Source organism: Procambarus clarkii, chromosome 57 (assembly GCF_040958095.1).
Source record: "Procambarus clarkii isolate CNS0578487 chromosome 57, FALCON_Pclarkii_2.0, whole genome shotgun sequence".
NCBI lineage: Eukaryota > Metazoa > Arthropoda > Malacostraca > Decapoda > Cambaridae > Procambarus > Procambarus clarkii.
Window position 1 is genome coordinate 14348759 of NC_091206.1, and position 144179 is coordinate 14492937.

Consider the following 144179-nt stretch of genomic DNA (forward strand, 5'->3'; position numbering starts at 1 on the left):
GTACACGAAGCGGAGAGGAGCAGTCTATATGGAGCGTGCCACGTGTGGGCAGGAGAGTGTGGTGAAGGCTGGGGGAGGTGGGCAGCCCGAGGTGGGCAGCCTGAGGTGGGCAGCCTGGGGGTGGGCAGCCCGAGGTGGGCAGCCTGAGGTGGGCAGCCAGGAGGTGGGCAGCACGAGGTGGGCAGCCAGGGGGTGGGCAGCCTGAGGTGGGCAGCCCGAGGAGGGCAGCCAGGGGGTGGGCAGCCTGAGGTGGGCAGCCTGAGGTGGGCAGCCTGAGGTGGGCAGCCCGAGGTGGGCAGCCTGAGGTGGGCAGCCTGGGGGTGGGCAGCCCACCTGCACAGCAAGCTGCCACAATTATTCATGCCGGTGATACCATCTGTGAGTCCCCCGCCCGTGGCGCTGTGGCCCTCCCCAGATATATTATATAATGCTGGTTATTGTAAGCTTGGCGGTGCTCTGTAATGTTGGTTATTATATTGGCATATTGCAACCTGGACTCCTGTAGTTGCTTGGGCTACTGTAAATGTCCGGACTGACTCCTGTAGTAGCTTGGACTACTGTAAATGTCCGGGCTGACTCCTGTAGTAGCTTGGACTACTGTAAATGTCCGGACTGACTCGTGTAGTAGCTTGGACTACTGTAATCTCAGCCACCACGGCAGCCTGGAGTGCTATAGATTATAGCCTACGGACTATACCTCGTCCATAGCAGCGTTGGTCCGTCTAGACGGGTAGAGGCAGATAAGGCAAGGATTATGTTCTATCCATCCACCCAGGGATCAGGAGTTGCCTGGTTCGCCTCATACCTGGCGTCTATCCCAGGTCCTGCATGGTGAGGTGACCCTCACCACAGGTGTGTGTCAGGTGTTGTCATGGTCCATTTCACACCTGGCATCTGCCTCGGGCGCTCACGGGGTTGGGATACAAATGAATAGTGTTGAGAGTACGAGTGAGGGAGCAGTGGTGAGGCGTGTTAGGTGAGAGTCGCTTCTCTCATCTCGCCCTCTCCATCACTCCTCCTCAGCCACGCCCTCTCCAACACTCTCCCTCAGCCACGCCCTCTCCAACACTCTCCCTCAGCCACGCCCTCTTCAACACTCTCCCTCAGCCACGCCCTCTCCATCACTCTCCCTCAGCCACGACCTCTCCAACATTCTCCCTCAGGCACGCCCTCTCCAACACTCTCCCTTAGTCACGCCCTCTCCAACACGCTCCCCTCAGCCACGCCCTCTCCAACACTCTCCCTCAGCCACGCCCTCTCCATCACTCTCCCTCAGCCACGCCCTCTCTAACACTCCCCCTCAGCCACGCCCTCTCCATCACTCTCCCTCTGCCACGCCCTCTCCAACACTCCCCCCTCAGTCACGCCCTCTCCATCACTCTCACTCTGCCACGCCCTCTCCAACACTTCTCCCTCAGCCACGCCCTCTCCAACACTTCCTTAACTCTATCTCCCCGGCGCTCAAACTCCGCACCGTATCCACCTAAACTTTACCTCCGCCCACCACCTCTTACCACCCACCTACAGCCCCACCTGGGCCCCACCTGGGCCACACCTGGGCCCCACCTGGGCCCCACCTCAGACCCACTTCCCACTCCTCGCCAACGCCTCCCATAATGCCTCCACTTCCATTTTCTCCACATTCATCCCGCTCCTTCAGGGAGCACCAGTCCATAAGCTTCCTCGCCGACCGCGAGTTACGACTGACGGTGTAAACATTTCTTTCGCCCCTCCTGTGATTTTCGCGGGAAAAGTGTAATCTGGTAATTGTTTTCGAGGCAGCGGAGGTGAAATACGGCATGTGGAGACTGACATTACTGAGACCGGATAAGCTGTCATCTAGGTACCTCTAGGGGAAGGTTCTGTCTGTCTTGACATCTCAGAATATCCTGGAGATTTGTGGAATAACTTGGGAAATATTAAGGAGCTCCCAGATGGGTCCTGAGTGGAAAAAGACATGCTGGTCACCTTGCCTGTGTCGGGAGAGGACGTGGATAGTGTCCATGAATCATGGAATAATGTTGTCAGTCGCGCTGAATGAATCATGAGACACACACGTCAAACTGACGCCAGCCTTTGGTAAGCGTGTGTCCTCTGTTGTTGTCGCTTCTCTCACTCTGTTGTCGCGTCTCTCACTCTGTTGCCGCTTTTCTCACTCTGTTGCCGCTTTTCTCACTCTGTTGCCGCTTTTCTCACTCTGTTGCCGCTTTTCTCACTCTGTTGCCGCTTTTCTCACTCTGTTGCCGCTTTTCTCATTCTGTTGCTGCTTTTCTCACTCTGTTGCCGCTTTTCTCACTCTGTTGCCGCTTTTCTCACTCTGTTGCCGCTTTTCTCACTCTGTTGCCGCTTTTCTCACTCTGTTGCCGCTTTTCTCACTCTGTTGCCGCTTTTCTCACTCTGTTGCCGCTTTTCTCACTCTGTTGTCGCGTCTCTCACTCTGTTGCCGCTTTTCTCACTCTGTTGCCGCTTTTCTCACTCTGTTGCCGCTTCTCTCACTCCGTTGCCGCTTTTCTCACTCTGTTGCCGCTTTTCTCACTCTGTTGCCGCTTTTCTCACTCTGTTGTCGCGTCTCTCACTCTGTTGCCGCTTCTCTCACTCCGTTGCCGCTTTTCTCACTCTGTTGCCGCTTTTCTCACTCTGTTGTTGCTTCTCTCACTCTGTTGTTGCTTCTCTCACTCACCCCTCTACAGTAGCACCTCTAGTAACTAAATAACTGTTACAAACACTGCCTCACAGTTATTTAACTGTGAGGCAGTTAACTAACTGTAACTGGGAGGAAGAGTTTGATCTGAACACGTCTCCCACATTATATATATTTACAAATCTATGATCACTTCCAATAGACTATATAAATCTCTCCCTCTATCACAGATCTCTTGCATTAAAATGGATTGATCTTTCGAGACAAATTATCGATATTTATTGCCGAACACCTCCTATCTCTCAGGAGATAACGCTGGTGATAACATCATGAGCCACACAAGGAGGCGGAAAACCAGGCGAGGAAAATGTGGCACCTCATGGCACCTCGTGGCAACACTGGCACCTTGGGCCGGAGGACGTGGCAACACTGGCTCCTTAGACCGGAAGACGTGGCAACACTGGCACCTTGGGCCGGAGGACGTGGCAACACTGGCTCCTTAGACCGGAAGACGTGGCACCACTGGCACCTTGAGCCGGAGGACGTGGCACCACTGGTTCCTTAGGCCGGAGGACGTGGCAACACTGGCTCTTTAGGCCGGAGGACGTGGCAACACTGGCACCTTGGGCCCGAGGACGTGGCAACACTGGCACCTTGAGCCGGAGGACGTGGCACCACTGGTTCCTTAGGCCGGAGGACGTGGCAACACTGGCTCTTTAGGCCGGAGGACGTGGCAACACTGGCACCTTGGGCCGGAGGACGTGGCAACACTGGCACCTTGGGCCGGAGGACGTGGCAACACTGGCACCTTGGGCCGGAGGACGTGGCAACACTGGTTGCATCAGAGACCACTCGCAATATTGTTACAAACATAAACACCTTTGGATTAAGTCATTCTGCAGTAGCAGAAGAGGATGGAATTCCATATTACGACGACTCAATAGCTCGGTCAATAGAGCTTGGGCCTTACACGTGTGGAGTCCGCGGTTCGAGTCTCGTAGTGCCCAGGAGAGTAGAAGAGGAAGCTGCGAGTGTTAGCCATAAGCACTTGGGCCAGGCAATAAGTGAAGGTAATAACCATGAGAGCGGCCGTAACACTCGGCCATCATGGCTACTTTAACTGCTCAACGGTCCATCCCATCCCCCCGGTAACACATTTTTTATCATCCTTAATTGGCATTATTATTACTGAACCAAGTTGTAATTTGTCTTAACGTATTAGGCCACACTCACACTCACACACACACACACACACACACACACACACACACACACACACACACACACACACACACACACACACACACACACACACTCATCCATAATTGGACGCCGGCGCCTCTACCTCTGAGAGTCCTTCTCCAACATACACGAGTCAATGACAAATATATAAATATATTACGTAACTTTAAAGTCTTCGAATGGAAGGTTCCTTCAGTCTGCTTCCCTGGTTCCCCCTCTAGTGGACGGTTACACTAATGGAATGTTTCCACTATCCCATACTTCAATCTCCATGACGAGGCTGGGGAGAGGGGATAGTTAAGTGTGGAGGATAAGGCTGGATAGGGTAAATTGTCGACGTGGAGGATAGAGAAGGATAGTCGAACGCACCGGACCGAGTCATCACGGGTCGAGGGGACGTATTCAAGGGGACACGAAAGACTAATCCCCGCGGCCCGGTCCTCGACCAGGACTCCACCCCCAGGAAGCAGTCCGTGACAGCTGACTAACACCCAGGTACCTATTATACTGCTAGGTAACAGGGGCATAGGGTGAAACAAACTCTGCCCGTTGTTTCTCGCCGGCGCCTGGGATCGAACCCAGGACCACAGGATCACAAGTCCAGCGTGCTGTCCGCTCGGCCGACCGGCTATGTATTATTGATGCTACACAGACAGCTGAGGTCATGGTTATACGCGCTGACCTGTGACATTCCCGTGAGTATACATACACGGTGACTCTGACCTCCACATGTATACACAAGATAAACCTATGTCCTTATACGAGTACATAGTGTCCTGTAGCCCCTCACATTAGTATACACGATACATCTGTGTCGCTCACATGAGTTTACAGTGACCTCTATATGTGTATTCACCTCGTTGTGCTTGCAGGGGTTGAGCTCTGGCTCTTTGGTCCCGCCTCTCAACTGTCAGTCAACTGGTGTACAGGTTCCTGAGCCTACTGGGCTCTATCATATCTACATTTAAAACTGTGTATGGAGTCAGCCTCCACCACATCCTAATGCCTAATGCATTCCATCCGTTAACTACTCTGACACTGAACAAATCTTTCTAAGCAACAAAAATATAGTGCACTCAGTACTGTAAATGGAGGGACTCGCGGCAGCCTGGGTTCGAATCCTGAATTTAAGTGATCCTTGGGGACCAATCAAGCTTTGTTTATATTATATATATATATATATATATATATATATATATATATATATATATATATATATACATATATATATATATATATATATATATATATATATATATATAAACTATTTTAACACTATCAGCATCGACAACAGAAAAACATAGACTTGGAATTGGCCCATGATGGTGACGCCCTGGAGTAAGTCTCGTGTAGTAACGGATGGCCGGGTCCGCCTGGCTGCTCCCTAGGGCACTGATGGCCACTTCTCCCCACACTAACTTGGGAGGAAACTGTGTGCTTACAGCTCCTGGTGCGGCCTCCACCGGCCTGCCTGCTTGCCTGCTCCTTGCACAGGCACAAGCACCAAGTGCTGGTGCTTGTAGGCTCAGACCTCTTGACCTCCCACAGTTCGACTTGATGAAAGTTTTCACACCTTTTGGAGAATGTAAAGTATTGTAAAGTTTAGTTAATATGCTTCATTACTATTACTGACAATATGTTGCTAGGGGGCATCTTTAGCTCCGAATGTCTCTCCTGTAATCCTCCATGATAAACGTTTTGAAGACGATGGACAAAAAGAATATATATTTTGCATGCCAACCATGTGCCTCCTGACAGGATACTTGGACCGTCTTAAGATTACCTGTGTCCTTAGATCTGCACCCTCTTTCAGCAGCCCAAAGTTAATTAAGTTAGTATGACAATCTCCTAAAATCCTCATCTATGAAAGTGTTAAATCTCTCTGAGGAAGACTAGCAGTCTTCCTAGTAGTCATCTACTACAAAGCAATGTTTATATTTAGGTTCGGTGGGACAGACCTCCACAACCACTATACAGATTGCATTCCCTGCACTGCATAATTATCTTCGTGCAGTGTCACTACGGAATTACAGGGAGAGAGCCTTGCAAAGCACTTAATACATTGCACTGGAATTCATGATACCAAGTTCACTGAAGGAATCCGGTGATGGGATATTCTTGCAGGCTCTCTGCGACGGCGCTGGAACCAATCGTATTGGCGGCTGCCTTTCCATTGGAGACTTTCAGCGCCGTGGAGAGGGGGGACCTGCTGCCTGGGTAACAGCTTCTCCCCCGAATCAACCTACCCTGGCTTTGTGCCCTGGTGAGGCCACTCCAGACCGACAACCAGAGCACAACTCCATAGTCTCCTGAGACTGATGGATGCCTACTACTACTGATGTAACACCGTAAAGGTGTTTGGTTTAGTTTTATTTAAAAATACATAGAGATACATGAGTCAGAAACAAGGATCTGAGAGGCGCCAGTTTGTTGACCTGAAACTCACACCTCTAAGCGTTAATGACCTCAAGTGACCTGAGGTCAGATCATGTGAATTCCACCTTGCTTCTGCTAATCTGATAATTGGCCGTCAAACATGCCGACGTTTAAGGAGTGGCTTGGTAGAGTGCCTGAGGCTATCTACTTGTGGGCGGAGTTAGCTACTAGGTTTCCCAATATATACTCGGAGAGCTATCGACTCGAGAGGATTAAGCAATAGGAGCCAGCCAGCAGAGCAGAGGAGAAGACGGCCTAGCCAGGGAGGCTGTCGGCCGGCAGGGCGGGACAGTCTCTGTCAACTACAGACCCCCCCCCCCTCCCCCTCTATCCAGCTATAGGCAGACACTTGGTGAGTTGAGCATTAAGGTGACTTGGTCGTGTTTACAAGGGTTGTGTGAGGATCAGGAGCAGTAAAATTGCGCCTCTCAGATCCTTGTTTCTGACTCATGTATCTCTATGTATTTTTAAATAAAACTAAACCAAACACCTTTACGGTGTTACACTACTACTACTTTACCCCAACCAACTTCCCTAAACGACAGCAAACAGACCAACTGGGAAACCCCCAGAAAGGATAACATTACTTAAGCTATGCAGGAGAGAACTTCTAGGAACGATAGGGCACACATCCGGCCATGCAAGCCCCTCATGCTCCGAATTTCCTATTAACACTCCGTAATGCCTTCCTGGGCAACCTCAGACCGTCGGGTCTTTAAGAACATAAGAATAAAAGAATGAGGGCAACTGCAGAAGGCCTATTGGCCCATACGAGGCAACTCCTAATTATATCCATCTAAACTCATTCACATATATGTCTAACCTACACTTGAAACAATCAAGGAATCCTACATCTATTATGTTACGCGGTAATTGGTTCCACAAATAAACAACCTTATAACCGAACCAGTATTTACCCAGGTCTTTCCTAAATCTAAACTTATCCAACATATACCCATTGTTTCGTGTTGTGTCTTGTTTTCTGTCTTTAGTATTGGTGTTAGCCTTAGTCTTCCTGTCCCCACAACCTCCACCAAGCACAGGTATAGTTGTGGCAGCACATCAGCGGATCAATGGGGCCTCCATGATCTCATGGGTCGTACTTCAGAGGAAGAGACTGCTAGACTAAAACAGCCAATGACACTAGGAGAAATCTACCCACTATCAAGTTTCCAGCGCAACAGACACCCCCAGATATGTCTATCAACGGTATAGGTTAAGTAATAATTGTAATTAAGAAGCAATAAGATGCTTATCTTAACATACTAAGAAGGTTAGGTGAAGTCGGTGTTTTCTATGAAGCTTTTCAAGGTAAACTAAAATATTCACAATCAATTAGTATGTCACATATGCACGTATTTAATAAGTCAATATTGACTGTAAGCAAGTGCGAGAACAGGTTGGATATGCAGATCTGAAATCAGTCACAAACGTCTAAATGGAGGATCAGCCAGCAACCTCGGAGGACGGTAAACAGGTTGTCTGAGATGACATATGTCTGTCTACAATGACAGATACCTGTCTACAGTACAGTGTATCTGAAGGTGCTGGGGTAGCCATTTATCACAGAGAAGCAGACAGTCAGTAAACAGAAGGGATCGGGAGTGGAAGCCATGACTCAGGTAAACAAACAGAGATCTGACAGAGAAGACTGATGTCTGCGTCTGGGTAAACAAGGTGACGGGAGCAGACGAGCCATTACAACTGTGATCACTTGTTCCCGGTCAATGTTATGGTAACTGACGTTGACCGTTAACCAGCATTCATAAATTAATTTGTCTCTTGGATGATCGAGAGCGTGAATGGTGGCAGGGGGTTGTGGCAGGGGCTGGGGGTTGTGGCAGGGGCTGGGGGTTGTGGCAGGGGCTGGGGGTTGTGGCAGGGGCTGGGGGTTGTGGCAGGGGCTGGGGGTTGTGGCAGGGGCTGGGGGTTGTGGCAGTGGCTGGGGTTGTAGCAGGGGGCTGGGGGTTGTGGCAGGGGCTGGGGGTAATGAGTGCAGGAGGTGGGTGAGGGGAACCTCCACACTCATTACTCAGGCTGGACCCCTCTCCGCTCAGCACAGTTTTATGGATCAATGGAGGAAACTTTCTAAGGCGTCGTGAGGTGGAATTTCTCCCCGGGACCTTATCCTTATAGATCTGAGAGACGGCAGCTCCAGTTACCTCTGGCAGCCCTCTCTGGTCTGACCAGGGGTCCATGCCAGGAGTCCCTGCCAGGGGTCCCTGCCAGGGGTCCCTGGAAGTTGAGGTTGTAGGGGTCCACAGGTGAGGACGTGGTTGTAGGGGGTCCACAGGTGGGAACGTGGTTGTAGGGGGTCCACAGGTGAGAACGTGGCTGTACGGGGTCCACAGGTGAGAACGTGGCTGTACGGGGTCCACAGGTGGGAACGTGGTTGTAGGGGTCCACAGGTGAGAACGTGGTTGTAGGGGGTCCACAGGTGGGAACGTGGTTGTAGGGGTCCACAGGTGAGCACGTGGTTGTAGGGGTCCACAGGTGAGAACGTGGTTGTAGGGGTTCACAGGTGGGAACGTGGTTGTAGTGGGGTCCACAGGTGTGAACGTGTTTGTAGGGGTCCACAGGTGGAAACGTGGTTGTAGTGGGGTCCACAGGTGAGAACGTAGTTGTAGGGGGTCCACAGGTGGGAACGTGGTTGTAGGGGTCCACAGGTGAGAACGTGGTTGTAGGGGGTCCACAGGTGGGAACGTGGTTGTAGGGGTCCACAGGTGAGCACGTGGTTGTAGGGGTCCACAGGTGAGAACGTGGTTGTAGGGGTTCACAGGTGGGAACGTGGTTGTAGTGGGGTCCACAGGTGTGAACGTGTTTGTAGGGGTCCACAGGTGGAAACGTGGTTGTAGTGGGGTCCACAGGTGAGAACGTAGTTGTAGGGGTCCACAGGTGAGAAGGTGGTTGTTGGGGTCCACAGGTGAGAACATGGTTGTTGGGGTCCACAGGTGAGAACGTGGGTGTAGGGGTCCACAGGTGAGAACGTGGTTGTAGGGGGGTCCACAGGTGGGAACGTGGTTGTTGGGGTCCACAGGCGTGAACGTGGTTGTAGGGGTCCACAGGTGAGAACGTGGCTGTAGGGGTCCACAGGTGAGAACGTGGTTGTAGGGGTCCACAGGTGAGAACGTGGCTGTAGGGGTCCACAGGTGAGAACGTGGTTGTAGGGGTCCACAGGTGAGAACGTGGCTGTAGGGGTCCACAGGTGAGAACGTGGTTGTAGGGGTCCACAGGTGAGAACGTGGTTGTAGGGGTCCACAGGTGAGAACGTGGTTGTAGGGGTCCACAGGTGAGAACGTGGTTGTTGGGGTCCACAGGTGAGAACGTAGTGAGAAAAGTGGGGACATGAGACATAAAAGTATGAGAACGACTGTTCTACCGTTCTCCCAGCGGTGTCAACATTCGTCCGCTTGACGTACCGTCCACTCTGGACCTTTATAGTCCAACCCGGATGAATAACGCATTACACGAAGCTGCTTGTACGAGTTTACTGTTATGGCTGGGGATGGGAGGCCACTGTTGGTCTCGAGGTAAGGATCGGGCCACTGATGATATATGTAGTACATTAAGCCTAAAACATCCTGTATTAGGCCTAGGATTGCTAAGAGAATACATAAGTCTTATATTTATATCGCCAAAACCAATAAAAGTTTCCAATTTCTCCCACTGCAATAGTACAAAAGTCAACTTGAAAATGGTCCAGGACGGACCGAAACGTCGTCGTCCCTTCACCTTCTAGTGTGTGGTCTGGTCAACATTCTACGAAAGTCAACTTTGTGTTGGTGCATCGCGACACGTACTGCTACCCTTGACCACAGACTTGCTCTCAGTACGTTCATTATACGACGATGGAGTGAACCTGAATGTAAAGAAGCCAGGTTACAGGCAGCACTCACACTCGCGGTGTCTGGAGGCTTCAGGGAGGCTTCAGGGAAGCTTCAGGGAGGCTTCAGGGAAGCTTCAGGGAGGCTTCAGGGAAGCTTCAGGGAGGCTTCAGGGAAGCTTCAGGGAGGCTTCAGGGAGGCTTCAGGGAGGCTTCAGGGAAGCTTCTGGGAAGCTTCAGGGAGGCTTCAGGGAAGCTTCAGGGAGGCTTCAGGGAGGCTTCAGGGAGGCTTCAGGGAGGCTTCAGGGCCCCGGGCAGGGATGGATGAGGTATCCTGCCCCGTAGAGGCGATGGATTTATGAGTGATATTTATCATCCGGCGGAGGAAGGGTCCGGGGGCTTGGGGGGGATGGTTGGTCTTGGCCAAGTATCCTCCTAAGGGAGGATAACCCGGCGGCCCTTAAGGATAGATGGCTTGTGGAGCGCTTGATATACGGACGCGTGCAGGTTAAACAATGCAGGAGGATAGATGTTTAAGGGAGAGCAATGGTGGGAGGTATCTGTCTGTCTGTCTGTCGATCTGTTCTCTCTCTCTCTCTCTCTCTCTCTCTCTCTCTCTCTCTCTCTCTCTCTCTCTCTCTCTCTCTCTAATCATACAAGTGAGAAGATTAATGATATGAGTACAGATAAGGTTAGATACTCACACACACAGAGAGAGAGAGAGAGAGAGAGAGAGAGAGAGAGAGAGAGAGAGAGAGAGAGAGAGAGAGAGAGAGAGAGAGAGAGAGAGAGAGAGAGAGAGAGAAAGAGAAAGAGAGAGAGGGGTAGGAGAGAAAGAGAAAGACAGAGAGGTGTAGAAGAGAAAGAGAAAGAGAGAGAGGGGTAGGAGAGAAAGAGAGGGAGTAGGAAGGACAATAGCGTGATGCATCAAATGAACAAATCCAAAAAGGCCGTGACGAGGATTCGAACCTGCTTCCGAGAGCATCCGAGACGCTGCCTTAATCGACTGAGCTACGATATGGTCTCCATCGTCTGGGCGATTAAAGCAGCGTCTGGGATGCTTTCGGACGCAGGTTCGAATCCTCGTCACGGCCCTTGTGAATTTATTCAGGTTAGATACTGTCTGTCAAAGGGTTGGGGCTACAGGGGCTAGCTTTAATGAACTTGGCAGGATTAAATGTGAATTGATGTAGTGTCATAGGAGGGGTCGGCCTCTGTGTGTACCTCCTTCATGAAGCCCGTGTATGTGAAATGTCATGCCTCGAATCCGTAGAGTTTTGCGTTCTCGGCGCAGCCCCTTGTTAGAGATGGAGATAGTGTGAAGTTATATGGTTATAGTGATGAGGGGAGATGGTGTGTGTGTGTGTGTGTGTGTGTGTGTGTGTGTGTGTGTGTGTGTGTGTGTGTGTGTGTGTGTGTGTGTGTGTGTGTGTGTGTGTGAGGGAACAGACCTGGGTCGACCCGGGCACAGCCGGGATCCCAACTAAACTGTCAATAACAACACTAATTATATACTTTACATAATTGCAGCTAATGAAATATATTATTACTAACGAAGACAAATTATCACTCAAATATTTGTGATATTATTCAATACATTTATTTTGCGATAGTTAGATGCCACCTCGCACCAGCGAGCTAAATACCGGTGACACACACACACTCACACACACACACACACACACACAATGTTGATTGCCGGTTGAGAGGCGGGACCAAAGAGCCAGAGCTCAACCCCCCCAAGCACAAGTAGGTGAATACAACTAGGTGAATACACTGAGGAGTCCTGAGACGCAGGTGCAATCCCATCGTACGGCTTCAATTTGTATTCATGATTCATCACACTGTTGTGATTGTATTGTGCACCTACGTCTCCTGAACCACGGATATTACGCCACAGTGGGTGGTGTTGAGTTGCCATATTACCCAGGATCAAAACAGGACACACACACACACACACACACACACACACACACACACACAAGCAGGCTACACTAACACAACAATTCCTGTGTTGTGAGACTCTGGGTTATAATGACCTCAGTCGGGCGGGCACACCTCTCATGTTGTCAACACGACTTCCATTATCAGAAGCAACACACACAGGAAATGTTGGTAAATTTACGAGGGGAAACGGGAGAGATAAGAGATAAAAAAGAGAGATTGGAGAGAAAGAGGAGTAGGAGAGAGAGAGAGAGAGAAGTAGGAGAGAGAGAGAGAGAGAGAGAGAGAGAGAGAGAGAGAGAGAGAGAGAGAGAGAGAGAGAGAGAGAGAGAGAGAGAGAGAGAGGTAGGAGAGAAAGAGAAAGAGAGAGAGGGGTAGAAGAGAAAGAGAAAGAGAGAGAGGGGTAGGAGAGAAAGAGAGGGAGTAGGAAGGACAAGAAAGGGAGGGAGGTGGGAGAGGAACAAAGCAGGACTAGGAAGCACACACACAAGACTCAGCAACACAGAGAGAGCCACCACCAGTTCCCTCGACATATTGGCAACAATGTTTGAAGTATTGTTAAAATTGTCTTGGTAATGTGTAGATTTTGTTAAGCCTCATACACACACACACGGTATATAAACACGATATACACACACAGTATACACACACAGTATATACACACACGAAAACTGCCCACATACAGCAAAGGAGCTGAAGCTCAACCTTGCAGGAACGCAATGATGAGTACACAGAAGCCACGATAAAAGAGGCACGAGGAACCCCCGCACACACACAGCTAAACCCACAACTTACACAAAAGACAATGGCGTTGTGAATGTTTATTTGCAAATACCTTTTAGCAGCGCATAAACTACCACGCCAACCACAGACTGAACCACCACAAAAGCCAGGCCGTCCGCAGGAAGAAGCAACACAGCAGCCAAGTCAGACACAGACAAGAGCAACATCAGGCAAGTCAGACACAGACAGGAGCAACAACAGCCAAGTCAGACACAGACAGGAGCAACAACAGCCAAGTCAGACACAGACAGGAGCAACAACAGCCAAGTCAGACACAAACAGGAGCAGCAAAATTCAACACAAAAAAACACGAACCGATAAAAGTATAACATGAAAGATAACTGAAAATTATCACTGTATATTTCACTCGCGCTTTGTCGTTCTCTCTCTCTCTCTCTCTCTCTCTCTCTCTCTCTCCTTCTTTCAATTACGAGTAAATCATCGCTGACGCCCCAAAAGTGCGCGTCTAGAAAGGAACAACACACAGGAACGAGACATAGTGATTTGCGACCTTATGCGAGGGCACTGTAGATGCGATCCTCTACCTCGTTCCCTCGATGCCACTGTGGCACTCGTTAGGGCCGGGGACGCCGGCAGTGCCCAGGTGTGATAGTGTTTACGTCATTCGCTAATTATCCAGGCCTTTTATGTGAGCAATAATCACCTTGTTGGTCCTGTACAGTATTACCGGAAATTTAGCGTATATCCACTCGCCTCTGTCAGGTCCCTGTAGGAGCATCAAACAATTTCCTGCTTCGTAGGACCCATTATTGACCGGCGTTCATATACCACATTAAGGACTAATCTTCATATATAAACACTAATACCCTCCATTTTCTTTAATATAGCACAAGGGCTGAGGCAAATCTCCTTTTAAATTCCCAAATCTCTATAAATTGCCTTCAAGCCTGAGCCGGGACACACACATGCTTGTCTCCCACCACTATCATCTTCCTACAGCCTTATGGCTGTTCAACCTGTCCTCTTAAAAAGAACGTCGCTTTTGGCAAACGGGCAAACGGCCAAAAGCGACGTTATTTTTAAGAGGACAGATTGGAGGTACCTACATACAGCTAGGTGAACAGGATCATCAGATACTCTGCCCATTTGTTTCCGCCTCCACAGGGAAAGTCCTCCATCAATCAGAAGGGCCAAAAAATTATTATTCTAACACAGGGTTTTCCCACAGCCCAAAACAATGGTGGCGCCACCAATAGATGTGTGGCCGTGGCTGGCGTGACTCTTATTACTCCGTAGCATAGACATGTTGTGTGACTTTTATTCCTTCCAAATTAACGCCCTTCCCCGAGGCTCGCCCGCGCTTTTGGAAATGCGTCATGAAAAGACGAAAAAGCTTTTAAAATGCCATTACCTCGGAGACTTTACTTCCTCCTCTCGTCTCCCACCATTGAGATTATGTCATTATTCCTCTAGAGAAGGAAAAAAAATTAAATAATAAAAGCCCGGCTGACATTACCGTCCTAAACAAGTTCAATGAGGTGTGAGCTGACAGCTTCCATTAACCTTCATATTGGGAGAAGCAAAATGAAAGAAGCACGAGAGTTCCAGAATCTGGCAGCCGCCGGCGTCTCTGTTTTTATATATATATTTTTTTTTTTCAGGGCGCTGTAATAGGCTGCTTTTGTTATAGGTCGCTTCTTCGGCGGATAAGTGAGTTTTATTGTGTCCTGGTGCGAGTTTCTCCCAGTTCTTTACGTCCGTTCATAGACACGTCGAGAGGAGTTCAGGCAACCAGTTCTCGCACTTTCGTATAGTCAATATTGACTTATTTAATACGTGCATATGTGACATACTAAACATACTAGTTTACCGTGAAAAGCTTCATAGAAAACACCGACCTTACCTCACCTTCTTAGTATGTTAAGATAAGCATCTTATTGCTTCGTAATTACCATTATTACTTAACCTATAATAGTTCAGGACACCTCTGTCTGTCCCACGTAATGTTGGAATAACTTTTGATAATGAATTTATGACCTTAGTCGCAGACACGAATTAGTTCACTTTTTGTCTGGTCACCGCTCAACCTCAGACTTGAGAGGTGACCAGGCAATTGTTAATTAATTGTCTTGGATTATTGGATTACTGGATTATTAATTACTGGATGAAGAATTTTAAGAATTAACTAAAGGGGGGGGGGTTATCCTGCTGCGCCCGGGTCTCTCTCACCCTTCTCCACACACCCCCCACCCCTCTCTCTCTCCCAATCTCCCCCTGTCTTATCTCTGTTTCTTTATCTCATCCCTCCCCCCTTCACATCTCCCTCTCTCTAACCTTCTGTCCCAAATCCATCTCCCCTCTCCACACTCTCTCCTAATATGCTCCCTCTCGACCTCTCACACCCCCCCCCCCTCCCTCCCTCTATTTTCCGCTGCTCCTACTCCCTCCGCTGTGTCTCTCATCCTCTCAGAGACTGTGACACAGAATGTAAACAAAGTTGTCATAGTTCTTGAGAGACGCAAAGGTTTGGTTAATGTTTGAAACCTCCTGACCCCAGGGGTCACCTCCTGGCCCCCAGGGGTCACCTCCTGGCCCCCAGGGGTCACCTCCTGCCCCCAGGGGTCACCTCTTGGCCCCCAGGGGTCACCTCCTGGCCCACAGGGGTCACCTCCTGGCCCACAGGGGTCACCTCCTGGCCCCCAGGGGTCACCTTCTGGCCCCCAGGGGTCACCTCCTGGCCCCAGGGGTCACCTGGCCCCCAGGGGTCACCTCCTGGCCCCCAGGGGTCACCTTCTGGCCCCCAGGGGTCACCTCCTGGCCCCAGGGGTCACTTCCTGGCCCCCAGGGGTCACCTCCTGGCCCCCAGGGGTCACCTCCTGGCCCCCAGGGGTCACCTGGGAACTACAGCAGTGCTGCAGGTGGGTCCCTCACGACCCGCGCTTCCAGGAGCGGCTGGTCCGGCTCACCGCAGTGACGCAAACGCTGCTGCTGCTTCCCGGCAACAGTTCTCTGGTCTAATTTGGGTAATGGGTGGTGGTGCAGGCGGAGAGAGAGAGAGAGAGAGAGAGAGAGAGAGAGAGAGAGAGAGAGAGAGAGAGAGAGAGAGAGAGAGAGAGAGAGAGAGAGAGAGAGAGAGAGAGAGAGAGAATATGAGTATCTGACGAAGTATTTTATCCTGCAGAAATTGGTGCGCGGGCTCATCGTGGTGGGATGTGTTGTGTCAACATGACGGTGGACTCTTGGGGCGATGGTCCTGGTGCTGACGGCGAGTTTTGGCGCCTTTCCAATCGCGCTTTAAGGCCGTCTCTCCTGGTGGAATATACCGCCCCCCTCCCCCCCCCCACCCCCCCGTGCATAACATTTGTCAACTGATGAGTGAACATTATTGGGTAATAGATATGTCAGCGGGGTATTGCTTGCATCGACCGCTCCATGGAACTTCCCAGCTTCCCCCCGAAAAAAAATTTCTTAGCTCACTCGTTCACACACTGTCTGTGTGTCTGTCTCTACGTGTCTGTGTGTCTGTCTCTACGTGTCTGTGTGTCTGTCTCTACGTGTCTGTGTGTCTGTCTCTCTGTGTGGTGTGGATATTTAGGGCTGCAACTCACATTCCAGTCATTGACGATCACATGTAAAATCTATAATTTTATTCTAGTGGCTGCGTGGGTCTCTCACGGTGAGTGTCTGACATTTGCTTCCGTCCCTCGCTGGGCCTCTCTCTCCCTTCTGAGCCCACCACATACAAGTGGTATCGGCTACCGATATCTGGGGTCTCGATTAACTGTCGCAGTGAGCCAAGGGCTGTCATGGGAGCCACGCCCTCCCTGGCCTTCTCTTCTCCCTCTCTCTCTCTCTCTCACACACACACACACAGAGTACAGTTTTGACGCAAGTTGGACACCGTGGTACAGTTGATAGATCGACCGCCTCGTGTTCCTGGATCTGAAGATCGAGTCTCACCCCGAGGAATCTCTGTCACTGTCTCTGGCATAGACAGTGTTCTGGCCACAGTGGCCATCATGTTCACCAGCGCCAGCTCGTGAGGCTGGCTCTTGGGAAAACCAAGAGCCAGCGCCGACACAGCAAGGAGCGAACCCAGGCATACATGGTGGCCAAGGTCTGCGGCAAGGAGGTCCAGGGGCCAGATTCACGAAGCAGTTACACAAGTACTTACGAACTTGTACATCTTTCCGCAATCTTTGACGGCTTTGGTTATATTTATTAAACAGTTTACAAGCATGAAAACTTCCTAATCAATTGTTGTTATTGTTATACACAGCCTCCTGGTGCTTCGGAGCTCATTAACTGTTTAATAATTGTAAACAAAGCCGCCAAAGATTGAGAAAAGATGTACAGGTTCGTAAATGCAAACGTAACTGCTTCATGAATCTGGCCCCAGGCCCTTCCCTCCCTCGCCACCCACGCCCAGTAACTCTCTTCTCATCTACACACTTGTAACAAAAATCAAACCTAATAGAAAAATAAAAAATAATCAAATACCCCAAAATTTACTATAAGGTGTGGCAGGATAGATGTAATTGTTAATGTAATAATCTCCGTTGAAGACTGATCAAGACATGGACAAGAGCTACGAGGAGAAGTTAGAGGCATTAAATATGCCAAAACCTAGAAGATAGAAGAAAAAAAGGCGATATGATCACTACCTACAAAATAGTAACAAGAATCGATAAAACTGATAGGGAAGAATTTCCGAGACCTGGAACTTCAAGAACAAGAGGGCGTAGATTTAAACTAAACAAAGCTGCCGGAGTAATATAAGAAAATTCACTTTCGCAAACAGAGTGGTAGACGATTGGAACAAGTTAGGTGAGAAGGTGGTGGAGGCCAAGACCGTCAGTAGTTTCAAAGCGTTATATGACAAAGAGTGCTGGGAAGACGGGATACCACGAGTTTCCAGCACTCGTGGGAACTCGTTCCCACGAGTGCTGGGAACTCGTGGGAACTACAGTAAAGGAAAGTGTTCCTTTACTATAGTTCTCATCCTGTAACTACACTTAGGTAATTACACACACACACCCAAGGTATGGGGCTTGACGGCTGAGTATACAGTGCTCGGGATTCATAATCCTAGGGTCTGGGGATCGATCCCCGGCGATGGCGGGAAAAAATGGGCAGAGTTTCTTTCACCCTGATACACCTGTTCACCTAGCAGTAAATAGGTACCTGGGAGTTAGACAGCTGCTACGGGCTACTTCCTGGAGGTATGTGTGTGTGTGTGTGGAGTGGGGGGGGGAGGAAATGAGTTGATTGATTTACAGTTGAGAGGCGGGTCTAAAGAGCCAGAGCTCAACCCCCGCAAGCACAACTAGGTGAGTACACTCCGGAGGCTGTGAAAAAAATAAAGTGAAATCTATATACTTGTACCTGATCAACCAGGCTGTGACTCATACGTCAGGCTGCGAGCAGCCGCGTCCAACAGCCTGGTTGATCAGTCCAGCAACCAGGAGGCCTGGTCGACGACCGGGCCGCGGGGACGCGAAGCCCCGGAAGCACCTCAAGGTAACCTCAAGGTTGTATAAAAGAGTAAAGAGTAATCAGGAAGCCAGAACACACGAAGCATAAACATTGAAAAGCAATACAGTGAAAGGCAAGGCTAAGTGGATTTGAAAATACTGAAGGTCCAAGTGGTTTGAAATTACGTCTGAATTTGGCTGTTTGCCCGTATGTCCGAAAATGGACGTAATTTGAAAATGAAAAATAATTAAAAATAAATTTGAGATTTTTTTTTTTTTACAAAACAGTAAGTTAAGGGTCCTCTGGTAGGTTTGGAGGGAAGGAAGTTCTCCTAAGGTTTCAAAACGTCGAGAAAACAGTTAATTGAAAGTTTCCTCTCCTAACCTAACCGAGTAAGCCAGAGGATTCAAACAGAAAACGGGGCAATACATCCTTTTCGTGAGCCGATTTCATTTCAAATTACGTCCATTTTTGGCCATAGCGCGCATGCGAGCGAAAAGTCACGTTACTTTAAGAGGACGGGTTGTCACAGGGACCACGAGGTACTTCGAGGACGACGTCTACTGGACAGTCACTCATCTGCTGAGTGACTGTTGGTGGAGGCCTGGTCGAGGACTGGGCCGCGGGGACACTAAAAAGCCCCGATATCATCTCAAGATAACCTCAAGATGGGTCATCTAATCCTGTCAGTGCCAGGGCTGGTGCAGCATGCACTGTAATTAGGAATAATGCCTTTCAGCGCGGAAATGCAGAAAAAGCACGTACTGAGAACTATGCCTCTTCAACGCAAGCAGAGCTAACAGCCATTGTTATGGCGTTAAGATTCCTTGAACGAAACATTAACGGTGCAGTGATCTGAACTGATTCAAAAGCAGTGCTACAAAGCCTTAGTAAAAATCGGGCAGAAAATCTTGCGATAGTCGCTGACATCAAGAGAGCCGTGAGAGTACTAACCAATCAAGGAAGAGTCGTCCAATTTTTATGGATCCCCTCCCATGTTGGGATCTGTGGAAATGAATGAGCAGATGTGCTGGCTGCTGAAGGCGCTGAAGGACACCATATTGAATACTTCATACCCAAGACTCCTCTACAAAGCAACATCACTGTGACAAGGTTGCTGAGGAAAGGAGGATAGAAGCACAAATCAGTGAATCTGTACGATGGTACAACATGGTTGCAGCTGGCAATCCCAATCATTATGGCCGAAGAGGAGGTGGCCGCGGGAGAGAATCAGTAATAGCAAGAATCCGTCTTAGATACAAATATCCATGGAGATTCCGAATGGAAACAACAGTTGAGCAGCGAAGTTGCAGAGTCTGTTATGAGAGTGTCGGACACCGCCTTGACCACTACCTGAGAGTTTGTGGACATCTAAGGGTCATTAGAAATATGTGTAGAATAATAAACCCCACATTGTTTGAGTTAGGAAAATACTATTTGTCAAATATAGATATTGTTCTTACAAGATTCCCCCATTTTGCACCCGCAAGATAACGTAAGATTTTAAGGGTTGACAAATGTTAATCTTCTTGTTTGAGAAGCTGTTCACTTGAGACAGTTAAGCAAGTCCCAGCTGTGTCTGGGTACAAGTGACAGGATGAACAATCCAGCGGATTTTCTTCCTGTTGGGGAGTGTCGTACATGTTGCTATGGCGGTATGTTCACTCACAGGATGTGTGGCGCTGCCCAATACTGTCACTATGACGGTGTGTCCACTCACAGGATGAGTGCCCCTGCCCAATACTGTCACTATGGCGGTGTGTCCACTCACAGGATGAGTGGCGCTGCCCAATACTGTCACTATGGCGGTGTGTCCACTCACAGGATGAGTGCCCCTGCCCAATACTGTCACTATAGCGGTGTGTCCACTCACAGGACGAGTGGCCCTGCCCAATACTGTCACCATGGCGGTGTGTCCACTCACAGGATGAGTGGCGCTGCCCAATACTGTCACTATGGCGGTGTGTCCACTCACAGGATGAGTGCCCCTGCCCAATACTGTCACTATAGCGGTGTGTCCACTCACAGGACGAGTGGCCCTGCCCAATACTGTCACTATGGCGGTGTGTCCACTCACAGGACGAGTGGCCCTGCCCAATACTGTCACTATGGCGGTGTGTCCACTCACAGGACGAGTGGCCCTGCCCAATACTGTCACTATGGCGGTGTGTCCACTCACAGGACGAGTGGCCCTGCCCAATACTGTCACTATGGCGGTGTGTCCACTCACAGGACGAGTGGCCCTGCCCAATACTGTCACTATGGCGGTGTGTCCACTCACAGGACGAGTGCCCCTGCCCAATACTGTCACTATGGCGGTGTGTCCACTCACAGGATGAGTGACGCTGCCCAATACTGTCACTATACCGGTGTGTCCACTCACAGGACGAGTGCCCCTGCCCAATACTGTCACTATGGCGGTGTATCCACTCACAGGATGAGTGACGCCGCCCAATACTGTCACTATACCGGTGTGTCCACTCACAGGACGAGTGCCCCTGCCCAATACTGTCACTATGGCGGTATGTCCACTCACAGGACGAGTGCCCCTGCCCAATACTGTCACTATGGCGGTGTGTCCACTCACAGGATGAGTGACGCCGCCCAATACTGTCACTATACCGGTGTGTCCACTCACAGGACGAGTGCCCCTGCCCAATAAACTCATCCCTCGAGGCAAAATTAAAAATTCAATTAATTAGCAAGTGATAACCTGCGACCAGTCTCTTCCTTCTCAAAAGGGATGAGAGGAGGCAACTGGAATGAGGGAGAGAGGTGGGAAGGAAGGTGTATAGATGGAAGGGAAAGAGGAAGGGGGGGGGAAGGATGTAGGAGAAGGGAGACTTAGTTACCACACAACTCTTGGCTGAGGACAATGATGGCATCACACATGGGATACGTACACGACTCTAATACTTGCTAAAGGTCCGGGAGGAAACCATTCCCCTCCGGCAAACGACCCCACATAGAGTCCGTGTAATCGTTTACCCATTTGCAACATTTACTGCCGAACGTTCCAGTCGTGTCGGAAGGGGAACGACGTTGTCTCCCGGAGAGTGAACGATACAAAATGAAGAGTTTAGGATTATCCCCCCAGACAATCTGGCAACGAGCGCAGAGGAACATGTGAGGGGGGGCGGGGGTCCGGGGGAAGGGGGGGGCGACGAGGGATCTGGGAGGGGGCGGGAAAGGGGGGAGGGGGTAAGGAAGGAAAAGAGAGAGAGAGAGAGGTTATTTCTCTTCCAAACTCTTTTGGTATTGATACCGGCTATGTATTGACAGTGTAAGAAAGGCATCTTCCGCCTGAAACATTTGTATTATAGTCTTTCCTGCTCTCTCTCTCTCTCTCTCTCTCTCTCTCTCTCTCTGTCTCTGTCTCTCTCTCTGTCTCTCTCTCTCTCTCTCTCTCTCTCTCTGTCTCTCTCTCTCTCTCTCTCTCTGTCTCTCTCTCTGTCTCTCTCTCTCTCTCTCTCTCTCTCTCTCTGTCTCTCTCTCTCTCTCTCTCTCTCTCTCTCTCTCTCTCTCTCTCTCTCTCTCTCCTCTCCGCCTCGTCCGCATTACTTTCCCTAAAAAAAATGGACGTTCGAAAAATATCAGCAGCTCCCACGCACCTCTTACAGGGATGGTGGCAGAGATAGTGAAGGGATGGTGGCAGGGATAGTGAAGGGATGGTGGCAGGGATAGTGAAGGGATGGTGGCAGGGATAGTGAAGGGATAGTGGCAGCCACTCGTCACCTTTAGGGAATCAACCAATTCGTTAAAATACGACATTAAGAAAAAATTAAGTCCCGAAATGATCGTTTTCTATGCCTCGGCCTTGAAAGAATAAGTTGCTTCTGTTCGTATACTGTTGTGGTTAGGGAAATCAGTTGCATTTTTTGACGGAGCGGCAAATCGAGCGCCCGTGCTGTTTGTTCACACATTCTCCATGTCAGGTAACATGGTTGGCCGTACACGGTGAACTGCCAGAGACACACTCAGGTGAGGTCCGTTGAACTCTAGGTGTCAAAGCATCAGAGAAATAGAGAAAAACGAAGATTTCAGGGGACACTTAAAAGAAAACCCCCATGTTGCCACATACTTAGTGTGTGTGTGTGTGTGTGTGTGTGTGTGTGTGTGTGTGTGTGTGTGTGTGTGTACTCACCTAGTTGTGTTTGCGGGGGTTGAGCTCTGGCTCTTTGGTCCCGCCTCTCAACCGTCAATCAACAGGTGTACAGATTCCTGAGCCTATTGGGCTCTATCATATCTACACTTGAAACTGTGTATGGAGTCAGCCTCCACCACATCACTTCCTAATGCATTCCATTTGTCAACCACTCTGACACTAAAAAAAGTTCTTTCTAATATCTCTGTGGCTCATTTGGGCACTCAGTTTCCACCTGTGTCCCCTAGTGCGTGTTCCCCTTGTGTTAAATAGAGTCTTTATCTACCTTTATATGTGTGTGTGTGTGTGTGTCTGTGTAGTGTGAGTGTATGCGTGCTTGCACGAGTATTTAATGTTCACATATCACGGTGTGTTGATAAGCATCTCCAGCATCCATCTCCAATATTGGAATTCCTCCCAGATGCCAATATTTCATCCCAGTAATCTACATCCCCATAAAGGCCAACAACAAATATTATAACCCAACACTCTACTGGCCAACTTACTCGTCGCCGGTCTTATCTGAACTCTTCCCGGCCGTAAATTCTGCAAATAATTCAACAATTTTCGATTCACTTGATATATAAATCAATGCCAGAGGAAATCAGCTGATATTTCAAGTTTCAACTGCGTAATTAGAAACAGATGAGATACTTCAAGTTGGCGTTGGAGGCGTACCTTGTATGACGGACGGGTAGTGCCAGGCCAAGCAACAGCCTGGTGGACCAAACTCTCACAAGTCAAGCCTGGCCTCGGGCCGAGACCAAACTCTCACAAGTCAAGCCTGGCCTCGGGCCGAGACCAAACTCTCACAAGTCAAGCCTGGCCTCGGGCCGAGACCAAACTCTCACAAGTCAAGCCTGGCCTCGGGCCGGGCTTGGGGAGTAGAAGAACTCCCAGAACCCCATCAACCAGGTATCAACCAGGTATCACTGTATAACGACCTTGCACAATGGATGCGTAATAGCACAACCAGTCGTCGGTCCAGGCTCGTTAAAGCTGCGGCTGTCCCGTCCCTAAACCCCCCCCCCCCAATCATCACCTAGAAGCATTTATCAATTTTACCATAAAATTAAAAATAAGTTTATTCTCATATATAAATTAATATTATTATATATTAAAGTTCAATATATGGTTAGGTTAGGCATTTTGGTTCTATCGGCGATAACTTTTATATATACTTCGTGGGTGAAGCCTTCTGTTGGGATTCGAACAGAGGACGTCGGCGAAGCACTGTCGAGAAATGTTTGAACGCCATCACTTGTGACTCGTGTGTAAATCGTTTGTCATTTAATAAACAGGGGGGGGGTGGTTTGGCGGCTGGATTAACGAGCTTATGGACTTTGTTGATGATGACAGACTGTAATAGCATTACGGGATGAATGAAGCATTTACAGAGGTTCGATTAGAGCACAGGACGTCAGCGAAGCACTGATCAAGAAATGTTCGAACGTCGTCAGTTGTGAGTCGTGCATAAAGTATTTATCAGCCATAAACGTGGGGTTTAGTGCCTGGATTGTCACCTGTTTGGCCTCTGGTTATATGGCTAGGCTGTGTTTATGAGAATGGAATGTGTTTATGAGGACAGGCTGAAAGAAAATAATGTTCGGGGTTCCGAGACGTGTTCGAGTGAGGTCGGAGCGGTATTCGAGAGAGCAGATAGAGTAGTGAGGGGTGACGGGGGTGGGGGGCGTGGGGAGGGGGATTAAGGCAATGGTAGAGGGTGGGGGAGGTGTAGAGACAGGTGTGGAGCTAGCAACAGGCACAGTTACCTCCTGCATCTTCTCCAGTCTTACGGTAATCGTTAGCGTCTTGGTGGTACTTGTGTTAGTTAATTTGGTTTTGAATAACTGTTTGTCGAGTACTTTATCATAGTGATAATAAAAAGGGATTTTGCTGCTGTTCTGATGCTACTTAACTTTAACTTGAATTAGATGTAAAGGGAGGTAATAGTTACGGTATGTCTTTACCCAGTGGTTATCATAATGGTATAAACCTTAAGTTGATGTGAATTAATGTCTAGGCTGAAACTTTATTTCTAAACAATTTAAAAAAAAAAAAAAAAAAAAAAAAACCCCGGGGTATAAATTTATAAGATCCGGGTATAGACGGGTTTTCTTTTTCTAATGTGTAGTTTGCAGTATGGGAAAAAATTCTGAGATGTTATTAGGACCACCTTCAACTAACCTAGGACTGATCACGCATAGTCCTTTGCTGGACGAGGCTGACTACTAGTAAACTTCACCCGCATTCGAACACAAAATTTCGTGTACACCTGGAAAAACTTTAGTGTATTAATACTTCTACTTAAAAATTTGAATTGATGGGTTTTTACTTGCATACAACGGGCTTGCTACCAGACCCTCCAGTTACAACGGCGGGAACTGAATATCTCTTGCTAGTTTTACTAGGCTTCGCACCTTAAGACCTTCTTGAGGCTTGCTAGGGATTCACCCCTCCCCTGCCCACTAGAACTGCCCCCTCTAATTTAACTTTGTCTATACCTGCAGGTATAAAGATGAAAGGTATACAAATTGCCCTCTTCTATGTAGCCTTGGCCTTTCCTCCTGGCCGGGTTAACGCTACGACATATCGACTCGATGACCTTCAAAAGCTACATTTGGCTGAAGGCAATGTTCCAAAGTCGGTGAACTTTACTATTAAAAAAACGGCTCCGTCTGGAATGGTTAAAACTGAAGTGTATGGGACGGCTACTGGTCTCTTCCTTAAAGACCTTCTCTTTGAGCACATTGAAACTACACTGCAAATGTCTCTTAACGTCTCGGTAATGCCTAATCCTCCTGAAATTCCAGAATGGTTAGAGAAAGAATACTTAATGGTAGAGAAAGTGTTTCAAAAGTTTTTAACCGCCGGTAAAGAATATTACTCTCTATTAAATCCAAACTGGGTGGCCGATACCGAGGCGAGATGGCCACAATTAAAACGGGTGGTAAAAGAGGTTGGAACTCTGATAGAACAGCCAACATTTCAGAACTTTAGGGCGACACTGCTCGCCGCCAGAGCCCTCGTGAAAGCCATAAACCGGAAGGGTAAGAGGTTGTATCTAGATATGGATGTAGACTATAATCCAATATACAAGTTTCAGATCTTTGGAAGTCTAGAACACTTTAAGTTGGCTCTAGATGAACTTGACTCTGCTATGGATGATTTCTTCTCTCCTAATTACCTGGCACGTATGAAACTAGACAAGATCTCAGATCTTACGACAAAACTGATGAATGCTTTAATGAAAAGATACTCTTCAATAAAACCCACAGGTGCTTGTAGTACAATCACGCAAGAAATAGATAAAATGCACACAATTATCTTAAATCTTGACTACAATGACTTGCGTTCCCGAAGAGACCACTTAATCTCGCTAAGTGCAAGACTAAATAGGGGACTACAATTGGTTGTTGAAGCTCTAAGTCACGATTCTGAGGCTGTGATCGCTTACCTCGACTACGCTACGGCGTCCTTGTTGATGGCTACTTGCGACCACTTGAAGACCTTAACTAGAACTCTATTACAACCATTACAAGACCTGAAGGAAATAATGCTGGTGCTTAAACATGCAGAAATGGAGAGCGGGAATCCCGTTAACGTAGAAAGGTTTGATCCAATCTTCCTTGAAGAAAGTATTGACATGTTAAAGTCGAATAAACCCATTGACCTTCGAATTGCTGTTAAGGTAATGGGCACAGCATTTACAGAAGCTGCCTACAGACTTTTCGAGGCGTTTACACTCCACCTACGCAGACTTCAAGAAAGACTAACAAAAAATTCTACAAATTTAAAAGATTCAAATGTTGAAATCGCGGATACTATACCAAGTTCTTTTACTGAACTAAAAGATGGAGATTCAAAGATCGAGGAAACTGTACCAGAAATTCAGACGGTTCCCTGTAACTGTGGCGTCTCGCAGCCGTTGTTGCGTCCTAATATGGTGCTACCGATCTTTGTCCTTCTGGAGAAAGAAGACGGAGAGAACATGCCTACAGATGGCCCAGATCCTCTCCGTAGTCAAAATATTAAAGAAGCTATACCGAAAATATGGGAAATGGTAAAGGGCTTTCAACCTGACAGTATACTTGAAGAATTTGAAACTCTAGGCGCACAAGTAATGGAAGTGTCTGCAGTGTACTTAAAAGAAGTATACGACACGGGTCTCGTAAGAGTCATCGTCGTACTAGGAAAGACTAACTGGAGAGAGACCGGTGGCGACCAGCACGAGGTACCTCGCGTCAAATCAGGCGAGTCCACTCTACACACTATGGGGGAGGGAACAACGTAGACTGAAATATAACCTAATGTTGCTTACTTCCAAAACTTTGCTTTTATCTTTATTTTTAAATGTCTAACTTCATTACAGAATCTGCACCTGCTGGACTACCAGAGACACCCCTAAGTATTTCCCGCATGGTTGGTTTTCCTTTACAGTACTTTCATTGTACCATAAATATTTTATAAAAATGACATCTAAAATGTGCGGTAGATCAGTAATGGTGTTGGTCCATTACACCCCACAACTAGTGTAGCTTTCTTTGCACATTGTGTGTGTATATATGTATCCTTTATACGTAACTTCTCTATTCGGGGTGTAGTTACGGCTTGAAACTTTGCTATCCCTATTTTTTTCTTTTGTATACTTTCTAAAAGTTTAGTTGCTGCTAAACTACTCTACTTTCAGTCTGTTAAAGACAAGGCAACTGGAAAGAACACTTTGGGTGCGGCGAAGAACGCCCTTCCAATGCAGAGGAAACCTTCCAGATCAAAGATGGTGGGAAAGTCTTGTACAAAAGAGACCTGTGAACCTGATGCCAGGTATGTTTGTGTAAAGGCTTCACTACAATAAAAAGGAACAAGTTTTTAATTAAGTGGGTAGAATTTAAATTGGGCGTTTATTGATGCATAGCTTGTGATCATCAAAGTTCTAAAATGACTGCTATATTTCCTGGCTTAATACGGGACGACCTTAAAGGAACTTGAGAGGTTGGAATAGTGCCCTTTATCTTGGTCGGTCTAGATATTAGAGGGGGGGGGGTCGAATCCTATAGTGTAAAAGATAGAAACTGTATCAACAAAGGGTTTAAGACTGAGGTTCGCAGGCTGCTCCTGCAACAAAGGAGCGGCTATGGACGTTCTCCGGCTCAAAAAAAAAATACAAAACTCTAAAGATCTTTAATTTTTGCGTCAACCACAAGACTCCTAATATTTCTAATCTAGTAAATTTAAAAATACCAAAACGTTAAGTTAGGCTAAAATTAACAAATTTATGAAGTTCTAAATTAAACTGGTTTTTATTTTTAATTGGCAAAAGTTGCTTTGAATTTGACTTTGTGTGTTCCCCAGCTTGCAGGAACTGGTGGTGGAGCGTGAAGAGCTTGCTGTCCTGGGGCAGGTGTAGCCTCTGCCAGCACCGCCACGGACCCTCCTCGCCGCCTCTGCACTAGGCTTCAATCTACGCATTAACGGCTCCAATACCTAGAATATTCCTATGAAAATTTTCAAATTTTATTGTTCACCATTTTAGTTTATTAATAAATTAACTTTTTAAGATTTGTCTTTTTACCCCACGGCGTACTTGTGTTGGGCTCTGATCAAATACATACATTGTAGTATTAAATTTACAGCCATAAATTCTCGCAATTTGTTCTTAAACATTTGAGATCAATTCTGGCCAGCTAATGTCTCCCTTAGCACAGGTACGCCCCCAGACCCTTAACACCTGCCATGGGCTTGAACCCTCGATGCTACTTTATTGTCAATCTCTCAACTTCACTACTTCTGAAACTTTCTAAAGTCACTCGTGTTGCTGACCAATTTGACCGCTGGACAGTGGTTGCTCCCGCCAGCTTCTTCTCCTATCATCGAAACTGGCGCCATGAGGTTTTCTAGTGCAGACTGCATTCGCCCGCGATAGTCTCTAGTTGAGCGCAAATGCCTCTGTTGCAGATTGATTCATATTACCAGACTTTTCAATAACGGTAGTGACTGTTTGGATACAGATTCCTTAACATCTAAAAGCTGTACGCACAATTGGGGGGGGGGGGGGGATTAATCTATGGATAAATAGAGGCCTTACTGTGGGAGCGAACCCGTAAGGCCTAGGGAACCCGCGTCCCTCTAACACCACTCGGCCGCCAGCACCCCAGCTCTCTGGTTACTCTGGCGCTGAATGTTTACAAGCCTGCACTCTTGTATCTACTTACAAATACATTAATCCTGTTTTCTGAAGCCGCCAAAAGCTCCCATTGCCCCGAATTCTGATGGCCATTAAAAATCCCTCTGTCTTCCGAATCCAAACAGCAGTTGGCTAACACGTGGTATCCAAGAGTTCAGTCCTAATGAGTGTATGGTACTGCAGATCGGCAAGGGAAGATGATCAGGTGTCTAGACCATAGATGGAAACAAACTACAGGAATCTGAAATTTGGGACTGGTCATAATTCCAACATTAACATTAGAGGCGCACACAGGCAGCGTGACATCAGCGGCATGTGGGACGCTGGTGAACATTAGAAAGTCTTTTAGAAACCCAAATCTGGTCGCTTTCAATGCAATTTACACACCATTTGTTAGACCAATACCGGAATACGCAGCATCAACCTGGAATCCATACCTTGTGGAGTATAAAATGGAAAAGTACAGAGGTTTGTAACTAGAATAGTGCCAGAGCTAAGGGGGGATAAGGTATGAGGATAGACTGAAGGAGCTATCTCAAAAGGAGAGGAAGAAATAGGATACATCAAGATAAAAGATGCCGAGGTGAATAGACTGTGGACAAAAACGGCCTCTTAGTTGAGACAGTAGGACAAGAAAAGTGGAAGCTGGAAAGACATGAGTAAGAAATGTCAGGAAGCACTCGTACCCAATACGGGTGGTAAAGTGAAATTCCATCTAAAGTTTGTGGAAGTCCCCTCCATCCATAACTTAAGGACAGGTGCCACAGATTTTGAGCGTTAGATTAGTGGAGCAATAACGCAGGTACAAGGCTCGTAGGTAGGGCATAGAGCTAAACCTCACTTCCCCATAGTCAGTGATAATTAAGTGCCCTCAATCTTGACACTGCAGTTATCGACTCTTAACGACTGCTATTCGGTCGCCTTCTCTTCTGAGTATTATTGTCATTACACACAAGGGGCCTGGTAGCCTGGTGGATAGCGTGCAGGACTCGTAATTCTGTGGCGCGGGTTCGATTCCCGCACCAGGCAGAAATAAATGGGCAAAGTTCCTTTCACCTTGAATGTCCCTGTTACCTAGCAGTAAATAGGTACCTGGGAGTTAGTCAGCTGTCACGGCCTGCTTCCTGGTGTGTGTGTGTGTGGGGGGGGGAAATAGCTAGTAAACAGTTGATTGACAGTTGAGAGGCGGGCTGAAAGAGCAAAGCTCAACCCCCGCAAACACAACTAGGTGAATACACAACTGTGGACGCTGCCTCATTTATAAATACCCAGATTATTTTCTGCCTGCCATTGCAAGAAGGAGAGAAGTATCAGTGCAAATTGCCAAGCTATTAGGACTATTGCACTTGGAAGGAGTCAAGATAAGGATTTGGGATGGGACGGGGAGGGGGGGGGAGGGAAGGGACTTATCAGGGGAAGTGCCAAGCCATTACGACACTAGCACTGGGAAGGGGTCAGGATAAGGATTTGGGATTGGAAGGGGGGAAGGAATGGTGCCCAACCACTTGGATGGTCGGGGATTGAACGCCGACCTGCATGAAGCGGGGGAACAATAACAAAACCTGGTTTCAACCCTTCACTAAGAGAAGCCAAGCAACAGCACCAGACCTCTTCCATGCCTTCCCGGGCCCATCTGAGGACATTCCTGTAGATTACCAACCGCAACACTGCTTTCCTCTACCATTATCAGGACAACGGGTTAAACCAGTATGACTACAGAACACCGGGAAGGAAAATAACATGGAGTGAAGGAATGGAACCCAACAACTTGGGACGCCGGGTCTGCAAGAAGTGAGGCTATCTGAAAAGTTTTACCCGTCGTCAACGTCGCCAGGTCGAGTTGTTGATCTCTTGCATCTTGCACGGTTTTTTTTTTTTTTTGGCATACATTAATCTAAAGTTTGGAATTTAAACAGTCAGGTTGTCGAAATTTAATCCGTGGAAAATTGCGTAAAGAAATTCTGGAATGACGACAACCAACATCACTCGCTCTGCTGTTGCCACCACCACTGCTACCACCACCACCACCACTGCTACCACCACCACCAACCACCACTGCCACCACCACCAACCACCACTGCCACCACCACTGCTGCCGCTGCTGATCTATCATCACAAGTCCAACGAACATTGACAAGTGTTAAAATATCACAAACCCGACGTGATTGAAACTAAAATCACGTCGAAACTAAACTAACTTGGTTGAAACTAAAGTCCGTTACTAACAGGTGAGGCGCAGGAAGAGAGGGGGGGGGGGAAGGAATTATCAGGGGAAAGCGCCAAGCCATGACGACTATATATAGCACTTGGTAGGGGTCAGGATAAGGATTTGGGATGGGACGGGGGAAAGGAATGGTGCCCAACCACTTGGACGGTCCGGGATTGAACGCCGACCTTTATGAAGCGATACCGTCACTCTACCGTCCAGCCCAAGTAGTTGGGCAGGAAGAGAGAGTGAGAGAGAAACCATTTTAACAGTGGTAACTCTTCTACCATGTGCTGATGTACAGTACCACTTGCTGTTAAGGTATAACTCAGGTAAATTTGATCTCCACCACTTTAAAAGAATAGTGAATATATGAGTAACGTGTTGAGTGGAAGATGGGACGTTGCTCACTTCATTAACTTCCCTTATAAAGACCTCAGTGGTGGCGCTGGAAGTTGTCGTAGGCACTAGTAAGTCAACCACGAGTAAAATTAATACATAATTACCACGCGTTGGAATTGCAACATCTTGACAATAATCCCAAGAATACATTGAAAACACGAAGGCTTATATACAACCTTTGACAGATGTGCCTGATGTTATTTAAACACAAAAATATTTATATATATATATATGATGGGCAGGCATTATATATTTCAGATCGCATGAGCCCCAATTTGTATGTGACATATTAATAACGCTGTTTTTTGTCATTCAGTTAGAAATAAAATTAGTTTATTAGAGACAAATTGGTATGCAATAGTTTGGGAAGAAGTGTGGAGGGAGGGAGGAGTAGAGAGGGGGGAGGAGTAGAGAGGGGGGAGGAGTAGAGAGGGGGAGGAGCAGAAAGGGGGGGAGGAGTAGAGAGGGGGGCGAGGTGAAGAGAGGGAGTGGGGCAGGAGGTGGAGTCAGTCGTGCCCAGCACCAGGGTGAGAGTGGTGGGGTTCATACCATTGACGGGTCGACTGGTGAGTGCTCTAGCTGTGTCCTATTGTTTGTACACGAGGCTGTATCAGACATTGGTGTTCCCTCCCTTGTTTATCACGTGTTTTGGGTCGGGATGTTCATGAAGGTACAGTTTACGTACATAGTTTGGGATCAAAATTTATTTATGGGAGATTAATGATATTCGTTGTTTAATGTTTTATATATATAAACTTCTAGCTGTACCCGGCCACGCATTGCTGTGACCAGACAAATGAGCGTCCCAGTCACGGCAACGCTCTCCAGTTTCCCCCCCCCCTCCCCACTATTTAGTCTGATAACAAAAAAAAAAATAACTTGAAATGAACAGTATGGGCAAGTCTAAATTCCAATGAAATATTAAAAATTAAATGAAAGTAAATACATCTATATGGGAAAAAATGTCGAAGCATTCGGAAACACTTTAAATGGAATCTTAACACATTTAGTACTGCGTGTGTTGGTATTACATGCAACAGACGGCACTGCTTTTTCAATTTTTTTTTTCCCTCGCATGTGGCTTCTGTGTGGTACGTATAAACACGTGCCTACTCAAATGCAACGCTGTCAAAATTCCAAAACATCAGGTGAAGAACTTGCAGAAACTAGCTATTTTGAACAAATTAACACAAACTTTTATAAAATGCTTAGAGAAATTTACTTTTACTTCATCCAACTTGCATTTTGGGCGAAAACGTAAATTTAGTAGCTACTAAACTTTAAACCAATCCCAGTAACCTTTAAATTTATCTACTTTGCTAGATTTTCTCCAAAGCCTTAATTGCTCCTGCCCGATTAATCCTTTGCTTAAATCTTTCAAATGGGGCTTTACTACAGCTAATTTCTCTGGTACGTTATACTTCCGCCTACTTGTCCCGTCGGCAACCCGTCCTCGGCTATGCTATTACATACATCACTCGACCCCAGACATTCATAAAATTAGCGCACTATTAGAAAAATTTTCTCATAAATACACTAGTATATTTGGTACATGGGCATACACTAGTTTAGGTTCTATTGGCGGTTACTTTTAGTACGCGAGTAAAACGTTTACAGCGGTGTAGTTCGAACAAGTCGTCATTAAAGCACTTATTCCGGAACTGCTCGAACATAATAGTTAGTGTAAACCAGTTACATTCATAAACAGGAGAGGGGGGGGGGTGTGGCGGGTGTATGAAATCACTTTGGGTCTTTGGAGGACGGGCTGGCCGTCGGTCTCTGCTTAGAGCTCCACGCAGAGACTCGCTGCAATTCCCTTGTGGACAGCCTCCAGTGAAAATGAGCCTTTGCTAATCTCCTTGGTCTAGCATCTCTTTTGTAGGAGGGGGGGGAACTCAAAGTGCACTATTTTACACAACGGCAAAAAGTTTCTTGGGCACTGTAGAGGTTGCCTGCACACTTTAACTCCCTCCCTTTTCCAACTTTCCTTTTAAACGTTAATGATCTTAAAACATATCTGCGTAGCACCTGTCTGAATGACCTTGTGGTATCCAACATTAGGATTTAACCCTATAAAAATACTAGCCTACACTTTTTTTCTCTACTTTCCTTCCCTCTATAGGTAACAAAGTTGGCAAAGCTTTCATGAACTTGAAGCATGAAAAAGCTAGTGCTGCATATTAACCTTCATGTTAATAGGATTTTACTCTAGGTAACTTAACTTTAGTAAAGATTTGTCAAAGGGATAAATTTAACGTGCCATAAGAGGATAACATTTTTTTTTTCAGTTTCGTGTTCTTGGCTGCGTGTGATGGCGGGGTTACGGCTGTGGTTGGTATCAACCCTAGTGTGTGGGTGGCTGACGCTGACCCTCCAAGGACACACTGGAGCCCTCCATGAAGAGTCTCGCCAGGAAGTCGACGATCCTGCGAAACTACCGTACTTGACCCAAGAAGACAATGGTATTATGGTAACTGTGTTAATGACTGGCTTTGTACTAAGGCAATGGTTGTACTGGGTAATTTCCATAGTTCCCTCTTATACTAAAGAGTTGGATAGTGGAGAGGCCCCTGCGTGGATTAGGAGGGAATATCGTATATTTAAAGATGTGCAACAAGATGTTGATAAAGGGGTCGAATCGATTGCTCCAAAATCGCCCTTCATACCAAAGTCCCTGAAAGAGTTCCAGTTTGCTGACACTACTAAAGAAAAGTTCGACAGTCCTAACATTACGTTTACCATCGACAAAAGTGTCCACCTATTGGACAAAATATTCTCTTCTCCTCCTGCTCCTGAACACTTCGGCTTCATTATGGATCACTACGCTGAGAATCTCGACCAACTTCTAGGCACAACGCGCTTACGCGAGCTGTTTGGGATCGTAAAAATTACAGATGAGAATCTTGTAGGGTATATTGACTGGGTTAAGGAAGAAGTGATCTCTGCATTTGGAGAGTTGAAAAGACAACTTATCAAAAGATATTCTAGTGGGAAACTCGTGGGTTCGAAAACGGATATTGTTAACGCGATGGATAAAATATTCATAATTTTCTGGCGCGTTCACAGTAATCCTGGTTTACTAGGAGACACGCTTAAAACTGGGGTTAAAATGCACAGCCTGAAAGACTTGGCCATTACTACTCTGGGTGCTGTTAAAGGCGCACTAGATTACTACCAAATAGAACTCAAAATGACTGCCAGTGTTGATAGCGTACCACTAGCCCTAATTGTACCAGAGCTACATCGTAATCCCACTGCTCATCTGCCAGCAGACTTTATAAAGAAGCTCCTTAGACAGAGGAGGGAACCCAGAGGTACTAACTTGGCAAAGTACTCTACTAACGATTTGTTTAAGATACTTGGAAAATACGAAGTGGAAAAAACATTCGTAATATTCACTGTTGTGGTAAATTCCCTAACTCACCATGCATGGCTTGACATTGAAAAACATATGGGACTGTTAATAGAGGCGTATCAGAAGATCGGTGGCGCTCAGGCCTCTAACTTCACTTTGGACATACCTACGCTGAAACGCTTACTTCAGTCGAAAGGACAGGGACACTTTGGACTCCCTGAAGACTTTCTTCGTATAATTAAAAATCTGGGGTGGAAGAAATCTCGAGGTATTAGGACTCTTGGCTCTCTCCCAAGTATCTTTCCTGATTATCAGGCTAGAGGAGGCTTCTGGAGCGTACTGAGAGCTTTCTTCGGCTACAAGGTTGCTGTTGATGAAGCTGATAATGCTGTTGTAGTAACGCCTGAAGAGAATCTAGATGAAATTAATAAATTCGATTATTTGAGCCTAGGCTGCCCTCTTGAAGGTAAGAAGTCTGTTAAGTTTAGTTGGCAAGATTTTGCAAAATATTTAAAAAATAATCGTGGCTCCATTTAGGATTTTGGTATTAAAGCCTACACATTTATCCACAGCTGACCCAGATTGTCCCTTACATGATGAAAGGAATCGACCAATAGTTCCTGTGTACCAGGTAAGATCAACTAATACGCTTAGGGGGGGGGGGGGGGGAGATGATGCCTAAATAGGGCAAGCCTTTGAATTCTAACTTCGCAAGATCTTGTTTTAAATTCCTGTTGCCACTTGTTTAACTCTTGAACCAAAATTCCACCCATTTTGTACAGGGATCACCACCGCCTACAGTACAGCCCACTGGTAAGTATGCAACACGAATGACCATGGATACAACTTTACTAGAGATCGAAGACGTAAAATTCTGGGAGGACTACATTGGTAAGATGCCTCATTGATGGGTTTCTCAGGGTTAAATAGGCAATTGTATTGTTTGCCCATATAGTGGTCATATTACTTTGCTAAACTTGCTTGCATGTACCCATAATTCCAGCCTCTAATCATAGGCAGGGAAGAATAAAATGATTCCCAATGGAACTTTAGTAAAGTCAGTCTCTAAGTGACTAGTGTGGTTCTTCCAGGAGACCTAAGGAAGCTAGGCTCCTCCGTTGTGGCAGCCTCCTCATGGGAAGAGGCTCGCACCGGCCTCGGACTATCAGTGACCCATCACCAGCCCACAGACAATGGAACGCTCGTCAATGCAACGATTATAGAGGCGAGTATTAACTAAATGGCTTCACTTGATTTAAGATATTAATCGGTAATACTTTCACTTTAACATTAAGTATTATCAAAGTGACGTAGAGGAAAGTCTATATTGTCTTGCCAGTTGTTAACCTCTCAGACTGTTAAGCTGCAATAGTCAAAGGACTATTAACTTGTCCTTCAGCAGGCCCCTCAATGGGAGAACTTCCCTTCCCTTCCCCTCCCCAGAGCATACCCTTTAAATAGTTCAGAATCTAGCATTGGATAAATACTTGCGGATATCTTTGATAACTGAAGCAAGACGCCTGTGCTTTCTTGATGGTACTTGGCCAATACAAATTACGAAAAGTCTTTACATGCGAAATGGCCTATTTATCCCTCTTGCAGAACCCCTACTTAGCTAGGTTCCGGGTAGCAGAGGTTGACTCTCTCCTTAATAGTTAAAAATCCCATTCACAACCCTTTTCCCAGGAATGATCGGCTGGGCTGATCTTGTCCAACCCGTCCTTTCAAAATTTTGTAGTGCGCACACGAGCGATAAGCAATGACCATAAATGGTCGTCATTTGAAGTGAAATCGCCTCGGGAAAGTTTGGCTTACTCTAGTTTTCTGTTTTGAGCCCCTGGATTACTCGGTTAAGTTTTAATTTGCGGTTTCCATGACTTTATGAAAACTTTGGTCTTCCTCCCCTCCTAACCTAGCAAAGAACCATTAACTAGTTTTTTCCCAAAACGACATTTCATAGATTTTTCAAATTACGTCTATTGTCCATGCTGGCAAACTACCAAATTTAGACATAATTTGTAACAAAGGTTCTTATTGTTGGTGGGTTTGGTTTGAGCTGTAGATTGCCCGGAGGAAGACCTTCCAAAGTTGCTGACCAACTCCTGGTGGGGGGGGGGGGATATACGCTTAAGGTATATATATATGGAGAAAGTGTCAAAGACGGCCCTGTTGATATGAAGTAGGTTAATTAAAAAAATAAAGCTTGTATAAATTTTGCTCTAGCACTTAAACGAACCATGTTTATTTTAACACTTGATAATTTTCTTTTCCAGATGATGAAGTGCTTAACGGGACCAATGTGCGCGGACTGTAAAACATATGTAAAATACCAATCTGGAGAACCGCTCTGCTGCTATGCCTGCTTGACTAGGCGAAACTACTTGGAAATCGAAGAAGATAGATGTGTTTGCTACTACGGCCCGTATGCTCCCTCGAAGTCGGTCGTTTAAATTTTAGTACAAATGTAAGAATTTATAATTAAAGTTACACTAGTTAACTGGCAGTGTTTCTGTATCTACCTAAAACGGACTTTAACGAGAGGCAGCTGTACTCATGATCCCGTAATACTGCCTCCAATGTACATGATTTAATGTTCTTTCCTATTTATCTTCATCCTTTTTGTTGGCCCTTTGGCATCCCGTACTTGGGCTAGGCTCGCTTTACAAAAAAGTCGGAGCACATCCGGATAAAGTGCATCTTTGACTATTAACCGAACCACAAAGCTGCAAATGCTTCATACAAATAATCGCCAACAGAACCTAAACGCCTAACAAATGCCTAGATATGCACAAGATGAAAAGATGATGATTTATAGTTAAAAAACTTAACGTTCTGAATGAACAGAATGTTAAAACTTATGAATACGTCTTTGGGGACGACCTCTGGATGGAAAGGACTTTATTAGAGAAATGACTGAACTGGGTGAAGTAGGTTTTATTCATAAATTAGCTTCCTAATTGTTATGGCAGTTACCTTTTTCTCCATTTCCCCCATCCCGTGTCGCTGGATAATCAAAAGGCGCTAAACACTACCGATGCCAGTATGAAAAGTTACAGCCCCGCTCCTGTGCCAGGTAATTCCACTACGGGCTCACCATAGCCCGTGCTACTTGGAACTTTTGTTCCCAGTAGCTGAATCTTGTACGAGCCAGTAAGAGGAGGACGCAAGGCGAGGTCTTTCATGGTATCGGACTTGCCAAAGATTCTATAGTATACAGGAACAATTGACCTGGAAACATTTAGAAAGTCAAACTATCGTCTCTACACAGGCTGCTTGTCAACAAAAGGGTTACATGATTATTTTCAATTCAATTGAGCCATGTTTTGCCGTAATTTGTGGCGAAAATGGTAGATAAGCTTGTGGTAACGTAAATTCTTGCAAAATACATACCCAATAAACTAGCCCTCTAGAGATAAATTCAAATGAAAATACATCTTGGTGCCTCGGACCTACGAAAATCTTAATCTGATCTTTGACACGTTACTAAATGCTTCCCAGTCTTGGCGCCTCTTGAGAACTGCTAAACAGCCTTCCCCACCCGCAATTCGTCAGAGGTTTGTGCCTCGATGAGGACAGGAAGCTGACGGCTTGTTAAAGCAGTCGGCTTTCAAAGCCTGATTTTTCAAAATTTTGCCAAAATCGAAGCCTGTTTTTTTTCACATTCTCGGTGATTTTATCTACTGACGTTATGTTGTATTTACTATATTTTTGTTTAAATGGTACTTGCCTATTGGTGTAGCTTCATACTGCCGTCCGCAGACTTGCGTGGCTGGATATGTTGACACTGACGAAGGCGCTGCAGATATGGAGATTTGTTGTAGCGTTACTAAGTCTGCCAACAAGTATTCCGTCCACTATATATAACGGCGTATATAAAAGATTCTATAAAACGCTATAATCACGACGAGTGAAGCACGAGCGGTGACACGGGTGAGAATTACGTATAAAGCTGTATGGATGTGAGGCACCAGCTGGGGGGGGGGGGGAAGACTGCTGTAGACTCCGCCCACCTGCAGTGCGCGCGGAATTTGAATAGTTTGATTGTTGGGAATAGAAAGCATCTTAAGCATATCAATCCTATGCTTGAGCTAATAACTGACTTGACCCAGGATGCAACCCACAATAGTTGCCCTGTTCCCTGATGCCTATTTACTATTAGGTGAGAAGAGGCAGTTTTGGTAAAATAAAACTTGCCCGAACGTCCTTCATGGGAGTAAAACCCGGCCTTTCGGGTGTGAACGGACTGATCTGATACTGTGATTGTTCAAGCAATTTTAGACACTTCATAGGATCGTGCATCATAGGAATGAGTGTTAAACGAACAGCATATAATAGGGGTATTGCAAAATGCTTGTGATACTGCTACATGACGCAGTCAGTGTGAACCCAAAACAGAAGAGAAGTGTTCGCTGAATGTAACCCGGTGGAGGGATTTTGTAAATTCTTACTAAAGTGACCTTAATCGTGGCTGTCACTGAGGGAATCGGTCCTCGCCGGCTTAATGACGAACGCGCCACTACCGCTAATGCAATTAATGTGGACTGCTACAGGCTCTAATGTTTACATCCCCTGTTTTTTCGGCTTTTGTTGTCTTCGTACTTAAAGAAACAATAATAGAATTATCAGGAATATTAAGTTTACTTAAGTTTCCATTACTAAAAAGTTAGAAGTGCCCTCTGTACCAGGATTCATCAAGCACTTACACGACCACTTACGAAGCCTGTATATCTTTCTTCATTCGTAACGGCTTTGATTACATTTATTAAATGGCATCGGCTGCAAACCACTACGAGGTTGTTTATAGCAATAATAACCTTGGGTCGTGAACCCTCGAATATTTAAACTGTTTAATAAATGTAAAACAAAACCAATGATTAAAGAAAGATGTAGAGGTTTCGTAGATTGCATAAATGCTTGATGAAGTGTGGTCTTATCTCGCGAAAGGGCATTCCAAACTTACACACTTCGATACTCTGTGATCCCAGCATACTTAAAGGTTAATTAAATGGCTGCTTGTATCCCCACAAGCCAAGCAGTGTATTAGACTTTACCTGAAATTACACGAGGGCCACTAACACACTACTGGCCTCGATGAGGACAGGAAGCTGGCGGCTTATCAAAGGTCCCTCATTCGTCCTGATTTTTTTTCAAGCAGGATTTTACGGTTCAACAGAGATGTATTCAGGTATCACGATCCTCTAATAGTGTTAATGATGGCAATGGATGTAATGCAGAGTTTCAACTTTTTTTTTTTATTTTTGCACCAAGGTTCGAACCCTTGAGGGCCACCTCTCATTACTGAGAGGTGGTTGTGTAATGTCTTCAACCCGTCATCATCAACAAAGGCCAAATACTAGTTAATCCAGCCGTCAAAGCCCCTGTTTATGAACGAAAAAGGTTTACACATGACACACAACTGATGGTCGAATATTTCTCGAAGAATGCTTCGCCGATGACCTTTCTGAGTCTCGACGGTAAATGTTTCATCCACGTGCTTCAAACGCAAATAATCTCCAATAGAACCTAAATATCTAACCTGACTATACACCTAAATACATCGAAATATAATGTATAATATTACCTTATATATGAGAACAAACCAATTTTTAATACACAGTATGTTAAATTGATGAATGTGTCGGGGGAGGACGGTCGCCGCTTTAACGAGCTTTGCCTGAGAATGGGTTGAAATACAAATAGTCGCCAACAGAACCTAAATACCTAACCTAACCTACGCCTAGCTATATCTAGAACTTTAATATATAATAATATTAACTTACATACGAGTAGAAACCTATTTTTTAATACAGTTTGCTGAAATTGATGAATGTGTCTTGCGCGGGGGGAGCCGCCGCTTTAACAAGCATAGCCTAGTGACCGGTTGCACGTCTTCAATCGTTATGTGATTGATTTAGTCTGGAAAGTTATATATTATACTTCTTATATCCATTTAGGTTTGCGTCACAAGGTGAGGCTTAAGATACATAATGCAAGCATGAAATCATCTCAAGATGACATATGAGAGAGAAATGTTTGGGTGTTACGAAACGCTTTAAGTCATATATAGACACGGTCGCATAGTATGACTCACGAAAACTATTAGAACCAACTGAGATCATATAAAAACCAGGTTAAAATCATTGTTCATCATTCATCACATGAGTGTCATTATTTTGAGGAGCACTGGACAAAGATTAGAGTTGTGGCCACTTCCTGCACGCGAGAGGAAGCCTCTATCAGGCCTGGAACGTACCTCGATAACAGTAGGCTAGTTACTAGCGCGGTACCTTGTGCAGAAGAACAGTCTCCTGACGCGGTTCCTGGGATGCCGTGGATTCTTACGTCGCATCTAGTGCAGTGAAACAGTCCCCCTTGAAGTGGTATCTTGGCACTCGCGTATTGGCACCCAGTTCTTCTTACCACTGACACTTTTTGTCTCCTTTGGCGAGCCATTAGTGTGTTTGCCTTTAATGGCTCCCGCTCGTACAGTGGAAGATAATACAGACCTCTTATGTGGTATAACCTTTACATAGCACCGGATATCGAAGTTCCGGTCTCACGATTTTTATAGTTTCGTAAATTCTGTATCATATTTAGAGAATGTAAAATTATCTTCATATTTCAATGCCATGAGAGTTACTTACTCGGGAGATTCTTCAACCCATGCGGAGTGAGCTTCTTGCTATTACACATAATTTCAACAACTGAACTATATACTATTTTTGAGGATTGCGATATAGCTTTAACCTGTAACCTAGCCAGTCTCGTGTGTAAAACTCGCGGCAGGAAGGATGTCGTAATAAACTCTTTTTGTATTGATAACGGAAGGGGTGTCAGGTGTCTAGTTTCAAGGTCCATGATAAACTGGCAGCAGCAGATACCACCAGCAAGAACACAGGCCAGAAAAGATACCACCCGCAAGAACACAGGCTAGAAAAGATACCACCTGCAAGAACACGGCCCAGAATAGATACCACCAGCCAAGAATATAGTCCAGCAACAGATTCTTTCACCTAAAACCACAGGCTAGTATCTGTAACTACCAGCTTCGTCACTGTCTGTGTAGTGTATGTGGTGACGCGTTATATATATATATATATATATATATATATATATATATATATATATATATATATATATATATATATATATATATATATATATATATATATATATATAAAATAACATGATGTGCACCATATAAATATATTTTCTCTGATGAAATGTATTTATAATCAATGATACGTATAAGCAATGATATATAATATAAACTGCAAAAATTTATGTTAAGTTTAGATAGCATACATTTTTGGGTGTGTTTTGGGAGTGCTCCAGACATTGGATTCCCCGGTCACTAACCCTCTTTTGTCCTCTTACTCTAGCCTGGTGCTTCTATAGTCTTTAGACAAGTTCTGAACCAATGGACGATATAGGAATTTGAGACTATAGTTCTCTCGTTTCGCTGATGTAACCGGTGAATCGGGGATGGGACCAGATCTAGCCTATCCACCTTGAGTCTTACTGCCTAACATAAGACCAAAATAGGACGTGGGCTAATATCTGACGCGAGAAAACTTAATTTGCAGTTCAATATTAATAAACAAGGTACAAAAGTTCATTTATTCAGTTGCTAAACCTAAATATAAAACGATATTTGTGAATATATACTCTTTTTTTTTTTACCTTTAACCAATTAATGCATTCAATTTCTTTACTTATTTATTAAGCAATTATTATTATTTATTAAATATTTATTTACTTATTAAATATCTAACAATATTTCAGCACAGCTCAAAGCAGGAAGAACTGAGGTGCTTCAGGACCAGCAACTCGGTATGCAAGAGCCGACAGGACTGATCTCATTTCTACCTGTCAAATACTGAGCAAGCTAAATTGTGTGAACATGCATTTTATATTTTTATAATGACAAATCTCGCGTTAGCAAAGTTATGCACTACTGAGTTTCGCTAGTAACTAGCTCAGTAACCGCGACGAGCTTTAACCTTGGTAAAGGAAGATGTAGGTAAGACTAAGAGGCTTCCTGTCGATAATGTAAACTAGAATAGCCTCAAAAAATTATATCATGATCTAACATAGTTTACCTTTCCTCAATCAAACACTCTATAGAAAATTGTAATCTAAATTTTCTGTCATTTAATTTAAGGGCTAACTCTCTTCAACTGTTCTACTGACTTTTTGTAACTATTGTTCATCTCATAACTACATTATTATAGACTAAATTTTCCTCGAGGAAACCTAACAAAAAATTCTAATCAAACGAAACCGGATACAGAGAAGAAAGGATATTTAATAAAGGTGTTTTATTGTTAATTTAGATCTGTTTAGATCAATTTATTTTCTTATCATCAATGTTGTGATAAGGTTAGAGATATTAATATTGGTATTCCACGCTCTTCTAACAAAAACGAGCCATATTAGCAAACAGGCCGGTCCATGGAGCTTGTGAATACTAAAACTCCGTTTGACCAGACCACACACTAGAAAGTGAAGGGACGACGACGTTTCGGTCCGTCCTGGACCATTCTCAAGTCGATTGTCAGTTTTAAGATTATTATTAAAAATTATTAGTTTTAAGATTTGCCCGGTTACGTCGCCTGAAAAATATGTACTTTCACAACCAATTGTATCTTTCTTGTATAAATAAATAATAAATAAATTAGTAGTCTTACAAACAAAACATTAATGCTACACAATTTATGAATACAATGTAATACAACCAGTGTGTATTTTTCTTCATAAATAAATTTAATTTTTTATTTGAATTTATTAGTAGTATTATTATTAGTTTATCTCTAATTCTTGGATTTGTTCATGTTCAACTAGAGTGCTGCTGGAGGCGGGAACAGGGCAAGATCGGAGTCTTACTGCCATGTACCTCATGCAAGCTAAGCTTTATATTATTACAAGTAACTATAATTATTGTAATTTTCATTACCTGTTATTCACAGGATTATCTCTGCACCCACGGGTGGTGAGTAGGACCATCTCTCGGCTCTCCAGCATCTATACATCCAGTAATGATTTTCATTCCATGGCGCGAGCAGCTCGCTCTATTTTCCAAGGAGGAGCTCCTCTGGAGGACCACATGACTCCATCCTCCGGAGCGTGATGGCGAGGGCGCAGGTGGAGGACGAGTTGCTGAGGTCCTTCATGATGAAGCGACCGCAAAAATTGGGTTTCTTAGTGTCGACTGCTTGGAAGAGACGATGGTTCATCCTCAACCGCAGAAATCTTATTTATTACAGTGGAGACTTAGTGGTGAGCTCACTTTTGTGTGTGTAGGTCTGACATTCAACAAGTGATACATGTAGAATCTTTGTTCACATTTAACAATATTGATGTGATTATCACCATAATAAGTACTCTTGTTGGGGAATGTACCCTGCGGCTTCAGAGACGACGACCGCTATCTTTTGCTGGGAATATCTGAAATATTTTAATGTTCAACGTAGGATTTGCTTCGAGGGTTTCAGAATGCAGACTGTTTCATATGTTAATGGGGGTAACATGCTTTCTACCGGACAATAATTAACCTGTAGAACAGGATACTTGCCGAGGCCGCTGAAGACACATCAGTGGTCTGTAGTCCTGCTCACGTGTCAGAAACTGTAATACATCTTTCGTATCTCTCCAGAGAGGTACCACAAATATGGTGCAAGAAGTGAGTCGAAGACGAGACGAAGTATTTTTGAGATCATACGGGTCACTCATGCTTACGCATGTCAAAAATTGTACAGTACATAAAGGACATTTTAAACGTAAATTGTATGGAATAATCTGCCAATAGTTGTTGCATAGTTTTCAGGTAACCTAATACCTGCAACCGAAGGCTTGTGTATCTTAGAATTACTTCTTTCCCCCCAATGCGAAGAGCGGGCCGAAAAAAGAGCGCCGACGGCTGGAGCTGTACCAGGTGGTGTGGGTGGAGGTGGTGGACACCACCGAGTTCGGGCGCAAGTGTGTCTTCCAGGTGTGCCACCAGGTCTCCCCGTACGAGCGTTGTGTCCTCTACATCGCCGCTGGCACGGAGCGGGAGCGCTCCCAGTGGCTTCAGAAAATACGCTCATGTGAGTTTTGGTTTTGTTAGCGGTTGAGTGTATATCATGAACCGGTTGGTATTATATCTTGCGCTCATCTCACACCAGTACTTAACTGCTGTCAGCTAACTGTTTTTTATAGAGACTAACGTGTGTGTGTGTCTGTGTGTGTCCAGCAGTGGTGGCTGGAAACCAGGTGCTGAGTCAGACCTTCCACCCCCAGACCTTCGACAGGAGAAGGTGGAGATGCTGCTCGGCCGGCAAGACGGTCACCCCGTGCTCGGACATCACCTGGACCCCGGAGTCACAGCGACTCTTGATAGGTAAGCTGCCGCTGCTTCTCCCCCCCTCCCCCCCTTTCCCCCTCCCCCCCTCCCCCTCCCCCCCCGGGTCTTCTTCCCCACCTCCCTCCTACACTCTCTTTTCGTCCCTTCCTCACTCTTGCCTTCCCATCCTCCCTACCACAATTCCACTATTGTGCCTCTCAAACAAAATCTCACCGTTTCTCTCATGGTTCGATCTTCATTCCTACCACACCTCCCGTTATCTCCTCATTTTATGTTCCCTTCGTACCTATCTCACTCCCATTCCATCGTTCCTCCCTCTCTCACTCCCTTCCTCCTTCTCACTAGTGGTGCTCGGGAGTATTTGGTCGTATATGATTTGTTTCACCAGCAAAAGCAATGACGCAGATGTGTATGGAGATGTGATCATTGAAATATTGAAATACCTACTTAATGCCCACCTGTATCAGTTGCCTGCAGGAATCTTCTGTGTTCAGTAATTCCCATCAGAACTATTTCAACGAGTTTTTGTACATTTGTCATGACTGTGCGTGTTTGTATACGTGTGCCTGTCTACGTGTCCCTGTCCCCCCCCAATAATTGAGAGTCCGTCTCTTCTGACAGGCAGCCCCACGCTCTCCAGCTCCTCACCGACCCCTCAGGTGGACGAAGCACCCGTAGAGGTGAGAGTCGCCTTCACTCACATATCTGACAAAAACCGCGTCACATTGCTAGGCTTTTGGCACCAAGATGTTTCCGTGGTCAGGTCTGGCCTGTCGGGGGCTCCCATCACTGACATGTGCCTTCGACAACGATTCCTCAACCTCCTTGCTATCTCTAAAACCATTGCATGCAACTACTGTATTACCTAAACAACACCCAAGGCCCCTGCGGAGGGGGGAAAATGAGTTATAGATCCCCGTGCATATTACAGCCCCTGTTACCTAGCAGTAAAATAGGTACCTGGGTGTTAGTCAGCTGTCACGGGCTGCTTCCTGGGGGTGGAGGCCTGGTCGAGGACCGGGCCGCGGGGACACTAAAGCCCCGAAATCATCTCAAAATAACCTCAAGATAGTTCCATATTCATAGATATAGATAACCTGAAGATTGTTCCATATTCATAGATAATTCAGACATAATTTTTAGATATTAAATTATACGTTAGTATATTACAGTCATATTGATATGTTACTCAAATGGTTATTGAAGTAAGCCTTTGTCAGGTCTCAAGCGGGCCTTTGACCTCAAGATATTGACCTCCTGTAATCTTGTGTTACAGGATGCTGAGAGTACTGACGGGGCTGCGCAACCTGATAATAAGGTAAGAAATATTGGAATGATGTGTGTGTGTTGTAGTTGTGTTACAGATATTTCTTGTAGCTGAGTTACATTGCCATGTTTCTTCCACTACTGTTCTCTTCTACAAGTCACTTGAATCTCAGACTTTCCCTCACGCATATCAAGGAATGTGTCGTCAAGTCACACTAGTACACACACTCATTACAGAGTGTATGTTCACACAATTGACTCAGGCACAATTGACTCAGTTTTGTCTTGTTGCTGGTGTAGAGTTCCTGAGAAACAGTAATAATTTAACCTAAGATCTAACCAAAGTATACTAAATATATATATACTTCATTAGGCATAAGATTGTGTATATTTAGCTAATCTATATCTTCAAAATAGCATCTGTCCAAAGGTGGTCAAACGCTTAGGGTTAGCCTCACTCAACTTTCCAACATGAAGCATGGGAGGTATGGGAGTGTCATAGGCCAGTCGGGGTCGGCGCCAGTGCCACACTATAAGAGATATGGGCATCTCTATCGATCCCTCTTTGATTTTCATGGTCTTTAATAAAATCACGGATGTATTTTCCGTAAGGTTTTTAACCATTTCTTTCCGTGCTTTGTAATATTATTATTTTTTGTGAGAGGGTGAGAGGTGGGCACTACAAGGTGGGCACTACAAGGTGGGCACTACAAGGGTGTCATTACAAAAGTGTGAAAAATAACTTTCAATTGTAGTAATTATGACATGTAAAAATGTTGTTGTCGTCGTCACAGGAAGCTCCATTGATCGTAGAAGCCTTGTACCACTACGAGGCCAACAGGCCGGGGGACCTGACGCTAAACAAGGTGGGTAGGTGTGTGTGTGTGTGTGTGTGTGTGTGTGTGTGTGTGTGTGTGTGTGTTAGTCTGGTCAGCAGGTGTAAGAGAACAGTGGAGTACTGTAGCACGAGAGTGTGAAGGTACTGTGAAGTACCGTAACACAAGAGTATGAGGTACCATAGAATACCATAGCACGTGTGTGAGGGTACCATAGAATACCATAGCACGTGTGTGAGGGTACCATAGAATACCATAGCACGAGTGTGAGGGTACCATTGAGTACCGTAGCACGTGTGTGAGGGTACCATAGAGTACCGTAGCACGTGTGTGAGGTACCATAGAGTACCGTAGCACGTGTGTGAGGTACCATAGAGTACCGTAGCACGTGTGTGAGGGTACCATAGAGTACCGTAGCACGTGTGTGAGGGTACCATAGAGTACCGTAGCACGTGTGTGAGGTACCATAGAGTACCGTAGCACGTGTGTGAGGTACCATAGAGTACCGTAGCACGTGTGTGAGGGTACCATAGAGTACCGTAGCACGTGTGTGAGGGTACCATAGAGTACCGTAGCACGTGTGTGAGGTACCATAGAGTACCGTAGCACGTGTGTGAGGTACCATAGAGTACCGTAGCACGTGTGTGAGGTACCATAGAGTACCTTAGCACAAGAGAGTGACTGTCTCTGTCTCTCCCCAGCACGACGAACTGTTGGTCTTGGACAAAACTTTGGACGAGAACTGGTGGCACTTCAAAAACATCAACACTGGGTGAGTATGAGGCACCTTCCTTGATCCCTGGCACCCCTGGCAACCCTGGCACTCTCCATCACCCCTGGCACTCTCCATCACCCCTGGCACCCCTCCCTCACCCCTGGCACCCCTCCCTCACCCCTGGCACCCCCTCCTTCACCCCTGGCACCCCCTCCCTCACCCCTGGCACCCCCATCACCCCTGGCACCCCCCATCACCCCTGGCACCCCCCATCACCCCTGGCACCCCTTCCTCACCCCTGGCACCCCTCCCTCACCCCTGGCACCCCCTCCTTCACCCCTGGCACCCCCTCCCTCACCCCTGGCACCCCCCATCACCCCTGGCACCCCCCATCACCCCTGGCACCCCTTCCTCACCCCTGGCACCCCTCCCTCACTCCTGGCACCCCTCCCTCACCCCTGGCACCCCCTCCTTCACCCCTGGCACCCCCTCCCTCACCCCTGGCACCCCCCATCACCCCTGGCACCCCTTCCTCACCCCTGGCACCCCTCCCTCACTCCTGGCACCCCTCCCTCACCCCTGGCACCCCTCTCTCACCCCTGGCACCCCTCCCTTACCCCTGGCACCCCCCTCCTTCACCCCTGGCACTCCTCCCTCACCCCTGGCACCCCTCCCTCACCCCTGGCACCCCTCCCTCACCCCTGGCACCCCTCCCTCACCCCTGGCACCCCTCCCTCACCCCTGGCACCCCTCCCTCACCCCGTGACACCTGTCCCTCACCTCTGACACCCCACCCAACAATTCACCACAACTAAGCCACTCCCCCATCATGCTAATCCCCGCGGCTCATCAATTATACCATTGTGAACGACAAGTTTTGAGCTGAACCTTTGTAACTTTGTTTTTGTACTGACACGAGGAGTGACAACGACGGTGCTTTCTGTTGGCAGAGCTCACGGCGTGGCCCCGAGTAACTTCGTCAAGGTGCGAGACCACAGCTTCCTCAAGGAGTACGAGTAAGTTCGGCACATGGGCTGGACGGTAGAGCGACGGTCTCGCTTCATGCAGGGCGGCGTTCAATCCCCTGGCCGTCCAAGTAGTTGGGCACCATTCCTTTCCACCCCGTCCCATTTCAAATCCTTATCCTGACCCCTTCCAAGTGTTATATAGTCGTAATGGCTTGGCGCTTTCCCCCCCTGATAACTCCCTCTCCCTCCCTTGTATTTTTTGTATACTAAACATTCTTCAGTGTGGCACACTTGTCTAGTGTGACACGCTTATCGAGCGTGACAAATATCCTCGAGTGTGAGTAACTCGTTCAATGTGTTCGGGGTTACATGAACTTCCAGGTGATTCTGTTTCGGAGAGTCATCTCCTTTTTAATTCATATTGGTAAATGTCTTCTTCTTCTTTCCCATCCCAGTTCTCATTACTTTGCATTTATCTGGGTTGCAGTCTAGCAGCCATTTCTTCCACCATTACTGAAGCTTAGCTATATCCTTGTGTCTTTTTTTTTTACAGTACCTGTGTGTTAAAATTCTTCATTAATTTTATATCATCTGTGTTTCATAACTTGTTTGGAACCGTATCAAATGCTTTCTGGCAGTCTAGGAAGGTACAATCTGCCTCTACTTATCTTCCCTGTTTTATCGTTGTCATAAAAACTCCAGCGGGGTTCATTACGCGTCGCTTATCTTTCGTGAAGCCACGTTTGTTGATAAAGTTTCCACCCTTTAGATGAATCACTAATTTCCTTACCTTTCCTTCCCATTGTTTCCCTTCCTAATATTTGGCAAATAATTCATAAAAACTAACATCTGTTATTTAAGGTCTTTTGTCCAGACATTTCTTAGAATATAGGTTCCAGTGCCCGTTGGTGTTCGGCATTCCTTCGGTATTTCTTGTTAGTCATTTATATTGTTGGACCTGATGCTTTTGTTGGACCTGATGCTTTTGTTGGACCTGATGCTTTTGTTGGACCTGATGCTTTTGTTGGACCTGATGCTTTTGTTGGACCTGATGCTTTTGTTGGACCTGATGCTTTTGTTGGACCTGATGCTTTTGTTGGACCTGATGCTTTTGTTGGACCTGATGCTTTTGTTGGACCTGATGCTTTTGTTGGACCTGATGCTTTTGTTGGACCTGATGCTTTTGTTGGACCTGATGCTTTTTGTTGGACCTGATGCTTTTGAAGAACCTGATATACCAGCAACCAGTATAATAAGAATTCAGACTTACATTAGAGGGAAAGGTAATTATCAGGGGAGAAAAGAGTATGATTATATAGTACTTGGAAGGAAAATATGGACAGGCTAAAAACCTAGGATGTGAGGACAGAGTGAGGGAAATTTGCCCACCCATATGCACCGCTGGGAAATGGAACGCCGACCCAGCAAGATCGACGTTCCATTATTCCCAGACCATTATTATTGTTCCATTATTCCCGTTCCGACCCAGCAAGAAGTGAGCCTTGCACCTTACCAACACAAATAGTTCAGTGCCTGTACTTCACACGCCGCGAAGCTTTCTGAATGTTTTGAAGTGACGCGAATGTGTGTTCGTGGGTCGACAGGTGGTACCTGGGGCCCGTAGGGAGAGAGGAGGTGGAGCAGCTCCTGACGAAGGCGGCATGCGAGGGAGGCTTCGTGGTGCGGGACTCGGCCACCAGACCCGGCTTCTACACTCTCTCCGTCTTCACCACAACGTGAGTCGTACTCATGCACCATCACAATCTGCGTACGCTCTCGCTAACATATCAACCCGTCCTCTTAAAAATAACGTCACTTTTGGCTCGTATGCGCGCTATGGCCAAATTTGGACGTAATTTGAAATGAAATCTACTCACAAAAGTGACGTACTGTTCCGTTTTCTGTTTGAGTCGTCCGGTTTACTCGGCAAGCTTAGAAAAGGATTCTTTCCATTAACGTTTTTCATACCGTTTTGAAACTTTATGAGAATTTCCTGCCCACCTAACCTATCAGAGGACCCTTAACTTACTGTTGTTGAAAAAAAAATCCCAAATTTATATTCATTTTTTTTTTCATTTTCAAATTACGTCCATATTCGGCCATACGGACAAACGGTCAAAAGCGACGTTCTTTTTAAGACGACAGGCTTATGTTAACCCATTGAGACATTGCCCTTACTAATGAAAAGTGGTGTGAGTTTCCTTGGCCAATATAACATTAGTATTATCGTACTAGGACACTGATATTTAGTTTAGTTTAACGACATGTCTGTCATGTAGTGAAGCATGTGAAGCGGCACATTGACACGTTTACCTGTGGCTAGTTTCTAGAGTTCTTCAACTTTAACAGCCTCGCCAGGAGCCTGGTACCCGTCCTGCAGTAAACTGTCTAGTTTCATCTTAAAACAGTCTCCGTGGTGTAGTGGTAAGACACTCGCCTGGCGTTCCGCGAGCGCTATGTCATGGGTTCGTATCCTGGCCGGGGAGGATTTACTGGGCGCAAATCCTTAAGTGTAGCCTCTGTTTAACGCAACAGTAAAATGTGTACTTGGATGAAAAAACGATTCTTCGCGGCAGGGGATCGTATTCCAGGGACCATAGGATTAAGGACTTGCCCGAAACGCTACGCGTACTAGTGGCTGTACAAGAATGTAACAACTCTTGTATATATCTCAAAAAAAAAAAAAAAAAAAAAAAAAAAACGTCCCTGTCTCACCAGAGTGGACCCTCCAGTGAGGCACTACCACATCCGCCGTGACGAGGACGGGTTCTACTACGTGTCCCAGTCGGTGAGAGGACGCAGCGTGCCCGAAATGGTAGACCAACACCGGCACAACCCCGGTGGCCTCTCCACCAGGCTCAAGCCCATCACCAGGGACCTCGAGCCCAAGACCACAGTCATTGGTGAGTATCTGACCCCATCACCAGGGACCTCGAGCCCAAGACCACAGTCATTGGTGAGTATCTGACCCCATCACTAGGGACCTCGAGCCCAAGACCACAGTCATTGGTGAGTATCTGACCCCATCATCAGGGACCTCTCGCCCAAGACCGGTGAATATGAGGTCTTGGATGAGGAAATATTTGACCCAACACGTCTTAAAATTACATAATTGTTGCATTATAACTATAAAATTTCTAAGCCTCACATTTAGGACTAAAATACTTTCTACTCTCTCTGGTTTTGTCAAAAGAGCAACATATTATCACAACAAAATCTTGAAATATAACATAATGTAGTATCAGATGTTATTAAGACCAAGAGATACGAGCAACTTACGGAAAGAAATATCTGCGGGATTGCAGAGCATCTGAAGATTGACCCAAATGAGTTGCGGCTGCTCGATTTTCTGTCTTCGGGGGAGAGCAGGGTCGTGCGAAGAGGTCGCCTGAGGGACATCGAAGTCGTCGTCAAGGTGATGAAACCAGACGTCACTCTGGAGAGTTTCATGGAGGAAGCCCAGATTATGGCGTGAGTAATGCTGAACTGTAAGAGTATCATGCTTGCCATTACACGCCCATACCCACTTGAAACACGTCCACGCCCACTTAAAATTCCTCTCACCAACCTTGGACAAGTCCACGCCAACCTTGGACACGTCCATGCCAGCCTTGGACAGGTCCACGCCAACCTTGGACAGGTCCATGCCAGCCCTGGACAGGTCCACGCCAACCTTGGACACGTCCATGCCAGCCTTGGACAGGTCCACGCCAGCCTTGGACACGTCCATGCCAGCCTTGGACAGGTCCACGCCAACCTTGGACAGGTCCACGCCAACCTTGGACAGGTCCACGCCAACCTTGGACAGGTCCTTGCCCACAATAAACATGTCCTTCTCTAGTTTAAGCACGTCCCTCCTCTTAAGGCTCACATCCATCGCATCTTGAGCGAACACTATTGCTAATCAAAAGCCCCCAAAACAGTGACCACTGGTGGTAAAAATAAACCCCTTGAGTAGTTCCTAAACCTGATGCCTCGTGTGTTCCCCCAGGGAGCTCCAGCACCCTAACCTGGTGCAACTGTTGGGCGTGTGCTGCCAAGACAACTCCTCCTACATCGTCACCGAGCACCTGCCCATGGGCTCCCTACTCTTCTTCCTTCGCAACAACGAGAGCGTTTTCCTTAACAAAACCAGCGTTCTCTTGAGCATGAGTGAACAGGTGACTATCAATCCTATCCTTCACTTGAGACTCTACGACCAGGTAGCTACTAGTACTGTTCTTCGTTAACGGATGTCAGAACAGATAACTGTATACCAGGATAAAGGACGTCATGTTAATGCTATAATGTTGCTTGTTACAATTGTGTTCGTAATATAAACAATTGCCCCTCGTTACAGCTGTGTGCTTGAGATATAATGAGAGCCCTCATTAGAGGTGTATTATGGTATAATGAGTGCCCCTTCATTACAGGTGTGTTCTGCATTAGCGTATATGAATTCTCGTCATCTCATTCATCGCAATGTCTCTGCCAGAAACTGCTTCGTAGGACCCGATTACCTGGTGAAGTTGGGTAACTTCCGGCTTTGTAGGTGAGGACCCAACCCCATTACTGCCTCTGTAGGAGAGATCCGGCCTTAATACTGCCTCTGTAGGTGAGATCCGGCCTTAATACTGCCTCTATAGGTGAGATCCGGCTTTAATACTGCCTCTGTAGGTGAGATCCGGCTCTAATACTGCCTCTGTAGGTGATGACCCAACCCCAATATTGCCTCTGTAGGTGAGACCCAACCCCAGTACTGCCTCTGTAAGTGAAGACCCAACCCTAATACTGCCTCTGTAGGTGAGACCCAATTATAAGTATCGTATTTACTGTAAGCAAGATCCGGTCTGCACCAGCCCGTCCTCCTAAAGCTCCACAACGTCAAGAAACTGTTGTATTCAGTACCCTAATCCTAACCTATCAGAGAACCCCAAACAGAAAATGGTACAATATGTCAATTTCGCGAGCCGCTACCATCTTCTAGTACACAAATGTTTGGCCTTACTTAATAGCCGTTTGATCGCTGTATTGTTTCAAGCGATGGTTAGACTTATGTATTAGTGAATTTGCTTTGGTATATTTATAAGTTGTCTTACATGGGTCAATTGGAACAGGCTCGCAAGGGCCAATAAGAACTGCTTCGCAACAGCCAATAGACTTACGGGCTATTCATGCCCGTGCCATCTTTTGGGTGGCTTAATCTTTATCAATCAATCAATCAGTCAATAGACCTTCTGCAGTTTCCTCTTATCATATGTCGTTACTGCGTCACACCTCGAAGCCTCTCCCTCCTTCAGACAAGTGGAGAGCGACCTCTACGTTGGCTTCGGTGGGTCCTGCTTCGCCATCAAGTGGACGGCGCCAGAGGTCCTGTGGTTCTCAAAGTTCTCTTCTAAGTCAGACGTCTGGGCCTTCGGCGTGCTCCTGTGGGAGGTATTCTCCTGCGGCAAGATCCCCTACGGCAGGAGGAACAACCAACAGATTGTTGATTATGTCTCCCAGGGTAACCGCTTGGACCAGCCAAGGTTCTGCCCGGACGCTGTCTATCAAGTAAGTCTTAAACTCTTGCAGATCTGTTTCCTTCAGCGGTCTGTATGTATACATGAGTGCATGTATAGTACAATACATACAAGTGAAGAATATAATATTCCACATTACATTTATCTCGAAATCCAATATTTTCTATGTATTAAACTGTAAGGAAATAATTATTGTGTTGGCAGATTATGATTAAGTGTTGGGAGGGAGAGGCCGAACAGCGACCATCCTGTGGACAGGTCCTCGACTGTCTGCACACCCTTCAAGACCAGGACACTTCCTTAAACTAGTGCCAATATCCTTCACTCCATTGATATCCCTCACTGATGGAGAGTTTGGCACTGAGATATGGAGTGACACAGAGATAAGGAAGTACAACCCCTGAGACTGACTATCTCCATACAACCATCACAGTGTTATACTCCAGACGGAAGGCGGGACTAGGAAGGTTATCAGGGAAAGTGCTGACCTAATGCCATTGATTTTCACCCGCCAGCCGCCGGTTGTGTACCTCAGGCAGGAGAGACTTGAAACCCGTTCTCCCGGACAAACTCGATCGGCGACAAAAAGTTTGCAAAACTGAGGCCGCGCCACAAGGTCCTCTAACGTAACTTGCGGATGAACTTGCTGTTTATCATTGATGTAAACACTTTATTATGTGGCGGAGAGTCACATAGGTAACAATAAATAATTATAATAATAATTAATTTTTTTCGGGAACAACGAGACTTTGTGTATGTATGTATGTATGTATGTATGTATGTATGTATGTATGTATGTATGTATGTATGTATGTATGTATGTATGTATATATATATATATATATATATATATATATATATATATATATATATATATATATATATATATATATATATATATATATTTGGCTTGTATCGTCCAGCCTAAGTGGTCTGCCCAATCACTTGGGCTGGACAGTATTGCTTTATGTAGGTCGGCTTTCAATCCCCGACCGTCCAAGTGGTTGGGCACCATTCCTTCCTCCCCTCCCATCCCAATCCTTATCCTGACCCCTTCTAATATAGTGGTAATGACGACGTTTTCTCCTGAGAGTTTCCTTCCCTTGTATCCTCGTCTCCCTACAGCCCGTCCTCCTAAAGTTTCCCAACGTCAGTTGTTGTTTCAGATTTAGCTACTCAGAACGAAATGTCCATGTAGCACGGGCTATGGTGAGCCCGTAAGAGAGCCCAACGGCAGAAACTGTCCTACTAAAGTGCCCTTATTAAGGTGAGGTGAGACATTCTTCTACGAAAGTATTTAATTACTCTTAATTGTTAATGTCTGTTGAGGTATATGTCTCTGCGGACCAGGCTATCTTCCACTAACAAAACTTAGTGCAATTCAATTTCTTTCTTTATTATGCACCCCATACCCATCCCGTGGGCGGTTGTGTAAAGGGTTACTGAGGCACATAATCCGTCCAGGAAAACCTTCTGCAGATAAAAATGTCTAACCTTAAAAGTCGAATGGCAATATGTAAATTATTAAAGCCAAGCACTCTTAACTATGGGGGATGTTATCAATTCAACCTCGAGTCAATTTAAGTATGATAAGGTAGGTAATTATGAAGAGAAATCGCTAAGCCGCTGTGATTATGTAGCCCTTGGAAGGAATGGACAAGAAACTGGGATCTTAAGAATTAGGTAAAGATGATAACATTGCACTAACCTTATTTTGGGATGTTGCTTCACTTATAACCGGCTCCGAGCTAAACAGCGTTGGTACAAGTAGCCCATTTGGATTATTAATAATTATATAGCTTATATATTTGGGGGATTCGGAGCCCGACTTATGGCGCCTATGATTCAATATCCAAACCTGCTTAACACAAGCCTCGCTAACTATTCCAATGGAACTTACAGGTGTGAAAGAATAGTTAGGAATTGTTTAAGGAATGGCTTAATAACTGGTGAAACTATTTCCTGGCAATTCGGATAAAACTGAAATCACACCACACACGAGCCTTTGTTGTTGTTTTGAAAAAACTTCTCTATTTTTTTTACTTCCGTATCCCTCAGGGGGTTGCAAGGAATTCATTTATCTGGCTTAAATACACATGATCTATTGATATTAATAACTTTGTATAATTCATTTAGTATAAATTTTAATTATGGAACGGTTATAATGCACCTGGATAAATTATTATTCATTTAATTCCAGGTGTAACCTCCACGAACCTATTATGTTTGTAGGGATTTACAGACGTAAAGATACCAGACGGAAGGTAAAGCTACTAGACAGACGTAAAGATACCAGACGGAAGGTAAAGCTACTAGACAGACGTAAAGATACCAGACGGAGGGTAAATATTTCAGACGGAAGGTGAAGGCCGATTGGCGACACCACAGAGCGACCTCTGTGGTCTGATCGCCAGCAAACAGGTTTTCATCAACATTCTTTCATGACAGGAGATTCCATTACCAACTTATTGTTGAAATAGTCTGGCATTAAACTTATAATTGTTGCATCATATGAACATCTTTTAAATGTGGAACAAAATTCTAGGATCAACAAAAGCCTAGTATAACGTTTAGAGGTGAATTTTATTACAAAACTGTGTACATAAATAGGATTTTAAGCCTGTAAGAGTGGGTCTTGATGGTTGCTACTTTGTTGTGTTGGTCTTCCAGGTCGTGATGAGTACTGTTGAACTGCCACCAGGAGTGTTGGGTCCAATTCTGGCGTATTAACCCCTTGTGGTGCCAGTGTTGGGTCCAGTATTGGCGTATTAACCCCTGTGGTGCCGGTGGTGGGTCCAGTACTGGTGCCAGGGAGCGTAATACCATGTCCAGTTTTACAGAACACTGAAGAGAAACCGGTTCTCGTGATGTTAAGTGTGATCATCAGTTGGAGTTGACGCTGATGAGGCCATTTGCATTCTTGGGAGGAGAGATCTGTGGTACAGCTACAGAGATCTGGGGTACTTCTACATATTTCTGGGGTTCGGTTATTGAGATCTGGAGTACAGTTTCAGAGATTTGGGGTAAAGTTAGAGAGCTGGGTAGTTACATAAAGACACATTTACAATGATCTAGGGTGCAGCTACATAGATCTGGGGGGGGGGAAGTTATAATGGTCAGAGGTACAGTTTCATCAAATATCATTAGGGTTATCTATATGTGCTGCATATGTAAAGAATAGTGGTGTACTATACGGTGCAGTTATAATGAACAGTAGTGGTGTTACAAGAACTGATGTATACAGTAGTGATGTTACAAGAACTGATGTATAGAGATAAAGAGCACTGATCCGTTTGAAGAGAATACTTTATGGTTGAGTATTGCAGTTTACAGAATGCTGAAGTTTTATGTGAATATGGAATTTTTATGAGAGCACTGGCATCTTTCTGAAAACAACAACTTTCCGATAACATCAACGTCTTTATGAAAGTACTGGTGTCCTTCTGAGAACACTAACGTCTTTATAAGGACACCCCAAGCATTTAAAATGAGCATTGAGGTCTTTATGAGAGCATTAGCGTTTTTAAGATCCCTGATATCTTAAAAACAAATGATATATTTTAGCTAACGTGGGTGATATTGTATAGATCAGTTCTGCCGAATTAACAATTGTGGCGTCAGTTTTAGCAAATCTGTGCTTTTCTGATAGCAAGTATCTTAATGGTAAATAATATTTACACAAAATAGAAAGCAAGTTAACCAGGGAAAGGTTAATTGGGCTCAAACGACGGTGCTAATTAATGGCAAATTCATGGGGGCTCAGATTACAAATAATTTTATATTTAGTATGGTAATTTAAAAAATTTTTTTGTTCGTTATGTTTGAATCGAAACCGATTAAGTAGGGGACTTTCCAAAATCAAAATTGTCATGGCGTCTGTTATGGGTTGATACTTGTAATATGCACAGTGGTATTCGTCATACAGGACGCAGTAAACTCAGATAATGCAAGTTTTGTAGGACTGGTCTTGGCCGCTCGGAGCTCAGTACCTGCCAAGTACCTTCTCAATATTCTGGAAATATATGCACCAGCGAATTGTACCGACTGGTGATGAATTCATAGGAATTAAGCTCAGAAGATTTATCAATAAAGATATACCAAAAATTTACCAATAACACTATACTGATATCTACCAATAACAATCTGCCAGTAAAAATCTACCAATAACTATCAATATAGCCTAAAATTATGCTGATCTTATTTCTGTCTGGATACACGGTCTACTTTAAGTCACATTACCAGCCACCTCACACTCTGGTATTTGCCGTCACTGACGCCCTAGGCTTCGTGGTGCTCATTCTGTAGCTTGTGTCTTTGTCTGTGTTTACGATATGCAATTACCATATTGTCATCATTATTGAAATTATTTTGATATTTATTAATCCAAGATATCAGAGCCAGCTTTCAGTCTTTGACGAACAAGTGGTGTTTTGACTGCTCTCCATGCAAGATAACGAAATCACAAGAATGCCATATATCTGAGAAATTATCGAGATCAAACAATGTGTCTGTGTAGTCCAGGAATGTGAGTTCGATCTATATATGTTCTGTTCTCTGCTTCACTGTCATCAACAACATTTGACACTGCTCAGCATAACTCATCAATATCATTTACGTCAATCGCGAACAATCACGAATCTCCAAGACAAAGCCTTCTGGTACTTCAATTGTTACCTCCAGTACTTTAATGGAAGTATGAGCCTTACGACACGATAACTACAAATGTTCAATAATCGTGTATTATTGTCTTGAACGTGATGGACTTGGTATATGGTTAAGTTTAGGTAGGAAGCAGGAATAACGGCCATGACTGGTGGGACAAGCGAGACCGCAGTAGCCTTGGTAACCAGAGATAGTAAAAAAGTCTCTCCCAGACTTGCACAGTTACCCGACAATCAGCCTTCTATTTCTTGTCTAAAAATATATTATCGAAACTGAATTATATAAAAATACGACTTGGCTAAAAAATATTGAAGAAAAATATATGGATATGGAATATATTTATATATTAATTCTGATAGTGTTGGCGCAGCGAATTGGTTACCGTAAGAGTGGTGTATTCTGGCTCGTTGTTGGTTACTGTGCTGGCGATGAGTGACAATAACGTGGCTAAAGTATGTTGACCAGACCACACACTAGAAGGTGAAGGGACGACGACGTTCCGGTCCGTCCTGGACTATTCTCAAGTCGATTGTGATGAGGAAATAGAGACAGGCAATAAATAGGCAAGAGCTGAGGAGCAAAGTAAGGAGTAGTAGAGGGGATAGTAGTAATAATAACTGCAGAGGGCCTATTGGCTGCCTCGTATAGGCCAATAGGTCCTCTGCAGTTCTTATTATTACTACTATCCCCTCTACTACACCTTACTTTGCTCCTCAGCTCTCTCTCTTGCCTATTTATTGCCTGTCTCTACTTCCTCATCACAGTCGACTTGAGAATGGTCCAGGACGGACCGAAACGTGGTCGTCCCTTCACCTTCTTGGTTACTGTGGCTTGTGACCGGTGTATTTCCTGGCTTGTGTCTTGTTGCCATACCTACGTCAGGTGTTCGTATTGTATATATCTGTTTTGACATATTAAATTAATTATAGATGGCAATACCTTTTCATGAGTGGACATTGAGAGAGGCACTTTATAACAGAAATGGTTTTGTTATGCGACTACTTAATGACACATACATACATACATGCATGCATATATTCACATACTTATATACATACATATGTACGTAAGTTCATTGTTTTAATGCACATACTAATAAGTGTGATATTGACGGAAGCCTTCTACACCTACATGTAGAACGCTGTGTGGGGATATATGTGTTGGGGGGGGGGGGATATATTTACCATTTGTGTCTACAGAATCGAGCTATTAGCTCTTGGACCCCGCCTTTCTAAGTGTATGTATGTGGAGGTGAATGTGTGTATGCGAGGGGAGGGGTAGGTAAGTGAGTGTATGTATTTACTATTTCCATTTAATATTTGTCTGCAGGATCGGGCTTTTAGCTCTTGGATCCCGCCTTTCTAACCGTCGGTTGTCTATTGTACTGACTCCTGACCTAATTTTCTCTATCATATCTACTACATATATTTCCCACACATACATTCACACACACACACATCCTCAGGAAGCAGCCCGTAGCAGATGTTTAACTCCCTGGTACCTATTTACAGCTAGGCGAACAGAGGCATCTGATGAAACTTTGCCCATTTGTTTCTGCCTCGACTGGGAATCGAACCCGGGCCCTTTAGACTATGACTCCCGAGCGCTGGGTATGTAAGACTGAATGTATGTATTTATATGTACACGTGTGTATACGGACGTACGTGTGTATGTGTGTGTGTGTGTGTGTGTGTGTGTGTGTGTGTGTGTGTGTGTGTGTGTGTGTGTGTGTGTGTGTGTGTGTGTGTGTGTGTGTGTGTGTGTGTGTGTAGGCGCGAGTGATGTTTTACCTTAGGCTACACAGGAGCCGCCAACATCCACACACATTACCACCACAAATTAATATTTGATTATATTATCTGTAGACCTCATTAGCACATCCCGCCCACTGAGCACCAGGCCACCGGGTCCCCTCTAGTCACCGAGGCTGGTGACCAGCGCTCATTATGTAGCACAACTGATATAAATGTCCCATGCATTTGTACATGGTGAAGTATCTCAAACTGGGACCGGTAAGGTAATTATTTTAGAACTTAAACCTACGCATATATATATATATATATATATATATATATATATATATATATATATATATATATATATATATATATATATATATATATATATTATATATATATAATATATATATATATATATATTATATATATATATAATATATATATATATATATATAATATATATATATATATATATATATATATATATATATATATATATATATATATATATATATATATATATATATATATATATTATAAAATGTGTTTATCTATATATATCTTAATATCTAATCGACCAAGAGACTCTTAAGAAGTTTTGAAAATTCTTCATCAGTCTGTTCTGGGTTTACAAAGGCATCAACACCAATATTGTTGTTCCAGAGTTCTTCGCTGCCTGCTTCTTCATCTTCGGCGCCATTGTCCTCGTCTTCAATACTACCCGCACCACTTCCTTCGTCCTCTAGTTCCAAAACATCTGGTACGTCGATGTTGTTGATTGATATCGAAGCTCTCTTCGATCTCCCCTTCGGAGCCTCCGCGGTGATGTGACTTTCGCGGTTGTTGTTGATGGAGACGCCCGACATTGTTGTCAGGACGAGATCCCGCAAAGTTATCTTTTCTTTGGATTCTTGGTCCGCTATTGTTTCTGTTGTGCCCTCGCCAGGAGCTAGTTCAGCCCTAGCATCTTCCAGAATAGAGTGGTTAGTCTGGGCGGCATCTTGTTCCCCAGATGCGTATGCAGATAACCAGGACCCTACCTCCATGTGGCTCAACTTTTCTTCGAGTTGCGATGCTCCAGCCGTTTCCCATTCTTGGAAAGATTTTGTATTACTTTCAGTGCTTTGGCTGTCGTTCCGTTCTGGCTCAGACTCTGTTTCTGTTTCAGTTTCAGATTCTAATTCTTGTTTTTCTTCAATGTTCAAGACTGCTGTAGGCTGTAACTCGGTGTCTGCTTCTGAATTAGAATTTGGTTCTACTTCTGAATGGGAAACGGTTTTCGTTTCAGGTTCTGACTCTGGTATTGTTTCAAGTTTAGATTCGTTATTTGCTTCAAATACAGAAGCTGGTACTGCATGCTTAGGCTCTGATTCTGGGTCATGTTTATAATCTAGTTCACGTTCATCTTCTGATTCGGGTTCTACTTCAGTATTATTTTCTGGTTTTGTGTGTGATTCGTCCATTAATTTGGTATTGCGTTCCGGTTGTCTTTGTTGTTCATTGTCGTCTTTTTGTTCTTCGACAGGCTCAGCCGCTGAGACTTTTTTTGTTTTTGCTTTGGTTTGAGACTTATATTTTGGTTTAGGCTCAAGTTCGATAGTTGCTGTGTTTTTGGGTTCGTCTTCAGATTTCACTGATAATGTTTCATTTTCAGTGTCGGGTTCAACTTCACCTTGAGAGTCTGTTTCAGATTCGGGTTTAACTTTGAATTGAGACTCTGACTCGACTTGAGGCTCAGTCTGTAGTTCGGGTTTAGAAGTTGATTCAAGAATTGCATCATGACCAGACGTTGGGTCTGATACACGTTCAAGCTCTGGGTTTATGTTATCGTCAAGCTCTGATTCAATTTTTGGTGAAGAAGTTAATCCCACTTTTGATTTTGACTGTTTGATTAATTTTGCCTTTCGTCCTCTTTCTAGTTTCCCATTAAGCTCGAAATCTGTTGTTTCAATTTGTTCTTCACTGTCGGACTTTACTGCTGTTGTTAGAGTAGGCTGTTGTTCTAATTTGGACTCCGTTTCCTGCTCTGAAAACTCTCCTCCCGCGTTCTCCAGTTTCTTGTGGCCGTTGTAGTCAAAATTCTCTACGATGATTTCCGCCTCATGTTCAACACGCGAGTGATCGTCGAGATGAAAATCATCTTCAGTTTCGGAATTATGTGCCACGTCGATGGTCTCTTGTTTTCCCAGACCGTCAGGTTGATCCTCCAGAGGACCATCCACGTCTGACCCTGGATCAGCACCCGCTTTATGGTCTGATCCATGACCTGCTTTCTCAAGTTCGACATCAGTCTGCGTCGTGACATCCTCTGAATTTTCTTCTGAAACATCGACGTGTGATTTATCCTCAAAAATAACTTCTGGTTCCATTGTTGATGCGTGATCAACATTGGGTTCGTGTTCTGCAGAAGATCCGTGGTCTACAGACTCGTGATCAACATTAGGTTCGTGTTCCTCAGAAGATTCGTGGTCTACAGAATCGTGATTAACATTAGGTTCGTGTTCTGCAGATCCGTGGTCTACAGAATCATGATCAACATTAGATTTGTGTTCGATAGAAGATTCGTGATCAATATTAGATTGGTGCTCAGCAGGAGATTCGTGAACTTCAGACGACTCGTGATCAACATTAGATTCATGATCGACAGAAAAGTCGCGATTGTCAGGATTATCATCTACGCTTTCATTATCCATTTTATTGTTTTCCTCTAATGTATTTCCAGCCATTATATCTTCTTCGTCTAAATCTATGTGTTTTTCTTTCCTCACCTCCTGAAAATCATCGTCCAGTGACGTGTCCTCCTCGACCACTGCCAGAGACGTGTCGTCCTCGACCACTTCCAGCGACGTGTGGTCCTCGACCACTTCCAGAGACGTGTCGTCCTCGATTGCTCCCAGAGACGTGTCCTCTTCGTTTTCTCTTTCACTAGAATTTGGGCTTTTACCTTTTTCCTCAGACGATACAGTGTTGTGAATGGCTTGTTTAGTAGAGTGTGAATGTAACGCTTTACCACTGTTTTCATGATCTTGTGGAGGACTTTCACTGTGTAAATCACTGTGGCTTTCGTCGCCATCGTTACTTGAGTGATTATTTTCCTCCAAATGTGTTTCATGCAAAGTGTTACCATGCGAATCATCATGATTTGACACATCATTTGCATCACCTTGCATCCCATGATCTTCAAGCGATTCCTTACATTTGCAAGGTTTCTGGTCAGCTTCGTGGACATGCTCGGCAGCGGTGGCAGAGGCATTGCTGTTCTCCACCTCTGACAAATCAGACTCAGCACCGTCGTCCTCTTCCTGGGATCCGTTTGGGAGGCTTTCTAATATGGTGCTAGTGACATGGTTTTCCTCTTCATCCGTTATATCCTCTATGGTATCGTTACATTTATTCTCTGCCTCGAAAATATCGTGTAAGTAAATACTGTCCAGATCCCCTTCAACTATGTCGTCTCCTCGGCCATTCCGATATTTAGATTTGACTTTTACCTCAACGAGTTCGCTGTCGCTAGTGACTTGATCATCCTGCTCTTCTGACGAGGCCTCGCCTCCCGCCTGTTTTTCTGGACCGTCATCAGCTTCGTTCTCATCCTTGGCTTCAGTTTCTGTTTCAGATTCGTCCACTTGCGTGGTTTCAGTGTCGTCTTTTGGATTTGACTCAGGAATTGGTTCATGTGTTGAGTACGATTCGGTTTCGATAATGGCGTCTCTTTCAGTTTGTGGTTCTTCTTCAGATTCTGAATGATTTTCGACTCCAGGTTCTGTATAAGAATGGGCTTCAGATGTTTCTTCTGGCACTGCTTCAATTTCTGACTGGGAGGCGTCAGGTAGTATTTCAGGATCTGAATGGTTGGTTTCAGATAGTTCTTCGAGTTCTGAGTGATTGGTTTCAAGTAGTGCTTTAGGTTCTGAATGGTTGGTTTCATGAAGTGATTCATGCTCCGAATGGCTGATTTCAGGTTCTGAATGGTTGGCTTCAGGTTGTGTTTCATGTTCTGAATGGCTGGCCTCACGTTCTGAATGGTTGACTTTACGTAATACTTCACGTTCTGAATAGCTGGCTTCAGGTAGTGCTTCAATTTCTGAATGTCTAGCTTCAGAAAGTCTGTCATGGTCTTCAGGAAGTGCTTCAAGCTTTAGATGACTGGCTTCAGGTAGAGCTTCAGATTCTGAATGGCTGGCTTCAGGAGGTGATTCAAGATCTGTATGGCTAGTTTCATGCGGTGTTCCGGGCTCCGAATGATTGGTTTCAGGAAGTTTTTCAGGTTCTAAATAAGGATTAAGTTCAGATAATTCTTCAAGCTCTGAATGAGGCTTGACTTCAAGTTCTATATTAGGTTCGGATTCAAGTACTTCGTGTGTATGAGCTTGTGGTTCTATATGATATTCAGCACCAGATGCTGCTAGAACTTTGGCGTTACGTTCGTCAAGTTCAACCTCAAGTTCTGCCTCGGGATTAGTTTCAGGCTTAATGTCGGGTCCATTTTCCGGATCTAAATCAGATGAGACTCCAGATCCATTATGGGATTCAGTTTCGTGGTCAGCTTCCAGTTCTGGGTAGGATTGAACTTGCAGTTCTGCATGAAGTTCTGCTTCAGGATCTGCATGAAGTTCTGCTTCAGGATCTGCATGAAGTTCTGCTTCAGGATCTGCATGACGTTCTTCATGTTCAGTATGAAGTTCTGCTTCATGTTCTGATTGAAGTTCTGTTTCGGGTTCTCTATGAAGTTCTGCTTCATGTTCTACATGAAGTTCTGCTTCATGTTCTGCATGAAGTTCTGCTTCATGTTCTACATGAAGTTCTGCTTCATGTTCTGCATGAAGTTCTGCTTCGGGTTCTGCATGAAGTTCTGCTTTAGGTTCTGCTTCATGTTCTGCGTGAAGTTCTGCTTCATGTTCTGCATGAAGTTCTGTTTCAGGTTCTGAATTAAGTTCTGCTTCGTGTTCTGTTTGAAGTTCTGTTTCAGGTTCTGCATGAAGTTCTGCTTCATGTTCTGTATGAAGTTCTGCTTCATGATCAGTATGAAGTTCTGCTTCATGTTCTACATGAAGTTCTGCTTCATGATCAGTATGAAGTTCTGCTTCATGTTCTACATGAAGTTCTGCTTCATGTTCTACATGAAGTTCTGCTTCATGTTCTGTTTCATGTTTTGCATGAAGTCCTGTTTCAGGTTCTGAATTAAGTTCTGCTTCGTGTTCTGCTTCAGGTTCTATATTAAATTCTGCTTCATGTTCTGCGTGAAGTTCTGCTTCAGGTTCTGCATGAAGTTCTGCTTCATGTTCTGCGTGAAGTTCTGCTTCATGTTCTGTATGAAGTTCTGCTTCATGTTCTGTATGAAGTTCTGCTTCATGTTCTGTATGAAGTTCTGCTTCATGTTCTGCTTCAGGTTTTGAATTAAGTTCTGCTTCATGTTTTGTATGAAGTTCTGCTTCATGTTCTGTATGAAGTTCTGCTTCATGTTCTGTATGAAGTTCTGCTTCATGTTCTGTATGAAGTTCTGCTTCATGTTCTGCTTCAGGTTTTGAATTAAGTTCTGCTTCATGTTTTGTATGAAGTTCTGCTTCATGTTCTGTATGAAGTTCTGCTTCATGTTCTGTATGAAGTTCTGCTTCATGTTCTGTATGAAGTTCTGCTTCATGTTCTGTATGAAGTTCTGCTTCATGTTCTGTATGAAGTTCTGCTTCATGTTCTGCTTCAGGTTTTGAATTAAGTTCTGCTTCATGTTTTGTATGAAGTTCTGCTTCATGTTCTGTATGAAGTTCTGCTTCATGTTCTGTATGAAGTTCTGCTTCATGTTCTGTATGAAGTTCTGCTTCATGTTCTGCTTCATGTTCTGCATGAAGTTCTGCTTCATGTTTTGTATGAAGTTCTGCTTCATGTTCTGTTTCATGTTCTGTATGAAGTTCTGCTTCAGGTTCTTCATGAAGTTCTGCATCATGTTCTGCATGAAGTTCTGCTTCATGTTCTGCATGACCTTCTGCATCATGTTCTGCATGAAGTTCTGCTTCACCTCCAGGTACTGCAGCAGCTTCAATTCCGGATTGATCTTCACGTTTTGGATTAGATTCAGCTTTATTCGTTAATCTCATTTCATCCTTTGACTCGTTAGCCACTTTGTAATCCGACGTGAATTTTCTACCAGTCTCTTCGTTGCGAATACTCTTCGCTGTCCTTTCTTCAGCCTCGGAACTTTCATTATCTTCTTTAGTTTCATTTTGATCAAATGGTTCTTCGTCAGCTTCTAACAGATCTTCGTGTTGCGATTCTTCGTGTTGCGATTCTTCGTGTTGCGAATCTTCGTGTTGCGATTCTTCATGTTGCGATTCTTTGTGTTGCGATTCTTCGTGTTGCTGTTCTTCGTGTTGCTGTTCTTCGTGTTGCTGTTCTTCGTGTTGCTGTTCTTCGTGTTGCTGTTCTTCGTGTTGCGGTTCTTTGTGTTGCGATTCTTCGTGTTGCTGTTCTTCGTGTTGCGATTCTTCGTGTTGCGATTCTTCGTGTTGCTGTTCTTTGTGTTGCGATTCTTCGTGTTGCTGTTCTTCGTGTTGCTGTTCTTCGTGTTGCTGTTCTTCGTGTTGCGATTCTTCGTGTTGCGATTCTTCATGTTGCGATTCTTCATGTTGCTGTTCTTCGTGTTGCGATTCTTCATGTTGCTGTTCTTCGTGTTGCGATTCTTCGTGTTGCTGTTCTTCGTGTTGCGATTCTTCGTGTTGCGATTCTTCGTGTTGCGATTCTTCGTGTTGCTGTTCTTCGTGTTGCTGTTCTTCGTGTTGCTGTTCTTCGTGTTGCTGTTCTTCGTGTTGCTGTTCTTCGTGTTGCTGTTCTTCATGTTGCGATTCTTCGTGTTGCGGTTCTTCGTGCTGTAGTTCGTCCTCAGCATGAAGAACTTTTCCCTCTTTCGTTTTTATTTCTCCCGCAACTTCTAGTTTTGCCTCAGATTGGAATTCAGACTCGTGTTTCGTGTCATACTGAGATTCCACCCTTAGTTCAGATTTTGCATCATTCCCTTTCTTCCTTTTCTCCTTAGATCCTACTCCACTACCACTCAAGAATGGCTTCAGATCGGCGAATGGTTCTTGATCAGCATCTCCCTCAACGTTCCTTACCACTGAGACCTTGGAAGTGGGTCTACCTTCACTCTTCAGCGTCTCAAGTTCGTCTTCAGATGCATGTTTCATTTGAGCTTCGTTAGTTTTAACACCAGATTGGTCTTCACTCTTTGTCTGAGGATCGTCTTGTTGCTGGGAGCCATCTTTAGTCGTGACGTGATTCAAGACTGGAGATTTGTCCTCTGCAGGAGGGTCTTCTTGGGCGGGAGAGCCTTCTTGAGGTGAGGGCTCTACCTCGGTGTCGTCAACCGCTGCTTGAGAAGCGTCGTCTGCACCCTCGACAGGAGACTTGTCCGCCACTGCATCCTGTGAAAATGGAATGTAAATTAAGTTTTACAAGAATTCGTTATTACGAATCATTCTCTGAATTGAGAATTTTAGTCATATATATTTGTATTTTTATGTACAATGGAATTAAAGAGAGAGACCAGGGATGATTGATCTTATGTTGCTATAACATGAGACGGACATTAAGAAGAGCGTGTATACAGACTGCTCAGTCAGGACTTACACCACCAGGAGAAACTTCAAGTAGGATCGTAGAGGAGGATTCTGTTACAGGCTGTGATTCTGGTGAGAAATGCGGCTCTTCTGTGGCATTTGATTCTAGTGTGGTCCATGATTCTGAGTTGACCTGGGGCTGTGGGTTGAGTGGAGGTTCTAGGGCTGACTGTGTGGTGTGTTGTGTGGCGAGGTGCTGGGAGGAGAGAGAGGTGGTGGGCGGGTAACTGTCAGTGACCTGCCTCTTCGCCTGGGACGAGTCGCTGGGTTGACAGCCTGTGACATCTTTTGGGTCGTGTTCTGCCTCTGATCTCCGCGGCGGACGTCCCATCACCACCACACACACCGCTGCCAACACCGCCTGCAAAGAAAGTGTTTCATTAAAATTTGTATTTAAAACAAAACATTTGGGTGTAATTATATTGCGCAGTAATATTCTGAAACACTAAATTTAGCTCTACATTGATGATATTAATATGTTTCGAAGTCGGTGCTAAGCGCTTTATCTTAATAATTAATTACATATTTGGTTTATAGTCATTACCCACAGGAACCAAGATTAATGCAATTTGCATCGAAGGAATTTTAAGGTCGTCTCTTTAGGCTAGTAATTCTTAGCGAGACCAAATTTCCAGACCAGGGTGTCAACATCTTTGTATTTTTATCGTATTTTTACAAACAAATTAAAACATTCTGTATTTATATCTCCAGAAAAAAAATATATATTTGCTGGTTACTGCACATATTTATGTCAAAGATAAGCCAGCAAGATGACTATTACATGTCGTGTTGCTACTGTGTGAATGATCCTGGTGAAGAAAATGGATAATTTGAACGTCAGTGTTCACTTGTATTGTTGTTGTTATAGATTTAGCTACTCGAAGCAAGTTCCAAGTAGCACGGGCTATGGTGAGCCCGTAACTTGCCTGGCACAGGAGCGGGGCAAGTAGCACGGGCTATGGTGAGCCCGTAGTGGACTTACCTGGCACAGGAGCGGTCACTTGTAGATGTACGGGCCCCATAGTAAACCTGGCAACAACGGGGGATATATAAACCGAGAGGTGGGCCCAAAGTCTCGGTGTGTTTACACTCGTTGTAAACAGAGTTGACTGTAGCCCTACACCACATTCAGGACTAATATATACTTGATGATTGGGCAGCACGCTACTCTTACGGGCTCACCATAGCCCATGCTACATGGACACGTCGTTCTGAGTAGCTAAATCTGAAACAACAACAGCACGCTACTGTGATGGCCCTGATAATCATTCCAAAGGTTGATAGGCCTTAAGACCAACACCAAATCCAAACAAGCGATAGGTTGTCATAAGAGGGAGGAAGGGGGGAGGGGGGAAGGAGAGGGGGAAGCGTCAAGAATGCTCATGGAATTCCTTCCACACCCCCCCCCCCCCCCCAATACTCTGCCTCGGCTTAGCTCGTTCAAATCGTTAATCTCACAGCCCACAGCCTCGGAAAATGTTTTTGTTGTTAAAGATTCGCCACCTGGAACAAAAAGTTCCAAGTAACACGGGCTATGGTGAGCCCGTAGCCTCGGAAAAGCTATAAGCTTCACTTTAGGCAAAGCTCGCAGGCGCGTGAACACATTAACAATGACATAAATGATTGTCCCGCGTCTAGATGGCGCCACCAGAGAGTAACTCGTCGCAAACCTAAAATAACCTAAAATGCTATCTTTATGTTTATAACCTAAAATGTTATCTTTATGTTTATAACCTAAAATGTTATATTTATGTTTATAACCTAAAATGTTATCTTTATGTTTTTTGTACAAGAATTTCTCCAATAACATTATTTTCTCCTTCGGAATAGCGATTTTTGTTTTCTAACTTTCTTTCGGGAATGTTATTTTTCCCCGCAAGATAAACTTGTCTCAGCGATTGAGATGTTTTCTCTCTCTCAAGTCGTTAACTTTATTTCAAGTTACAATTACCATAATTAAATTATATATTTTTTAATTTATCTATTTATTAAATGATTTGTTTACTTCTTTATTTATCGTTGTAATTATGGTATTTTTTTTACTGTTATTATAAAAGTGGCTTTTGAGAATTACCAGGAACCAGTAGCATCGATATGCTACAACACCACACACCTGCTACCACACATAACACACCTGAACGCCACACGCCTGCACGCTACACACATCTGCACACTACACCTGCACGCCACACATCACACACCTGCACTCCATACACAACACGCCTGAACGCCACACACCTGCGCTCCACAAAAGTGTATATTCACCAAATTTTGTTTGCGGGGGTTGAGCTTTGGCTCTTTGGTCCCGCCTCTCAACCGTCAATCAACTGGTGTACAGGTTCCTGAGCTTACTGGGCTCTATCATATCTACACTTGAAACTGTGTATGGAGTCAGCCTCCACCACATCACTGCCTAATGTCTGCGCGGAAGGGAACGAAAGGTGTGGCGCATGGGGACTGTGGCCCCCTTGATGGGTTAAGGGAAGGTGTGGCGCATGGGGACTGTGGCCCCTTGATGGGTTAAGGGAAGGTGTGGCGCATGGGGACTGTGGCCCCTTGATGGGTTAAGGGAAGGTGTGGCGCATGGATGGAGGGGAATGGAGGGGGAGGGGGGTTGTGCCATGTTTTAGTGCCGTAATATTAGGGGGTCGATGCGGGCCAGCGCGCACCCAGCACGGGCCTCCCATGACCCTCTCACCCACCGTCACGTGAGGGCGGTGGCACTATTCCCACCTGAGAAAGCATGAATGAAAAATAAAATTGATAAAGATATCCATCGCGAAAAGGGAATTTTAATGTCAGATCATTAAGTATACTGTTGGGATAAACATACGGGTTTTTGTACATATTTAAATAATTGTATATTTTGGGGGGCATAGTGAATATCTCAAGCGAAAACACTAGTAGAGAACGGGCTTGTGAAGATATGATGTTTGCTCTACAAGGGAGCCGGTCGGCCGAGCGGACAGCACGCTGGACTTGTGATCCTGTGGTCCTGGGTTCGATCCCAGGCGCCGGCGAGAAACAATGGGCAGAGTTTCTTTCACCCTAAGCCCCTGTTACCTAGCAGTAAAATAGGTACCTGGGTGTTAGTCAGCTGTCACGGGCTGCTTCCTGGGGGTGGAGGCCTGGTCGAGGACCGGGCCGCGAGGACACTAAAAAGCCCCGAAATCATCTCAAAATAACCTCAAGAAGATACTTTGTACAATTCGAGGCCAATTTTTCTAAATATTTGTTTACGATCAGTTTAATATTGAAACTATCAGAATGATGTGCAGTAAAATTAAATGGTGTATTACCTTCGAGCGAGTATAGCTCGTCAAGCTTGAAGCTTCCTGTTTTATTAATCTAGGACGACAGGAACATCGTAAATATACTACAAATACTGAGACCTCATTTCAATAAGTTTAACGATTCATTGAAAATCTATGGCCACCATCTGTAGGTCTCATCAATTATGATTTTTTTTCTGGTTGAGAAATTTTGAAAGAGATGTCAAAGATTGCGGAGGCATGAAAAGAAAGCTGAATGATCAGTAAAATTGACAATAGTACCTGAAGTTAGGCTTCACACTGCGATAATTATAAAGCAATAAATTAGTCGGGTCTGCGTCTGATGTTCTAATAACCATCACGTCAAGCTTTCAGGTTCATTAATTGAGAATAAATTGGATCCAGTATTATCAGGCAGTAATTACCGTTCGTTGTTTAGCAACGAAGAACAGTTTTGGTCCCATGTTATTTGGATCAACAAAATTACGAATGTGAATTAAGTAGAGACAAGCAAGTTCCCAAGACAAATATGCTACAGTGTACAAGATACATTTTAATAAATATATCATTAAATTTACAATTTGCTAGACTACTATGTTTACACGCCAAGATTAACACGTCTATTAAAATATTTTGAATTACATTATGTAGGGTACGTATTACTATGTTTTCAATATCCATGTCTTCCTTCAAGTTCAAGTTCAAGTATGTTTATTGAGATAAGCAATAAATACATCTCAAAGGGATAGAGTAGATTAGGCTATTTCTACCCCCCCCCTATTTCTTTCTTCATCTTTATTTGATGTTCCCGCACTAATAACACTATAGTGATGTTTCGTTCACATATCTGGATATCTTTAGGTTATCAACACACAACATACAACACCCATACAACATACAATCAATCACACTACTAATAAAGGAGAGTGATTTCATCGCGGAAAAACCCCTCGGGGAAAAGAAGACAATAATTCGGAGCACTTTCGTATATTAAGACCATACAAGACAACATACAGGAAAACAATAGAGCCAAGGAGGGCAAGGTAGAGTGTCCACAGGCTATGAAAGGGGCTGGGCTTCACCTCCAAGCTCATGTCAGGTCACTATACACACACACGGCTACATATGTTAAAATTTACCCCTGTATGTAAAAAAAAATATGTAAACCAAAAGCTGATTTGAATTAGAAGGAAGCTGTTGGTGGGGTATGAGTTTTCTGGAGTTTCCAATTCAGCGTTTGCAGCTGAAGGAATGGTGTTCCATTGCTCAACGAAAAAAACTTTATGACCTGAGATAGTAGAACATGAGAGCATCGTACATATCAAAATGTCACATTTATAAATACATTAGCAGATCAAACGACAGTATTAACAAAAGAGCCTGCAAGATATTCATTCCACTTATTGTCAACTTCAATAAACTTGGGGATGTGTCCCAATGGAGTTTCTTAAGTGTTAAGGTTTGATCTCTTCCATTGGCAGCATCACTTTATTGATATAATGGACTATTAGCAGTTCCCACACAGAAATATCTTACCAATCATGTAGCCTATGTGTCTAACTGCATCCGGTGAGTCAAGACACATTGAAATTTCAATTTTAATTTCAATGTACTTAGCCGCTTGACTCATTGGATGCAGTTACGATTTTAAGTAACATTGATTGGTAAATTAGTAATCATTTATAAGGATTCTGAGTCATTTGAGAGCTTCATCTTCTCCTTGATGATCAGACGCTTGAGCGAACCGTAGGAAACTTTGAAGGAATATGAAGACATAGCTGTGGCCTGAAAGGCTGGGAATGAAGAACTGATACCCAGCCACTAGGGTAATCGGGGATCGAACGCAGACCTTGAAAGAAGCAGAACGAGAGAGAGACAAAGACATACAAATAAAAGAGGCAAAGCAAATAAAAATTCAGTTGTGTGAGCCATCTAAACTGGACATGAAGGTGACAGGACAGGAAAGGGCAGGTTGGTGGTGGCGGGGGGACCACTCACCACACACACCTGACTCCCTGGGCGACCTTGACACACCTGGCAGACACACCATTACTCATCCAGGCTCTCACCCACCCCCCCATCCCCGCCGGTCTTCGTCATGAGTGACGGCTGTCATCCCCGCCGCCGTAGTGAGTGACGGCTGTCATCCCCGCCGCCGTAGTGAGTGACGGCTGTCATCCCTCACCACCGTCATGAGTGACGGTTGTCATCCCCGCCGCCGTAGTGAGTGACGGCTGTCATCCCCCCGCCGCCTTGATTGACAACTGCCACCTCCCGTCACGACTATAAGTAGCAGCTTGAGCATTTCTCAGCACATCTTACAAGCACGCCTCGGGTGTCAATATTTTAATATTACTGTTCTGGTAATTATCTACGATAATATGATCATATATTCAATAGAAATCGATTACACACACACACACCAGTAGGCTCAGGAACCTGTACATTAGTTCTCTGACAGCTGAGAGGTGGAACCAAAGAGCCAGAGCTCAACCCCCTACAAGCACAATTAGGTAAGTACACATACACACACACACACACACACACACACACACACACACACACACACACACACACACACACACACACACACACACACACACACACGCGCGCGCGCGCGCGCAGTTCTTTATTTTTATTTATTTTTTTCATTGTGCGCACGTAATAAAATCACAATAACTGATGTGTCTATGAACAAAATATTGAGGTAATGTGACAGGACTGAACTCGAGTTTACATTTGGCATTCGTTTTTCCTATCATATATACATTTCAAACTGTGTATCAAATTGGCCTCGACAACTTCGTCATTTGGTCCATTCCACGTATAATACTCCTAAACTGAACATGTTAGTAATAATAATAATAATAATAATAATAATAATAATAATAATAATAATTTATTTAGGAACAGTACGTACATAGTTGCAGCGTTATAGTGCAAACATTCTGTTAGATTTAAAGATAAGAGGTAGTACATACAATACCTAAAGCCACTAGTACGCATAGCATTTCGGGCAAACCAGACCCGAATGTCCAGATCCTCGGGTCTTAGTGACCAGACCCGAATGTCACCGGGTGCCAGGGCCAAGTGGTGACAATGCCAAGGCCAGTGGTTACAGAGTCAATAGGTAACAAGTGTTAGGGGGCCTCACTGCCTCTGGACGCAAAAATCTCAAGAAAGAAAATGTAATTTAAACAGGGGAGATTAAGAGGATAGAGCAGAAGCTGAAGCTATCAGATCAGACTAAAGAAATACACATTTTATTATCTTAGTTTTGTTATATGAATTATATGTGTTGGGTTGTGTATTATTCCCTCTCGGTACTTGACAATGATCCCGTGGAGAGACTCCCTGAGGCTAGGCTGTTAAATTGGAGTCTCGATGGGAATTAAGGAAATGATCACAATCAGAGTGTTGCTATTTCAGTCAATTTGTGGACATAATATCTGAAAGACATACTGACCGGGTATCACTTAGCAGGAATTACCCCTATCAGCCTAGTATTGCTGGGAATTAGAGACAATTCATATTAATATTCACATTCATCAGGCAGAATAGATTCTGCAGAGTTTACGTCCTAGTAACTGAATCAGTTTTCATAGGCTTGAAGACAGGATTCCCTAATCCTACCGGATTGGTGTAGGACTGGATACCGTAGCTAGGTAAGTAGGGGTTGTGACACCCACGCAGACAAGAACACTTACATATTGTTGTTGTTTTAGATTCAAGTTCAAGTATGTTTATTGAGACAAGAAAGAAATACATCTCAAAGGGATAGAGTAGCTTAGGCTATTTCTACCCCCTGTTTTAGATTTACCTACTCAGAACGAAATGTCCATGTAGCACGGACTATAGTGAGCCAGTAAGAGCACTCTTACACAATGTGAGAGTTTATAAGCTTGCTGATAGTGAGGAATAAACAGGTGTGCCCAAGAGCCGCTCCTCCACTAACTTTAATGCCACGAAACAAAAGTAAGGATAAACAGATATCAAGGATGTGGAGGTTCTATCTGAGATAAGAGGAACTAATAGACCAATAAAAGACATAAGTCAGACTGCAGCACTATCCAGAGAGAGAGAGAGAGAGAGAGAGAGAGAGAGAGAGAGAGAGAGAGAGAGAGAGAGAGAGAGAGAGAGAGAGAGAGAGAGAGAGAGAGAGCGAGAGAGAGAGAGAGAGAGAGAGAGAGAGAGAGAGAGAGAGAGAGAGAGAGAGAGAGAGAGAGAGAGAGAGAGAGAGAGAGAGGAAGAGAGAGAGAGAGGGAGAGATATGAGAGAGAGAGAGAGAGAGGAAGAGAGAGAGAGAGAGAGAGAGAGAGAGAGAGAGAGGGAGAGGAAGAGAGAGAGAGAGGGAGAGATATGAGAGAGAGAGGGAGAGAGAGAGAGAGGAAGAGAGAGAGAGAGGGAGAGGAAGAGAGAGAGAGAGGGAGAGATATGAGAGAGAGAGGGAGAGATATGAGAGAGAGAGGGAGAGATATGAGAGAGAGAGGGAGAGATATGAGAGATATGAGAGAGAGAGGGAGAGATATGAGAGAGAGAGACGATTACACCAAGACAGGTGCAGGAGGAAGACCTGACAACAAGACAGGTGCAGGAGGAAGACCTGACAACAAGACAGGTGCAGGAGGAAGACCTGACAACAAGACAGGTGCAGGAGGGAGACCAAACAACACCAAGAGAGTGCCACGCCACTTGAAACTTAGGGACGACGAGTCTTGTATGAGCGATGTGTGAAACGACCTTGAAGGGCTCGCGTGCTATGCCAAGACTGCGATGGAAAATCAATGAGCTTTAAGACTCTGGAGCTTTATATATCCTGTTGCTATTTCTCTACACGAGGCAACAACAACCTGGTAGTTCAAGGTCGTAATGCAGCCATACCAGGACACGGGACCTTGCACAAGCTCGAAGGTCACAGGTATGAAGTAATATACGAGGGTTTTGACCTCTAGTTACACCGTCTTTATGGCTGGGATCTATTGGGACTGTCAGCCACATACAGTGTTCACCGTGCCAGCCACACCCTGTTGAGGTGTGGCTAGCCATACCCAGTCATATCAGACGTAAGCAACAGTGTGTTAATTAACAGTACTACAAGCCACAATTCCGAAACAGTGTTAACAAATGAGAAGCAGCAAGCGGGCGGCGGGCGTCATGACCCCAGGCGACGCTCTCGCCTTACAAATCAATTAATTGATCTGATTTCTGAGCCCCGCGATGGTTTGCCTCTCAGCTCCCTCCAGTAAAGGAGATGACTTTATTCAGTGCAGGAAACACCTGTTGAAATTTAATTGTAACTGAATGCTTTTAATGGCAAGACCCCGGGATTTATATATACGAAGAGTCCTACCAGGCGTCCCAAGTGTACCATTCACAAGGTACACTTAGGAGAGTCCTGGCAGGCTCAGGATTCACAAGGTACACTTAGGAGAGTCCTGGCAGGCTCAGAATTCACAAGGTACACTTAGGAGAGTCCTGGCAGGCTCAGAATTCACAAGGTACACTTAGGAGAGTCCTGGCAGGCTCAGAATTCACAAGGTACACTTAGGAGAGTCCACCCAGGCTCAGGATTCACAAGGTACACTTAGGAGAGTCCTACCAGGCTCAGGATTCACAAGGTACACTTAGGAGAGTCCAGCCAAGCTCAGGATTCACAAGGTACACTTAGGAGAGAGTACCGTGTGAATCCAAGTGTATCTGGACAATCCTGGGCCTGGCAGTCTCTCCCAAGTGTTCCTGGTGAATCCTGGACTGATTAGAGTACTCGGCCATGGCTTCATTCACATCTGCAGGAAAGCGCAGGCTGGTCAGCACACTTACGCACATGCATATGTACAAACACATGCTCATGTGTACACACAATACACACTACGCATACATAGACATACAAGGATACATATAAACACACACACGTGTGTGTGATGGTTAGCGTGCGTGTTGACGCGCGTGTGTGCGTGTTAGGGCGCGTGTGTGTGCAGGACAGGGAAGACGCGGGCAGTGAGCGAACTACACCTGGACTGGCCGGCTGGTTGAATAGTCCGTCGTAATGAGGAGGATTGCTTGCCAAGGCTGCCGCCACACTCACACTCTCCCCCCTCCCCTCACACTCTCCCCTCTCCCCTCACACTCTCCCCCCTCCCCTCACACACACACACTCCTCATCTCCCTCTTCCTGGGACGACACCAGTGCCGCAATTGGCATTCTGGGTCTGCATTACCAGGAGCTGTCGGCGGCGCGACTGTGAGCGACACAGGGTAAAGGACACCAGGGAATAGCCGCAGGTGTGGGGGAGTGTCACGGGGCTGCTGTCCCCCCTAGTCTTCCCAAAAAAATAAAATTCGTGATTGCTGAGAGAACGAGCAGAATTGTCAAAGGAATGGAGATATATTGAGGGGAGTTGAGATGCGAGGGGCACGAGGCTACACTTGCTGGTCGTAACTGTGTCAGCCCGCGCGCCGGAAGACTGGACGGGCTCCCGCCATGCTGTTGTGGTGAGGCCCAGCACCTCACCTTAGTGGCAAGGTTCGAGATAAGTAGGCGAGGAGTGGCTGAGGCAGGGCGAGGAGTGGCTGAGGTAGGGCGAGGCTGAGGCAGGGCGAGGCGAGGCTAGATTGTAACACTTAACTGCATGCAGTTGTCCTCTTAATCGATATCCGCCTCTAATTTCCATAATCTTCGTCCCTCGCGGGTTTATCTCCTTCCCTCCCTTCTACCATCTCTCTCCCCTCTACCATCTCTCTCCCCTCTACCATCTCTCTCCTCCCTTCTCTCTACCGTTTCTCCTTCCCCTCCCTCCAAACAGAGTAAATAAACAGAGTAAGTAAACAGAGTAAAAATATAATCCCTCCCAAATACTTGTTATATGATAACAAGTGTGTGGGAGGGAGCGAGACCACAATAACAATGCTCAACTAGTGGAAGGAAGATCCAGAAATATGAAAAATAAAAGGATTTGAGAGCAGACAAGACAAGAAGCCTGTCTCGAGAGGCACACACATCAACATAATGACATCAGCAGCATATGCAAAGTTCCCAAACCTCCAGGTAGCTGTCAAACATCTGGACAAGAATGCGTTATGGCAATGGTCTCCATGAGAGTTAGTATTGGGGGAGAGAGAAAGAGAGAAAGAGAAAGAGAAAGAGAAAGAGAGAGAGAGAGAGAGAGAGAGAGAGAGAGAGAGAGAGAGAGAGAGAGAGAGAGAGAGAGAGAGAGAGGGGGGGGGGGGAAGTGTTTATGATAGTTTGTGTTAGTTCCCATGTGATAGTCAAGGATTCAGAAGAGCTGAGGTAGGATAACAGCCCGTGCTTGCAGTTTCATTAGGTACGTCATTTGACAGCCCTTATGAACCCTAGTCGTATTTATATAAACAAAATAGAAAGAGTGTCACAATCTGGAGTAACCGGAAGAACATTGAAATGGGAAAGAGAGTCCCCAACAGACAGAAGGCAGAGAATCACAATGAGAGAGGAAAATTTGTATAACCGTTGAACAACAAGCTAAGTCTCCTAAGGATCGTCCCCGTGACTTATATTAGGCCTCATCTTCATCAAAAGCCTGATACCGGGGATAAATCTCCACATAATGTATGAGTATGACACCTATTGAAGCGTGAGGCAAGAGGAATATTGTAGCATACTCTAATAAGACAAAGACAGGCTGATGAGTTGGGCCCAGAAATGGGCACTTATACACACGTGAAAGTCAGTATCATGTGCGCGGTCGTAGAGAGGTCAACCTCAACACCTCCCCCTTAAACACTTGCATGCACAACATCTGCCATGTAATACATGCACTGCAACACCTGCGCCAGAGCACCTGTTCTAGATAAATTGAGCTGCAACACCCACTTGACGACCAGCAACACGATAACGCCATAATTAACCCCTCTGCAAATTGCAAAATTGTTCCTTCTTTCTGTAATTTATTTGCGAGAGGAATTATCTGTATTTCCGTAAACAATTATAATTGATTGCATGGTTACTCTCGTTGCAACATTGGTTTACCGTATTGTGGACCACACTGAGTGCATTAGGTTTCTTCGCCTCCTGCAGTTTTGCACTACGGTAGACCTCGAATCTTGCAGTCCTCGCCTCGTAAGGTTCTCCAATAGACATCCTCGCCTCCTGCTGTTCAGTGGCACGATAGACACCCTCGCCTATTGAAGTTCTACGATACGATAGACATCCCGTACCCCTGAATTTTGCGATTGACATCCTAGTCTCCTGAATTTTGCGATAAACATCCTAGTCTCCTGAATTTTGCGATAAACATCCTAGTCTCCTGAATTTTGCGATAGACATCCTAGTCTCCTGAAGTAGTACGATACCTCTGAGGACTGGCAAACGGAAGTGACTGACTTGTTATGATTACAATTCACAGGTGCAAAGGTAGGAGACAGGTACCTTGAAGGGTCGTGGTGGAGTGGCAAAACACAGGAGTTTTCATTGCAAGAACTTCGAAACTGCCACTTACGGGAGCAAACATTTTCTTAAACATACGCAACCATGAACAAAGAAACACACACACACACACACACACACACACACACACACACACACACACACACAGTAAATAGGTACCTGGGAGTCAGACAGCTGCTACGGGGCTGCATCTTGAGGATATATATATGTAGTCACCTATTTTACTCACCTATTTGTGCTTGCGGGGGTTGAGCTCTGTCTTTGGTCCCGCCTCTCAACTGTGTGTGTGTGTGTGTGTGTAAAATATGTAGCAGATATAATAGAGGAAAAATAGGTCAGGATTAAGTACATTAGACAACCAATGGTTAGAAAGGCGGGGTCCAAGAGCTAACAGCTCGATCTTGCAGGCACAAATAGTAAATACAAATAGTAGTAAACACGCACCAGCCCTGACAGTAGTGAGACACCAGAGGAGTGACAGTCTGCTCCACCGACATACTGAACCTAATAATCTACTTCAAGAATTCAAAAGTGTGCAGCCTAATAATGAAAACACAAACCACGCGAGTCCCTCTAACAACTAATGCCTGCATAACAACCCATACCTGGATAACAACCCCAGTTTGGATAAGATCAAATCAAACAATGTAAGAAATCAGTGAGAAAAATTGTAATCTTTGCAACACTATGAAAACACAATGTCACAGTAAAGTAGAGAGGCTGCAGGATGGCGCCCCAGAAAACCTATGAAAAACACACAAAACTACCGTCGCCAGACAGATATTGATAATATAAATATATAAAAACACTGTAACGAAGGTATATAGGTATTGGAAGCTATACACATTTATGAAACAAATTCCTCTATTTACACTCAGAACACGGCATACAACGAACATATTACACCCAGCACGTGACAGTCATTCTCCAGATCAGAACAATATACTTTCCGAACTCACGCTATTCCACTAATCCGCACACAAGACGATTTCAACAAGGTTACACATCCAGATGATAACTCAAGAGATCATGCAGTTACGACAGCCGGCAACACACGCCACCAAGAGTACCTTAGTCACTTTTTCAGCCACCCCCACCCGCCTCGGACCCCACTACATCTTCTTGAGAGGTTATCTTGAGATGATTTCAGGGCTTTTAGTGTCCCCGCGGCCCGGTCCTCGACCAGGCCTCCACCCCCATGAAGCAGCCCGTGACAGCTGACTAACACCCAGGTACCTATTTTACTGCTAGGTAACAGGGGCATAGGGTGAAAGAAACTCTGCCCATTGTTTCTCGCCGGTGCCTGGGATCGAACCCAGGACCACAGGATCACAAGTCCCACGTACTGTCCGTTCAGCTGAACGGCTCCGTTTCTAGCCTATTACATACACAACATTTTACCCCAGTTGATTCAATAATATAATATTCTTATTGTGTACGCTGTTTATGCATAGCCACGGGTCAAGATACGAGATGGCGCTGTGTGTAAAGCGCATCAAATAACAACGAAATGAAGCATATTACAGGAAAACTGAAAGGATATTAAAGAAATGAAGATCAGGAAACAGGCGTGATCTAGGCAGCCTAGGTCGATATGCACTATACTTGGTTTTGTTCTCTGTCGTGTTTGATGCGGGTCTTCCATCCTGTGGGTGTCATTGTTCACAGTCAGACTAGCAGATGAAATGCCTCTGAGATCTGGTCTCTTCAATGGTATCACAGTCAGTGGGGTTAACATGGGCTTAATTCATGAGTCTCTCCGTTAGCTGTTTCCAAAGAGTCCTGTATCCTCCAGTTTTAGAACTGCTCAAACAAGTTATTTATATTTTCTTTTTTTATATACGTACATACATACATTTTTCCTCGGTAACTCCAATGATCCCTCAAGGGTTTGAACCTAGGCCGCCAGGGTACTCTAGCCTAGTACTATACCAACTCAACCAACGATAGCTTCATTAGTACTGGAAAGTCGCAAAACTTAAGTGACACCCAATACCGCACTTGTTATTGATCATTGAAGTTACTTGGGGACCATTCAAGCTTTACACATAATATAACGATGCCCAGTGGGATCCTAGCATGTTCAGGGAACTGACGAATAACGGTTCTTGATGACCACGAGTGTACGGAGCATGTATGTATACAATGTGTACGAAGCATGTATATATACAATGTGTACGGAGCAAGTATGTATACAGTATGTACGGAGCATGTATGTGTACAATGTGTACGTTGAACGCATGTAGGTCTTAGACTTTCCTGTACTTACGGCGTTATCGCTGGGTGAGTAGTTTTTGAAGGAATCTTCTCTAAAATTCCTCATGTTCTGCCTTTGGGAAGGAAGTTCAAAAATTAGCTCCAACTTGCTGTGAGGCTGGAGGAGGTATTTGGGAAGTAGGACTAAGAGGAAGGAGAAGCAGAGGCACACAAGCAGATAAGAAAGAATTTCAAAAGTTGGAGCGAGAAGAAAGTAAGGTAAGGCAATTATGAGGCGAAAGCACTAAGACATTAGATTATATAGCTGGAGCTAGAAGAAATAAATAAAAATAAGAAAATATAGGAGAGGAGGAGGAAAGTTGGATGAAGGGGAGAAGGGAATAGATGACTGAAGGGGAGGAGGGGAGGTATATATGTTTTACTTCCTTATCAAAGAACGCTACTTGCCCCGCTCCTGTGCCAGGTAAGTCCACTATGGGCTCACCATAGCCCGTGCTACTTGGAACTTTTTGTTCCCAGTAGCTGGATCTATCAAAGAACAACCATAGCCCGTGCTTCTTGCCCCGCTCGTGTGCCAGGTAAGTCCACTATGGGCTCACCATAACCCGTGCTACTTGGAACTTTTTGTTCCCAGTAGCTGGATCTATCAAAGAACCACCATAGCCCGTGCTTCTTGCCCCGTTTGTGTGCCAGGTAAGTTACGGGCTCACCATAGCTCGTGCTACTTGGAACTTCTTCCGAGTAGCTGAATCAATAACAACGACAACATATCAAAGAAGCTATACTTTTATTCTGATTTAGAGAAGCATGTGAGCGCAGAGACCGGATGCGTCTTTTGATTTCACTTAGTGTTATGATGGGCGGTGAAAGCCAGCATTCAATACCCTGAACGTGTGGATGGTGAGCCGTGTCAGTCATACGGGATGAAGGAAGTAGCATATTGGAATAATCATGTCTCATTCTGAAGCTTGACCTTAAAGGGTCTTTAATACTCTTCGGAAGACTGAACTTGTTTTAGAACTATTCTCAACTCTCATGATAAGTAGATGCCTGTTATGACACCTATTCTCATGGAAGACTGAACTTGTTTTAGAACTATTCTCAACTCTCATGATAAGTGGATGCCTGTTATGACACCTATTCTCATGAGAACGAATCTGCTGTAACCATTTTCCAGGAATTAGCGAATGTGAGCAGCATCCTCATTATAACTGAATTATTCAGGAGTAGGTAAAATTGCTTATTAAATTTGTTAATAAAGATGTTAATAATAATCCAAATTTCCTTCACTGTAAACATATTCAAGTTATATACACAGAAATCACAGTAACGTGTTATATCATTAAGGCGCATCTGGGAACGTCTTGCGTGTAGGTTCGAATCCTCATCACGGCCCAAGTGGATTTTATCGTGTTCAAGTTATATTTTGTTCACCGAGGAAACTTTTTAAGAAATGCAAAGTAGCGTAATGACAAATATCAATCCCTCAGCTCCTTAACCCGAGCTGGAAACGGATGGATGTTCCCTGTGATGAGTCAGTGTTCATAATTTGGCAATAGACCGAACACTGCTTGATGAAGATTAATCCACGTAAAAGATGTTAGCCGAACATTAATGGCTGCCCTCTCTTACAATATACACAATGATGGCTCCTTCCCACACTATACACATTAATTACCCACGCCACTCACAGTGGTCGCTCTCTCCCACGCCACACACACTGGTCGCTCTCTCTCCCACGCCACACACACTGGTCGCTCTCTCTCCCACGCCACACACACTGGTCGCTCTCTCTCTCCCACGCCACACACACACTGGTCGCTCTCTCTCCCACGCCACACACACTAGTCGCTCTCTCTCCCACGCCACACACACTAGTCGCTCTCTCTCCCACGCCACACACACTAGTCGCTCTCTCTCCCACGCCACACACACACTGGTCGCTCTCTCTCCCACGCCACACACACTGGTCGCTCTCTCTCCCACGCCACACACACTGGTCGCTCTCTCTCCCACGCCACACACACACTGGTCGCTCTCTCTCCCACGCCACACACACTGGTCGCTCTCTCTCCCACGCCACACACACTGGTCGCTCTCTCTCCCACGCCACACACACACTGGTCGCTCCCTCTCCACCCACCGAAGCAGCTGGATGTGGTGGGGTTGCGACACAAGGACTGCTCTTACCTCCAGAGTGGGACCCGCATAATAACTAGGCTTCCTCCCTCCAAGCATACCTTTATCATACCTATTTTCCTTAACTCTCTAAGAACAGAATTTAACATGTTTTTATTTAAAACCAGACACATACAACCCACAAATTGTATTGACGAAATTGGTTTATTTGATGTGGATTGCGAATTGTACTGGACTCTGAGTGCATCATTGCATTGTTTATTTACAGTTTTGTGTTGTCTAAGAATAACTCGAGGACGATAATGAGGAAAGAACATCAGCATGAGTTCATGCTGATGCTGAGTGAGGTCGACACCGGCCAATCTTCAAGTATCTTTTAATAAAAAGACCCAAATAGTTATGGATTTTTCAATACACTTACAAGGCTATAAGTAGCTCCGGGCACTGCAAACCCAATCAGATATTAATCTGGCTATATGTAAACTGTCAGAACAGTTATTCAAACATCTTTCATCATCATGAATTTGAATGTGAGAAATACAAGATTTTAAGGGCGATGCTATTACAAATGTTCATTAGAATGCTGACGAAAGTATCCCAGTTTGGCTTATGTGTAAATATTTTATTTAGTATGTGTCTTGATTAACATAGGTGGCAAAGTTCCTCTGTATTATGCCCACTAGCGTCTATGAGGTGAGTATGCCGAGAATGGTAAACAACTTTAAACCAATAAGTCCCAAGTGTGCTGGATACTTTCTCGAAGTCCGGACGGTAATGACAGCCTTGTTTCGTCCTTGTCTTCTCCTTCAGCTAGAATTATAAAAATATTATTCAGCCACATTGTAAATGTCGCTACGTCTTTGATCAACTTTTGCTTCAGTTAATAGCATTTGTGCTATTTTTTCCCCCAGAAAATCCGTTGACCGTTTTTCATTGTTTTTTTTATCGTAAGTGCAAATATTTTACCTCCAAATCCTCAATTACTAGTAGTGCACTATGAAGGACTATGCCATATTGTCTGTCCTTGTTCAGGTCTCGAACCTCGGTCTTCCGACTTCAGCTGCACAAATTAATTTAGTTAATGAAACTTAGAATTCTCTTTAATGTCTGAAAAAATCAATCTTGTTATCGGCAGTTCCGTTTCATTTCAGTTCCTCATGGTCCTGTGCTTTTAGACATACTATATTAAATGTTTCTTGAGATATAGAAAAATTATGAATATTTGATCTTATTGGCTGTTTTTTGACGTGAAGGGCGTTGGGATAGTTTCATGGCGTTACAAAGACAATACTCAGTAACAACACTTCAGCCACAGAAAACGTCAAACATTGAATGTAAAGTAATAAAAAACTAGGTTACATTTGCATGTAAATATAACTCTTGTAGACTCCTCAGTAGGACTGAAGGAGAAGACACGAGCACTGAGACAGGGGTGAAGCGCCCTTCACCAGCAAGTGTAACTTGAGTGAAGAGCAGGACCTGCCTGCAGGGCTGAGGCGCGCCGCCTACCACACTGCCAGGGTCAGGAACGGTCACGATATTGATCCTCTCGGGAGGACCAGTCGCTTGATATTAGGGTCAGGCACGGCCACGATACTGGTCCCCTCAGGAGGACCAGTCGCTTAATATTAGGGTCAGGCATGGCCACGATACTGGACCCCCTCAGGAGGACCAGTCGCTTGATATTAGGGTCAGGCACGGCCACGATACTGGTCCCCCTCAGGAGGACCAGTCGCTTGATATTAGGGTCAGGCACGGCCACGATACTGGTCCCCACAGGAGGACCAGTCGCTTGACACTCGTCAAGATCAAGAAACAAGAGATAGAGATATACACAAAAGCATGGACCAGGGGCCAGCGAGCGCAGGATGGGAGTCCCGGCAGCGTAATTACAGCAGGGTGAATGATAGATCGTGGTGACGTTCGTCGCGAGGTACTCGCTTATTGTACTTAACAAGGATAAACTACGGCTTTGGGTCACTCATCTCTGCTTTCTTATGAGTTATGGAGGTTGTTTTTAGAAGTTCAGGGGTTTTATAAGTGCTCTTAGGCTATGTTAGAGATGTTTTTCATTCTATACTAAAGTAGAAATCCAGTGTGACGATAAAACGTCATGTTCTATCCAGGAGGGACGTTTTTGTCCGGCCAGTTGTGGCGGCCTGGGTGGCGACGATGCTCAGGACTCAACAACACCGTCACTGCGCATTCCACACCACCGGTACAACTTGAGCTAAAAATAACCTTAGCTATTGAGTTCTAAATTCCTGACCTCCGTCCTCTCCTCGCTATCTATTTCGTTCTTCTTATATCTTCTCAATCTCTTTCATCCTCCATTTCCTCCTTCGCTGCCTCCCCCTCCTCCCTCTCCCCTTCCGTCAGTGTTCCTACTAAGCGTGTTTATTAAATCACTTCCAACTTGTGCTGGTTCCTTCAGCCTCCGCCCAACCCCCAGCTGCTTCACATCTCGACAGCCATGACGCCGTAACAGAAGGAACTCTGTCTTTGAAACCTAACTGCATATTCACTAGCTGCCTTATAAAATCAAATGGTTAACAAAGAAATAGTCGTGCGATGTCGGCCCAAGAACACTAGAAGAGTGAGCCGTTTGAATGAAAATCTTTTAGCCTGCTAACAAGTCAGAAGTTATCCGTTCTTGTACCCCCACCTGTGCAATAATAATACTAATAATAATCATTTTGGTGACGGAGTTTCTTGCTGATGTTTATTTCCCCAGATGGTACACACTCCGAGATATAACCGAGCAGAAGTAACATTGAGGAATCTCCTCCCTTTCCCATAACTATCCATCCCAATCCCTCCTTGCATCCTTTCCCCCCCTCCCTCCCTTCCTACCAAAGCACATCTTCCTCTCACCTAATACTATCTATCCGTCTACACCCCCTTAATCCCAACCAATCAACACTTACTTAATTTTCATCGCTCTATCAATACTGATTATGGCGGCATTTACGAAGAAAATACAGACCTTATTAAATTTTGTAATAATTTTCATGTTTCATGTTCACTAATTTATTTTCATAATTACTAAAGCAATTCATCTCTCAGCAGAGGGCCAGCGGTGTCCTGGTCTGACAGACTCGCTAACACTGATGATCGTATATTTAATACTGCGCAGTACACCTCCAACCTCAACTAGGGGCTGAGTATGGCCTGCTACTGTGAGCTCTCAAGTATATGAACTAAAACATCTCACAGTAACAATAATTAACTAAAGTACTGCAGTAACTGTTGTTTAAGATTCAGCTACTGGAGAACAAAAAGTTCAAAGTAGCACGGGCTATGGTGAGCCCGTAGTGGACTTACCTGGCACAGGAGCGGGGCTGTAATTGAAAACTGCGGTAACTATTAACTGGTGTGTATGGCCGTTAGTTGAAGAATATTATACCAACCAAATATTTCCTGCCTCCAAAGGACTGTCCTAATTGACGATCTTATCAAACCTCATTTTACCTGCCAAGAATGATTTATGGCATCTTTTAACATGCGTAACTCCCAGCTTCCTATTTTAATGTGACCCTCAACCCGGTTGACTCTTGGGCTGGTGGCGCTGCAGGACGCGGCCACTGGTGGCTGGCTGGGGCAGTAGAACCTACCCCGTGAGCCGGGAGAATATTATGGCGCCATAGTGACGTCACACACCATATACGTACATAAAGCACATTTTATATCTTACTTTGGTTAGGATAGGATACGTTAGGTTAGATTAGGTTCACATGATGTTAGTAGCGATGTTAGAGCGGTGGAAATTTGCTCGTCTTAAGACTCTGCTGGGGGCGGTGCAGGAGGCTACTGGCTCACAGGGGGCGGTGCAGGAGGCTACTGGCTCACAGGGGGCGGCGCAGGAGCCTTATGGGTAGGGAAGGGGCAGGAGGCTACTGGGAAGGGAGGGGCAGGAGGCTACTGGGAAGGGAGGGGCAGGAGGCTACTGGTTGGTGGCCTGCTGTAAATGGAGGTGACTATAACTTCGTCTTTCATTACATTCCATTTGACCTCCTGTACAGGGTACGAGTATTTCCTTACATTTCTTCGATTCATTTTCGTTTCCAACTTCCATATTTGTACTCTAGTATTACTTTTTGAGTGAATTTTCACTCTCACTTTTGTACATAAAATCTACGGAATTGAAACACCCAAGCAAAGACAGGTCGTCAGAGACTCGATGTTTGAATTACGAAATCATAAACAATGGTTTATGATTTCTGGTTATTCAGTAAGCCAAGCTATCTGAATAGTTGACAAATCAAGCTCTCTAACATGGCAATAAGTCAGGTTCTCTGAATGGCCAATAAACCTAGGTCTGAGTGTCAATTAGGCAAGCTCGCTCCACAAAAAAAAATGTTCTAACAGCGACCAAAGACCTAAACCAAGCTGGAGTCTGTAAACCAAGCTCTGTGCGAGGTTAGTTAGCCAAATCTCAGTACCAAGGATAAAATGCTTTGCTAATAAGAAAAGGCCATATTGCAACAGTAATATAATAATAACAGCAATAATAATAAGAGAAGTATTAGCAACAAAAAGAGACTTCAAGGATGAAAGATATGCCGTTCAGAGAGGGAAACGCGACAAGACTGGCCATCCCGGTTGTTGGATATCCTTGATCACACAAGATGTTAATGTTCTCGTCAGACGGAAAGTTAGATATCACACCAAAGGAAGAGTCTCAGGTTATAGCCGGTCGAATAGAAGGCTTAGCCCATAAAGCAGTAGGTTGATTTTCAGGAAAAATACAAGCGTTAAACACTGGAGTATTTTTTATCGAGCAGGGCTAACGTACAGAGTCGACCCCATCGAGTTAAATTTAGAGTCGATCTTTCACACATGCAGTCGAATGTTCAAGAGCAACACCGTCTAGCCTACACGCATAGAGGTCGAGCAATAGATATCAATCAATTCAACTTTCTGTAGGGTCGATGATGAGCTTGACAAGCACGCGTTAATTCCAAGTGTCGTCGCCTTCACATCCATTGCTGATTATTCATCTCTTGTTCATACAATCTTTTATATAAGATCTTGAAAATATATACACATCACAAAGCTTCTAACTAGCAAAATATACACCGCCCTACTTCAAACTCAAGGACAATATACACAATCCGCATCTAACTCTAGCATAATATACACCGTCCTGCTTGGCAAAATATACACAACCCGGCATCTAACTCTAGCAAAATACATACCCCGAAGCTTCTCTTGTAAAATTAACACCACACCAGATTCTAACTCAAAATACACACTACCCCGCTTCTAACACAAACATACCTCACACGATCTAGCTTATAAACAAACAAAATACACACCATTCCATGTATAAGACAAATATAATTATATTTGTATAATATTAATCAGTTGAAGGAGATACAGAAGTCGTGCAAGAAAATATAAATAAGTCCAAGAAAAATGAAAAGTTCAGAAAAAGAAGATACACAATAAATTCCAAGTCAATAAAACAAAATAAAAACAAGAAAGCAAGATGCACACTGTATGGATCAAGAACTTCCTCGTATAGGAATTTGAAAGGCAGACCAGAGTCCAAGGCGGACGAGCTAGCCTGACTCAGCACACCAAGAGGCATCTCAGGTCATCGTTCCCTCAAACAAAGGAAAGCCTTAAGAACAAAAGTAATATTCAGTATAGGTGAAGGGCGAAGAAAGTTTCCTCTGAGCAACATAACAGGTTCCCAAACATGTACAGTTTGTTAGATACATCGCCTACAATCAATTTTACAACTGTGGATTTTGACTATGGCTTATTATGTTTTTGTTATACTGAAGAATTTATGAGCAATTATAGGTCAGACCGAACTATATATTATATATATATATATATATATATATATATATATATATATATATATATATATATATATATATATATATATATATATATATATATATATATATATATATTGTGTGTGTAAATCATGAAAAATAAACACAAACATGTGATTAACTCCTTCTGAAGATGTATTAATATACGAAAGTACTTAAGGAAATTCCTGTTTCAATTTTCCTCCGTGGTCTGACACTGTCATATATATATATATATATATATATATATATATATATATATATATATATATATATATATATATATATATATATATATATATAATATAATATATATATATATATATATATATATATATATATATATATATAATATATAATATAATATAATATATATATATATATATATATATATATATATATATATATATATATATATATATATATATATATATATATATATATAATATAATATAATGTAATATAATATAATATAATATAATATATATACATATATATATATATATATATATATTGTTTATATAATATTTTTTCGATAATTCCAGTTATATGCCGTAATATCAAGCCAGAACCTGGTTGGTGACAGCGTAGACAGACAGCCTTGGCCATGGATAGTGGAAGGTTTATAATTCTTGATAGGTTATACCATACATAAAACACTTCGCTAATTTATACAATAAGTATAATTTACAAACTGGTTTACATCACTAACCCCGCTCGCAATTGATGAGGAAACGTCCCTGTGCATCGGTATTATTATTTTTTTGTATTGTACAGCTCACCTGACGAAGGATCAGTGTTTGAGCTTCCTTGGTGTCAGTTAGTCTGCCTGTATGGGCGCTGACAGTCGTCAAGTTGTTGTTGTTATAGATTTAGCTACTCAGAACGAAGTGTCCATGTAGCACAGGCTATGGTGAGCCCGTAATGAACAGTCGTCAAGACTTTCAGCGGCTTAAATACACAATTTCCTCAGGTAACCTTCCGAAAAAAAAGAGGCGGGCAGTGTACTAACAATTAAACATGCTCTTATAAATAACGACACGAACACCAGGGAGCACTCGCACCCACACGTCACCACGACCAAAGTATTGCGTGTGCGTGCGTTTGACGGGAGAGTATATGTGTGTGTGTGGAGCGGTGGGTGCGTGCAGGCGCCTGGCCCCGGTCACAGCGACAACACTCACCACCAAGAACCAGCGCATGACTGTTAACTGCTACTGCTGCACCACCACTGTTCGGAGCACCTGGCACAGACGTCTTTCTTCCCTCCCGGCCCGTCTAACACTGCGTCATCAGTCCTCGCCTCACGCTAAAATATACCCCATCTCATGGGGGAACTTGTCCTCGTTGGTCCAGCCACTGTCCCCTTCACGGCTCCTCTCGGTACAATGCTCACCTTAACCTCTCCCACTGCCGGGGCTAGATTCACGAAAGCACTTATGCAAGTACTTACGAACGTGTACATCTTTCCTCAATCTTTGACGGCTTTGCTTACATTTATTAAACAGTTTACAAGCATGAAAGCTTCCCAATCAACTGTTGTTATTGTTATAAACAGCCTCCTGGTGCTTCGGAGCTCATTAACTGTTTAATAATTGTAAACAAAGCCGTCAAAAATTGAGGAAAGATATACACGTTCGTAAGTACTTGCGTAACTGCTTCGTGAATCTGGCCCCTGTTAGGTCAGGCACCTGGCGGATGTTCTCAATGATACTTCGGCCAGGTTCTGTTCCCCTGGAGTTATTAGTCGAGACTTGTGTGCCGCAGAGGCTGTCAAATGACCCAAGCCTACTTTGTCGATAGTATCTTTGATGAATATATTGAAGCACTTTACTAGAGTTGATAATTTGTTCTTAGTTGATATTCTAATTCAAGCGAGTATTATCGTTTCTTCCTTTTTAATCGATTTGTTTACAATAAAAAAATTGCAAACAAGAAACAAAAAATATCAAATACTGAATTTTTTAAAATTAAAAGATAGTATGGGGGCCTGACAGCTGAGTGGATAGCGCTTCGGATACGTAGTCCGGAGGTTCCGGGTTCGATCCCCGGTGGAGGCGGAAACAAATTGGCTGAGTTTCTTTCACCCCGATCCCCGGTTCACCTAGCAGTAAATAGATACCTGTGAGTTAGACTGCTGCTACGGGCTGCTTCCTGGGGCTGTGTAGCAAAAAGGAGGCCTGGTCGAGGACCGGGCCGCTGGGAAGCTGAGCCCCGAAATCATCTCAAGATATAATTGTCAAATACATAATATCACCATATAAACATTATCCAAGCCATCGTTTCCTCCATGCGTGATCAAATCTATAGCTACTATAGCACAGGGATATATTTCCCCGCTTCTTGGTTAATGGTACAGTTTACATTACGTTCATGGCTAGGCTATGTAAATTTTAGTTATGCAATTTCGAATTCCAGTAGACAACACATATACCTATTTTGGTTGTAACAGTCCACATTTTATACATTTCATCTATATTAGCTGTAAGTGCTATAATTTTATGAGGCTGGGTTGAAATAAACGTGTTCCAGCTTCCGCGTAGTGAGGGGTGGAAGGATTTGTATGGGAGTACTGTATATAATAGGCTACTGGCAGGAAGCTCTTTGTTAAATTTTGCATAATACACTGGAGGATTGTTTTTATGGTAACCATAAATTATCAACGGACAATGGATAGGATAAATGTATTACACTAAGTTACTGGCATGGACGAGTTCTAGCTGCAGAGCCCCCAACTATACAAAATTATTGGTGGGTTTAATACGGCGACTCGACTCTTGTGCTTATCATATCTACTGTTAAACATGTATACTGAGTTTTCCTCCATTATCTTCATTTGGCTGGTTCATTTGTTTGATGCTTATAGGCTTAAATTCATCTAGACATCTACGTGACAAGTTTTTTTTCCACCCCTCATCTTGTCGAACTCCCTTTAGAATCGTATGCGTTGTTTCGTGTATCTCTTGTTTCTTATTTTGTTGTGGTGTGGTTCAGTTCTCTCAATCTTTCTTTGCAGCTCAGACCAAAACTAGGCTTTTTACATGACTTTTTAGATTCGTTTTCTGTTCGCTTAGGTGAAATTTTTCACGCTGGAGTACATGCTCAGGGATGGGTTTCACATATTTTGAATAAAAATATTGAAGGATTTTTGGTGTAGGTACCTAAATGCCATCCAGATTGCCTCGTTATTCAGGAAATATGGTCGGCTTGTTTCGGGTTTGGGGTTAGGTCGACTCCCGCATCTTTATCCTTCACTGATACATGAAAATGCTTAAAATGCTTTCCTTATCTTAGATATATCTCAGTTTCCGAAAGGCAGGTCCTTACCCAGTTCAGAATTTTTTCAGCATACCAATTTTGTTTTCAAATTTGTTTAAAAGTCTGTTGTGTGGAATGTTGTAAAATGTCTCCTGACAGTCCAGGAAGATGCAGTAATCATACTCTTTTCTCTCCAATAATTTAAATACAGAAATTAAAAAAAATCACCTCTCTATGACCCATTCGTAATTTCTGTGACAACTCATTCTACTGTTCTTAGCTTTGATCGATGTATGAATTCCACTCGAGTAATGTATGTCGTTATTATGTTCTTCCTATCACTCCTTTCCTCCAGTGTGGTAAACTACATTCCTTTCAGTTTTCCTATGCAGACGATGAGTCACAATAACGTGGCTAAAGTATGTTGACAAGACCACACACAAGAATGTGAAGGGACGACGACGTTTCGGTCCGTCCTGGACCATTCTCAAGTCGATTGTCCCTTCACATTCTAGTGTGTGGTCTTGTCAACATTCAGTTTTCCTCGTTGCTCAGTTCCCTCAGCTCAGGAACGAGCCTTATTGCATGTCACGATCTTTTACAGTTTTATCTTTATTTTTTATCTTTATTTAAGAAAATACAATATAAATCATATATACATAAGTTTTACAAGGCAATACTACATTATAATTCTCAGTGAACAAGTGTTTCATTATTACAGAACATGATCTTTAAAACCCCTGAATGTTATTTATCTTTTGCATTTTTCATATAAAGGTTCTATGCTTCGGCTGCATATTCGAGGGTGTGTCTCAAGTAGGTTGTAGTAAGGATCCTAATGATTTCCCTGTCAAAATTTCTGAAGGCTACACGGAAGTTGGCCAACTTGTTATGTTGTTGTTTTAGATTAGCATAAGTCGGTGACGTTATTCTGCTAATATGTGTGCTTCTGGGATTAGATTTTAAGATTTTTCTACTGCCAAGTCTTTCTATTTTTTTAATGCAAGAATGTGTGTCTGTGTACTCACCAATTTGTGACTCCAGGATCGAGCTGTAGCTTCTGTGCCCCACTTTTCTGTCCGTCGGTTGTCTAATGTACTGACTCCTGATCTATTTCCTTATCATACCTGCTTTTAAAGCTATGAATGGCGTTTGCCTCTACAACCTGCTACTTTAGTTCTATGGGGGTAGAAGTAGCCTAAGCTACTCTATCCCTTTGAGATGTATTTTTTTTTCTTGTCTCAATAAACTTACTTGAACTTGAACTTGAACTTTAGTTCATTCAACATTTCTTTGACACATCTGAGCCCTTCGAGATTCTTCGTGATGGGGGCTCCATGATGGGACGGCATACTCTAAAACTGATCTCAAATAGGCAGTATACAGTGATCTAAAATCCTCCTTATCTAAGTTCCTGAAGAATGTTCTGCCTTTTTCTGGCGTAGAGTATGCAGCTAACTTTATTCTATTTATATGAGTCTCTGAAGTTAGGTTTTGTGTTATGTCTACTCCCAGGTCTTTTTCTCTAGTTGTTATAGATAGGTAGTTCCCCTGCTCCTGTGTGTGTATGTGTGTGTTTGAGTGCGCGTGAATGAGATTATGTATGCGTCAAAAATTTGAATTGAATAACAAATCAGTCATATTTTTATAGTTTGTAGAGACAATACTCATTACATTTACTGCATAAAACAACATACATATTCAAATAGCTACATTTGTCATTGTTTTACGTTCATAAAAATGTGTAAACAAGATTTAATAACAAACTCGACGTTCTTCAAATTAATGGTGTTCGTGTCTCGTCAACAGTGTGACTGTCTGATAATATACATAATGTTACACGGGCTCACCATAGCCCGTGCTACTTGGAACTTTTTTGTTCCAAGTAACGAATCTTAAACAACAACAATATACAAATCGTGCATGAGAATAAGTTACTATAGTATCGTAATATATTCCGGACTAAAGTTAACTTGCAGATTTGTTAATTAGTTCTAGTTTTGATCTTAATAATCACCCAGAAGTAGATAGGCTTTAAGCCCAACTCCAGGACTCAACGCTCACGTTGCTGGAGCCCCATCGAGGGAGTCATCCGGAAGGGAGGAGGTGCACAGAGGCCTTAACAACAAAATATAGGAAGCTGCAGGACACTAGGGGACGTGTTCCTGTTTGTACCCAACCATTCTCACTCGTGTATTTGTTCAAACTATATATTCAGACTTTACAGTGAATGTGTTTCTATGATGCTGTTATATACTTTTTTTTAATGGAGTCAGTTATGGTGCTGTGTGCTAGGACGGCGGTCATTCTTGGCTTATGAGGCTACTTTGTGGATCGTTCCACTCTCGTGTGTAATACCGTGTATAATTTAACAAATCATTAGATAAATACTTCTCTTCAAATCTGCGCCTTACATTGCTTGTACCACCATAAGCTTTCCATAAACAAATAGCCTAGTATGGATCTAACGGTCTGTTACTGTTTTGAATTCCTCTGTAATCCAAATTCCGACCCAGTACTGAAGTAAGTACACTTCTAATGGCTGAAGTGGTCAGATTCTCTCACGTTTGCTGGAGATTTAATTCCAAAAAGCGTCGAGAATATGCATTGATGAATTCCACCGGCCTGGAGAGGGACAGCGCATGAGTGTGGAAAGAATTCAGAGTATGCAAAGAATTTTAAGATTGCCATATTGAAGAAATACTAAATTAAGGTTCTGTTAGCAGCAGCGCCTGGCATGAAGATGACGTTTACAGGGATAGACTGCCTGAAGTCTCCTTCTGAGTGGTTAATGTTTCTTGGATGATGGTTGCTCAAGAATCTCATCCCCATGGGACAGGCGATCATTCCGCTCGAGTTTTGGTGGACTTCCAGGAGTTGAAGCAGTTTGTGTAAAGATTACTCTTCATTGGAACTGAATTCGATAAATATATTGCCTATTTATAATGATTTTATTTAAATACTATTTGGTCCATTTCAAATTGTAAACGTTTGATTTATATTATATATTAGAATAAATTCCTTATTTATCTCATTAAAAGGTAAGTATTTTGGGAATTATTTATTAAGAATATCAAGGAACCATTTTCTAAGCGCAATAGCCATAAGCAAAACAATGGCAGTGTTGACTGTCGTCCGGAGTGAGCACACGTGTTCTTCCGCTCGTTATTACCCTACAGGAACACCCACATTAACTGGCAGGTGACCACCTTAGACCAGCCCCTGAATATCCTTCTATTCCTGCTAGACTAATGGAGGTAAGAATTATTCTATTTATTATCCGAATGGAAATGATAGCGCATAATATATCACTCATCATGCCTGCCTCCTCTTCCGGATATCCTGTAATTCCGGATATCCTGTCTATGTCTATGTCAACCCGTAGACATACACACTCGTCTTGGACACGCCTTCGTTACTCATAATTTGTTTATTTTTATATTACTTCATTCGCGGTATAAGAATTAAAGAGCTAGAAGGATACGAAGATGGCAAGCCAGACGGGTAAACAGCTCCCACTCGCCCTACAGTCGTACCTTGTTCCTGTCCCTCACAGGTAAGTTCTAAGTAACTTGTGTAAGTTCCCTTACCACCCTTCGCTACAGGAGTACTGGTCCACACACTAGCGTTGAAAGATGTTCACACATAGCTGCAGTGGAATGCAAGGTTCTGCTGGCATGTAGGCTGGTACCAGTCAACCATTTATTGGACCAGTGGTATTTGAAGTAGTTCAAGCCGGTAAAATTAATGTAAACATCTCTATATTTCCCAGTTATGCCTAAGGGATCAGTTTTATGCATAATTTTATTCTCATCCTTGAAAGGTGAGAATGCCGCATAAATGCTACAGACTGACCTTGAAAGTTGAGAATACCTCACAAATGCTACAGACTGACCTTGAAAGTTGAGAATACCTCACAAATGCTACAGACTGACCTTGAAAGTTGAGAATACCTCACAAATGCTACAGACTGACCTTGAAAGTTGAGAATGCCTCACAAATGCTACAGACTGACGTTGAAGGTCGAACGCTACACTTGTTCCAGAGCTTAAAGCTGAGAATGCTAGAGACTAAGCTCATCATCAGCACAAAGGGTCATCTAGTTTACGTGTAAATCAAATACTGACTTATTAAGATCAACGTACTGGTAAGTCAGTATTTGACTAATAACCCTAACCCATCCTCAGGCTATTCTCGTGCGAACTCCGCCGACCCCAAGTGTTCATTCATAAATGTTAGGATACTTTGTAACGAAAATTGTTATTTTCTTTAACATGTTAATATTAATAAATATTATCAATTTATGTATAGTTATGCCTAGACAAAGTTTAGGCTATATTTTTTTGTTCTTTTGGTAATTATTTGCTTTTGTAGTAGGTGGGTGAAGTATTTAGAGTTGTGATTTGAACTCTTGACGAGAATCACTGTTCAAGAAAACTTGGAACGTATTCAGGTGTGAATCATGTGTGTTTTTTCACTTATAAACATGTGATTTGACGGCGGGATTAACGAGCATTTGACCATTGTTTATGAGGGCGGGCTGTCAATTGACCATGTTCCAGCCTGCTGTGTAAACACTGCCTTAATCAACCTAACCAAAACACCTTATCTAACCTATTCTAGTCCAAACTAGGCATACATCTAATATATGTGTGTGTGTGTGTGTGTGTGTGTGTGTGTGTGTGTGTGTGTGTGTGTGTGTGTGTGTGTGTGTGTGTGTGTGTGTGTGTGTGTGTGTGTACTCACCTAATTGTGCTTGCAGGGGTTGAGCTCTAGCTCTTTGGTACCGCCTCTCAACCGTCAATCCACAGGTGTACAGATTCCTGAGCCTACTGGGCTCTTTCATATCTACACTTGAAACTGTGTATGGAGTCAGCCTCCACCACATCACTGCCTAATGCATTCCATTAGGAAGTGGAAGTTATAGATCTGCAGTGACACACACACACTGCTTGTGTGTATGTGTGTGTGTGTGTGTGTGTGTGTGTGTGTGTGTGTGTGTGTGTGTGTGTGTGTGTGTGTGTGTGTGTGTGTGTGTGTGTGTGTGTGTGTAAAAGAGACAGAGAGAGTACCCTGGCCAATTGCATGTACTTCCTCACCCATACAAGTAGAAAATCTTTAACAAGGCGAGTGTCCTTGCAGGCCTGGTGCTCTATCATCATCAGTGGGCTCATGAGCCTTAAGTGAGGCAACAGGGCTCCATCCTTGCCACCATCGGCACCAGATGGCCGAAGGGCCCCGCCGTCTGCCTGGGGCATCCCGGGGGTCACTGCGTGCCATGAACCCCCACGGACCATTAAATCTTTTTGTCGGGGACAGGACGACTGTTTATATATATATATAGCTTCCCTGTTGCATCCTGGGGAATATATATATATATATATATATATATATATATATATATATATATATATATATATATATATATATATATATTCCTAGGATGCATGTATACAACAGTTTCCAAACTCACTGGTACCTATTTACTGCTAGGTGAGCAGCGGTATTAGGTGAAAGGAAACGTGCCCAAGCATTTCTGTCCCGCTCGGGAATCATACCCAGGATCCCTGATTGTGAGTCGAGAGCGAAGCCAACTGTGATACGAGACCCCTGTTAGTCGCTGCAATCCATCAGCCGCCACGGCCCGCCACCGCCAACCACATCAGCTCTCAAGGGCAGACGTGTCATCGATACCCACTAACCTCAAATATCCCATCAAACCCCACGAACCACCAACACCCCATAAGTCCCATGAACACCAACACCCATCAGTCCCCATGAACAATATTGTAAAGAGATAACATTAGTCAGAGTTAAACCAAGAGGGAAGACTGAGCGGTGGACGCTGAGAAGCACAGACGATAGCAACTCACAGGAAGGTGAAGTGTCGCAGATCTATCACTGCTCAACACTCACTGTAACTCTTACTCAGGCTCATTGTCCCGATTCTAGCGTCTGAAGACTGAATTCCGAGCAATACTAATGATCTTTTTAACTCTGATGTCCTTGACAGTGAGGCTACTGGCGATGGTGGGGAATCTGAGCAGGTTCAGTAAAGCCCCCACGACATAATGCTGCTTTTGAACACAGGCAGAGTTTTGTGGTGACCATGGAACACGGGCGTGGGTGGACAGGTTGTTGTGGAGCGGAGACCAGCTGGGGCGGAGAAGCCACACCCCACAATTGCCATCTGCACCAGCTGACGGGAAGATAGGGCTCATGTAAACACGAAACCTCGATGAAAATTTCTCCACATGTGTTTTGTCGTTCTCTGGTTTGCTTTAATATGCTAGATATATCTGGCGATATTATCGCAGCTGGCACTCGACACACACACCCACCTGCCGCTACACCCCACCGGTGAGACCCTGTAATTGTACCATCTCCAGTGAGGCCCAATCTATATCATCCCTTGGAACCCGATATGTATATATATATCAGAAGCACCGGTAAGGGCCGCTCTGTGTATCACCTGCCATGGTGAGGGCCGGCATGTATACCATACTGGTCAGGGCTGGTCCATGTATCAGACGCAGCAGTGAGGGTCACCCTGTGTATCAACTGCACCAGCGATGGCCTTTCTGTATACTGGCGAAGGCCGCGCTGACTTCTGTACCGGTGATGGCCGCGCTGTGTACCAAACAACGGTGATAACCGGTTTGTGTTCTATAACTATCCCAGTTAAGGCCGGCCTGTGTAGCACCATATGGGTGAGGTCAGGCCTGTGTACCATCTGTGCCGGTGTGGGCGAGGCTGTATACCACCGTACCGGTGATGACGGGTCTGTGTACAAGTCTTAACGCACACTTTCGCTACCATTGCGACCAATCTAAATTAGTGGGACACGGGAGTTGAGCAGCAGTTGTTAATAAATCGCTGCTCTTAACCCGATACCTAAGAGTTCCCGCAGCATAACTCACCAGCGGCCATTTCCAAGATTAGCTCCTGTGCTTTAGAGAACGATCGACGCGCGAGGTGATCACTCTTCTCGTCCGGTGCGGGCCTCTTGCCTCTTCTGTTATGGACCCAAGTCGCGGCGCAAAGTGGCCATTCCTCGTCTTGCACGGATCTTAGGTCGTGGCTAGTGCGGGTCTCAGGTATCGGTTGGGGATGTGAAAAATCGCTAAGCCTTTACGTTCTACCTGTTTCCTGGTGTCGTATTTTGTCATTTGATCAGTAGGTAGGAAGTTCCTACAGTACAGTATTCCTTAAAAGTCTTATTCTGTTTGCCGGTGTGTGTATTAACCTAGTTGTGTTTGCGTGGGTTGAGCTTTGCTCTTTCGGCCCGCCTTTCAACTGTCAATCAACTGTTTACTAACTACTTTTTTTCCCCCACACCACACACACCCCAGGAAGCAGCCCGTGACAGCTGACTAACTCCCAGGTACCTATTTACTGCTAGGTAACAGGGGCATTCAGGGTGAAAGAAACTTTGCCCATTTGTTTCTGCCTGGTGCGGGAATCGAACCCGCGCCTTAGAATTACGAGTCCAGCGCGCTATCCACCAGGCTACCAGTCCCCTAGGGTGTGTGTGTGTGTGTGTGTGTGTGTGTGTGTGTGTGTGTGTGTGTGTGCCCCGTAATTCAACAACTGCAAACATTTTACTGTGCAAGTTGTGAAGCAGTTGCTGTCGCCCAGCTGGGGTGATCAACAAGGCTAGGAACGGAAATTCTCACCCTTCACCACCACACCCTTCCTCCTCCCCGTCATTCTGGCCATGAGTGCCGGTCACTCGGCTGACGGATGGTCTAGTGGCACTCCTCAACTCCACTGCCCGAGGGAGGCCCACTAAGGCACCACCACACTCCACATGTACACAGATAGAAGCTGTCTACACTGTCATTTTGCTGCCTTTAGAATTAGAAATTTGTCATCGTATGTAATATACGCGTGAGAGTTTTATGTTAGGAAATAGTCAGACACACACACACACACACACACACACACACACACACACACACACACACACACACACACACACACACACACACACACACACACACACACACACACGGGGCCTTGCGGCTGAGTGGACAGCGCTCTGGGCTCGTAGTCCTAAGGGGCCACAGTTCAATTCCCGGCAGAGGCAGAAACAAATGGGCAGAGTTTCTTTCACCCTGATGCTCCCTGTTCACCTAGCAGTAAATAGCCACCAGAGAGTTAGACAGCTGCTACGGGCTGCTTCCTGTGTGTGTGTGTGTGTTAGAGAAATATACGAAGTAGACTTTATAGATGAAAAATATATTAGAAAGGCGGGGTCCAAAAGCTAATAGCACGATTCTGCAGTTACAAATCACCTAACTAGTGCATATGACTGTGAGGTGGACGATGGACAGCCGTACATGATTGGTGGATGGGTGTTAACGATGTTTAATCAGAGAATGAATGTTTCAGGTCAACTTAGTGTGGAAAATTAGGTCATCAGCCGGAGCATCTGTGAGTGTACTGGAGCCTCATGCGTGTGAGTGAGTGACTGTCAAGGTCTGGCGGGAGAGTGATAACCTGGCTCGTACTGGAGCTGATACAAGGTTTAACAACAGGACCTCAAGAGTATTGAGAATTAAGCAGGAAGTTGTCTCACCCTCTCGCTGCAAGTGCCACAGGTGGTGAACTGGGTCAGGCTTCTCCCTCACACACACACACACGCACGCACGCACGCACGCACACACACACACACACACACACACACACACACACACACACACACACACACACACACACACACACACACACACACACACACACACACATATTCTGGAGTATGCAGCCCCATCATGGAGTCCATTATTCTCATGCTTAGTTCTCATCCATAAACTATCTTATGCTGCATCTGTCTGCAACTTGATCTCGCCCATAGGCTCTTGATTCAGTTGGCAAGAGCCTCCTTCAGCTCTTGAAGGGTTGCTGCAGAGCAGGAAGGCCTATTTTACCTTTTAGGACCTACGTTGTTTCTCGAGGTCATGCTCACCTCTCAAGGTATTGCTTCAATTGTGGGAACTACCGTGGATTCCGTCGGCAGACGAGGAGTCACAATAACGTGGCTGAAATAATCGACTTGAGAATGGTCCAGGACGGACCGAAACGTCGTCGTCCCTTCACTTTCTAGTGTGTGGTTTGGTCAACATAGATTCCGTCATCACCCCATTGGGAGGGATAATGTGTATTTTGTGTGTGTGTAGAGGGGATACAGTGTAAGAATGGGTTTTCAATATCAAGATTTATAGGCACCGAGCCGGTCGGCCGAGCGCACAGCACGCGGGACTTGTGATCCTGTGGTCCTGGGTTCGATCCCAGGCGCCGGCGAGAAACAATGGGCAGAGTTTCTTTCACCCTATGCCCCTGTTACCTAGCAGTAAAATAGGTACCTGGGTGTTAGTCAGCTGTCACGGGCTGCTTCCTGGGGGTGGAGGCCTGGTCGAGGACCGGGCCGCGGGGACACTAAAAAAATCCCCGTAATCATCTCAAGATAACCTCAAGATAACCCATTTATCTGAGCTTAACCTCACTGACTGTCATGTCAGTCTTAAATGGCTGAGTCTGTCGTGGGGACGTTTCCCATTACTTGTCAAGCCAGGAGCGGCACTCTTACAGCACCCTCCTTATACACTACCTGCCTTGGGGCCAGATTCACCAAGCAGTTACGTACTTACGAACGTCTACATCTTTCCTCAATGTCTCACGGCTTTGGTTACATTTATTTAACAGTTTACAAGCATGAAAACTTCCCAATCAACTGTTGTTATTGTTATAAACAGCCTCCTGGTGCTTCGGCGCCCATTAACTGTTTAATAATTGTAAACAAAACCGCCAAAGATGGAGAAAAGATGTACAGGTTTGTAAGTGCTTGCGTAACTGCTTCGTGAATCTGGCCCCAGACCTCTAGAAAGTATTGATGATAAAATTAATATAATTTACTGTAAAACCTTCGATTTAAGATATCCCAATACAATGACAAACCTCTTCAAACTATTAAGAAATAATTTCTTGGGTTTAACAACAAAAAAGATTTTATACATTAAGAACACATTATTAGTTTTACCGTTTCATGGACGTTTTGATTAAATTCTTAAACTCAACAACATTTTTTAAATTAATGTGGCGTTTAGGAATCTTTATGTTGTAAACAAAATCAAAAGTGCTGTAAACAACATTTTCTGTTTAATCTAAATATAAGCCAGGAGCAGTATAAGTAAGATATGTTTTATAATTAGTAAGATATGTGACAAATATAAATATGTGTAAGCAGGGATCCTGTGTCATGGTGATCCACTCATATGTCACCTGTTTTTGGAGTCATGTTACCTGTTTGAGTCATGTCACCTGTTGCTGGAGTCATGTCACCTGTTGCTGGAGTCATGTTACCTGTTGCTGGAGTCATGTTACCTGTTGCTGGAGTCATGTCACCTGTTGCTGGAATCATGTCACCTGTTGCTGGAATCATGTCACTTGTTGCCTGAGTCATGTCACCTGTTGCTGGAATCATGTCACTTGTTGCCTGAGTCATGTCACCTGTTGCTCGAGTCGTGTCACCTGTTGCTGGAGTCATGTTACCTGTTGCTGGAATCATGTCACCTGTTGCTGGAGTCATGTCACCTGTTGCTTGAGTCATGTCACCTGTTGCTGGAGTCATGTCACCTGTTGCTGGAGTCATGTCACCTGTTGCTGGAGTCATGTCACCTGTTGCTGGAGTCATGTCACCTGTTGCTGGAGTCATGCCACCTGTTGCTCGAGTCATGTTATATCTCAGTGTTTATATTCACGAAGCTTCAACAGTAAAGGGGTTTTGTGTAAATAATCTCAACTCTTTCCCTTGAGCAAGATAATTAGTGGTATAGAGGGAATAACATAGCTCTTTACTGTGCTTAAGTCCTCTTCTTGTGTGTAAATAATTGTTGACACAGACTGCGGGTGATGGTGTGATAATGAGCCTATCCTTCAGGCAGAGATTGGCACTTTAAGTGCCTTGTAGTATATCACTTAGGTGTCGTTAGGGCAAGTGGGGGAGGCATGAGTCTCCAGGCAGGAAACATGTGTTTGTTGGCACTCTCTGTACATCCTGGCACGCTTCTTGTGCTCCTTCCCAGCCACGGTGTGGCACAGTGCCGGGGTGGAGGCCAGACACCACCAGCCACGGTGTGTGGCACAGTGCCGGGGTGGAGGTCAGACACTACCAGTCACGGTGTGGCACAGTGCCGGGGTGGAGGTCAGACTCCACCAGCGACGGTGTGGCACAGTGCCGGGGTGGAGGTCAGACTCCACCAGCGACGGTGTGGCACAGTGCCGGGGTGGAGGTCAGACTCCACCAGCGACGGTGTGGCACAGTGCCGGGGTGGAGGTCAGATACCACCAGCCACGGTGTGGCACAGTGCCGGGGTGGAGGTCAGACACCACCAGCCACGGTGTGGCACAGTGCCGGGGTGGAGGTCAGACTCCTTTAGCCACGGTGTGGCACAGTTTCGGGGTGGAGCCCAGACTCCTCCCCCTTACCTCCATGGCAACCTCCCCCTTAACTCCATGGCAACTTCCCCCCTTACTTCCATGGCAACTTCCGTCCTTACCTGGGAGGTTAGTCACGGCAGTCACAAGAAAGGATGTGGCGTTTAAATGGAGGATGGAGGATAAACAGTGATGCAGTGTCCGTGGCACTGTAGCAGTGATGGCCTCCTTGGGTGACTAGGTAGCAGTGATACACACGACACCCCCCCCCCTCCCTGATCCCCTTGATACATACGGAACAGACTTCTTATCACCGTGATACATAAGAAAGAAACCTCTGGCCACCATGATACGTGCGGAACAAATCACTGAACACCATGATACGTGCGGAACAAATCACTGAACACCATGATACGTGGAGGGAACATCACTGAACACCATTATACGTGAGGGGAACAAATCACTGAACACCATGATACGTGGAGGGAACATCACTGAACAACATGATATGTGAGGGGAACAAATCACTGAACACCATGATACGTGCGGAACAAATCACTGAACACCATGATACGTGCGGAACAAAGCACTGAACACCATGATATGTGCGGAACAAATCACTGAACACCATGATACGTGGAGGGAACAAAGCACTGAACACCATGATACGTGGAGGGAACAAAGCACTGAACACCATGATACGTGGAGGGAACAAAGCACTGAACACCATGATACGTGGAGGGAACAAAGCACTGAACACCATGATACGTGGAGGGAACAAAGCACTGAACACCTGGGCAAGGAGGGTCCTGCCATCCTTGGCGGGACCCACTCCAGGCTACAGTACAGGATCAAGGCCACTTTTGCTCGCTTCTCTACTTAATGCCGGGGTCGCAGGTTCGCGCCCCCCTCACAGCCCTGGGGCCAGATTCACGAAGGCACTTACGCAAGCACTTACGAACGTGTACAACTTTCCTCAATCTTTGACGGCTTTGGTTACATTTATTATACAGTTTAAAAGCATGAAAACTTCCCAATCAACTGTTGTTATTGTTATAAAAAGCCTTCTGGTGCTTCGGAGCTCATTAGCTGTTTAATAATTGTAAACAAAGCCGCCAAAGATTGTGAAAAGATGTACAGGTTCGTAAGTGCTTTCGTGAATCTGGCCCCTGGTGGATTTTCTCAGATCACTGACAACCCGAGATAACGCACCACTGTCGACAAATGTATTTGATAGCGCACCACTGTCGACAAATGCATTTGATAACGCACCACTGTCGACAAATGTATTTGATAGCGCACCACTGTCGACAAATGCATTTGATAGCGCACCACTGTCGACAAATGCATTTATTGTTTTACTATCAGTTGATTCTGCCGTCATTGTGCCCAGAGCCCCGAGGCTTGCTGGCTATCAACAACAGCACTCCACTTTATCACTGGTGGTATACCTGTATGATGCCTCTACATGAAGCAGCGGTGGTGTGATCTTCTCACCTGTTCACCCATCAGTAATTGAGAACCTGTTTGTAAACCAATTCTTGAGGTTATCTTGAGATGATTTCGGGCTTTAGTGTCCCCGCGGCCCGGTCCTCGACCAGGCCTCCACCCCCAGGAAGCAGCCCGTGACAGCTGACTAACACCCAGGTACCTATTTTACTGATAGGTAACAGGGGCATAGGGTGAAAAAACTTTGCCCATTGTTTCTCGCCAGCGCCCGGGATCGACCCCGGGACCACAGGATCATAAGTCCAGCGTGCTGTCCGCTCCGCCGACCGGCTGATTGGTGGTTCGTGTTGGAGGGAAAGCTACTACTTCTTCTTGATAATAGGTACAGTTTGCATGAAGGGTTTATCCTCCCGGTGACTGCACAAAACTTGTACAGTCAGACTTAACATGAATCTTGGTTAAGGAAAGCGCTTAACCTATTTGTCAAAAAATAATCATAGAAAACATTTAAGGGGTGACTACGATATTTTCACCAAGGTCGCCTGAGCACGAGGAGATAGAGTTGTAAGCATCACATAAGTATTGACACACGGCTGAACGCACAAAGTTTGCAGTGCAGTGGTCTACGCCCTCGATTTACACTCGAGGATCTCTGGTTCAATCTCCGGCCGGGACAGAAATGGTTGGGCACGTTACCTTTCACTAGATGCCTCTGTCCATTCAGCAATAAATAATTAATTGAGAGATAGGAACCTGTTGTGGGTTGCATTCTGTGAAAGGATAGTAATTGATCAATGGGGACCTCGATATGTCCATGCACAGGCTAACTGACCAATAAGTGCACCGGACACTACACTCTACAACAACATGGTAGATCAAAGGAGGGGCGAGGATGGTAGATCAAGGGAGAGGCGAGGATGGTAGATTAAGAGAGGGGGCGAGGATGGTAGATAAAGAGAGGAGCGAGGATGGTAGATCAAGGCAGAGGCGAGGATGGTAGATCAAGAGAGGGGCGAGGATGGTAGATCAAGGAAGGGAAGAGGATGGTAGATCAAGAGAGGAGCGAGGGTGGTAGATCAAGAGAGGGGCGAGGATGGTAGATCAACAGAGGGGCTAGGATGGTAGATCAACAGAGGGGCTAGGATGGTAGATCAACAGAAGGACGAGGATGGTAGATGAAGGAAGAGGCGAGGATGGTAGATGAAGGAAGAGACGAGGATGGTAGATCAAGAGAGGAGCGAGGATGGTAGATTAAGGAAGAGACGAGGATGGTAGATCAAGGGAGGGACGAGGATGGTAGATTAAGAGAGGAGCGAGGATGGTAGATCAAGAGAGAGGCGAGGATGGTAGATCAAGAGAAGGACGTGGATGGTAGATCAAGAGAAGGACGTGGATGGTAGATCAAGGGAGAGGCGAGGATGGTAGATCAAGAGAGGGGCGAGGATGGTAGATCAAGAGAGGGGCGAGGATGGTAGATCAAGAGAGGGGCGAGGATGGTAGATCAAGGAAGTGGCGAGGATAGTAGATCAAAGGAGGGACGAGGATGGTAGATCAAGGGAGAGGCGAGGATGGTAGATCAAGGAAGTGGCGAGGATAGTAGATCAAAGGAGGGACGAGGATGGTAGATCAAGGGAGAGGCGAGGATGGTAGATGAAGGAAGGGACGAGGATGGTAGATGAAGAAAGGGGCGAGGATGGTAGATGAAGGAAGGGACGAGGATGGTAGATGAAGAAAGGGGCGAGGATAGTAGATCAAGAGAGGGGCTAGGATGGTAGACCAAGGGAGGGACGAGGATAGTAGATGAAGGAAGAGGCGAGTGGAGAACATTTGGCGAGTGAGGTGAGGCACGGCGTATTGATCGCTGGGTCAGACCCCGCGGCTCCACGCTGCTGTGACGGCCGACCGTGCTTCCACAGCACGCACTGACGCGTGCTTGCACGTAAACGTTCACGCACGTACCTACACGTTCACGGACGCATGTAAACATTCACGCACGTACCTACACGTTCACGGACGCATGTAAACATTCACGCACGTACCAACACGCTCCCGGACGCATGTAAACGTTCACGCACGTACCTACATGTTCACGGACGCATGTAAACATTCACGCACGTACCAACACGCTCCCGGACGCATGTAAACGTTCACGCACGTACCTACATGTTCATGGACGCATGTAAACGTTCATGCACGTACCAACACGTTCACAGACGCATGTAAACGTTCACAGACGCACTAAACGTTCACGCACGCATGTAACTCATTCACGCAAATAAACTCTCACACACACATGCAAAGCTTACACACACACATGAAAACGCTCACACACGCATGCAAATTCTTACGTTCGTGTATAAATGTACGTTCACCCAGGTACACATATAATCCCACACACACATGTAACTGCTCACAAACACATGTGAAAGCTCCTCAGCATATGTAAAACGCTGCCACGTGCATATAAAGCGTTCACGCGTTCAGGCGCATGGGCATGGACGCATGCTTGCTCGTCGGCAGGAATGCCCGCTCATAAACTTAACTACGTATGTAAATTTTCACGAAGTACGCATGTGTCATGCAATTATACATGCTGTTGCGTATGTACACGCACATTTTTACACACTTAGGCTACTATGCAAGAGTACACAAAGGCTATGGCGTCTTTCTTCACTTTGACCACTTAAGCACAGGCTACTATGCAAGAGTACACAAAGGCTATGGCGTCTCTGTTCACGTTGACCACTTAAGCACAGGCTACTATGCTAAAGTACACAAAGGCTATGGCGTCTTTGTTCACTTTGACCACTTAAGCACAGGCTACTATGCAAGAGTACACAAAGGCTATGGCGTCTTTGTTCACTTTGACCACTTAAGCACTCGTTAAGTGTACATGTGTACACGTTTAAAAACACATATTTACATAGGTAGACTTCTGATCATGTGCGTAGATAGACTGAGCGTGTAGCGTGTAGATAGTCTAAGCTACGCTATCCCTTTGAGATGTATTTCTTTCTTGTGTCAATAAACATACTTGAACTTGAACGTGTTCATGTACGCACTTAATAATAAATAATAAATGTTTATTTAGGTAAGGTACATACATACAAGAGATTTTACAAAGATTGATCGATTTATAGATAGAGCTAGTACATAAAATGCCTAAAGCCACTATTACGCACAGCGTTTCGGGCATGAAACGATGTACTTTAGGGCACTTTAGCTGCCAACGATGTACTCGTATGAGCTTCCAATGCTGTACGCATAGGCCATTAATTATATGTACGCACGTAAGGATATAGCGATGTACGCATATATATATTTAAGCTTCCAGTGATATACGCACCTAGGTTCCTAATGAAGTATGCAAATAAACTCACATTATGTTAGCACATAAGCAAGCAATGATTAATCATATAGACAACTGCTCATATACGCACCTGAAATAATGTGCCTGCAAAATCTTTAATTGCTATAATTAACTAATTATTGAATTACCCTTGTTCATCCCCCCTTTAGACCGGATTATTTCATTATCCGTGTGTGTGTTCGCTAGTTACAGAACATAATATATATACGAGGTGCATAATACAAAAAATCATTTTTAAAAAGTTACATCAGGTTAACCTTATTGCAAGAGAATCCATTATACTCAAATCTTGCAAGCGATGAATCACAATAACGTGGCTAAAGTATGTTGACCAGACCACACACTAGAAGGTGAAGGGACGACGACGTTTCGGTCCGTCCTGGACCATTCTCAAGTCGATTGTGTACTCAAGTACTCAAATCTTACTATCTTTTGGTGTTTACTATATCTTAGGTCAAGCATGGCACGCGGTTCCTAAATCATGCAGACGTTGAGTCACAATAACGTGGCTGAAGACATGATGACCAATAACATCAGAAGATGGAGAAACAACGACGTTTCGGTCCGTCCTGGACCATTATCAAGCCGTATAATACAAGCCCTCTCTCTCCCTTCCGATGGGAGAGAGGAAGGGATGGGTAATAAATAATTAGTTATAACTGGATCAAAATCGCACTCTGTCTTCACAGTACAGATCAACAAATAAATAACATCGCTCAAATTGAAAATAATTTCTGTATTGTTGGGAAAACCAGCTCTGGGCTGCTAAGTCGTAAGTTAAGCATTTTATTTATATTTTAATGATGTGTGTATATCGTTCTCATATAAATTGTGATTAGTGCACTAGATCACAACACAGAGCGCATGAAATTACAGTCTGGTTCAATGTAAATAACCACTAAATAATGTATTTTTCTCATCCCATAACTGTAAGCCGGTATTGGTATTATTTATGTTCTGTATACATTCAACACTTGAAGAGTGTTCTTTGTTATTCTTTATTATTACATGAAACAATAATAACATTCTTACCTGGAAACACAGTAAGGCATTATTCTTATTTTTGTATAACCGTGTTTCCAGGTAAGAATGTTATTATTATTTCATGTTAGATACGAAAACCATTACATTTTTTCATTGTTATAAAGGATAATAACCTTCACGTGATGGGTACATAGTTCTTGCAAAGTTAAAGAGGTTCATATTTTGCCCTTATGGGATTAAATAATACTTAAATGGAATTCGACAATTTACAGGTTCGGCTTCAGTTGTAAAGACTCATGGTGTCATACAAGTACAGGCGTCAACACAGTCATGTTATCCCAACACCTGATCAGTCCTTCTCACAACTTGAGACTTGATCACGTTTAACCTATCAATGTTTTCTTCTCGCCAAATTGGGAAGGTCGACTTTCAGAAAGAAGATATAGTGATAAGGTATTTAGGTTATTGACTTAAATATTAGAGTATTATTCTATCCTCTCAACACTAGATGTCGACGTTCCTGTTTGAATATCCTTCCATGATAAGCTTTAAAGGTTTGATTAACTGCTATGAGAGTCGTCAGGATTCCTCCAATTGGCACTTCAAGAAAAACTTCCTCCCTCTCATACGTACAGAGACCAAAGTTTCAACTCTTGTTAAAACCTCCGAAAATCGTAACCAATAAATTTAAGTAATTACACTCAGTAAATATTAATCAGTACTGTATTGAGAAAATGCATGTCAGCAACTAAGGAGGTGAGATATCCGGGCTAGAACACCATCTCAAATGTTGTGTCAGTGGGAATAAATTACAACATCCAATGCGTGACCAAGTTTATCCAACACCGGATAGTGTGGGGTGTCTCCGGGCTAGTTTTTTTCAACCAAAAACGTGGCCATACATTTATACAATGCGCACTACTATACAAGTCCACTACGGACTTGTAGTGGACTTGTATATAATATATGAACATTTATATATATAAATATAATGTATTGGAGGGGACCTACATTCCCTCCAATGCGTTATGTGTGGTTTCCTCCGAGGCTATGGGTCCCCCTTCTTCCAGCCAGAGGTGGTACTCCCTTCCATTGTTAAATATAATTATATACATTCCAGCAGCTTCAGTTGCAAATTACTACATGTTACACCCGCAAGCTGCATTCCATGCAACTTGCAGTTGAAAATATGTTATTATTGATATTTTAAAATTAAATCAAAGTTATCTCGGCCCCCCCCCAAAAAAAAAAAAAACAAAAAAAAATATATACTGTATATACATACATACATATACTTCGTCTGTCCGACATAGACAGCTTTGGAGAGCTAGTACAGTATATATAGTGAAAATATATCTTTGAGGAAAGTCAAAGGTGATTTGTAGGTACCATCATATATTTCAAATTTCACCTAATAAAGCACATTTACATATTCAAATACCCAAGGAAATATACTTTATTTAAGTTAACTACCAGGAAGACTCCAGACAATTATACATGACTTAAGAGAATGAAATTGAACACTTATCAAAACTAATTTTTTAAATCATTTTAATTGTGTGCACTGTCTCTTTAATAAAGTGATAAGAGCATGATATAAAAAGTCATTATCCAGTTAATTAAAACATTAAGAGGAATTTTGATGACTATGCTTAGTACTCGTCTCCTTCTATCTCTCCATCACCATCAGCAGAATCCACACCAACTTCCTCGTAGTCCTTCTCCAAGGCTGCCAGGTCCTCCCGAGCCTCTGAAAACTCTCCCTCCTCCATGCCTTCACCTACGTACCTGAAATGGACACCATTTAATAAGTTTAGGTGGCAATAACAACGAACCGGTGTTGTATAGTATATACAACACGAACCTATAGTAACTATATTCTGCATATTCCCTGAGTTTCATGATATACACTTCCGATTTAAATAGAATATCATTTCCTATAAGGAACAAACATTAAATTAGTAAGTAAATAGCGGGGGATAGTCATCAGGTTGAGAGGATTCCTATTGAAGTAAAATTATAAAGGAATAAATTTGAATGGCTGAAAGGTAGTTGAAATGAAGGTATAAGTAGCCTAATCTGCTTACATTTCTACATCTTGTGAGAACTAATGTCTTCTATAATATTTAGTTTAAAAAAATTAAGATTAACAATAGCCAATACTTAATATCATGAATTTATATAATTATATATTTTTCTTCTGCTCAATGATTGACTCTCACATATAAAAGATTATGTTTTTCTGATTTCTTGTCGGCATTTTGAATAGTAGTTAATTCCGTGCACTGAATTATACATCAGAATGAAATCATAATGGTAGTGCCTTATCTTGATAATTACTGGTTCATTTTCACATTTACATTAATCATAGTTACTGCTCATTATGTAGACATTTATCAAGTTGATAAACTTTATTGAAGACGATGTTAAACTTACAATTACCATTGTGACTTATGGAAGGTCAAACCATTGTGCCTGAAATTTTTTAGTTGTATTTTTAGACTGAAACAAAATTATAATTATCGCTTCGACGGGGAAATGATTCCACGCGTGTATCGACCAGGTTGTGATTCATACGATAGACTGTGAGCAGCCGCGTCCTACAGGAGGCCTGGTCGAGGACTGAGCCGTGGGGACGTTGAGCCCCGAAATCATCGCAAGGTAGCCCATGTCACCCAACTTGCTAAAGTGATACTTGAACAAATAGATTACCTGCATAACTTATTACCATTCCCACCTCGTAAGCCTTTATGTTCCTTTACAAGAACTGGGCTTGTGTATCTCCATTATTTGATAACGCCCCTACAGCCGAAATATTATCTTTATATAAGTCTAATGTTATCAACTGCATTTCTCTAGATCGATGTTTCTACTTTTAGCTCTCTTTAACTAACTGCACAATAGTATTTTTAGTATTTTTTTATACTAAACTTAACATCGATAACATGCTCGTAAAGATAATTATACTTTTTTATATGAAAATACAGCTGAAAAAATGTTGTAAAATATGTGTGCAGATACATTGAACTTCTTCAATATAAATAACTTGCATAACAATAGTATTTTTTAAGACTAAACTTAGCATCGATAACGTGCTCGAAAAGGTAATTACACTTTTTTACATGAAAATACAGCTGAAAAAAATGTTGTAAAAGATGAGTGCAGATACATTGAACTTCCACAATATAAATAACTTGCATAACAATAGACTTAATAAAGTATTCTTTACATTATTTAGAACTCACCAGTGTACAAAAGCTCTCTTAGCATACATAAGATCAAACTTATGATCTAGACGTGCCCAGGCTTCTGCAATAGCAGTGGTGTTGGACAACATGCAGACAGCTCTTGACACCTTGGCCAGGTCTCCCCCAGGCACGATTGTTGGAGGCTGGTAGTTGATGCCCACCTGACAATTGAAAATATTTATCACTTTCTCATATTGGCATTGAAAATTGTGTGAACAATGATAAACAGTTAAAAAGCAGGTTTACAACATAAACGTTATATTAAGAATATTTTCAACATATATTAATGATTATTTTATCCATCTTAATTAATGCAGGCGATGAGTCACAATAACGTGGCTAAAGTATGTTGACCAGACCCCACACTAGAAAGTGAAGGGACGACGACGTTTCGGTCCGTCTTGGACCATTCTCACAATCGACTTGAGAATGGTCCTGGGCCAGATTCACGAAAGCACTTACGCAAACATTTGCGAACCTGTACATCTTTTCTCAATCTTTGGCGGCTTTGTTTCCAATTATTAATTAGTTAATGAGCTCCGAAGCACCAGGAAGCTGTTTATAACAATAACAACAGTTGAATGGGAAGTTTTCATGCTTGTAAACTGTTTAATAAATGTAACCAAAGCCCTCAAAGATTGAGGAAAGATGTACACGTTCGTAAGTGCTTGCGTAAGTGCTTTCGTGAATCTGGCCCCAGGACGGACCGAAACGTCGTCGTCCCTTCACCTTCTAGTGTGTGTGGTCTCGTCAACATCTTAATTCATGTTAGTCATAATAAAATCAGTCCATTACTTTAAAGCCTGTTGGGCACCAGTCAACAAACTGAATCGTGCGCTTCGTCTTGATAGTGGCGATAGCCGCATTAACGTCCTTGGGAACCACATCTCCACGATACAGCAAGCAACATGCCATGTACTTTCCATGACGCGGGTCACACTTCACCATCTGCAAAGGAATTGATTAAAGGCAATATTATCCAACAAGAAATAACGGGAATTATAAATTGTACAAGAGACTCCATTTTGCTGCGTATCCTTTGTTGAATCGTGAGGAGAGCGCCTCTCGTTTACATACCTGGTTGGCTGGTTCAAAGCAGGCATTGGTGATTTCCGAGACTGAAAGCTGTTCATGATAGGCTTTCTCCGCCGAGATGACGGGAGCATATGTCACCAGTGGGAAGTGAATACGTGGGTAAGGCACAAGATTGGTCTGGAACTCTGTGAGGTCAACATTGAGGGCACCGTCAAATCTGCAAAAGGACCACGCAATGTAGGATTTTTGTTTTGCAGCACATGTGTATCTCATACACGTGAGATGACTAGTGTTCTCGACATGACTGCTACACCTGTCATGACTGGTGTTCCCGACATGAGTGCTACACCTGACATAACGTGACTGACACCTGACATGACATGCAACTGTCATAACAATGATGCCATGATGACCAGACCACACTAGAATGTGAAGGGACGACGACGTTTCGGTCCGTCCTGGACTATTCTCAAGTCGATTGTGAATGGTCGCCTTGAGAATGGTCCAGGACGGACCGAAACGTCGTCGTCCCTTTACATTCTAGTGTGTGGTCTGGTCATCATACTTTAGCCACGTTATTGTAACTCATCGCCTGCAAATGATGCCATATTTATTGACAATGACGTGAACAGGATGCCCTCAATACACTGACACTTCATGTTGTTGGTTATACAGACGATACCACTATTTTTGTGTCGACAGAAGACTCGGTGGTGAATGTTCAGGATGAGTTAGACAACTTTGAGAGAGCAATAGATGGTGTTATTAACAAAAACAAAACGTGTAGTATGGGGCTTAACAGTTTGTGTAATAAGGTTACCTGGACAGGTTCATGGTTCAGGGTAGTGGAGTCTATTAAGACTCTGGATTTGCTGGTGTAAAACATACGGAGCAACATTGGTTACAATTAGGCAAGTACTATGTAGAAATATAATAGTAACTACGAATATGTTGTCAAATAAGAGATTAACCCTGTTTCAGAAGGCTGTAATAATCAATTGCAAAATTTTGTCTAAAGTGTGGTATTTGTCTCTCAGTTTTCCAATTGATAAAATTACTATGGAGAGTGACAAAGCTATTTTTACATATGTATGTTATGGTGGATACCAACCAATTAAACGGACTACACTATGCAAAGGTAAGAAAGACGGTGGAGTACTTACCTAGTTTTACCTAGTATAAACTATAAAATGTACTATTTTCCATTGTAAATTGATGTAATTATAATCTTTATATAACATGTTATTTAATAAAAAAAGTACACAAATACCCCGCCCCCCTCTTCACTTCATCACTGGTTCCCGCATTACAATAATGAACCTGTGAGTTTACCTGTAAAATAATAAAAACACCCAAAATAAAGTAACAAATTTACTTTTTTAATATTGATCTTAAATATTCAGTACTTTTAATTGCAGTTATTTAACAAATAAACTACGTATTACTAATATGTTTACTTTATGCTCAAAAATAAATTTGTCTAGAAAGGTCCAATTCACTACTAATGGTTTTTGTGACAAGAATAGGCTACAGTAGCTACTGTATTGCATTCTCAACGTTTTATTTAAAAAATAAAGTTTAAATTAGTTTTTTATAAGTAACTTAAACACTTGGCCTCAGGATAATAACTTGTATACGATATACCTTAATATAACATTTTAAATTGCACACTTGAAAATAAACCCTTTATTTATGATTAAAGAAGTAGGCTAAATTGCAGTATGTTGATGACAGGAAAATATATATGCTGTTTACAGCTTAATTTATAACTTCCACCCAGCCAGACATATCGTAGCTACTGTGCTAGCAAGAGTTCCGCGCCCAGTCAATACACAAAGGCTTATAGGTATAGGTTAAGTAATAATTGTAATTACGAAGCAATAAGATGCTTATCTTAACATACAGTACTAAGAAGGTTAGGTAAGGTCGGTGTTTTCTATTAAGCTTTTCAAGGTAAACTAAAATATTCACAATAAATTAGTATGTCACATATGCACTTATTTAATAAGTCAATATTGACCGTAGAAAGTGCGAGAACGGGTTGCAGTACAACTGTCGCCACAACAGTTTAACTTTGATAAGCTAAAACTGTTAAACATTTAATTGTTTTACTATACTCATTTGCGTTAAAATCTACCATTGGATAGATCTTGCAATACAAAAAGTAACAAATTCCAAAATAAAGTTCCAAAATTAGGCCTACCTGAGCGAGGCTGTAATGGAAGAGACAATTTGACCAATAAGGCGGTTGAGGTTGGTGTAGGAAGGACGCTCAATATCGAGGTTTCTTCGGCAGATATCATAGATGGCCTCGTTGTCTACCATGAAGGCACAGTCTGAATGTTCCAGGGTAGTGTGGGTAGTTAATATGGAGTTGTAGGGTTCCACGACTGCCGTAGCAACCTGATGGAAAATGATTATACATAAATTTTAAATTTTGCCCCGAGGGGCGAGTTTATTGGGCAGCGCCACTCATCTTGTGAGTGGACACACCGCCATAGTGACAGTATTGGGCAGCGCCGCTCATCTTGTGAGTGGACACACCGCCATAGTGACAGTATTGGGCAGCGCCGCTCATCTTGTGAGTGGACACACCGCCATAGTGACAGTATTGGGCAGCGCCGCTCATCTTGTGAGTGGACACACCGCCATAGTGACAGTATTGGGCAGCGCCACTCATCTTGTGAGTGAACACACCGCCATAGCAGCATGTACAACACTCCCCAATAGGAAGAAAACCCTAACATATTGTTCAATAGTTACCTAAAGGAGCATGTAGGAGTTCTGTTCACCGCCGGATGATATATTCATATAAATGAACCCAATTATGGGCCAGGTTCTCAAAAATAAGTATATCCTCTCAACAGATCCTATAGTATGTTAATTAAAACTCCTTTTAAATAATATTTTCTCCAAAAATAAAAGCAGGGATGTTAGAGGAACATGCACCGGAGAGCTATTGGCTCTTCAACCAAATCGCAATATAATTTAATTTTGCTGCCTACCACACATAAATATAGAACATTTATTAATTTTTAATGTAAGACTCGGTGTTTTAACTCTCCTAAGAATTTCTTTTTCTGATTCCGAACTTATACTGCTACCTGTGTACAATATATTATAACAAAACTGTTTATCAAAACTATTCCCTGTAAATTTGCTTAACTTAATATACCTGCTGGCCATCATCTGTAGAGGCCGTTGTGGGGGAAGGCTCATGATATTTTCTGATACGTTTTTTCCAATAACGTTATGACGTATAGAACTGTCTTCATCTTTACCAATTTGGGGAGGGGTAGGTAATTTCATTGATTATTAAATTCTCCTATCCTCTCTGGACAATTATCTCCCCAACTCATAAAAGCATAAAGAGGGATATTAATTATGATGTACAGGCTGCAGAAACTCATAACATCTAGGTTAAGCTCACCTGTGGTGCCGGGTAGACGGAAAATTCGAGCTTACTCTTCTTGCCATAATCAACAGAAAGACGTTCCATGAGCAGTGAGGTGAAGCCTGATCCCGTCCCGCCACCGAAGGAATGAAAGATCAAAAATCCCTGAAAAATATTATATAATTATAGAATGTTGTTTATGGCTTGATACGTTTAAAAATATTTGTTTAGACTTCAACTCATGATCTGAGACATGGTGAAGAGGCCATCTCTCATTGTGAAGGAATACATGTGATATGAGAAGTTTGTGTAATGGAAATCATTTATCATCTTAGCAGGAGCTGTTCATTCGATATTTGGGCTGTTGACAGCTTAAATGAGTTCTTTGTTACCCCCCGTGTCCTGTGACTTATGAAGAAGAAATATAATTGTTTCTAAAGGAAACTAAAAAAATAGAGTAATGCATGATGATGTGTTAACGTCATTGTGCTTCGTAAGCCTTTGTTCAGCTCTGATTACAAGCTATCAGATTATTATATATATGATGCTGTCTGCTGTCTTTTTAATAACCTCAACATATCACTGAAATTAACTATTTTAACAGCCATTTAAATTAATTCCTCAGCACTGTACCAAAGTTAATCTTACACTATATCATAATTAAATACAAAGAATAAGAGCTATTTGTTTTGTCAAGTTACATATCGTTTTTGTGGTACGACAAAATTCATTTACTATCAAATTATGTTGAAAAACATTAAAGATCTAACAAACTTTTGTTTTATTTTATTTTTTAGATCACCTGAAGGCCGGTACACATGTCTGCAATTTTCCGTAGTCTATCCAGCACCAGGTCAACGATCTCCTTTCCAATTGTATAGTGACCACGGGCATAATTGTTGGCTGCGTCTTCCTTCCCAGTTATAAGCTGCTCAGGGTGGAACAGCTGACGGTAAGTCCCTGTGCGCACCTCATCTGACCAAAGGAAGAGTCGTATGATTGGCGAGGCTTTAGGTGTCACACTATACATTCCTTGTATTATTTCCTCGTCACATGCGTTATAAGTTGGGTTTATAAGTTATGAATATTGATCACGTGAGGAAATACTTATTACTTAACACTTGCGCATTTCATTTAAAATCCTACCAGCCTAGATCATTTCTTAGTCCTACCCGAGAGTGAAACGTCCAGAACCTCCAGGGATTCATCTTAAAACCTCCATAACCCTTAGGGTGCCATCTTTAAACCTCCAGAACCCCCAGGGAGTCATCTTAAAACCTCCATAACCCTTAGGGTGTCATCTTTAAACCTCAAGAACCCCCAGGGAGTCATCTTAAAACCTCCATAACCCTTAGGGTGCCATCTTTAAACCTCCAGAACCCCCAGGGAGTCATCTTAAAACCTCCATAACCCTTAGGGTGTCATCTTTAAACCTCCAGAACCCCCAGGGAGTCATCTTAAAACCTCCATAACTTTCCTTAGGGTGCCATCTTTAAACCCTCAGAACCCCAGGGGGTGTCATCTTAAAACCTCCATAACCCTAGGGTGCTATAATTAAACCTCCAGATTCCCAAGGGTGTCATCTTAAAACCTCTATAACCTCTGAGGTTCTGGAGGAACCTCTTAAAACCTGTTCAGGACAGGGAAAGGTTGGACAAGGAGAGTGTGGTGGCGGTAATACACACCCACGACAGAAGGCTCCAAGTCTACAAACACTGCTCTCGGCACATGCTTTCCGGATGATGTTTCACTGAAGAAGGTGTTGAAGGAGTCGTCGCCGCCACCAATAGTCTTGTCTGAGGGCATCTGGCCGTCGGGCTGGATGCCGTGTTCAAGGCAGTACAGCTCCCAGCAGGCATTTCCCATCTGTACGCCCGCCTGCCCGATGTGGACGCTGATGCACTCACGCTGTTCAGGGAAAAAAATATACAGTGGTTATTTTAAGAGAATAATTTTTCCCCTAACAAAGTCATGCATGTTTTTGCGCAATACAGGATAAACTATATAGACTTGTATTTTGTTATTTGCATGTGTAATTATACTTTAGTCCACAGAGCCCAGGAATGTAAGCATTATAATTATAAGGTGTGCAAGATGTATGTAATTGTTAGTGTAATAATCTTCCTTTGTGTTGTCTGTAATCCTTTTTGCGCTACTGCTCACAGGATGAGTATGGGGCGCACAGTCAACTAGCCGCCTTTGGCGGCAACAATCAAAATCAATTGTCAGTGTATAAACACCGAAAAGCCTCATATTATTCTAACAACTTTAATCAGAATTTTGTACCGTTTCCTGAATCTGGTTGTACTAGGAGCCAAGAACACAGAAGCAGTGTACTAATCAACGCTGGTGATGTACACAATGCCTATCGTATAGAATAGTGATATTGAAATTTAAATTTAAATTTAAATAGGTTTATTGAGGTAAAATACACACAAAGGGATGAGGTAGCTCAAGCTATTTTCACCCCCGTTCAGTACAACGTATTCATACATATTGTCGGAAAATCCGACACCATTTAATATATCATACAGACAGATAATAGCTGTATTGTATAAACAAGTTACCCATAGAAAACGTAACTTGTAGTGGAATTACCGTCTAAAGAAAACGGGATATCATCACCACATACTATTATAATTCACCAGCTATTCTGCTGGGAATTATTCTTAAATACATTAGTCTTTGGACTTTACCATCATAAAACATCTCATATAAATTAACTTAATTATCAGTATTAAAGTAGAGTAAATGTGACCCTTCTATCACTTATTGACATCTGGACAATGTAAGCCAGGCGTCAGGGTGAGGGAGGGCAGCCATTGTTGTGTCACCTCCGAGACGCGTGGAGCAAATTCGGCTCCTATCATATCTGGACAATGTTGGCCAGTAGCGTCAATAGTATGGAGTGTTAGACATTGCCATTGTTGATATCAGACCAGAGGCTCACGGGAGCAAATTCGGCTCCTGTTAATTTTACTTGGACGTAGTGTTATGGAAACCAAAGGTGTACCATCTTCAACACGCTGTCAACAAATCAAGTTAAGTGTTCTTTCCGAAACCCATTATCTATCATTAGTGGCCATTAATGTCATTGGGTAGGGTTAGACGGTTAGAGCACGAGATAGCCTCAAACTAAAGGTAATTAAGCCAGGTCTTTATTGTTCCATGTACAGTATTTTCTCTGATATGCCTGTCATATATAGGTATCTGGCTTTACAGCTAGCGCCCTTTTGACAGGTCAAGACGAGGAAGTATCCTTTGTGCATCAGTTACCAGGGTGATGGAAGCTACCTCAAAGAGGGAAAATGTGGAGTCTACACCCTAGTTATACCTGGTGGACTAACCTGCTGTACTATAAGATAAGGAACCTCTTCAATGTATGTAGTCTAATACTGTAGTTTGATTGGCTGCATATATATAAATTTAATTAATATAAACCCCCCTAATGTGTAGAGGATCGATTTGTGAGATTGAGATTATTGCAGAAATACAGTCCACTTATCATTATACAAATTGCTATCGAAGTATATAAATTAATGTAAATATAAATTCATATAAATTAAATAAATATAAATCTCACAGGTCGGTTCCCACACATATATAGACACATCACAAATAATAAACATATTACTGAACATTCTGAGTGATAAACATATCATCTGAAAGTAGTGATATCAATGTCCCGCGTCTATATCATCTTGAGGTTATCTTGAGATGATTTCGGAGCTTTAGTGTCCCCGCGGCCCGGTCCTCGACCAGGCCTCCACCCCCAGGAAGCAGCCCGTGACAGCTGACTAACACCCAGGTACCTGTTTTACTGCTAGGTAACAGGGGCATAGGGTGAAAGAAACTCTGCCCATTGTTTCTCGCCAGCGCCCGGGATCGAACCCGGGACCACAGGATTAAAAGTCCAGCGTGCTGTCCGCTCGGCCGACCGGCTCCCTGGTCCATGGCGATGGTTTTAATTAAGCGGTCTAATAATAAATATGTATTACCTTACCTACTACTGTACTTAATATTTTCCTTTCCTGTATACCCCCTCCCTCAATATTTATTTATTTATTTATTTATTTATATATACATATATATATATATATATATATATATATATATATATATATATATATATATATATATATATATTATTAAATATGACCGAAAAAGTAAGATTAATAATTCTAACACGAATTTTCTCAATCTTTCGTACATTTCGTTTCACTGTTGGAGGTAAATCAAAAATCAATTCTCCAAAATTCATTTTTATTTCTAGTCTGACGCGACACGAGCGCGTTTCGTAAAACTTATTACATTTTCAAAGACTTTAGTTCACAAATACACAACTGAATAGAACTTACGCATCTCAGATTTTATATCTACATTTGAGTGAGGTGGAAGGGGTGATGTGGCATTAATACAAGACAGAACAAGATGTGGTATTAATAGGGTATTAATTTCATCAACACAAGACAGAACAAGAGTATTAATAGGGTATTAATTTCATCAACACAAGACAGAACACGAAACAATGGATATTGAATAGAAGTGTTTGTAGAAAGCCTATTGGTCCATATTTCTTGATGCTTCTATATTGGAGCGGAGTCTTGAGGTGGGTAGAATATAGTTGTGTATATACAACTATATTCTACCCACCTCAAGACTCCGCTCCAATATAGAAGCATCAAGAAATATGGACCAATAGGCTTTCTACAAACACTTCTATTCAATATCCATTGTTTCGTGTTCTGTCTTGTGTTGATGAAATTAATACCCTATTAATACTCTTGTTCTGTCTTGTGTTGATGAAATTAATACCCTATTAATACCACATCTTGTTCTGTCTTGTGCTAATGCCACATCACCCCTTCCACCTCACTCAAATGTAGATATAAAATCTGAGATGCGTAAGTTCTATTCAGTTGTGTATTTGTGAACTAAAGTCTTTGAAAATGTAATAAGTTTTACGAAACGCGCTCGTGTCGCGTCAGACTAGAAATAAAAATGAATTTTGGAGAATTGATTTTTGATTTACCTCCAACAGTGAAACGAAATGTACGAAAGATTGAGAAAATTCGTGTTAGAATTATTAATCTTACTTTTTCGGTCATATTTAATAATATATGTCTACAGGAAAGACTGCTACCAAAATATACTAATATATATATATATATATATATATATATATATATATATATATATATATATATATATATATATATATATATACAAGAAGGTACATTGGGATTGTGAAGATACATAATATGGTAATTACAATCTTGTAAAGCCACTAGTACGCGCAGCGTTTCGGGCAGAAACACTTCAAATATGATACCAGATCAGGGAATAGAGAACTGTACAAGGAGCCAAAGAGGACAATTGGCTATGAAAGTAGACAGAAGATAAGAGTAAATGAGGGATATAGGAGGTGGAAATTGAAATTGAAATTGAAATAAGTTTATTGAGGTAAAATACACACAAAGGGATGAGGTAGCTCAAGCTATTCTCACCCCGTTCAGTACAACGTGTTAATATATACATAGACACACATCACAAATAAACATATTACCAAACATTCTGAGAGGTAAACATATACATTTCCTCCCTCACAAGTAGTATGGTATCAGACGTACACACAAATACTTTTATGACCTAGGTATACTGTATAGACAATTTGCAAGACACCTGCAGATAATTCAACAAAATATTACAATCTTGGTGCAAAATTCTTATATCTCTCAAGAATATCATCAACCTTTCCGTTGTGACACATCCAGGCTATTTGTTCAGGAACAGTCCTTATCTCAGTGTTTCTATATACACTAATCAACGGACAATCAAGAACATAATGGGCAAGGGTGTGAGACCTTAACATACCACATAGTTTACACTTCGTGTTATTACCATGAACATCTATCCCATATTCCCAGTAATATTTGTACCCAAGCCTGAGCCGCATGTACACAGAGTCACTCCAAGCATTTCTCCTTTTACCATAAGTGAAATGGGTGTTTTGACTCACATACATGTAGTGTTGCATGGTTTGACTACTCTCATACATTATCTCTCTCCTCTCCACTCCCGCCTGTGCCTGAATATTTCTGATTTTGCTTCTTATTTGTCTCATTGTGAATTCACATTCGATGTCAACTTGTGGTTTTGATGTGGCACGTTTGGCCAAGTCATCCGCCACCTCGTTAAGCACTATTCCAACATGAGATGGAATCCACATGAATTTCACACTATAACCTTTCAGCTGTATCTCAGTTATTCTTCTCTTACAGTCCTCCACTATAGACATGAAGACTGGGTTTCTACTGTTTAAGGACTCCAGTGCTCCTCGGCTATCGACAAATACAAAAACATTTTTGTCGTCATGACGTACTTCCTCCAAACACGCCAGAATGGCCTGCAGTTCAGCTTGTGTGGATGATATATAATTACTAAGCCGGAGTTCAATTATCCTGTCCACAGTCCCAAACTCCGTATAATCCCTTATTAGGACACCACACCCTGCCCTGCCATCCTCCGCCACCGACCCGTCGCAATATACATGTAAACTGTTGCCTCTTGGTAACCGAGATATCATGCTTCCATACAAACACCGTAATTGTCCCGGTTCATGATGAATCTTTTTCACCTTGAGGGGTACAATTTCGACGTCTATTTTCTGTACTTTCCAGGGAGCAGACATATTACACTTTCGAGAGGGTTTACAGCAGTCAAGTACGTCGTATTCCCTGAGGTCATGAGCTAATCCTCTCGTATAGCGAGTCTCCCTCAGTTTCCTGGAAGTGTGTACGTCACTCAAGCAGGTCTGAACGCTCTCAAACAGCTTATCCCCTCCTTTTCTCCGCATGAAACGAATAGATACTCTAGTGTTAATGTCACGGACTCTATCACACACACTCTGTAAATTTAATTCCATTCTCATTATTTCAATCATTGCATTTCTTTGACATCCAAGAATAATCCTCATAGCCTCGTTCTGTATCAGCTCTATTTTTTGAATTCTGCCTTGGCCTGTGTAAGACAATACGGGTGCTGCGTAGTCTATCAGGGATCGAACAGTGCTTATGTATAACATCCGCAAGATAGGTACCCCAACACCTTTACCAGAAAAAGCCAGTGCTTTTAGAGGATGCAGACGGGCTTTACATAAGGTGCTGATATGATTTATTTCAGCATTTTTACTCTCACATGTGTATCCAACATACATGCCCAGATACTTGTACTTCTGTACACGGCTCAGTTCCACACCATTTAGAGTAAGTGTTATATTTCTTCGTTTCCTATACTCGTATTTGGTTTTATCTGCATTTATAACTAAGCCTAACTTGTGACAGGTTGTACCAAGTATGTTAAGAGCATCTTGAATTTTGTTCCCAGAAGTGCCTTGTATAAGAATGTCATCAGCATATATGATCGTCGTGACCCCTGGAGGATACATCTCTGATGCTAATCTGTTCATTAATACATTGAATAAGGTGGGACTTAATACTCCCCCTTGTGGGGTACCTAACTGAAACCTCCGTTCCTCAGACATGTATCCCTGGTAATACACCTGACCTTTTCTGCCTTGCAGGTAATCCCTTATCCAGTGTAGCAATCTCCCTGTTATTCCCAGATTGGCTAATTCGTATAAGATTACTTCCCCATTGGCTTTATCAAACGCTCCTTGTAGATCAACAAAAACTCTACAATTGTCATCCACATTAGACAAACACTTTAAGAGACAATCCGCAGTACTTTTGCCTTTGATAAAACCAAAGAGATTATTGGACATGTTATCACCTACAAGGTAGAGTAGCCTATTTAACAAAATCCTTTCCATCATTTTACAAAAGCAGGATATTAAGGAGACAGGTCTGTAGCCTCCGTTTGACTTAGGGATAGGAATGATGACAGCCTCTTTCCATTTTCTTGGTAACTTTCCCTCTCTATAACTCATATTAAACAAATCAAGTAAGGGATTAGGTTTCATACCGGCTAAATAATTAAGTATGTCATACGTTACTCCATCTTTTCCCGGAGCAGTGGAGCTGCCACTTTTTATAGCATCCAGTAGCTCATCGTGGGTTATCTCAGTGCATGCTATAGATCTTGTATTTAAGGCACATAAAGTTACTCCATTTCTAATATTTTCCCATGACTCAATGGTGACTCTCGTGTCTGCAGGTAAGGACTCCATACCAGCAGCACTTGCCCATTTATCTACTAACTCATTAGCAACTTTCCCTGGATCTGAGTGAGCAATGAATTTAGTCTTACAACCCCTGACTTTATTTACTGCTCTCCATATGTCTTTAAGGTTCTTAGTATTACCAATGGCCTGAGCAAAGTCTTGCCAGTATCTGTCCCGCGCCTCCTTCCTCACCTGACTGCATTCCCTAGCCACTTCCAACATTGTATTTTTCTCTTCATCCCTCCTTCCATTTTTTAACCATGCTTTATGCGCACCCCGTAGCATTCTCTCCCATCCCTTGACTTGCTGATCATTGGAATATTTAAATTTCTTAGGTCCGTGCGTCTTGCTTCCCCTGCCCCCGTTATTTTCCCTCTGTACTAATTTCTCTATGTTCACGACCATGTCCTCGTAAAAACTATCAACGCAGAGCGGCGTGTAATGTTGATACCAATCTCCCATATTTTGAATAAAATAATTTTTCATATCTTTCTTAATATTTAGCCTTTTCCTTTGAAAGTGGACTTGTTTTTTCCCCAGTGGTAATTCAACGTTCAAGGCAAAGTGGTCACTAAGTAGTTCCCGAACAACCCGAGCCTCCCCCATAATCCCCTGAGAGTTTAAAACGCAGGCATAGTCAAGCCGTCCTCCCTTGATGTGAGTTGGTTCATTGTTTCCCAATAGACAGGTATCTGGATGATCTTGTAGAAACTGTAACCACTTGACCCCATTAGCATTAATACTACCCACTGTCCCAAGGCTTGTGTGCCGAGCATTAAGGTCCCCAATGACCAGTGAAGGATTAGTATAAATGCAGTCAGGTAAATAGTTAGCGTCGAAGCAGTTCCTGGATACATACAAATTAACTACAATAAATTCCCCTTCCCTTAATGATAATTTAACACAAACACTCTCTATACCTTGCGTTTTTGATGGCGGTTCTACTAACTCTGCTGGTATGGAGTTCTTAACATAAATCGACGTGCCTCTGATGTTATTTGCAGCGAAGAGGTGAAACCCTTTATAGCCATTTAATTTCAATAATCCTTCATTCCTATCCCCTGTCTCCTGGAGAGCTACACCATCAATATCATTTCCCATCACATAACAATGAACATCTGTAACCCTGTTTCTCAAACCATTAACATTCCATGACAACACTTTCAGTCTAGGGTGATCCATTATTAATCAATTCATTGCCTAAGTCATCCCCAATAAGTTCACTAAATGATAGCCATACCTTGTATAACATCTCCCACCTCCTCCCAAGTTCACCAGTAAAAGCGACATTGCGATTCTCAAGAGATTTTTTCAGCCCTGAGATGTCCATTATTGGCCCAAATGATTCCTTCATTTTATGTGTAATTATAGGGTTCTTCCTTTCACTACGACTACCATCATTCACACACACTTCACTTTCCTTCATTTCATCACTCAATATTTCATCTTTGTCCTCAACCACTATATCCTGATTATCCTTCACCGTTTTGTGATTTTCCTTGACCTCCTGAACGTTTAATTTAGCCTCGATGGACTCGATTCTCTGCCCCAGATTTTGGAGGAACTCACCAACTTTTTTAAGTTCAGCCCACACTTCCTTGACCATATTATTATGACCCTCTCTCTGAGCCACAGTAGCCACTTCACTCACCGTTACACTGTCACTGCCGGAGTCCTGAGTGGTGGCGTGGCTGCTTGTTGCTGGAGCCTGCCTAAGTAAAGGTGACTCCTTTACCCACGCATTCGTCCGGTTCACTGGCACTGTTTGGGGCAGACTGTTTTGCTGTGCTCCCGGTGTCTGGGTAAGAGCTCTTGCTTGCTCTGTAACATTCACCGGCCGGAGAACAGCCATACTCGGCCTCTTGCTACACACAGCCGAGCTCGCATTGTGAACACCTCCACAGTTGCAGCATCTGGGAACTATTTTCTCACCCAGATTCAGTCTGTTTCTACACACAGTAGAGAGGTGAGACTTTCCGCAGAAACGACATCGTGGATCATTTTGACATCTCCAGGATTTATGCCCCCATCTGCAGCATTTCAGGCATATTATGGGCTCTTCCACATACTTTGCTACATGCCTGTAGCCAGCCCCGGTGATGAACACTTTTTCGGGTACGTCACCTCTCACTAGAGCCACCACCTGACTCCTAGCTTCACCTTTAATAAGGTGACGCTTGGCCCACACAAATCGTTGGTCGTCGAGTATAAACTCGGGGTCCAGAATCTGAGGGTATTTATAGATAATTACCTTCGTCAGCTTCTCGTTCCCCTCCGGTATTTCCATAAGAATTCCATCGTATCCTTGCTGGGTAAGATACTCCACTGCCTCCATAGAACCTACCGTTAAGTAAGGTCTGTTTACACCTTCCTTCAGCAGGGGCTCGAACTTGCGGTGTTCTCTTCCGAGTTTGACGGTCCACAGCAGCTTCTGATGATAGGCCAGCGTGCATGAGGCAGGGAAGAGAAGCCTCCATCTCCGCTGATCCTCACCTTCCTGACATCGTTCCGTCCGTTTGTCTGCATCAGTCTCGGCGTCGTTCTTCATTCTTTTATCGTTTCCGTTAAGTGTATTACTGTCCACACTACGCCTTGCCTCCTGTCTTCTTCGTTTCTTCTTATTCCTTGTCAGAACTTCTTGAAACACGCCCTCCTCGTCTGACTGGCTGCTTTCAGAGTCCATGTTAATAGCGCCGTGAGAAGTAGCCATGTCTTCTGGTGACTGAGTCTCCATCTCAGTACCCAGCATGGGGGGGGGGGGGGGGGAAGGTGCGGAGCAGGTATCTTGACCCGACCGCGTCCCAGGTAAGACGACTGATAGGAGGTGGAGAAATAGAAGAAAGGAGGGAAGACGCTTTATGAGTCATACCTCACCCATCATCTTCCACCCCCCCCCCAACCCCAGCCCCCGTCCCTCCACCGTCTCTTTCTCCCAAGCAAACACCCCCCCCCCTCCCCCACCACCAGACAACCCCTCCCCCTCCCCCACCACCAGACAACCCCTCCCCCTCCCCCACCACCAGACATCCCCTCCCCCTCCCCCACCACCAGACAACGCCCCCTCCCCCACCACCCCGTCATCCATACTTAGTTCACCCGCCGCTGAGCCGCGAGTACACAGGAAATAGTTGAAACTGAAGCAACTCCATTTTTATGTAGTTTCCTGCGTCGGATAACGATCTCGCAGAATACACAGTCCAATAAACTTGCGTCAGCTGTGCCCCAAGAAGGAGCTGTATAATCCTTATCTTTAGCTCACTGTATTTTCTGTCGTTATACAGCGAGCAGCACCAGGGGATGTAGATACCCACGGGGGGGGGGGGTTCTTGAGGTTATCTTGAGATGATTTCTGGGCTTTAGTGTCCCCGCGGCCCGGTCCTCGACCAGGCCTCCACCCCCAAGAAGCAGCCCGTGACAGCTGACTAACACCCAGGTACCTATTTTACTGCTAGGTAACAAGGGCATAGGGTGAAAGAAACCACCCTAAGGGGGGAGGGGGAAGACTTTAAACAGGAAGGAGGTAGGAACCCATAAAGAAACACCTGACATAGGAGAGGAGGAAATTCACAGGGGAGAACCTTATACAAGAAGGGGAAGGTTGAAACCCACAGGGGACGACCTTATATAAGAAGGGGAAGGTTGAAACCCACAGGGGACGACCTTATACAAGAACATAAGAACAAAGGTAACTGCAGAAGGCCTATTGGCCCATACTAGGCAGCTCCTATTTATATCCACCCAATCCCCCTCATATACATGTCCAACCCACGCTTGAAACAATCGATGGACCCCACCTCCACAACGTTACGCGGTAATTGGTTCCACAAATCAACAACCCTGTTACCGAACCAGTATTTACCCAAGTCTTTCCTAAATCTAAACATATCCAAGAACGGAGAAGTAACCCAATGGGCAAGACTTTATTGAAGAGGGAAAATGCCCGCTGGGGAAGATCTACAAGAAGAGGAAACCCACAGAAGAGGATCTTATAGAAGAAAGGTACAGTAGTACCTTTCTTCAAGTTTCAAGCATGGGTTGGACATGTATATGAGTGGGATTGGGTGGTTATAAATAGGAGCTGCCTCGTATGGGCCAATAGGCCTTCTGCAGTTGCCTTTGTTCTTTTGTTCTAGTAATTCATAAGTGATCATGTATAAGAAGGAGTAGGGGGGTAGTGACCGGCAGGAGAGATGGTGTAACAGAGAGGGGGAGGTAATGACCCCAAGAAGAAGACCTGCAACAGGAAAGGGGAGGCGACTATACTGCTGGACGCCGTCTGAGCACACTACCCCCTGCCTCTCAACACTCACCATTCTTGCTCTCTGCATTATGTAACGCTTGGTGATATACTGCACCTGTACCCAAGTATTTTCGGTTTGCCCGAAACGCTGTGCGTATTAGTGGCTTTAGGTATTGTATAAGAACATAAGAACAAGGTAACTGCAAAAGGCCTATTGGCCCATACGAGGCAGCTTCTATCTATAACCACCCAATCCCACTCATAAACATGTCCAACCCACGCTTGAAACAATCGAGGGACCCCACCTCCACCACGTTAAGCGGTAATTGGTTCCACAAATCAACAACCCTGTTGTTGATTAATAACCAGCTTTATTATATGCAAAAGAATATATCTCGAATCCCGTTTTTGTATGACAGACGTAAATGTTTATATTGTATGTATGGTGTGACCATAGTAAAAGCACTGGTCTCCTTATATGGTCAAATGCTCAATAACTGGTTATATACCGTAGCCGCTATATCCATGATGTCTAACACACCTCTAACCCTGCCCGTGGAGAACACAAGAAGAAATATCTGCTCCTTACCGTTGTAAATGTATGGTCACGTCTGTGGGAGAAAATAAGCTACAAAATAGTTACCCCTCAATAAGAGACCTATACACTAGAACTTTCGAAACATCAATTTTTTGTTATTCTCCAAGAATTGCTTCGTACTGAAGAGCAGTTCGATTTATTAATTTTTCATATCCCTGAGAGAGAGTCTTTCACAAGCTGTAGCTGTGCTCCAGGGAGGGTCCTACACTAGGTGTAGCTGACCCGCTGGGGAGAGGACCGTCCACTAGGTGTAGCTGACCCGCTGGGGAGAGGACCGTCCACTAGGTGTTAAAGTCTCGCAGGAAGACAGGGATGTAACCGTCCTTCAATTACAGCTCATCAGGTGGCGCAGCGGGGTATGACCGCCTGAGGTAACTCGCCGCCGCTTTACAATCTACACTTAAAGACATATTTCCTTGGTTGCACTCACCATATCCTTACCACATTGTCACTGTCTTCAGCGTGTCTTGACCACATCTTCGGCGTGTCTTACCTGGCGATGATTTCGGAGCTCAACGTCCCCGCGGCCGGGTCCTCGACCAGGCCTCCACCCCCAGGAAGCAGCCCGTGACAGCTGACTAACACCTAGGTACCTATTTTACTGCTAGGTAACAAGAGCATAGGGTGAAAGAAACTCTGCCCATTGTTTGTCGTCGGCGCCCGGGATCGAACCCGGGACCACAGGATCACAAGTCCAGCGTGCTGTCCGCTCGGCCGACCGGCTCCCCGGCCTCCTGCTACTTACCTGTGTTTGTATACGTCATGCGGGAGTGACCAGACCAAGTCCGGTACACCTGCTCTACACTCACAGTCTACACTTGCATTAAAATAATGACGGTATCCGGTCGTGGCTTCCGGACGTAAATAGACGTATCTGTCAGAAGCTCCTGTCCAACTTGTGAGCCCGGCACCGTCAGTCATCCCCGACGTGGGTATAGCGTTATCAACAACAACAATTGATGTTAAACCTAAGTGGAATACCACACACTGACTCAAGGAAATCTGCTATTGAAAGTTATATGTTAAAATAGGGCCACTGTTTGGGGAATGGCGGAAACGGGTGGAGTGAAGGGTGTTTGAGGGTTATCTTGAGGTTATCTTGAGATGATTTCGGGGCTTTTTTAGTGTCCCCGCGGCCCGGTCCTCGACCAGGCCTCCACCCCCAGGAAGCAGCCCGTGACATTTCCTGGACCATCAGGAAATTAAGACGTAATATAGTGATGGCAGGTGTTCTATTACTCCTGTTCCATAGCGCCTCTATCTTCCAAAACCCAGCAAGGCTTTATGGCTAATTACAGGCAAAGTACGATAGATTTTTTTGTATTAATTTTGTGGAGATGAGTGCGTAATGTCTAACGATATACATAGAGGAAAATAAATATATAATAATCCCTGGTTTTGGCACATTGTCACGTGGCACTGTTCTCTTTGACGCTTATCCTAATCCGCCCAAGTTGGGAACGTATCCAACAGTAATTACTGGGAAAAACTGAGTGAAGCCAGCCCCAAGCGTCTGGCCTCCATCCTTAAACAGACATTTCCATTTGTATGTGTGTGTGTATATATATATATATATATATATATATATATATATATATATATATATATATATATATATATATATATATATATATATACATACATATATATATATATATATATATATATATATATATATATATATATATATTATATATTTATATATATATATTATATATTTATATATACACACCAATTACATTATAGCAAGAGGCAAGAGGGTGGTGGAAACCAAGCGTAATGAAGTGATAAGGTTGGCTCGTCACGCAACACCTGTACAACGTTCAACCAGCTTGTTGTAGTCTCCCAGCTCACCCGCCACCATCATTACTGCCACTTCCGGTCAGTACCGCTACTTCCCATCCTCGCCGCCGCCGCCGCCGCCGCGCTGGGACCTCAGGCGGGAAATCACCATGCCCCCCCTCCCCCATCTCACACCAAGTCCCACACACATGCATAAAACCTTCCTCTCTCAAATAGTTAAACAAAGATGCGGTAACAGCTAGGAGATCGTGTAGAAGATATGAACGATCCCCCAAGCTCAACTAACACAGCTGGAGGGATCGTCTAGCTATTGCAGCTCAGCCAATATAGCTGGCAGATCGTCCAAATCTTCCGTCTTAACCACTCTCTACCTCGGACTACTTACCCTAGTCCACCACTCCATTCCTTACCCATATTTTACCACGTGGATATCTACGATTTCCACGTCTTTAAAGTTAAAATAAATTCCCTACAATTCTTATTCACTTCCTCGTGATATATATATATTTTTTTTGAGATATATACAAGAGTTGTTACATTCTTGTAGAGCCACTAGTACGCGTAGCGTTTCGGGCAGGTCCCTGGAATACGATCCCCGCCGCGAAGAATCGTTGTTACAACCAAGTACACACTTTACTGTTGAGTTAAACAGAGGCTACAATTAAGGATTTGTCCCCAGTAAATCCTCCCCGGCCAGGATACAGGGATATATATATATAGAGTAGCACCTGGCCAGTATAACCCAAGACCTGCTACCGCTATTGTTCTGGTGATTTATGAAGTCACCACTACACTTTGGGAGGACATTACCCTAGAGTTATGCTGTATTGTTTGGTTGTTTTGGCCAGGGGAACAAAGCAGCAGGTTCCCGCCAATAAGCGACCAATCACATGACAAGCACTTCTGGGACCGACCAAACACAGCGCGGCCGAGGAAGAAGACTTCGGGCGACACACAGAACAGACCAATCACCAGTCATCATACTAAAATTGACCACTGAGCACAAGTTTCAGAGGCAGTCAACGACGGCGGAACTTGTTTGACGGCTTGTTGGTCTGGCGAATTTGAAATGTTCTGTAAACTCTAACAAAGGTTGTTAAACCCCTCACCCACAGCCCACCCACTTATTCACTCACTCAACATACAAATCAACTATCTATGGGCTCACCATAGCCCGTGTTGCTTGGAACTTTTTGTTCCAGGTAGCAAATCTTTAACAACAACAACAACATCACTCACTGTCGTGATACGCCCGCACTAGTTCGTCTTATTCCGTTATCTCGATGATATCAGAAATAGCTCATATCCCTCAAAAGCACCACCCATGATACACACAGTTAGCCTTGTGGCCCACAAGGAGACAGACTTAGACTTTATCAGGGTAAATCGCCAAGGCATTACGACTATATAGCACCTCGAAGGGGTCAGGATAAGGATTTGGGATGGGACGGGGGAAAGGAATGGTGTCCAACCACTTGGACGGACGAGGATTGGACGCCGACCTGCATGAAGCGAGACCGTCGCTCTACCGTCCAGCACAAGTGGTTGGGCACAAGGAGAGAGAGTAATGTATAGTCTTCACAAGACCATTGTGACATACACTCCCACGGTACTCGTCTCGCAGAAAGGAAGATCTGATCATGTTGCTTGATTGTATCAACCTTAAAGGACATCAGTTACCTAACTGACCTGGACTGGAGGAAAGCTATCACCCTCTGTTACTAGACTGCCCTGGACTCGAGGGATGATAGCAACATCGGCCAACGGACTGGTTTAGTCTCAGTGAAGGTTATCGACATTAGTCACGTGACTGGCCAGGAATCAAAGGAAGGATTTCAACATAAGTTACCCGGCTATCTCGTCTTCAAGGGAGAACATCACCAGTTGCCTCAGCAGTTGCAACATCAGGATCTGCGGGTTGGTACAAGAATTCAACCAACTACGAACCACTTTGTTTGATGAAAGGGAGCAGTAGAGCAACACAAGTACACTTACATCGCATCAGACTTGGATACCCACGTGCATGGGAAATAGGCTTACAGGTTCCGGAAGATGAGAGGAAATGTCAACACTGTGGAGAAATGCCCGACAGACCACTGGAACATTATCTAACACAGTGCACTGTTACAGCCACAACAGACCACTGGAACATTATCTAACACAGTGGGGAAATGCCCAACAGACCACTGGAACATTATCTAACACAGTGCAGTTACAAACCCATTAAGATTTCAACTTTGACTCAACAGAGCAGAAAAAGTTGTTAAACACATGGGACAAAACCTTACTGAAGCGACCATACGAGTCATAAATACTCATACTCCGCCCAAGTAAAACAGAAACAAGCAACACTTAGTGGGCCAGCCAGAGGCTTAGGGCCCGCGCAGGAATATCCCTAAAAAAACACAGTTGTCTGACTAGCCCGGCCTTAATCACGGACGGATCTAAGTAACAGTTACTAAACTGGCTTGAGGACAGATTTAAGTAAGTTACTTAACTGGCTTCGCCTTAAGAAATATTTGTGGCCATCATTGACATAACTAGGGCGGTATTAATCATTATTTACAAGACGATCAGAACTCTGTTGACAACGTTAGGCTCAAGTTGGTGCCAAGAGAAGGCAAGAAAGTGCAAGGCAGAAGGGGAGTGAAGAGAGTGTAGGTGTGTGAGTGAAGATGAGTCAAGAAGTATAATCCCGGGTGAGTTATTCAGTGTGATTGGGGTGAGTGAAGAGGGAGTCGTGGCGCTTAAATTGGGTGTTAATTACTGAGTGCGATTGATGATGTCACTGACTGTGACTGATGTCACTGAGTGATAGGTGATGAGTCGCTGAGTGTGACTGATGGTGAGTCACGGAGTGTGGCTGCCGATGAGTCATAGAGTTCGAGGGGAGATGACTCACCAAGCGTCAGTGGGGGACAGCCCTCATTCACTGACTCACCAATAAGTGCTTAACTAGTGGCGGAGAAGAGTGAATGGTTGAGGACGTGGGGGGACAGGAGAGGGGAGGACGGGGACAGACAGGCGAGGGGAGGACGGGGACAGACAGGCGAGGGGAGGACGGGGACAGACAGGCGAGGGGAGGACGGGGACAGACAGGCGAGGGGAGGACAGGGACAGACAGGAGAGGGGAGGACAGGGACAGACAGGAGAGGGGAGGACAGGGACAGACAGGAGAGGGGAGGACAGGGACAGACAGGAGAGGGGAGGACAGGGACAGACAGGAGAGGGGAGGACAGGGACAGACAGGAGAGGGGAGGACAGGGACAGACAGGAGAGGGGAGGACAGGGACAGACAGGAGAGGGGAGAACAGGGACAGACAGGAGAGGGGAGGACAGGGACAGACAGGCGAGGGGAGGACAGTTACAGACAGGAGAGGGGAAGAGTATCATATGAGAGGGGAGCAGGCAGCACACCTCCAAGGCTTGCATCATTGCAGTGTAACTAGCCTACAGCTGCATGAAAATCACTCACTCGTGTAAGCGTGTAACTCCTCATGCCCCGCTCTCTTTACTCATAATGTATGTACAAATACACCCCATAACAATAATAATAATAAAATAGAAAGAATAAATTACATGTGAGTTTTGAGCTTAAGCTGTGTTGAAGAAAGACTAGCAGCGAGGCTTCTCTGACTCAGACCTCGGGGTTAAGAGCCAAGGTCTTTTCATAGCTCACGTACAGTTCCAAACTCGTTTGCAATTCCTTCTGCTTTGCCCATCAATTGGGTGTACAAGTAGTTAAGCCAGTACACCATGCCTGTACACCATACTGGTACGCAGTATTGTACACCCTAATTAGTCCTGTGAGATACTGTGCATCAAGTTAATCCCGTGAGCAGTAGTTTTGTGTATTGGCATCTCATTGTGATGTGTTCTGTGAGGCAGCCTCTCATCTTGTATATAAGCAGTAGTATATTGTTCACCTGGATCCTATCCTGCACACGGCAGTTTACTGTGTACTTGCAGCTCATTAGAGAGTGGTAGTTTGTTGACCAGACCACACACTAGAAGGTGAAGGGACGACGACGTTTCGGTCCGTCTTGGACCATTCTCAAGTCGATTCATTCTCGAATCGACTTGAGAATGGTCCAGGACGGACCGAAACGTCGTCGTCCCTTCACCTTCTAATGTGTGGTCTGGTCAACATACTTTAGCCACGTTATTGTGACTCATCGCCTGTAGAGTGGTAGTTTATTGTGCATACCATATCTCCTGTCTAATGGGGTTACTGTAATTACCTAAGTGTGGTTACTGGATGAGAGCTACGCTCGTGGTGTCACGTCTTCCCAGCAAACTGTGGCACCTGTCTGGTGGCAGTATTGGACCTGCTGTCTAGTGGCAGCCTGGTAGGTGCCATTCTGGACGCCAAGCCGGTCTGGATCACTACAAAGGTTTCAACAAAATTAAGCAAACCGTTCTTAACTTTGTCCAGCAAATATACAAATGTTGGAATTCTGTGGTTAACAAAATATTTGTATACCGGTCCATGATTCATAGGATCAACGTCCCCGCGGCCCGGCCTCTCACCAGACCTCCTAGTTGATCTATCTTGAGGTTATCTTGAGATGATTTCGGGGCTTTAGTGTCCCCGCGGCCCGGTCCTCGACCAGGCCTCCACCCCCAGGAAGCAGCCCGTGACAGCTGACTAACACCCAGGTACCTATTTTACTGCTAGGTGACAGGGTCATAGGGTGAAAGAAACTCTGCCCATTTTTTCTCGCCGGCGCCTGGGATCGAACCCAGGACCACAGGATCACAAGTCCAGCGTGCTGTCCACTCGGCCGACCGGCTCCCTTGATAGTCAGATCAATCAGACTATCTCTCACCAGTTGATAGTCAGATCAACCAGGTTGTTCGACGCGACTGCTCCCAGCCTGACATACGAGTCACAGCCTGGTTGGTCAGGTATCTTTGAGTTTTTAAGGTGATTATCAAGTTCTCTTTTGAACACTGCGAGAGGTCAGCCAGTTGTGTCCTGTATGTGTCGAGGGAGAGTGTTGAAAAGTCTTGGGCCTTTGAGTGAGGTCTCTCTTTGCGTGCCTATTGCACCTTTGCTTTTCATTGGGGCTATTTTGCGCTTCCTGCCATGCTTTCTGGTCTCATGTGGTGTTATTTCTGTGCAGATATAGAACCAGTCCTTACAGTATTTTCCACGTGTAAATTATTATGTATCTCTCCCGCCTGCGCTCTAGGGAATAAATAAATAATAAATAAATAAATGTTTATTTAGGTAAGGTACATATATACAAAAGATTTTACAAAGATTGATGGATTTATAGATAGAGCTAGTACATACAATGCCTAAAGCCACTATTACGCAAAGCGTTTCGGGCATACAGAGTACATAATAGCATACATAATAGTAAATACAGAGTAAAAAAATAATGTAAGAGGTCGCAATAATTTAAATGTTTTATCAAGTGGATTCTGGCTGTAAAGGTTCTTTACACGCTCTCCAGGTCAGTAATTTCTCCAGCTTTGAATGAGGCTGTTAGTGAACAACAATATTCCACTCTGGAGAGCTCCAGTGGCTTACAAAGTATTATCTTTTGTCTGTAAATCATAGGTCTACACACTTGTATGGTGAAGAAGTGTGTGTAGTAAGTCATAGAAGAAGTAAGTCATAGGTCTACACACTTGTATGGTGAAGAAGTGTGTGTAGTAAGTCATAGAAGAAGTAAGTCATAGGTCTACACACTTCTATGGTGAAGAAGTGTGTGTAGTAAGTCATAGAAGAAGTAAGTCATAGGTCTACACACTTCTATGGTGAAGAAGTGTGTGTAGTAAGTCATAGAAGAAGTAAGTCATAGGTCTACACACTTCTATGGTGAAGAAGTGTGTGCAGTAAGTCATAGAAGAAGTAAGTCATAGGTCTACACACTTCTATGGTGAAGAAGTGTGTGCAGTAAGTCATAGAAGAAGTAAGTCATAGGTCTACACACTTCTATGGTGAAGAAGTGTGTGTAGTAAGTCATAGAAGAAGTAAGTCATAGGTCTACACACTTCTATGGTGAAGAAGTGTGTGTAGTAAGTCATAGAAGAAGTAAGTCATAGGTCTACACACTTCTATGCTTACCCTTAGGTAAGCACAGATGGATGTGACCCGCCACAGATGGTCGTAGAGAAGTACAGACCCCGCGGAAAGAGGGTGTGAGCTAGTGGAATGAAAGTCTCAAAATAACCCGTCCCCCGTCGAAATAACCCACCTCCCCGTCTCGTCCCGTCCCTCGAGTGCTCACAAACTCTATGTGCAGAACGTGACTCCTTACATTGTTGGACTCACAAGTTTGTTGCCAAACTCCCGGGTACCTGTTTACTGCTAGGAGAATAGAGGCATTAGGTGAAATGAAACTTGCCCAATTATTTTTGCTCCACCTGGGCATCGAATCCCAGTACCTGAACTCATTATGTGAGTGTATCCTTTGGGTCACTTGCTTACGGGATGGGACTAGTGTCCTTAATTAGATCAACACACGCCGGGAGCCCCAAGTGTGTCCCCCACACACCAGACATCCTCCAATAAATAACCGATCGCTCATAATACCGCAAAGCCACGCAAAATTACCTTGACCGCCTGCAATCACGATTGACCGCAATACAGCAACGTGTCCACAACCACGCTACTACCACCCACGAACAACTACCACCCGCAAGACAGCTTCCGCCCATAAACCAACAACCACCCACAACCGTCAAGACACTCCTGAAACAGTTACAACCTGCGCCGCCACAACCACGGAATTGACCTGTAAGTGCCATGGTGGGCCGCTCTCCACCTCCCAAGACCATCACCATCACCGGACCATTGTTGGTTTAGTAATGCCATCGTCATTGGCGACTGTGGCCTCAGTGTTTCCGGTGTGTGTATACGCGTCTGTGTATATACATGTACTCACCTAAATGTAGTTGCAGGGTCGAGGGCAAACTCCTGAGCCTCGCCTTGAAACTACTCATTGAATTATATCCCACTATCTCGCCCTCTAGTCTGTTTCAGCTCGTAGCAGTCTTTCATTCAAAATGTTCTTTCTAACATCCCCGTGAATCATCTGCGCCTCGTGTTAAGTGACAGGCACTTAATGTAAGAGAGACCTGCATCTTACTGAGAGTGGCATTGTCCCGCTGAGAGTCGCGCACCTTCTCCTAGAATGTCTCAAGATGACCGGAAAATGAACAAATCCACAAGGGCCGTGACGAGGATTCGAACCTGCGTCCGGGAGCATCCCATCCTCGTCACGGCCCTTGTGGATTTGTTCATTTGATGCATCACGTTATTGTGATCTCTGTGTGTGATGACCGGAAAGTTTGCATTACCAATATTCCTTAGAGCCGTAAAGAGCCGTAAGTCCCTCGATTAAATTCTCGGTTGCCTTGATACCTTTGTTCGTCTTATGGTTTGTTTTTGTTCTAGTATTTATATCCTTAGTGATATCTAGAGATGTTCTTTATTTTGTGACCCTTACGGTGGTAAAGTCTTCCAGGTTTGGCGTCTTTTTGTGATAACTACTTTCTGCGCCTCAGGTTTATATCCATATACTTACTCCTTGTATTAATCTGCTTTACACTGAACATGTCCTCTTTATTAGCCTTATTGGTTACCCCGAGAATGTTACACAGTACTCAATGTTACCGCCGGCTGTGTGGACAGAGCTCGGCACACACACACACACACAGTTGAGAGGCTGGACCAAAGAGCCAGAGCTCAACCCCCGCAAGCACAACTAGCTGAGTACACATATACACACACACACACACACACACACACACACACACACACACACACACACACACACACACACACACACACACACACACACACACACAGGAAGCAGTCCGTAGCAGCTGTCTTAACTCCCAGGCACCTATTTACTGCTAGGTAACAGGGACATCAGGGTGAAAGAAACTCTGCCCATTTGTTTCCGCCTCCGCCGGAGATCGATCCCGGACCCTTAGGACTATGAACCCTGTGCGCTGTCTACTCAGCCGTCCGGCCCCCAGGTTCGCTCCATCTATGCCCGAAACGCTGCGCGTACTAGCAGCTTTACAAAATTGTAAATACTATGCTATGTATTCTCACAAACCCAATGTGCCTTCTTGTATATAAATAAATAAATAAAAATAAATAAATAAATAAATATTTTGTTATAGGGGTCCACAGGTGAGAACGTGGTTGTAAAAGGGGGAATAAAACATATAAGTTTGGAAACAGGTAATCTGCACTATTCTCTACTCTCCTGAGAATTCTTTCTAGTACTTTGCAAGAAAATACTTTACTTTGATTGACACTAGTTTTGTGGTGTGTGTGTATGTGTGTGTGTGTGTATGTGTGTGTGTGTGTGTGTGTGTGTGTGTGTGTGTGTGTGTGTGTGTGTGTGTGTGTGTGTGTGTGTGTGTGTGTGTGTTCACCTAGTTGTATTCACTTAGTTGTGCTTCCGGGGGTTGAGCTTTGCTCTTTCGCGCTGTGTGTATGTGTGTGTGTGAGAGAGAGAGAGAGAGAGAGAGAGAGAGAGAGAGAGAGAGAGAGAGAGAGAGAGAGAGAGAGAGAGAGAGAGAGAGAGAGAGAGAGAGAGAGAGAGAGTGAGTGAGTGAGTGAGTGAGTGAGTGAGTGAGTGAGTGAGTGAGTGAATGAATGAGTGAATGAGAGTGAGTGAAAGTGAGAGAGTGAGTGTGTGTGAAGTGAGGGCAGGGGAAGCGCATGTGGGGTTAAATATAATCTTTGTGATAAACAGTGTAGGAGTTGGTTACCCCGCTTCCTCACTCTCTGGCCCTCCACCTCCTCATGACAAGATCTGGACGAAACAAAGGCCATTTGAAAAAAAAGTACAATCATATTGCTAAATTTTAGATGAATATATAAAGGAAGAAGAGTAACAGGAGAAAAAGCATGTATAAAAAAGGAAGACTCTTATTAGCAACTAAAGAAGTTGGAAACAAAAGAAAATCAACAGAGAAGCCAACAGTAGTTTAGTGACGGTTGTGTGGGCTGAAGACGGGCTGAGTGCTCACATGTGTGTGTGTGTGTATGTGTGTGTGTATGTGTGTGTGTGTGTATGTGTGTGTGTGTGTGTGTGTGTCATGTCAATGTCAGTATACTTATATTCACTTGGTTGCATGTTTGCATGCACCAAGGTAAATGTCTTGCAAATTAACATTATTATTAAATACTTGTTGTTGTTACAGGCGTATTTTATAGGCTTCGGGAGATGAAGAAGCTCCTGTATGGCCACGATTTACCGCCTTGTAAATCATCTGTTACATTTACAGCCAAAACTAATCTTGGCGACAGGCTGCATGACTGCCCGGGAACACTCTTCAATACACGCCTCGAAATCACACAATTTTCCGCCAGTTTCCTGACGTTGTCCTAGAGTGTCCTTCACTGGAGTGCCCTCGCCTCCATCAACATAATAATACGTATGATGGAACTAAAATCGTAGGTTTTCCTTGAAAAGCGTAGAGGAGTTTGCCAGGAAACTGTTTGAAAGACCTTGCTTTTGCTATAGGACCGCATGAGTTACTCGTGTCCCAGTAGTAACACAGAAGGAGTGACATGGAGGGCATTAGTACACCGAGTCAGAGTGTGGGTGGCTCCGTCAGGCCGACGTGAAGAGCTAGGCGACGGAACGGCGAAGACAGACATCTGACTCAGGCTGCAGGACTAACTACTTTATAAATATATACATTAGTGACCTCATTCTTCCTCCCCTCCGCACCCTTCCCAACTTAATGAGCATCTTGGACCATCACCTGGGGCCACAATAGTACTCATTCACCTTCAGGTGGTGATGAGGTCCACACTTGAGATCTCAAGTGTTCTGGCCACATACCACGCACGTTAGCACAAACATCAGGCACGTATTAAATAACACCAGCACGTACGCCCCTTCCCGTACCCCTGCGCAAGGTATGACACCTTCTGTATTCGTGCAAGTAGCCTACCTCCTTGTCACAGGAAAGAAAGAAGATCCTGTGAACACAAACTCCTAGCTCACGGGAGACATCTCCCGTCACGCAGAGTGCAGTCGCACCTCCACAGATCTCCAGTATCAGCTAATGATACTGGTAATGGCTCAAAGAGTCACCCCTTATGGGCTATTCATGCCCGTGCCACCTTTTGGGTGGCTTAATCTTCATCAATCATCATCAATCAACACAAACTATCTCCAATGTACGGTTTGGTACTTCCTGTACAAACCACGTATTGCACACCATATCTCTTCACAAACTAAAACCATATCTCACACACAAAGACCCGAGGGAATAGGTTCCACGAGGGAAAGATAATTCAGCCAGGGTGGTACACCAACAAGGGGACACTAGTGAGAAGTACGCAAATAAGCCATACACACATTCAGTTTTCTTAACGAGTCTGAACAATAAACACTTGATTGCTTTAAGGAGTTCACCCCAACATCACATCACCTCCCACTCTACAGCACAACACATAACATCACACCCACCCCGACACCATATCCCATCTCATTCAACAGCACATCCCACCCCACCGCGAGGGCCATCATGCACGATGCACCGCGAGGGCCATCATGCATGATGCACCGCGAGGGCCATCATGCACGATGCATCGCGAGGGCCATCATGCACGATGCATCGCGAGGGCCATCATGCACGATGCATCGCGAGGGCCATCATGCACGATGCATCGCGAGGGCCATCATGCACGATGCATCGCGAGGGCCATCATGCACGATGCACCGCGAGGACAACCATGTTTCAGTCTCCTAATTGCATATATTAGTAAATGTAAGATATATCACTCACTCTTGCGAAGGGCAATGCACAAACATATCGTGAATGTTAAACAACTTACCATTTTGTTGAATCGAGTTGCAAGCAAGAGAGGAGCTATACACCCTACAAGGACGTCAAGGAGTCCCCACGAGCAATGGCTCAGCGCCGCGCCTCGTCCCGTCTTATATACGAGCAGCAACCTCGCGGAAACTCTATAGGAAATTCTTCACATATTTAACGTAGTTCTATTAGCCATAGTGTGTAGTGGGAAACTGCACTTCAGTGTAGTATGGTGTATGGATATACTGTGTTTTATT

The 144179-nt window shown here is 44.1% G+C and overlaps 6 protein-coding genes across 7 annotated transcripts; 3 read left to right on the plus strand and 3 right to left on the minus strand.

Moving 5' to 3' along the window:
- Positions 1-24173: 24173 nt before the first annotated feature.
- On the plus strand, positions 24174-28006 carry LOC123745041 (uncharacterized). Its single transcript, XM_045725311.2, has 5 exons — positions 24174-24246; positions 24960-26702; positions 26822-26871; positions 27140-27273; positions 27802-28006. The coding sequence occupies exons 2-5, from the start codon at positions 24968-24970 to the stop codon at positions 27854-27856; spliced, it is 1974 nt and encodes a 657-aa protein (XP_045581267.1). The 5' UTR covers positions 24174-24246; positions 24960-24967; the 3' UTR covers positions 27857-28006.
- A 3713-nt stretch (positions 28007-31719) lies between these two features.
- LOC123745040 (uncharacterized) lies at positions 31720-37093 on the plus strand. Of its 2 annotated transcripts, none has more exons than XM_045725308.2 (6): positions 31720-31807; positions 33530-35062; positions 35169-35227; positions 35379-35487; positions 35688-35821; positions 36870-37093. In XM_045725308.2, the coding sequence occupies exons 2-6, from the start codon at positions 33553-33555 to the stop codon at positions 37044-37046; spliced, it is 1989 nt and encodes a 662-aa protein (XP_045581264.2). In that variant the 5' UTR covers positions 31720-31807; positions 33530-33552; the 3' UTR covers positions 37047-37093. The 2 variants fall into 2 exon arrangements, with proteins under 2 accessions (XP_045581264.2, XP_045581265.2); XM_045725309.2 differs by having other exon boundaries at positions 35379-35409.
- A 3783-nt stretch (positions 37094-40876) lies between these two features.
- Positions 40877-54946, plus strand: LOC123745039 (tyrosine-protein kinase Btk). Its single transcript, XM_045725307.2, has 17 exons — positions 40877-41621; positions 41979-42201; positions 43566-43875; positions 44489-44684; positions 44834-44977; positions 45563-45621; positions 46218-46259; positions 47002-47073; positions 47745-47815; positions 48709-48774; positions 50331-50462; positions 51445-51629; positions 52032-52197; positions 52718-52886; positions 53139-53257; positions 54006-54258; positions 54432-54946. Exons 3-17 carry the CDS (start codon positions 43726-43728, stop codon positions 54534-54536), a joined length of 1929 nt encoding a protein of 642 aa, XP_045581263.2. The 5' UTR covers positions 40877-41621; positions 41979-42201; positions 43566-43725; the 3' UTR covers positions 54537-54946.
- Positions 54947-61149: 6203 nt separating this feature from the next.
- Positions 61150-91443, minus strand: LOC123744947 (uro-adherence factor A). Its single transcript, XM_045725167.2, has 3 exons — positions 91301-91443; positions 68249-68599; positions 61150-68043 (listed from the first exon to the last, which is right to left on the minus strand). Exons 1-3 carry the CDS (start codon positions 91316-91318, stop codon positions 61198-61200), a joined length of 7215 nt encoding a protein of 2404 aa, XP_045581123.2. The 5' UTR covers positions 91319-91443; the 3' UTR covers positions 61150-61197.
- A 12201-nt stretch (positions 91444-103644) lies between these two features.
- LOC138353338 (SUMO-interacting motif-containing protein 1-like) lies at positions 103645-104109 on the minus strand. Its single transcript, XM_069306218.1, has one exon. It carries the CDS (start codon positions 104107-104109, stop codon positions 103645-103647), a length of 465 nt encoding a protein of 154 aa, XP_069162319.1.
- Positions 104110-111991: 7882 nt separating this feature from the next.
- On the minus strand, positions 111992-144033 carry LOC123745038 (tubulin alpha-1A chain). Its single transcript, XM_045725306.2, has 9 exons — positions 143942-144033; positions 119976-120198; positions 119093-119265; positions 118327-118455; positions 117100-117299; positions 114939-115113; positions 114657-114809; positions 113859-114022; positions 111992-112401 (listed from the first exon to the last, which is right to left on the minus strand). Exons 1-9 carry the CDS (start codon positions 143942-143944, stop codon positions 112266-112268), a joined length of 1356 nt encoding a protein of 451 aa, XP_045581262.1. The 5' UTR covers positions 143945-144033; the 3' UTR covers positions 111992-112265.
- Positions 144034-144179: the final 146 nt, after the last annotated feature.

What these genes read in the sequence shown, in the direction of transcription:
- LOC123745039 (XM_045725307.2), top strand. Translation starts at nt 43,726, where the DNA reads ATGGCGAGGGCGCAGGTGGAGGACGAGTTGCTGAGGTCCTTCATGATG. An exon ending in CTCTCCGTCTTCACCACAAC is followed by an intron (nt 50,463 to 51,444) that starts GTGAGTCGTACT and finishes CTGTCTCACCAG; the next exon opens with AGTGGACCCTCCAGTGAGGC. An exon ending in GAGGAAGCCCAGATTATGGC is followed by an intron (nt 52,198 to 52,717) that starts GTGAGTAATGCT and finishes GTGTTCCCCCAG; the next exon opens with GGAGCTCCAGCACCCTAACC.
- LOC123745041 (XM_045725311.2), top strand. Translation starts at nt 24,968, where the DNA reads ATGAAAGGTATACAAATTGCCCTCTTCTATGTAGCCTTGGCCTTTCCT. An exon ending in GGTACCTCGCGTCAAATCAG is followed by an intron (nt 26,703 to 26,821) that starts GCGAGTCCACTC and finishes ACTTCATTACAG; the next exon opens with AATCTGCACCTGCTGGACTA. An exon ending in CCCTAAGTATTTCCCGCATG is followed by an intron (nt 26,872 to 27,139) that starts GTTGGTTTTCCT and finishes CTCTACTTTCAG; the next exon opens with TCTGTTAAAGACAAGGCAAC.
- LOC123745040 (XM_045725308.2), top strand. Translation starts at nt 33,553, where the DNA reads ATGGCGGGGTTACGGCTGTGGTTGGTATCAACCCTAGTGTGTGGGTGG. An exon ending in CCTAGGCTGCCCTCTTGAAG is followed by an intron (nt 35,063 to 35,168) that starts GTAAGAAGTCTG and finishes ATTTATCCACAG; the next exon opens with CTGACCCAGATTGTCCCTTA. An exon ending in ATTCTGGGAGGACTACATTG is followed by an intron (nt 35,488 to 35,687) that starts GTAAGATGCCTC and finishes TGGTTCTTCCAG; the next exon opens with GAGACCTAAGGAAGCTAGGC.
- LOC123745038 (XM_045725306.2), bottom strand. An exon ending in CTTGGAGCCTTCTGTCGTGG is followed by an intron (nt 119,266 to 119,975) that starts GTGTGTATTACC and finishes TCCTTTGGTCAG; the next exon opens with ATGAGGTGCGCACAGGGACT. An exon ending in GGTGCCCAACAGGCTTTAAA is followed by an intron (nt 114,023 to 114,656) that starts GTAATGGACTGA and finishes TTCAATTGTCAG; the next exon opens with GTGGGCATCAACTACCAGCC.
- LOC138353338 (XM_069306218.1), bottom strand. Translation starts at nt 104,109, where the DNA reads ATGACTCGAGCAACAGGTGGCATGACTCCAGCAACAGGTGACATGACT.
- LOC123744947 (XM_045725167.2), bottom strand. An exon ending in TTGAAGTTTCTCCTGGTGGT is followed by an intron (nt 68,044 to 68,248) that starts GTAAGTCCTGAC and finishes CCATTTTCACAG; the next exon opens with GATGCAGTGGCGGACAAGTC.